We start from the raw sequence: 124,108 nt of genomic DNA, 5'->3' as shown, positions 1-124,108 counted from the left end.
TCTGGTAAGAGCAATGAATGAACAGATGTATGAATGAATGAAAAGAACATGGGGGAGACAGTGTGGTTGATGCCAAAGTTGGCTACCCTTTCTACCCTTCCCTGTGTGCACCCCCCTCTGCATGGCTACTTCGCATGTGACACTCCTCCCGTCATGGGGTGGGGTCTGTTTCTCTTTCCCTTGAATCTGGGCTGTGTCTCTTTCTGGCCACCTGCCTGCCTGGCTGCCATGGGAACCAGCCTGGGCTAGCTCCTGGACGATGGGAGGCCAGGCGGAGAACGGCCCAGCTGTCCTGACTGCTGTCTGGTTGCAGCCTCATGAGTGAGCCTGGCCAACACTGGGAGAAGGACCACTGAGTGGAGCCCAGCCCTCAGGGTTGTCCTGTAGCACTGTGAGAAATAACAATCGTTTGCTGTTCTGAGCCGCCAACTCTTGGGGTGGTTCGTTATGCAGCAAAAGCTCACTGATACAGGTGAGATCCAACGCCTTCATTTCATTGAGGTGGAAACCGAGGCTCATTTTTGGATATGCTTGACCAAGTTGGAACTTGAATTAGTGGCCTGCTCAGGACCAGACCCGCCAGTCCTGTGCTCTCAAGACTCTTGAGGGAACCAATCCCCCTACTGCCCTTGGGCTCATGCCTAACTCAAGGTCATTCTCAAAGAAACTTGTTGAAACGGTCTCCATAGGAAACTAGATTTTTCTCTCCACGTCTGGGTCTGAGACATGAAAACCCATTTCCTGGGTCACTTCAAAAACAGAAATGGGAAGGAAGGTGTCATTCCCCATGTAGAAGAGTTAACACAGCAGGACTGGGACTATGATCCATTACAAGGCCCACTTGCAAGTTTGGCCTTTGGCTGCTGTCTGGGAACTTGGGTTTCTGGAGGGTTCCTGCTGTTCCCTGAGGAGAGAGGCTCGCTGAACCTAAACTGTGCAAACACCGTGGGTTATGGCGAACACCTGCTTTCCTTCTGGGAGTCTGCAGGTTGGGTATATGTTGGGCAGAGGGTGCCTACATGACCAGCCCCCAGTAAAAACCTGGGAGGCTGAGTTTCTTCTGAGCCTCCCGGGTTGATGGCACCCCCCATGTATTTGCACGCTTTGCTACTGGACATTTAGTGTCTCCTGTGTGACTCCATTGGGAGAGGTTTCTTGGACCCTCATGCCAGCTTCCTGCGGACCTCACCCCAGGCACTTTTGCTGGGTTTGCTTTCTACCCTTTTGGTGTCATAGATCATAGTTGTAGGTAAGACTTTGTGCGGAGTTCTATGAGTCCTCCAGGTGAATCACTGAAACTGAGGGTGGTCTTGGGGACCCCTGAAATCTGTCCTAATGATGCAGCCAGCCCCAGTGGATGTACCTTGCCTTGGGACACAGGCTGGCATCTGGGGTTTCCTGTTCTGTCTGAAGGGCTGGCCGAATGGTTCAGTTATTATGACTGACTCATTCTCTAAGACTCAACTCAAACACTACTTTCTCTGTGAAGTCTTCTGTGATTGCATCTCTCCATCCTCTGCCCCTCCAGCCCTGTTCATGTCTAACAGCTTATATACAAGTAGTCTGGGAAGGAAGGACCCTCTCATTGTGGGTGGCAATGGGTTTGGTAGATTTAATAGGAGAGGAACTATGAGGCCCTGGATTCAAATCCCAAGTCAGCCCTGGCTAACTCTGTGAATTTCTCCCATCTGAGCCTGGTGTTTTTGTTTTTTGTTTTTTTTTGTTTTGTTTTTAATTTTTTTGGTCATCTTCAAAATGGGGACAGATAAAATTGTATTTCTTCATATGAAAGAGAAAACCCAATTAACAGTGGTTTAAAGAAATTAGAGGTTTATTTATCTCTTATGAGAAAGAAGCCTGGGGTAGGTAATACAGGACTGTTTTCATAGAAGCCTGGGAATCAGGGATCCAGGCTCCCTCTAACTTTTTGCTTCTATCCTCAAGGTCTCCCCATGGCCCAAAGTGGCTGCGTGATCTACAGCTATTGTGCCTGAATTTCGGGTAGGAAGAAGGATGAAGATGGGAAGAGCTTCTTTAAAAGTCTTCTCCCTGAGGCTCTTTCTGGCCTGAGGTCAGTCTTTTTCCCTGAAATGGATCTCTGCTTCTTCCATGTGAACTATGTGGAGTCCATAGTTGGTTATGCGACAACACTCAGCAGTCTCCAGACATGGGATCTGGGAGGTCTTTAGACAACCTCCACCACCAGCATTTATGGAGTGCTCACTACATGCCAGGCACTGTGCTAAGTGCTTGCACATCCTTTCATTGAACCTTTTCCATAGCCCCACGAAGTGTATTATTATCTCTGTTTTACAGATGTGGAAGCTGAGTTCAGAGGGGTTAAGTTACTTGCTCAAGATCACACAGCCAGGAAGAGGCAAGCTCAGATTCTGCATTGTCTGACTTCATTCTCACTCTAAACTTAGGCAAGCATCATTTCAAACATTTGGAAAGAAGTTTAATGACCTGCCCTGCCTTAGGACAAAAAGTAGGAAGTGTCCAGGACTTGGATCCAACTGTAGTAAAACCGCGTAGGTGTTGCTTTCTGTGGCCCCAAAGCTCAGAATTCCTCACCTGTGGGACATAGCTGACTTGAGGACAAGAGAGCTGGAAAGAGCTTAGGGGTGGTCTAAATCAATGACCTCCTTTACATGTGGGTTAAGAGATCTGCAGAGAGAGGGTCTTAACAGAGTGAGTAAGGGGCAGAACCTGCCCTTGAACCCACAACTGGCTGCACAGTTGGAGTAAACCTTCCATCGATCCCATCATCCATCCATCCATTCAGTAGATGTATATATATCCACTACATGACACATGCGGTTCTTGGTATTGGCACAAGACAGACAAAAATCTTGGGCCACATGGGGCACATGGTTGAGTCATCTGGGCTGGGTGGGACGTAGCAGGTAGAGGGTAGGGTGTGTGTCTGGGATGAATCATCTCTCAAGTCCCTCCCTTTCTTAATTTTCTCTGATTTCTCATTCTTTCTCATGACTTAGAACTAGAGGGAGCCTCTGCCTGGCAGATGGAGCACCCCTGAATCTTGGGACTATTGAGGCTCTGGGCTGTGAGACCCCAACTGCACATGGGGCTTTGGAGGGAGCTTTCCAAACATGCCTGATATCCCCCTGACCTGTCATTCCTTGTCCAGGTTTGGCCGCAAGACTTACTGGGAGCCTGTAGCACAGAGGGACAGGAGGAAGCTGGATCTGGGGAATGGTCCATGGCTCAGTATGTCAAAGACAGGGGTGGAGGTCAAGGGTAGCAGAACACACTTTGATGTCCAAGTTCATGTCTAGAAGTTGCCCCTAGTGAGATAATTGCACACGTGTGGAAGAGGATGAGCCCATGAAGGCTCTTCCCAGCAACCCATTGGTGACAGGGAAATTTGGGAAGAGTCAAGCACTCATCAGGGACTGAATGGTTAATAAATTGTGCTGAGTCCAGATGATGCGCCTGTGTGAGTCATTGGAGAGAATAATAAGGATGTAGAATTCAAGCATCTTTTGGTTTTCAGTAAATGTAACTCAGTCTAGCTTAAACTGGGATTTACTGGTTCAGTTTCTGGAGAGTCAGGGATATGGATGACCTTGTAGATATAGACATCAGAGACTTAAGATGTCTCTCTCTCTCTCATTCTCTTGCCCATTCTTTCAGTCTGTCTGAGCTATTTCCTTCTAAGATGGGTTTTGTCCATAGGGCAGCCAGCCCAGCCACAAACAGTGCCAGGCTCCTCGTATCAGATCACCTTTGACTTTGGAAAGACATCTTACAAAAAAAAAAAAAAAAAAAAAAAAAATTTCCCAGGGAAAGTCTCTGATTGGCTAGACCTGGGTCACGTGCCCATCTCTGGACCAATCCCTGTAATATCATAGGAGGAATGCCATGATTGGTCAGGACTGGGTCACATGCCCAGCCTCCCGGTAAGGAGGGAAGTGAGAGGGGGAGGGGTAGTCCCACCAGAACTGCCAGAAGAAGGGCAGTTCCTTGAAGGAAGAAAAACTGGATAGAAAAGGCAACAAATGTCCCCTCTTGCTATTTTCTGGGGTAAGTTTTGACTTTTTAGTTTCTCTTGTTTTTATGATACAGTTGATCCTAGACTATATGGATTGCTATGGAACAACCTAGGGCTGAGTGTGGGAGTGTTTACAGATAGAACGGGGGTCAGCGGCAGACTCTGGAGCCAGGCTGCCTGGCTCTCACCGTGGTCTTGGGCAATTCATCCCCAGTTGCCTCATCTGCAAAATGGGCATAATAATAATGCCTACTTCATATCATTACTTTGAGAATGAAAGAAGTTAACCCATGTCAAGTGCGTTTGAGAGGTGGGCAGGCCTGTTGTAGGTTTTTGATAAATGTTACCTGTTGTAGATGCCTAGAGAGAGGTTGTCAGCCTGACATGGGGCAGGATGGTAAGCTAAATGAGGGCACAACAGGGAATGGTGGGGCTTGTGGCAAAATGGAGAGATTTGTCCCATATGAAGTGGGCAGCTGGTCCTTAGGACCAGCCAACTGTTGCCTTGAAAAGATAAGAGACTAGGATGACCAGATCTCTGTTTTTCAAGGATCACTGGATTTATAAATTTGGGTGTGATATTAATAAACAATTAGTTTTTAAAAAAGTTTACAAGGGGCACCTGGGTGGCTCAGTGGGTTAAAGCCTCTGCCTTCTGCTCAGGTCATGATCCCAGGGTCCTGGGATAGAGCCCCGCATTGGACTCTCTGCTCAGCAGAGAGCCTGCTTCTCCCTCTCTCTCTGCCTGCCTCTCTGCCTACTTGTGATCTTTGTCAAGTAAATAAATAAAAAATCTTTTAAAAAAATTTACAAAATACTGAGCTGGAGAGCAAGGTGAAAGCCAACCCAACGGGTGTCTCTGACTCATGGCTTACCTGTTTGATGCCTTGGCTGCCAATACGTGATGGAGATATTCACCAAAATGTTAACAGATAGATTGCTTCTGGGTTGTGGGATTTAAGGTGGTTTGAACTTTCTGTGCATTTTCTGTGTTCGTCTGAGGCTTGAACTCAGATCCCAGCTCTAGCCAGGTGGCCCGGGGCACGTGACCTGACCTTGCAAGTCGGCTTCCTTACAGACAAAGGGAAGATAAGAACATCTCCTCCTTCTGGGCGGAGGAGGAGGTTGCAAAAGCAAAATGTGTAAGGGTCGTGGGGCAGGATTCAGAGTACAGGTGTATTTGGGATAAAGCACCAGCCTGTATCTAGCGGTGCCCCCCAGCTCAGCTGTCTGAGAACGTGGGCCCTCCCCAAATGTTTGAGTCTGAGCCTGGGACTCGTGGGGTGGAATTTCGAGGGGAGGGGAGATGTTAGGTGAGAGTCATCCTTTCACACGGAGTAAGAGGCCAGGATTTCCTGAGTGTGACCCTGAGCGTTGGGTGTTGGGGACGGAAAACTCAACAACCACCGCCAAACCTCAGTGGCAAACCTGGGGCTGCAGGGGCTCCAACCCATTCAGTGAGGCCTCCCGGAGCAGGGAAGCCCATGCAGAGTCTTGGATATCTGTTAAAGAAAGGAAAGAATCCTTTGGAAGGTCAAGCCGGAGCATGTGCTTCAGGGGAGGTGGGAGGTGGGAAGGGTTCCAGGTTGAAGGAACAGCATGAACAAAGGCTCAGAGGCTTGAGATAGGGAGAAGGGTGGGATTGGGAGGAATCCAGACACCAGGCCCTAGTTCTGCCTCAGGTCTCCCCCTCCCCCGACTCTACCCTCCACTTAGGGGCTCCCTGACTCCCACTTCCCCTTTCCAACACAGGCGGCAGGGGTTTGGGGCTGGGACTGTAGTTTCTGCTGGGGACAGGAATACGCATTTGCACATCAAGCATATGTACACGTGCGTGTCACGTGCACACAGGAGGTGGCCCTGGGCTCTACCTCCTCGAAAGCTCACTGGAGTGGGGCCTGGAAGAAGCAGAAGCCTCCAGTGCACCTCGTGTGGGGTGGGATGGGGCCAAGGTCTGGGACAAGCAGGGGGCAGCGTCTCCCTGCACTGGGCTTCCCTCCCGGTTGCCAGATGGCAACACCCACCAGGGCTCTGCTGCTCATTCCCTTTGGCCCAGGCAGGTCCCTGCTGACACCTGGAGGCCAGAGATCCTGGAAAATGAAGCATCTGGCATTTGCAGCTGCAGCTGGGAGGTGGGCTTCCCCAGCCAGGGAGGCAGGATGGAGGGGGCGGCTGGTGGTAACCAAGGTGTTAGCCTATGGGGCCCTGGAGGGAAATGCTACCACAGGGACAGGGTTGGGGGATGGGGTGGGGAGAAGGGAGCAGGTGGAGGCCCAGGAGGAAACCAAGCAGGTCTGAGACCCCGAGGTGAGGGCCTTTGAAGAAGTGGTCAGTCGTGCCTCCGGTGGGTGTTGGGGAAGTGAAGGTCTCTGGGCGTTGGGTGCGTTAGCAGCTCGGGGTGGGAGGTGGTGAGGCAGGGGGAGCTGAGGAAGCGGAGGCAGAGAGCTGTGGTGTTGAGAACAGATCAAAAGGTGGGGTCCCCAGGAGCGGGGGTGGCGGTGGGCAGGGTGTTTTTAAGAAGGAGCAACTCTGGGGCACCTGGGTGGCTCAGTGGTTAAGCCTCTGCCTTCGGCTCAGGTCATGATCTCAGGGTCCTGGGATCGAGTCCCGCATCGGGTTCTCTGCTCTGCGGGGAGCCTGCTTCCTCCTCTCTCTCTCTCTGCTTGCCTCTCTGACCACTTGTGATCTCTCTCTGTCAAATAAATAAAATCTTTAAAAAAAAAAAAAAAAGAAGGAGCAACTCTACTGGAGTCAAAGGCCACTGGCAGGAGGGGTGGAGGGCCTGGGGTGGGAGGTGGTCAGCCCAACAGGAAAGGCCAGAAGATTCTCCTGGTCCAAGGGCATCTCCAGTGTCTACTTTACAGACTTAGATGCAGAAGGTCAGAGGGGCTGTGCCAACACGCAGCTGCGCCAACCGGCCCAGTCTTGGTTCTGACTTATGTGTTCTCGTGGTTATGGCTGAGTCCTATTTCTGGGACAGCAATTCGAGTTACTTGGGAAGCCATTTCTCTGGAGTTTTTGTCAGTCCTTCAAAGATTGGAATCTGATACTTGAGGATTTAAACTTACGGCAGGTTCGGTCTATCTCAGAGGCTCATTTTTTTTTTTTTTTTTTTTTGCTCGGAAGTGTGCTTATAGACTTTACCAAAATGATCTGTTGACACTTCCTGCCACTTTGGTATCATCTCTGGGTAGTGCTGGGGCTCCCTGGGACATCCTGCTTTGAAAGCCAACTGGTCACATTATTTTTCTGCTTAAAGACCATCAGGGGTTTCCTGCTGCCCTCCGGATGGCATTGAGACCCCACAACATGACCGGCAAGACCCACTGGAAGTCGATTGCTGCCCGCTGCCCTGTGCTGCAGCACTAGGGACCATCCTCCTTTGTCTTGATCAGTCCATGTTCTCATGCCCCAGGACCTTTGTATATGCTACTCCTTCCACCTGACTTACCCTTTCTCCTCCCTATCTCTGGCCAACTCCTACCCACGCTTTAGGTTTCGGCTTAAACTGTGCTTTCTCTGGGCATTGTGTCCTAACCAAATGCTCCTGGCTCCTGTATACTCTGCCAGAATCCTAGAACCCAGCACCCTAACTGCTTGCTCAAAATTGCTTTTCATCACTGGAGCATGAACGCCCTGAAGGATGAGGCTGGGTCTGTCTGATTGGCCTGTGGTGCCATTGTTGAATGAATAATAGCAGGGGTGGGGGGCCAGGGATATCTCACATCAGCTCTAAGGGCCTGTGGATCCCTGACTGACAATAGCCAGCGGCAGTCAAGTGCCGTCTAACTAAGGCAGTCAGCTGCCCAGCAGGCTGGGGTCAGAGTGTCTTCCCCACTGCTGACCCGTGTCAGGTGGTAACACTCCCTCCCAGAGCAGCTCTGGGAAAAAGTGAGAGGGGAGTCTATCAGCAGTTTCCAGCCATTTTCAGCAGTTTCCAGAAGTTTGCAGCGTTGAGCTGGGGCCCTCACCTTTGCTCTGAGGTCGGCCCTCCCCATATGGGCAGGGCAACTCTGTTCATCGGAACTGTTAGTTATCCAGAAGCTGGGTGAAATAGCCCAGCTTGTGAGCTCGTGACCCCCGAGTCCCCGAACATTCTGCTGGAAGGTCCTCAGGGGTGTCTGAGGTCTCTCCCCCAATGAAGAGAAAACCGTGGCGGGGGGCAGGAGGCTGGGAGCCCGAGCACTCCGAGGGTTGTTTTCATTCTTTTTTCCTACTGCTTTTTCTATCCCCTCAGCGGCTCCTCAGGCTCCGTGTGCTGGGGAGGAGGCCACATCTGGTTTCTCCGTGTGGCCCCAAGTCTATGGGGGTCCTGAGACAGGCCTGGCACAGATAGGGAACGCACCTTGCCTAGTGTCAGCACGTGGAGGGAGGGGAGAGAAAGGACTCCTGACTCCCACTTGCTAGAGCCTTCTATTTGGACCTGAGTTTTGAGGCCAACACTTGGGGCCTCGCATGTGGGGGTCCCAGTGGGGGGCTTGAGGGCACAGAAAGAACACTAGCCAGCCTTCCCTCACTGGCTTTGTCTAGCCTGGCCATGTGATGGGAGCTGGGTCACTTGGCCATGCTCAGCCTTGATCTCCAACTCTGCAAGATGGGACTTTTGCTCCCTTAGCCCTTAGATATGTCCAGAATGCTTGTCCTCTCCTTCTCTGGGCTTCGGTTTCCTTTTCCACAAAACTGGAGGAAATGACATTTCCTATGGGGATGGGTGTGAGGGGTTTCATGGAGGAATACAAGAAAGGCAGCTGGCATTGGGCCAGCCGTGGGGCACTGGGAGCGCCTGGCTTGGATCCTTAGCTTCTGGGAGTCAGCTGGGGGGGTGTGGTAGGGGGCCTAGGGTGGCATGGTAGGTGTCCCTTTGGTTGCCCCCTTCCTCGGGTTTCCTGGGAAACCCAGAGACCAAAGGCAGCTCGCGGGCTCCTCCCTGTGGTGGTTTCAGGGATGACACCCAGAGAAGCCACAGCCTGGGCCTTGGGGGTTGGGAGTGGGGGGTGGATGGATGGTGGTGGTGGGGGGTGTCTTTGGGCAGTGACTGTGGCCGGGACTGGAGGCTGAGCAGAGCCCAGCAACCCTGACCCTGTCTTCCCTTTCCCTCTCCACTCTGTCCCTCATGACCCTCCATTGCTGGCCTCAGGGCAGGGGTGGAGGTGAAGTGGTGGGGAGGGGGAGGGTTGGTAGGTAGGGCCCTGACCAAGGGGAGGTAGGTGAGGTCGCACAAAGGCTGGTTTAGATCCTATCTTTATTTAAGTGGTGGGTATTTTGTCCATCATGATTTATTGCTTTGACTGATTTATAAAAATAACACAAAATATTATTTAACTTGATTTGTGAAGTTTTGAGTTCCCCTTTGATTCTGTGCCTGAGGTGATGGGGTTCCACACCTCACCCTCACTCAGGAGTGCTGGGGGGAGGGGGCAGGTGGGGTGTGGCTGGGTCGTAGCTGGAGTTCCAGAAGGCTCTCATGGAATCCCCCTGACTATTCCTTTGTTCCCCCTCCCAGCTTCCCTCCATCATCCACCATCCATCCCTTCATCACCTGTCCATCTGTCTATCTGTCCGTAGTTAAGAACTTGCATTCTGCATTCACATGGCCTGAGTTTGCATCCTGGCTGCCCATCCTGGGGGAGCTCTGAAAATTAAAAATTTTCTGCATCAAAACCCAGCATCAACAGAGTAAAAGGGCAGCCTACATGTGAGAAAATATTTACAAATCCTATATCTGATAAGAGATTAACACCCAGAACATCCAGAGAACGCCCAAAACTTCTAAAATTTAAAAAAAAAAGGGGCACCTGGGTAGCTCAGTTGGTTAAGTGTCTGACTCTTGATCTCAGTTCAGATCTTGATCTCAAGGTTGATCTCAGGGTCGTGAGTTCATTCCCCATGTTGGGCTCCCAGCATAGAGCCTACTCAAACAAAACAAAACAAACAAAAACCCAGCCTGATTAAAAAATGGGCAAAGGACTTGAATAGAGGTTTCTCCAGAGAAGACTTACAAATGGCCAACGAGGACATGCAGAGATGCTCAACATCGCTCACTATAGGGAGAGGCTGATCCAAACTCCAATGAGCTACCACCTCACACCCATTAGGATGACTTTTATTAAACAAACAAACCAAAAACAAGTGTTGGCAAGGATGTGGAGAAATTGCAACCTGTGGGCACTGTTGGCAGGAAGGTAAAATGGCGGAGCTGCTGTGGGAAACATTATGGCAGCTTCTCCAATAATGGAAAATAGAATCACCAGGTGGTTTGGCAACTCCATTTCTGGGGCTACAGCCTAAAGAATGGAAAGCGGGGTCTTGGAGAGATATCTGTATACCCATGTTCACCACAGCAATATCCAAGGTAGTTAAAATGCGCCAACCACCCCCGTGCCCCTGACAGATGAACGAATGGATAAGCAAATGTGCAGCTTCCTCACGCTGGAATATTATTCAGGCTTAAAAAGGAAGGAGATCCTGCCATACGCTACAACATGGATGGACCTTGAGATCTTGGTGCTCAGTGAAGGAAGCCACAAAATGACCGACACCTTATGATTCTACTTACATGACGTATTTAGACTAGTCAAAATCATAGAGGCAGAAAATAGGAGGGTGGGTGTCAGGGGCTTGGGAAAGAGGGAGTGAGAAGTTAGTGTGTCATGACAGAGTTCCAGTCTGACAAGATGGCGAGGGCTTTGGGGACGGAGGGCGGTGCCGGTTGTATGATATTATGACTCTATCGAATACCGCAGAACTGTCCATGTAACATGGGTAGGATGGGAACTTTGATGTCATGTGATTTTATGGCTGCAGCAAATAGTAAAAATTAGCTCCTTCAGCAGATCTGGAGCTCCATGGCAAGATCTAGGTTGGGAAAATGTATCTGGGGGTCATCAACGTGAGGGTGACCGTGAGGTCACAGGACTGCAAGTGCTTGTTCATGGAAGCTTTGGATGGGCAAGTTCAGATCCCCACAGAAACCAGCCTTTTGGGGTCCAAGCTGTGAGAAGGACCCAGAACTGAAGATGAGGTCGGAGAGGTAGAAGGATAGGAGGAGACTAGTCGGGGAAGGCAAGGGTGGGGGCTTGAGGTCTTGGTCATTGATGCTTATTGGGGCATCTGCTCTACCTTATTCAGAGGTAGGTCTTTTGGGACCGCCACCCCTCCGCTTCCAGTCCACAGGATATATGAGGTTGACTCCATCCCTAGATCCAGGAACGGGATGGGGAGGGCAAGACGGATGTCCAGCTCGTAACATTCCATCTCCTGACTGTGGTGATTGGTTCAAGAGGGGACCAGGGACAAAGGTAGGGCCAATGCGATTCAACCGTGGGGTTTTTTCTGGAACAACTAGTAAAATGAGATTCCTTTTCAGCTGCGACTTCCAGCGGGGAGGATGATGCAAATCTGGGGTTCCTGGTGCCACCAGAGGGATCCTGACAGGAAATGAGTGGGCAGATGGAGAGCAGAAGATGGAGTCTGGATGAGCTTCTGGATCCACCAAGGCCTAAAGCCTGGACACCTTGATTACATAAGCCAATGAATTCCCTTTATGGCTGTGACAAATATTAAAGATTGACTCCCTCAAGTCTCCCAATTTCCTTCCTCTGCGACAGAGTCTGGAAAGCCACATCATTTCCCAGCGTCCTTTGTGGCCAAGGTGGCCATGTGATTCTGGCTAAGGAGGAAGTCCCTGGGGAAGGCATCCCTTCCTGAAGAGAAGGGAATTCTCTCAGGAGAAGGCCATTTGGGCCCCCTTCCCCTCCCCTTTCTTGCCACTCGGCACATGGGTGGGAGGCCGGGAGGCGCAGCCGCCATCTTGCAGCAAAGACAGCAAGCGTGAGAGGCAGGACAAACGCTAGGAATGCTGGGGCCAAAAAACAGGATGCGCCTGGGCTCCTGATGGCATCACAGGGCTGCGGCTCCAGGCTGGGCTGCCTGCTCCTGACATTTTGCTGAATGAGACAATAACCCAGTGCGTGTTCAGGCCTCTGCTGCCAGGATTCTGCCATGAGAGAGTCAGCGGATACCCAGAGCCGGGCAAAGGGACCCAAAGCAATGCAAGATGAGCGTTTGGAAAGTACTTAAAAGGGGGTCCGTCCGTAGCCCCCAGGCGGCCAAGAATCTGGGAGAATGGGGCCTGAGATGAAGCTGTGGGTCGGCTCACTCTGCCTTCTGCTCTTCCCCCTCTGCTGTGCTACCTTGAACCGTAGGGCCTAGAAAGCTCAGAACGCCATTTCTCCCGGGTCCCTTCCAGCTGTGGTTGTGGCTGTGCCTTTGACTCTGCGGCCTGAGGTCGGGAAGGGGGTTGTCCACCTGCCGCTCTTGGCAGCTGCGCATTGAGGAGCGGTTGTAGCAGAGGCGGCCGTGAACACGCAGGTGCCTCCAGCGGGAGACGGAAGGTACAGGGGGACAAGGGCTGTCTCAGGACGGGTTTGGTGGGTGGAAGCTGAGATCATCCAAAGGAGAGGTTGGTGGTTCCAGAATGTGGTCAGGGGAGGCGTGTGTGTGTGTGTGTGTGTGTGTGTGTGTGTGTAGGAAAGCACTCGGGGCTCAGCAAGAGGTTGGTTGAGCCCATGGGATCTTGCTGAGCCTGAAGTGGCATCCACAGGGGTAGACGGGGTGGGTCAGGACGTCTAGGCTACTGGGAGGGGACCAGCCAGGTATGTGGTGGGAAGGACAAAGAAGGAGGACGTTAAGGGTCTTGTGTAGGGCGAGAGATCTAAGAATGGGCTGCTGGCTGGGAGTGCAGGGGGATGGGGGTCTGGGCAAGTGGCCAAAGAGAGGACAGGGCAGCTGGCAAGGGAGGCGCTGAGGGCGGGGCCGGGAAACCTGGAACGGACACAGATATGCCCCAGATGGGCATGTGTGGTAGAAGGGATTTTCCTGCCTCCTACCCCTCCCAGTTCCTCTGTCTGGTATGGGGAGGCTGGCAATGGAAGGGAGCTTCTGGTCATGCAGGTGGTCCTGCCTGTTTTGAGCGGGACTTCTCCCGGGAGCGGGACTTCTCCTGAGAGACCTCCTGCAGCTTTGAGTATCTCTACATGGGGACAACTCCATACTCATGGCTACCCTGGATCTTTCTCCTTGCTCCAGACTCATCAGGCAATGCACTCGACCTGTCTTTGTCTGACAAGCTTTTCGACCAAAATATCCAGAATGGAAACCTAGACTGCTGACCCTGCAAACCCTCTCCTCCCGGGCACTGCTTTCTGGTTAAAGGGCATGTCCATCTTCGCAATGAAACTGGTGCCATCCTGCTGACTGCATCAGCAAATCCTATAGACCCCACAGAATACATCCTGGGTTCTGCCACTTCTCCTGTCCTCCGCCATCACCTCCCTGGTCCGGGCCTTTGGCCCTCTCGCCTGGGCATCTAGGCATCTAGGTGAGGGCAAACTCCCAGCTTCTGCCCTTGTCCCGTTAGGGGCTCTTCCTCACTCGGCCGCCAGGAGGCGCCTTCGCGATGCGGATCCGTTTCCCGCTCATGGAAGGAAGGCGAGGTGGTCACTGGTGCTTCCAGGCCCTTCCAGCGGTCTGCTCTGCGTGTGCCCTTCACTGAGCCCCACCCGCCTTCTTGCCGCCCTTGAAAACACTTCGAACTCCTTCCCGCCTTTGCCCTCGGCGGGTCTTTCCGCCCACGGTACCCTTTCCCCATCCTTGCAGAGCTCAGTCTGGCTTCTAATCACGTTGACTTTTCCCCTTCTCTTTCTCTTTTTCCTCGTCTCTCTTGTTAGCTTTTCGTGCAATTTTCGCCACCTGTATTCTCATTATATGCATTAACTTGTGTATTGTCTGTGTCCCTAGCAGCCCGTGAGCTCCCTGGGGCAGGCACTTGGCTTTGACCACTGCCATGTCCACAGGGGCCTCGCACCCAGGACTGGCTTGTTACATATGTGTGGTGTGATGCGATGTGCGTGTCAACCTAATCCAGCCTAGGGGACTTGCCGGCAGGAGGCCATCCTCTCCCCACCCCCTCCGCAGAATTGAAAGTGTCTTCCCCTCCCCGCTCAGCATCAGAGTCCCCTGGGCCGCCCGGCAGTGAAGCTGGCAGAAAGGCAGGAGCGAAGGGGTCAAATGTCCTGGGTCCAAGGAGGAGGAAGGGGACTTTGAGAGTCAAAACCCAAGACCCACCCATTGGATAAGATGGGGAGGATACCATGCATGGAGTGGAGAAGCACTCCCAAGACTCCCTGCCTCACTCTGTCTAGAGCAACGGTGCGTCCATACCTTGGCTTGTTCTGTGCCGTTGGTGTGCGTGCCTGAAGGCTGCCAGACAGGCTGGGGTTGGGGTCTCTGTTCCTACACTTCCATGAGAAGGCTAAGGAATGGGGAGGTAAGCAGAGGGTGCTGGGGCCCGGGGTGGGGGGACACCCAATGCTGAGTCTTGGGGGAGAAATAAGATCCAGTCAGGTAGATGGGGAGGACAGGGATTTGGGGCAGAGGGAAGGGCAGGGGCAGGGCCAGGCTGAGTGTGGCTCTGAAGCTTCCAGGGGTCTGCCCAGGGCGTGATAGATGGACAGAAGTGTGGGGGTGAGGACCAGGATGGGGACCCTCCCTCCCTGAACGAGAGTGAGCCTCACCGAGGGCGAGGGCGAACAGGATCCCATTCACAGTTGGAAAGGTCCCAGCCCTCCTCCCACAGCCCCCAGCACTGACACTCTCCTACCTGCCTTCTCAGCTAAAGCTGCGGGCTGGAAGTGGGAGCTTAAGTGGACAAATAGTAGTCCCTCGACCATGGGGGCCCTGAGGGGGGCCTGGGGCCAGAGACTGAGCTGAGAGAACAATGACCCATCCAGGAATAGTCAAACACGTGAATGAATGTGTAGAAGCTAAAGGCAGCTTTTCAGGGAGCCGTGAGAAAATACACTGTCAAGGTAAACGGCGCTGGTCGTGGGGCAGCCACCTGGAAAACAAATTGCATCTGCTCTGTGCGGTGTAGCCCAAATGTAAAAAGTTAAACCTTAACACTGCAAGCAGATACGCTGCGGGAAAAAGTTTTTTAAATGTGATTTCAGAGTGGCAGAGGTCTTTCTGAGAATCGTCAATGAACTGAACAATATCGATATGAAAATGTCTTCACGGCTCCAACCGCCAGGAGCGAAGCCAGCGACGGAAGGGGGGAAACACGACTCATGGGACGGACGGAGAGCTCATTTCCCTAATATGGAAATCAATGAGAAGCCCGGACGCCAAGCAAGAAAATGAGCAAAGGGTATAAAAACACAGTTCACAGAAAAGGGAAATTGAAAATGGCTTTTAACCCCCTGGAAAAACTCTCACTCGTACTAAAAGGAATGCAAATCGACATTGGACTATCACTGCCTCCAGGAGCATCGGGAATAAGAAAGTCTTCTGAGGGGCGCCTGGGTGGCTCAGTGGGTTAAGCCTCTGCTTTCGGCTCAGGTCATGATCCCAGGGTCCTGGGATCGAGCCCCACATTGGGCTCTCTGCTCAGCAGGAGGCCTGCTTCTCTTCCTCTCTCTCTCTCTCTCTCTCTGCCTACTTGTGATCTCTGTCTGTCAAATAAATGAATAAAAATCTTAAAAAAAAAAAAAAAAGAAAGTCTTCTGAAAGACTTGGTGAGAACGTGGGAGATGAGCTTTCAGGCACTGCTGGGGGGAGAATGCATAGGTACTACCCCCCCCACCCCGCAAGGTATTTGGCACAAAGGATGCCCCCGTCACCCAGCAGCCCTCCCAAGGGGGCGGGGCCTTCAGATACTCACACCCGGTGGAACTGCGCAGGCGCACTGTGGTACTTGGGCCTCGCTGTGGGAGAAGTCAAAGGCGGGTGGGGAGGGAACCTACCTGCCCTTTCATAGGAACTAATCAGAATAATTCTGGCACGCCTAAGCAATGGCATTCAGCTGCAAAAATGAAGAAGGAAGCTCTTTCTGAACGAACACGGAACAAACTTCAAGGTAAACAGTAAAGGAAAAGCAGCAAAGTGTAGGACACTGGGCAGCGTGGGATTCTTTTTGGGGTCAGAGAAAGGAAGTGAAGAATGCTTTTTTTTTTTTTCTGCTGGAAGATCCCTGGAAGGACACACAAGAAACTGGCAATGGAGGTGGCCTCCTAGGAAGGACTTGGTGGCTTGGTCGTGGGTCAGAAGGCTGACTTATCATGATAAGCTCTTTTGCATGGGACCAGGTGAATGTATTACTCATTCAAGAGTAATGTGAAAATATTAAAATAGAACCACAAAACTTAAAAAAAAATGTTTGCTGTCTCGGTCCCAGGTTAGGGGAGCGGGATGGTTGTGTTGTACTGGGAGGGGAGGAAAGGGGGGATGTTGAGTTGGACGGGCCGATGGATGTCTGGAATCAGGTGAGAGCATCTTCTGCAGGTCTGGGGATGGCGGTGGGAACCCTGGAGTGGCTGGGATGGTCCCGAGGGTGTGAAGAGAAAAGCCAAGACAGCGTCCTAGGAGCGGGTAAATGGAGTGGAGCGGTGGGATACGCCTGCGCAGGAACCAGAAGGAGCTGCTCTGTCCACCTGTCAATTGTTACTGAAAAGAAGAAAGAAGAAGTAGACAGTGGCTAATGAGGGACGTCCAGCAGCATTCCCCAGAGTGGCTAAGTTGGGTTTATGCAAGAGTGCATGGGTAGTTGAACACCAGCAAAATGGATTAGTGTTATTCACATCTCCATAGACACAGAAAAAAGCATTCGATAAAATTAAACACTTGTGATAAAAACGGAACAGAATTGCCGTTACTAACAATAACAGGGAAACTTCTTTAATGGCTAGGAATACCTGCCAAGAGCCTACGTCGTCTTTAATGGTGAAACCCTCGAAGCACTCTTCCAAAAATCAGAAATAAAACAGAGAGGATCACGGATTCTGTTCAACACCATGGTAAAGGCTCCAGACAACCCAAGACATTAATATTATGAAGCTTGGGACGGAAGAAGTAAAACTGTCATTTTCCACCAATGAAAGCTATCTATGAAGACAGTCTTAGACTTGTTAGTAGCAAAATCTCTAGATAAATTATAACAAGAATTTCATCCATATGGCATATAAGTATAATATAAGTCCAATATGCAAAATTTGACATTTTTCCGGCATAGAAGCAACAAACAGAAAATGCAATTTCAAAAGGTGTTCGTTATGATGACACTGAAAGTAATAAGTTATCAAGGAATAAATCTGGTGGGAAAATGTGCATGACCTTTCTGGGGGGAAGTTATAAAACTTTATTGAAAGATATAAAGAGGAAATATAACATGTTAATGGGTAGGAAGACTGAATATCACAAAGATGTCAATTCTCCCCAAATTCCTCTATAAATTGAACCAGATTCTAATTAGAATCCTGACATGGTTCTTCTTGGAACATGACAAGCTTATTCTCAAATTCATATAAAAGAGCAAATGGTCAGTGATAACCATTTTGAAGAGAATTTTTACCCTGCCAGATATAGAGACCTGGTAGAGGATTTTGGTAATTAAAGCAATGTTGTGTCGGCTTCAGGGAAGATGAGTAGACTAACAGGCAGAGGAGCTCAGAGTGGACTCACACCCGGGAAGACACCTGCTAGGAGACAGGTGGGCGGGCTGTGGCTCACTGGGGAAAGGCAGGCAGGATGCCTCAGTGAATCGTGCCAGAGCAGTTGATGGAAAAGACAAAATTAACTCCGTATCTCACCATATCCTAAAATCCACCCCAAGTGTGTAAAGCCTTAACATGAAAAGAAAACTTTAAAAGCTTTATATTTTTTCAAGATTTCATTTATTTGAGGGCACCTGGGTGGCTCAGGTGTTAAGCGTCTGCCTTTGGCTCAGGTCATGATCCCAGCATCCTGGGATCGAGCCCCACATCAAGCCCTGCATTGAGCCCGGTGCATCAGGCTCCCAGCTCCGTGGGAAGCTTGCTTTCCCTTTCCTAGTCCCCCTGCTTGTGTTCCCTCTCTTGCTGTGTCTTTCTCTGTCAAACAGATAGATAAAATCTTTTAAAATTTGAGAATGAGAGAGAGAGAGAACGATGGGAGAGGGGCAGAGGGAAATGGAGGCTCCCTGCTGAGCAGGGAGCCTGGCGTGGGGCTCAATCCCGGGACCCTGAGATCATGACCTGAGCCAAAGGCAGACGCCTAATGACTGAGCCACCCAAGTGCCCCAAAACTTTAAAAGCTTTAGAAGAAAACATAGGAGAACAGCTTTATGAAACGGGGGGTGTAGGGTAGGATTTCTTATGACTCAGTTCAAAAACATCACCACCAGGGAAGAAGTTTATATGAGGCTACATTCAAATAAAAACTATTAAAAGCCACAACTGATGAGATGACACCCCAAACACTGGGAAAAAGACATGTAATGCATATAGCAATGTTTCCAAAATTTGGAAATCAGAGTATACAGAGAACTTCCCCAAATAAATATAAAAGAATGGACCAAAAAAATATGAAGAGGCAATTTAGGGAACAGGAAACACACACAGCCAATAAACACTTGCAAAAATGCTCAATGGGACCAGAAGTAAGTGAATATAAATTAAAACCACAAGGAGAGGGGCGCCTGGGTGGCTCAGTTGGTTAAGCATCTGCCTTTGGCTCAGGTCATGATCCCAGGGTCCTGGGATGGAGTCCTGCATCGGGCTCCCTGCTCAGTAAGGAGTCTGCGTCTCTCCCTCCCTCTGCCTGCTGCTCTCCCTGCTTGTGCTCTCTCTCTCTCTCATTCTCTGGGTCAAATAAATAAATAAAAGATATATTTAAAAATTAAATAAATAAATCTAACCCCCCCGCCAAAGAAAACCCCACAATGAGATGGTGGTTCACATCCATGAGGTTGACCAAAATGTAAAGCCTACAAGGCCAAGTGTGGCCGAGAATGTGGACCCCGAGCACTCCTGAAGCATGACTCCTCACTCTATTGAAAGAAAAGATATACAGGGCCTTCAGCTCTGGGGCTCTGTTTTAGAGAAACCTCACCCACTACCCCCGGGGGTCTGCATGTATCATAGCAGAGCTGTTTGTAAAGCAAGTTTTGCAAACCTCACTCCTATCCATCCATCCATAGGAGATGGGATAAGTACCTTTTGACACATTCACATCATGCAAGGTTACATCCCAGCAAAAATAACCCAACTAGAAGTACAAGTTTAAACATTTACCAACACAAATCCTCAGGCTTGTGATAAGGAAGAGGGAGTGCCCAGATCTGAGTGGCCTGAGTAAGGGGACCTCTGGGAGGACAGTCTAGGGAGGTGGATTGGGGTTGAAATGAACAAGGGTTTTGTAACAGTCCCAGGTGCCGGAGGATGGAAGAGACTGTCTCCTAAGGCAATGAGCTCCCCGTCACTGGAGGTATGTGAGCAGGGCCTGGACGGCTGCTCTGTGGAACCAAGCACTGGATACCAGTGGTGCAAGGGCGGGGTTGGGTAAACACGGCCTTGGTGATCTCTGCACGCATGCCCAGAGGCCCCGCGGTTCTGTGATTCAGTGTGGTTAAAAGAGGACAGGACTGAATGAGTAACCACCGGTGACACATTCCCGTTCGGGAGCCAGCCCACTGGGGAGAGGGGACGGTCCCGGCTCAGGCAGCAACGCGGCTGCATCTCCAAAACATGCTGAATGGAAGCAGCCTTCTGCAGAGGGTCCATACTGCGTGATTCCCTTTCTGTGAAATTCTAGAAAATGCCAAGTAATGTAGAATGACAGAAAGCACATCAGAGCTTCTGTGTGTGGTGAGGGGAGAGAAGGAGCTTCTCACAGTGATGGAAGTGTCCATGATGTTTTGTATCTTGATCATGGCGAAGGGCTCATGGGTGTATAGATCCATCAAAATGAATGGAACTGTACACTTTAAATGGATCTGTTTATCGAATGTAAACTACATCTCAAGATTGACCCTTCAAAAAGAAGAAAAAAGATAAAGTGGGGAGGATTGGCACGGAGGCTGGGACTGCGGCATCATTGTCTTGGTCACAAGGACTGGGCCTCAGTTTCCCTATCTGTGAAAGGAGGGAGAACCTATATAAGGAGAACTTAAATTCATCTCCAGTGTAGTGGCCACAAGTGTGTCCTCCTGGGCAAGTCAGGGAGCCTCTCTGTGCCTTGGTTTCCTCATCTATAAAGTGGGGGAAGAGCGCCCCCTCCAGTCATGTACTCAGAGCCTCGAATCTCATGCTGGAGTCACACAGCTTTGGCCACTGTCCTTCCAGTCCTAGGGCATGGGCCATGCGGATGCTGCCGTCCAGGCTGCTCACTTCCCATCTTGTTCCTCTGCCAATCCTGGCCCGTCCACACAGCCTTCGGGCTGCCTGCAGATGGGGACATTCCAAGAGAGCGGTTTCAGGGCACCTGGGTCACACACAGTGAAGCGCGAGTTCTTCGGGGCCAGCTTTTTTTTTTTTTTTTTTTTTTAATTTTATTTTTTATAAACATATAATATATTTTTATCCCCAGGGGTACAGGTCTGTGAATCTCCAGGTTTACACACTTCACAGCACTCACCATAGCACATACCCTCCCCAATGTCCATAATCCCACCCCCCTCCCAACCCCCCTCCCCCCATCAACCCTCAGTTTGTTTTGTGAGATTAAGAGTCACTTATGGTTTGTCTCCCTCCCAATTCCATCTTGTTTCATTTACTCTTCTCCTACCCCCTTAACCCCCCATGTTGCATCTCCTCTCCCTCATATCAGGGAGATCATATGATAGTTGTCTTTCTCCGATTGACTTATTTCGCTAAGCATGATACCCTCTAGTTCCATCCACGTCGTCGCAAATGGCAAGATTTCATTTCTTTTGATGGCTGCATAGTATTCCATTGTGTATATATACCACATCTTCTTTATCCATTCGTCTGTTGATGGACATCTAGGTTCTTTCCATACTTTGGCTATTGTAGACATTGCTGCTATAAACATTTGGGTGCATGTGCCCCTTCGGATCACTACATAGCGGGACCAGCTTTCTAATCTGTGTTTTTGTTCCCTGAAGTAGCAAGCCCAGTGCTAGGTATTCAGGTGCTGTATCATCGGAGGCATGCAGAATGAAGGAGGGAGTCTGATGGCCTTAAGTCAGGGAGGATTTTGCTTGGGTTGTCTGGAGAAGTGGCTTTCTCAGTCTGGAGGACCACTGGGGCCCTGTATTGGTCGGGCAGACTGTTCACTGCAAAAGGGAGTCCCACCCTAGAGGGGAGAACAGGGGATAAAACCCATATATATTACCCTTCCCAAGTCATACCATGTCTCCCCAAAGAGGTGCATTCTTCTTCTTTTTTTTTTCTTTTCTTTTTAAGTAAATAAACATTTTGTTCTGGAACAATTTTAGATTTACAGAAAAGTCAAAAAGGTAGTAAGAGAATTCACCTCTAACCTTCACCCAGTTTCCCCTTACATCAACCTCACTTACATAACCACAGTACCTTTGTCAAAACTAAGAAATGAACATTGGGACAATACTGTCAACTCAATTTCAGACTTTATTTGGATTTTCCCACTTTTCCCACTAACGTTCTTTCTCTGTTGCAGGATCCAAGCCAGGATATCACATCGCATTTAGATTTTGCTGTTGTTGTTTAGGTCAACGGGGGTTGCTCTAGGGACGAGCAGTGGATGGGACAAAGAAGGTCGGAACAGCGGGACACCCAGAAGAAAGTCCTTAGGGAGGAAGCCCAGGGTGGGTCCTGGAGGGGGGTGGGGCCACTGGCCTTCCTGACCCGGTCTAAGCACCGTGAAGTTTCCCACTGTCTCAGCTCAGTTTATGCAAAGGAGAGGGGAAAGATACCCAAGTTTGTTGGCTGGTTTTGATCACTGACTGGCCACCTATTGGAGCTGGCCACTGTCCCAGGGTTTCCTGGTTCGTCCTAAGTGACAGTCCAACCTGGCTGACCACTGGCTCTGCTTCTTTCTTCGCTTGGGTGTGGGAGCAGTGGCAAAAGGAACGGTAGGAACCAGGTGAACTCAGAGGCCACGGGGAGAGGCTGTGCTGCTCAGATCCCAGGTCGACTCATGGCTAAGGGTTGGGGGGGGGGAACTCACCCTCCCATGAGCTGCAGAACTGAGGCTTTGTCCCCTCAGCAGCTGAGGTGCCAAAAGAACTTGGAGTCACCTGGCCCTGGGTTTGATTTCAGGCCGGGTAGTCCTAGCGAGTCCGCTGCCTTCTTGGACCCTCCATTTGTCCATCGTTAAGTTGTGCCGCGGGGCCTCAGCCCGGGGCGCCTGGTCCCCCCAGGCTGCCTCCAGCACAGGACTGGCTCATGCGGAGCACTGCCCATCACTTCCCTTTTATTTCCCCTTCTCCCTCTGCAGGCCCCTGCCCCCTACCTGCCCCCCACCTGCCCCCCACCTGCCCCCCACCTCCCTGCCTCTCCCATCCTTCCACACTCCGGGATCCCCATCCTTGCACCTGCTTGGGGGGAGCCTTGTGTCTTGCTCATGCAATCCCCTCACCTGGAGTGCCCTCTCTCTGGCACCAGCTTTTGGGTGCTAGCTCAAATGCTCATGGGCCCCAGCTCTCCCTCTGTGTAGCTCTGAGGTCCTCTCCCTGGAGATCCCCTGTGACCCCATCGCTTCCTGCCTTGTTTTACGGACACACGTGTCAGCTGGCATCTTTCCCAGGGATCAGCTGTACCTTTTGCAAGGCTGAACTCACCAGTGCCTGATACTATGCCCGGCATACAGTAGGCACTCATTAAGTGCTTAACACTTAGAATTGCGATCCATTGAATTCCTGGAAGCCTGAAGTCTTTGGAGAACAGCTCTGGCCTGGCCCCAGGGGCAAGTAGTGACACCCCAGCCCAGAGGGTACCCAGGTCTCCCGCGGGTGCCCCAGCCCAGCACCTGAGGGGCCCCGAGCTGTTCTGCCAGACCGCACGCTCCGCCTTCTGCAAACGGTTGTTGGGGCAGCAGCTTGGGTAAGTTCCACTTCCGCTTCCTCCTGCCTCCTGTCCTGCTGCGGCTGCTCCTCTGCCGGGGCGCCTTGCCAGGCTCTCCCAACCCCTGGAGCCCGCAGAAACCCTCTGTGCCCTGAGCTGTCACCAGCGCTGCCTCCCAGGCCCCGGACACGATGCAGGCCATCAAGTGTGTGGTGGTGGGAGATGGGTAGGTACCTGGCTGAACTTCCTCACCTGGCTGAGGCTCTCAACTGGGGGTACCCTGAGATCCGCCTGTCCTGCCCAAATAGGAGTCCCTGGGAGGCAGCGGGGAGGAGCTGCTCCCTTCTTGTCCCGGGACCCAGAGAGAGCCCCTGAGATGGGCAGAGGACAGCTTCACCCTCTTTGCCTGCTTCCCTCCGGAAGCTACTTGGGTGGAGGTGGGTGGAGGGCACAGAATGGAGGGTGGAGGTGCCTGCGGCCCCTCCTCTGCACCCCGAGACCTGGAGCACGTCTCTTACGGGACTGGTCTTTAACTCTGAGGATGCAGGTGCAGGGGTGGAGAGCCAAGATTCTGGCCTTTGTCCTCAGGCTGATCTGGGCTCTAGTATCTGGCTTGCATGGCTGTGTGTCTTTGGGCAAGTCACAGAGCCTCTCTGAACCTCTGTTCATCCATCTGGGAAGAGACCACGCCCCCAGGATTGATGTGGGGTCACCTGACCTATTTTGAGTGGCTGTGCTGGGCATAGTGTGCTCAATAACTATTAACCTCCTCCCCTCCTCCCTGCCTGGCTCTCCCCTCCCCCCCTGTAGCCTGCCTGGCTGGGGAGGATGTGTGGGGGATGTGGGTGAGAAGCAGGAGGGGGAGGGGGCATAAAGGGAAAGTGGAGGAAAGAAGCCATGGGAGGGTGATTGGGAGGGTCGGTGAGGGCTACACTGGGCTGAGGGGTCTTCTGGGCTGTGGGAGCACAGTGACCTCAGGTTGTCATGTCCCCGTGGGCCTCTTTCTAACAAGGTCTAAGCTGCCTGATCTGCCGGTCTCCGGTGCTAGCCTTCCACAGTGACTCAGGCCCCAGCCCACAGATGCCTCCTGGGGTTTCCTGGGAGTCCAGTCCAGCAAACCTCAGCATCTCGAGCTGGTAGACCTTCATTCCAACACTCCCATTCTACAGAGGGGCAGCCTGAGGCTTGGAGAGACTCAGATCTTTCCTGGCCTGGGTCAAGTGGCCCTGACATGACAGACAAACTTGGTTCGGCTCTGATAGGTCTCCTGAGAGTGGGTCCCTTTATCAGCCCTCAGCTGATTCCGAAGCACCGGCCTGGCCTTATCTGCCCGCAGGCCGGGCCCTGCTCACTTCCGCTTTGTATCTGATCCGAAGAGGGGAGGGCAGAAGCCAACGTCCCAGTCATTCAAAGTCACCTTGGTGGCAAGCTCTGGGCAGGGCAGTGGCAGGGAGAAGGTGGCTGGCCTCCTCAGAACAGGAAATGACCAACACAGGAGCAGGGCTGGAAGGCCCAGGGCTGCCCCTTTTGTTGCTAGACTTGGCCTGCTCTCCCTGTGCCCCCTCCCAGCCCCAGCGACCTGCAGACCCCCCTCCCACTCCAGGAAGCCAGCGAGCAGTCCCTAGTACTTACTATTCGTCAGGCCCTGGACTCAGTCACACCCCCTCTATCTGGTTTTCCCACCAACCTAATATGAAGCCCATTTTCCAGATGGGAAACTGAGGCTCAGAGAAGTTAAGTAACTTGCCCAAGACCTCATGGGATGTGAGGCCAAGTCTCTCTGACTTCAAAACTCTGTGCTCTTAATGGCTGCTCTCTCTGGTGAGGTGGGAGGGAAAGAGGAGGGAGGGACAGGCTTTCCCTGATGTTGACTAGCTGTTACGCTCTGCTAGATATGGTGCTGGCTTCTTCCATGGGCTTCACCTGATTTACGATTCAGCACACTCCTAGGAGGAGAAACGCCTCATATCCCTATGTTCAAGATGGGGAAACTGAGGCCTAGGGAGATTAAGTGCCTTGCCCAAGGCCGTGCCCCTGGGAGGTGGTGGAGATGGGATCTGGAACCCAGGCATGTGACAGCAGAGGGCTGGTCAGGCACCAGGGGCCCCGAGGCATTGTCCGGTTCAGTGGGCTCCCAGGTACCCCCAGTTCTTAACTGTCCCACGTCGGTGTCACCTGGGAAAGCTTGTTAAAAATACAGATTCCCAGTCCTGTTCCGCACCATGGCTCAGAATCTCTGAGATAGGACCCCGAAGTCCTCTGCCCTTTAACAAATAGCCTAGATGACCCTTGTGACTCAGGCTTGGGACCGCTGATCTTGGCATTCTCAGGTGGGGAGACTGAGGCCCAGAGAGGTGGGGCTTGGGTCTTCCCTGAGGGCTGGGCTAGGGGACCCGGGAACCTCCCAGTGTCCTGGGCAGGGGCCATGACCACCGTCTCCTGGAACCTCCTGTCTTTCAGAGCCGTGGGTAAGACCTGCCTTCTCATCAGCTACACCACCAACGCTTTCCCCGGAGAGTACATCCCCACCGTGTGAGTCCGCAGCGGGCGAGAGCAGGGAGGATGGGGAGACACGCATCACCAAGCCCGCCCCCTTGTCAGGCGCTTCCTGTGGGCGGGGCCCTGGGTGGGGCCTTGGAGGGGTGTCCCCACCTGGCAGAGCTGCCTGACGACCCCGTCGGAGGCAGTGAGCAATGTTGAGGGGGGCAGTGCGGACGGATCAGTGGCAAGGCCGTCAGAGAGGGAGAGACGGGGCTGGTGAGGCGGGATGGGCAGCCTCCCAGCTGGGTGTGGCGTGGGCAAAGGGGGGGATGCAGGGCTGAGAAGTGGAGGGGAGCATGGGCTGGTGGAGGAGGAGGAGGCTGTCCCTGGCCTCGACACCACGGAGCAGACAGCAGACAGAGGGACTTACGGGAGAGGGCATTGCCATCTGGAGGCCAGTGGGAGGCCCTGCCCTCTTGTCGAGGGTGGAGGCAGGGCTGCTATTGGATGCCATGTGGGTGGCAGCCTCGGGAGGGATGTACGTGGGGAAGCACGGGCCCTCGGCCCTCGGTAGCCCCCTTGCTCACAGGACAGCGTCCCCACCCCCAGCTCGACATTCATGTCTCCCGGCTTCTCCCAACCTTCCCTTCCAAGCATCTGCTTGTCCCCGCCAAACACTCCTTGGGCATTTCCACCTCAGGGCCTTTGCTCAAGCGGTTTGCTCTGCCTGGAGTGCCTTTCCTTCGCATGCGTCTCAGACCTCCAGGCCAGCTGCAGGGCCCCTCCCCCGGGGGACTTTCTCACCCAGCCCCACAGCCCTCTCACTCCCCAGAGGGACTTGATCTGATCTTTCTCGTGACCAGGAGTCTCTGTGGGTGGGAAGGCTCAGCCAGTTCCCTTGGGTCACCCCATCAGCTCAGTTCGGTGTCTCAGGCACGCCGTGATCTACGCACTGTCTTATACACACTGGACGTGTTTGAGTTGACTCGAATTCATGGAGAGGCCCTGAGACGGTCCATCGGAGCTAGCCTCCAGCCGCTGAGGGCCGGCCGTGTGCTGGCCCCTGCAGGGAACGTCACATGTGTGCCTTTACTTGAGTCCCATAAGAGATGGCATTCCACCCAGGCCGCCCATGGGGGAAACTGAGGCTCAGGGCAGCCAGGGGGCCTCCTGACCCCCAGGACCCTGACCGGCACCCTGGCCTGGGCCAGAGGAAGGCAGGCAGCCAGGACAGGGCAAAGACACCGGGGAAGGGAGCCTGGAAAACCAATTTCTGCCCCAGCGTGGCTCCCAGGTCCCCAGATGGCCTGGTGATGGCGCTCGTCCCACTCCGTACCTGCCGTATTTGCCCCTGGGCCGTCAGTCACCTCCTAATGCTGACAGAGGGCTGGCTCTAGGCCAGAGGAAAGGCAGCTTCTGCACAAGGTCACTGTCATCGACCGTGCACTGGCTACCTGCTGTCCTGCCTCTGCCTGTCCCAGCTGGGCTGGGGGCCTGTTTGCTGAAGGACCTTAGACCAGTCACTTCCCCTCTTAGAGCCTCAGTTTCCCTTTTTATGGGGGCAAGACTGGGCTGGGTAACCCCAGGCTCACTGCTGGGGCATCTCCCCTGGGCAGGGAGATGAAGGGCGTGTTCTCTGGTGCAAGACAGGGAGAGGAGCAGAGGCCAGGCTGGACCCAATTGTTCCTAACATCTTGGAGAGCCCTGGCCCTTGGTGGCCCCTGGTGGCCTCAGGACACCACCCTTGCAGGCCGGACAGAATGAGCCAGGCAAGGTCTGCCTTTCAGGACTCTGGGGAGTTGGGTCAGACACTTAGGGCCATCTTGAAATTCTTGGCCTTTGCACAAGGGATCTTGCATTTTCGTTTTGCCTCGGCTTCTGCAAAGATGTGTCAGTCCTGCTTGTCCCCTTCCTATGTGGTCCTGGACAGAGTTGCTCAGCTCTGGACGAGTCCTCCAAGGGGTTCCAGCTATAGTGCCTATACCCCTGGTACAGGGAAAGGGAGATAAGTCACGCAGAACTCTTGACATTGGGAGGTGGGGGCCACTGGTGAGAGCGGAGTTGGGGAAAACAGGAGATCTCTGGCACAGAGATAAGATGGGGAGAGCTGCTGGGGCTCAGGGCCCGGAGGGTTTTCTGGGGAGGGTTGTCTGGGGCTGGGGGGGGGGTTCTGGGACTGGGGGGGAGGTCTGGGGCTGGAGAGTTTGCTGGGGCCGGGAGGGTTTGCTGGTGTTGGGAGGGTTTGCTGGGGCCTGAAGAGTTTGCTGGGGCTGGGAGGGTTTGCTGGGCCTGGGAGGCACGTAGGCCAGCTCACGATCAGATAAGCAGGTGAGCTGTGCTCAGCTCCTTGCCAGGGGTGGGGGGTTAATAGCTCAGGGTCAAACCCTCATGCCACAGAGCGGGAGACAGAAGCCGGTCTTGTGCAGGGTATTGGGGATACCAGAACATGGCAGGAGGACCCTGCGCTTGCCTGCCTGTGACATAGGGGCTCTCCCCCACCCATGTCTCCCCCTTACAACCATTCTCAAAAGGAAGCCCAGATGAATTTTCAAAAGTAAAAATTAGATGCAGCTGTGCCCAGACCTAAATCCCCCTCCCACGGCCCCCCTTCACATTTGATACCGTCTCCTCTCCTGCTGTGTGAGTTCCTGAATGGCACCTGCCCCCCACCCCCAGCCTCATCTCCTACTGTAGCCACTACCCTTACCCACTCACTCCAGACCCTTGGGCTTCCTTGTGGATCCCATTAGCCTCCCCCACACCCCATCCTCCTCCTTGCCATCACTCAGTTCCCTGCTCAGGGATCAGCTCCCTGACCCCCTGTCTCAAGGGGTCCCTCCCTCCACCCAGGCGCCACCACCCCCTTGCTTGATGTTCTTTATGGCCCTTCCTGATCTGACTTCCCCTGATGGCTCCGGGAGGGCAGGGCCCTGGTCCGTCCAGTCCACGGCTATCATACCAGCTTCTAGAACAGAGTGAACATGTCACTGGCACTCTGGAGTGACTGGGAGCTCTGGTCTGCTTTGAGAAGGTGCCAGAACTCAGCCACCAGCGGACAGTTCGGCTGGTGGGAAGGAAAACCACATAGTTAATCTAGGTCCCATTGGCCAGTACTTGATTTTCACCTTCATTTCACCTCCTGACAAGTCAAGCCTGGAATTCCATGGGTGTGGACATCCAGAGTCTTCCGCTGGGCGCTCACTGCCCCTCGCCCCCATCCTGCCACCACGGGCAGCCCCTTGTGCCCCGCCTGGGACACCCTCCACCTCCCCCAGCCACCCTCCTCTCTCCTCTCTCATTGCCAGCTCTATAAGCCTCCCACTGGCCCCCCAGCTTCCCCTCTGACCCTCCTTCCAGACATCTCCACCCAGTGGCCAAGAGGAGCCTTTTATTTTTTTTTTAAAGATTTTATTTTAGATTTTATTTATTTATCTGGGATCATGACCTGAGCCAAAGGCAGTCGCTTAACCAACTGAGCCACCCAGGCGCCCCAAGAGGAGCCTTTTCTAAATGCAGATGTGATCACACATCACCCATCCCCGCAGCCCCGCCTGGCCAAGCGTCTCCGCCGTGACCTGTTGGCCTGAGGACCGAGACTTGAGTCCCAAGAGGGGCCCACGCCCTGCCTGACCTGGTCACTCCTCTCTGGTCCCCATGTCACCAGCCATGCATGCCCTCTGATCTCTGGGTTCCTTGAGTTCACCTTCTTCCTTTCTGGGGATGGGCTTGGGTGGGGGTCAGGTGATGGATGCTGTGTGCTGAGCTCCCTTCTCCCACCTCCCCAATCCCCTGCTCCACTCCATTCCAGGGTCAGGGCTAGGCCTGCAGCCCTGAGAATGCAGAGGGAGGCCGCACGGACTTGGGGTGAACACACGCCATCTGTGTCACCTTGGGCAGGTCTCTTCCTATTCCTGAGTCTGTGCCCTCATGGGTAGCATGGGAACAAGGGTGGTAACCGCTCCCTGGGCCCTCTGAGATGGTCTAAGTAGGAAGGGCCTGGAACGGTCATTGACACCCCTGGGTGTTCAGCAAATGTGAGTTCTCTGTCTTCCCACAGCTCAGGGAAGCCCCATGCCCAGACTCGAACCTCCGCCTCTCCAGCCACAAAATAGCCCCCATGTTTACCCTGTGGGATTTTCTGAATTGGGGAACAGGACTTACTTAGTCCTGGCTACCGCCAACTGACTGTGAGATCTTGGGCAAGTGCCTTCCTGTCTGTGGGCCTGTTTCCTTATCTGGAAAAAGCGGTGGGGGCTGGCCAGAGTGGTGGTGTAAGGTTCCTCTGGTCCCGGCTGCCCCTGAGTCTCAAATAAGGGGGACCCTGGGGGGGCCGTGGATCCCTGCTGCGTGCCTGCAGCGATACCCTGGGCCCTGGCGGCCAGGCCTCTGGGGAGGGACAAGCGGGTATGTGTGAGGACATTGGAAATGTGATCTCAGCTGCTTAGCATCTCCCCTCAGGGTGACCTGACTGTCCTCTGTCTCTTCGGATCCTCCTAATGGTCCTAAGAGAAAGGACTTTTTTTTCACATTGAAAAAAGTGAGGCTCAGAGAAGGTAGGTGACTCACCCAGGGTCACACAGCCAGAACGAGGAACTCTGGTCCCTCCTAGTTCTGGTGGCTGTCTCCCCACCCCCTGCCCCGGCCCCTTGCTCACTAACTGAGGTCACAGAAGTAGCAAGGCTCGAATCCCAGCTCCTATGCTTATGAGATGGTTGGCCTTGGAAAAGTTACTTGACATCTTGAGGCCTCAGTTTCCCCATCTGTCTGATGGGAGTAACTTGAGGTTCTTTTGTCTTAGGTTACCTGGGACTTCAAGACCTCACATAGAAAGGTCCCTAACTTTCTTCCAGGCCCCAGATCTGGTACTTGGTGCTGCTCCAAGATTCCAGGACCCCGCTCTTTCCCCACTGCCATGGACCCTGAGACCATGGGGATGGTTCCGAGAGGACACAGGCCTTTGGCTCAAAGAATCTTAGGCGGATTTTGGGCACCAGAATTTCAGGCTGGACATTAGAGAGAAGAGTGTCCCAACCCTGTAAGTGTGTCCCGAAGGGATGTTGCTGACCGAAGCCAAGGACAACCCAGGCCCTTCTTTTCCCATCGTGCCCTGTGGTGTCTCTCTGGACAGCGGTTTCTTCCTGACATCCCCCAGCAGTGTGGGTGGTATCCAGAGCTGGTACACGGAGCACCTACTATGTGCCTTATACTGTGCTGGCCTCAGGGCGCCGTGAGGAGCACGTGAGGAGCAATCTTTGCTTTTGGCGCAAAGATTGCTGGCTTGGCTGGACTGGCTGGGGGCCAGGAAAAGCTTTCTGGAGGAGGTGACCTGGAGATGGGGTAGAGGCGGGTGAGTAAGAGTCAGCCGGGCACGGGGAGGAGGAGTGAGGGAGGAAGAAGAGTGGGAAGTCAGAGGAGGAGTGTCTGTAAGAACTTCCGGGCAGTGGGGAGCTGGTCATCTGCAGAACTGAGAGATGACTGGAACGCTCCACGGATGAATAAGCATGGTGTGTTAAAATGCCAGGCTGCTCACTTCTGGGTGTGTATGTGTGTGTCTTTCTCAGAACAGGTGTCTTTGGAGTCACTCTGAAACATTAGGGCTTCTTCAGCCTGTCACTGAGCGGCATTCTGGGAGGGCTTCCTGAAGGAGGTGGCATTCCAAGGGCTTCGTTCGGTTCACTTTAATTTCGATCCACTCACTAAGTGCCAGGCCTGAGACTAGAGAGGAAGAAGGCACAGGCCCTGCCCTCCTGGAGCCCAGGGCCCCTGGCAAGACAGAGACACTCTAACAGCCTCTTTCAGTCAAGATAAAGAAGGAGGGAACAATGAGCTCTTTCCAGGTGAGGGATAGAGAAGGAAGTGGCCTGGAGGTTTCCTCAGAGAGGAGGAACTGCCCAGGCAGGATTTTGAAGCACAAATAGGAAACAAGGGTGAAAGGGTATAAAAGTTTATTCTAGACAGATGGGAGAAAAGTCCTGGAGAGTGGGTAGGACTGTGTGGTCAGGATAAGTGGGAACATTTGGACAAAGAGAGGTGGGGAAGGGCATTCTGGGCAGGAGCAAGTCCAGGGAGGTAGGCAGTGTAGGCTTTGCCCAAGAAACAGCTTGGCTGGCGTATGAGGGGAAGAGAAGGCAGAGGACCCTGAGGTCTCAGGGGCCAGGTCCAGGGATGCAAAGCAGAGCCTGCATGGGTGGCCTCAGTGAGGAGAGACAAAATGATGATCCTTGGATCTCATGGACAGGAGGTAAGGGCATCTCCAGAAGGCACAGGGCAGTGAATGCTAGAATCACACAGAACTGATTTCCCACTTAGTTTGGTCACTCACTGGCTGTGTGGCCTTGGGGAGGTCACTATACCTCTCTGATCCCAGTCTTCTTTCCCACAGGCTGAGAAACCAGCACCTTCCTCTAGTGAGAAATACTGTTGGGTTGAATAAAAAGAAAATCTAGAAGCTTGTTTGATGCCCAGGTGGTCTCGCTGGTGCTGGCAGGGGATTTTGGCTGTTCCTGTCAGTACCCTGCCCCACCATCCCTTTGGCGCATGTCTTATCTGTGTGTGTTGGTGGCATTTCTTGAAATTGCCTGTGACTGATGGCTTTCGGTGTGCACTCGGGGGTGGGCTGGAAGACCAGGAATTTAGCTCCCCAGGACATCCTTCTGCCAATGAAAGATAGAGGGCTGGATAGAGACCCCAAGTCATGCCCCTTAGAGGCACCCTGTCTCCAGGGGCCCCAACAGTAACAGCTCACTGGCTGGCCCTTCCTTGTCTCTTCCCCACTCTCCTCCCAAGGCTGCCACTGTGTCGCCTCCTCGTCTCAGGGTTTGCTTTGAGGGGGACCCTTCCTGCCACGGGGGTGACCAACCTCAGGCCAGCATAGTAGGTTGGGAAAGTCGGATCAAGCCTTAGAGGAAATGGCCTATGGCCTAAAAAAAATCACCTCTCAAAGGATAGGCAGGGGCAGAAAGGTGATTGGAGACAATGTTTTCCTCTTGATGCTTACCTGTATTAAAAAAATTTTTTTTTAAAGATTTTATTTATTTATTTGACAGAGAGATCACAAGTAGGCAGAGAGGCAGGCAGAGAGAGAGGAGGAAGCAGGCTCCCTGCCGAGCAGAGAGCCCGATGCGGGGCTCGATCCCAGGACTCTGAGATCATGACCTGAGCCGAAGGCAGCGGCTTAACCCGCTGAGCCACCCAGGCGCCCCTTAAAAGTTTTTTTAATGTAGGGGCACCTGGATGGCTCAGTGGGTTAAAGCCTCCGCCTTCTGCTCAGGTTGTGATCCCAGGGTCCTGGGATGGAGCCCTGAATTGGGCTTTCTGCTCAGCAGGGAGCCTGCTTCCCCCCCATTCTCTCTCTGCCTGCCTTTCTGCCTGCTTGTGATCTCTGTCAAATAAATAAATAAAATCTTAAAAAATTTTTTTTTTTAATATAATGAATCAGTAAGGAAAAAAAAAAAGGAAAGAAAAGCCAAGTGCCCAGCGCTGTGCGACTGCCTCTGGCCGCCCCTGCCTGGGTCTTGGCCTCCACACAGAGCGATGCGAGGCTGACCGCAGGCCTGAGCTCTGGGCATGGAGACTGACTCTTCTGTCCCCCCACAGTTTCGACAACTATTCAGCCAATGTGATGGTGGACAGCAAGCCCGTGAACCTAGGACTGTGGGACACGGCCGGGCAGGAGGACTACGATCGCCTCCGGCCACTCTCCTACCCACAGACGGTGAGCTGCCCTGAGCTCAGCCTGCTCTGGCTGGGGACGATGCCCTGGGGCCAGTGCCTGGGGAGCCCTGCCCATCGCAGCAGTGCCCTCCTGGGTGGAGCCGGGGCCTCCTCCCCGTGCCCCTCCCTGCCCTCCTTCAGTACCCCTGCTCTCACTGTGCCCGTCTCTCCAGCCCCTCTGCCTCTATGGGCTCCGGCACCTCCTGGCTCCCCAGGCAGACCCTGGATGGGGCCTCCATAGGGAGCCCAGGACTCTGAGTCCCAGGGGCTCTGGGGAGGGGAGGAGAGATGGGGGGCAAGTTTGCAGGTGGCTCTGTGGCTGCTAGGCCCTGGCATCCTTGGTGTTCCTTCCAGACTGGCGACCAGCTGACAGGTAGTGAGTGCCTGGTGAGGCGTACGGGTTCTGGAGGCAAGCCCTTGATCTCACTTTCCCCATCTATAGAATGGGGCCGTAGCCACTGCCTGTAGAGGGTCCCCTGAGGATTCACCACTTGGGACAGGCCTTTCGGAAGGGTTGGATAAACAGCTCAGGGGATGCCCAGGTATGGAAGGGCCGGGCTGGGATGCCTCCAGGCCTCCTCTCTGGGTGACCGTTGCCTGCTCTGTCCCCAGGACGTCTTCCTCATCTGCTTCTCCCTTGTCAGCCCTGCCTCCTATGAGAACGTCCGGGCCAAGGTGAGCAGCACAGAGCAGGACCTTGGGGGCCTGGGGCAGGTGACCCTGAGGGAGGGAGGGGTTGCAGGGGGCGTGGGCAAAGAGCGTTCCCAGGGCCAACCAGGGCTGGGTGGTGGCGCTGGGGACTCTGGTGGTGAGACTTAGAGGGGGTTCAGAGGGGGCTGGGGTCATTTGCTTTCCTCCCCACACTCTATAACCATGTCCCCTCTCTCCTCTGCACACAACCTCTGCCTGCCTTTTATCTCTCGTGAATCTTGCTTCTTCTTTTCCTGTAACCACATCCCCCCCACCCTGGACCACCTCATGCCTCCTCTCCTCACCCCCTCATGCCCCCTCATCTCTTCTCACGCTTGGCGCCCCTCTTGTTCCCACGCCCATGCCCCCTCGGCCTCCCCCCCACCAACCGCCTGCCCAGTGGTTCCCCGAGGTGCGACACCATTGCCCCAGCACACCCATCATCCTGGTGGGCACCAAGCTGGATCTGCGGGACGACAAGGACACCATTGAGAGGCTGAAGGAGAAGAAACTGGCGCCCATCACCTACCCGCAGGGTCTGGCCCTGGCCAAGGAGATCGGTACGGGGCTCGGGCTCGGAGAGGGTTGCTGGCTGGCTGGGAGAAGTGCCTTAGAGCTGACAGAAGCAGGCACAGAGTGACGTGTGCGGTGGCTGCTCTGAGCACGAGCAGCCAAGTCAAGCTCGGGTTATCCAGGAAGGCTTCCTGGAGGACGTGCCTCTGCCTTAGATTTGAAGGATGACTTCCTTGCTGCCTCCTTCTCACCTCCCTTTCCCCAGCCCCCCTCCTCAGCCCAGCTGCTCTTTGCCTCCTGATCCCTGGGCCAAAGAAGTAAAGTGACTTCTCCAGGTCACACAGCCAGGGGGTGGCAGAACTGAAATTTGAACGCAAGATAGCAAATTGCTGGTCTGGGGGCTTCCTCGTGAGGACTCGGAGCTGCCCGCCCCAGGGAGGCTGTAACTGGGGGGGTCTGGCCTCTCTCCTGGCACCTGTGCCTGCTGTCCCAGGTCCAGTCCTGACCCGCCTGCAGCCTGGGGATGGGACACCTGCCCTAGAACCTGGTGTCCCCAGCCGGGTTTGACCCCCATGAGCAGTGACACCCCCTACCCCGGCCTGGGGCACTCTGCCTCGCCACAGGGTCCTGCGGGTCCAGGGTTTGGCCCCTGAGTAGGTAAGGTCTCCCCGCCCCAGCCCTGCCTCAGCCCCACCGCTCTTCCTTCCGCCGGAAGTGGGAGGGCTTTGGGGACTCACATCTCTACAGGAAGAGAAACCGCAGCTGTCACCTCCCCCTTCCTGTGACTAGTCCTACGACATGGCCATCTCCCTCAAGGGGTCTTGGGCTGCCCCTTAAGCCTTGGGTCCTGAGTCCCACCCTGGGGTCCTTGGCTCCTCAGCCCTGCGGGGGTTGTACCCTTGCCTTCTCTTGTTCTCTGACCAGCCCATCCCCCAACTCCTTTTGCCCCGGGGGTCTGACTCTCTAGCCTTCATGTGACCCATCCCCTTCTAAAGCATGTGCTTTGGGGCAAGGAGAAGGGGCCTGGAAGCCTGGATGTTGGTCCTGGCTCTAGCACTGATAGTGTGTGTGACCTTGGGAAAGTGGGTCCCCCCTCTGGGCCTCAGTTTCTCCATTTGCACCAGCTGGCCTACATGATCCCCGAAGGTGCTTTCTCCTCTGTAAGGAGGTGGCTCGGGGTCCTGCCTTGGTCCCTGGATGATCCCTCCTGGAGCTGATCCCAAGTGGTAGGGAAGGGGCAGTGACTTTGGAACTTGACTCGGACCAGTCTGGGCCCAAGGGGAGGCCCAGGAGAGCTGCAGGTCTGATGGGGGAGGGGGGAACAGCAGCTGCCTCCTAGCCTGCCCCCGTCCTCTGCAGCTGCTTGGCCCTGCCTGCCTCAGCTTGACAAGCTGTCCTAGGTCACCATGTCTTAGACAGATGGGAGACTCAGGCACAAACAGACTGACGGGAGTCGTCGGGTGGTCAGAGGCAGAGCCAAAGTGAGCCCAGCACCCCCACTCAGGACCCTTGTTCTGGATGCCTCTGGACCAAGAAGAGCAAGAGGGTGGCTGGTTCTAGGGAGGAGGCATTTGGTAGGTGTGGAAGAAGTGGACACAGGCTATGGTCCCTTGCAGGGAGACAGTAGCTGGATGCCCGGGACACCCTTCTAGGCACAGAATGTTATAAGGTGATGAGGCTTCCAGACCCGAAGCAAGGGCACTCTGTTCCCGCAGCCAGGCCCTGGGACCACTGCCCACACTCCCTGGTGGGAGAGTGCTCCCGAGTAGAGGGGAGACATCCAGCACGTGACTTTGTGCGAGGGACATGCTCTCTGAACCTCAGCTTCTTTGTCCCTGCCCCACTTTTGCTTTCTTCCCAACCCCAGGTCCTCCGTGGGCTTCCTCCTTCCAGGGGCTGCCCTCTCTGGAAGTCCTGGCTCCCCTCTCCCCAGCTGCATGTCATTGGGACCCAGGTTTCCCCTCTCTTGGCCTGTTTGTTGATCTGTAAGTGGGGAATCATCTGTAAGTGGGGAAGTATTTCTTCACATGGTTTTTTGGAAGCACCCAGGCCAGTGCTTGGCAGGGAACAGGTGCCCATCAGAGTCTGTCTGCTTCCTCCCCAGAGAAGAGCAGACCCCAGCATGGGGGCAAAGTTCCCCTTCCTGCCCCTCTCTTTCCTCTTGTTCCTGAAATCAGCCCCCAGCCCTCTCGAAGAAGGGGTTTTGCGGTTCCTTACTTCAGGGAAACTGTGTTGTAGTGCTCATGGGAACTCACAGAGGTTCCTTCCAGAAGGTCAGGGAATGCTACCCCTGCCTTTCTGGCTGTCTGGGCCCCCAGCTCCTGCCCTGAGCTGTCACCTGGGAGAAGGCCGGTCCCTCAGGCGGGGGAGGGAAAGCACTCTCATCCGGTTCACCGACAGCCCCCAGCCACCCCTCAGGAGAGTAGAAACATCCAGCATGGGACTTTGGAGAGACGACTCCCCACCTATGGACCTCGGTGTCCTCATTTGTAAAATGACGTGACGCTAAGGAATGGTCAGATGACATTTGGAAGGTCCTGGCGAGCACCTTGGGCCTCCTGGGGAAGTTTCTAGAAGAAACGGAGGCAGAGAGAGATTCAGTCACTGTCACTTGAGCCCCCTTTCCCCACAGGAATGTATCCAAACTCCTGCCTGCCTTCCACAAATTAAGGGCTGCCGTGTCTAAGAAAACTTCAGACCTGCCCCTGTGGGTCTTGGCCTCTCCTTTTGAGGTCCAGCTTCCTATTCCAGGCACGAGGAAGCGGAGGCGCGGGGCGGTGGTCCCGTGGCCCCACGGCCTGGCACAGTGTGTGGCTCGGGAGAGGTTTCTGCCCAGGGCCCTCCCTGACCTCGGCTTCTGTCTTCTTGATGCTCCCCCTGCCCCCCCCCCCCAACTAGACTCTGTAAAATACCTGGAGTGCTCGGCCCTCACCCAGCGAGGCCTGAAGACCGTCTTTGACGAGGCGATCCGGGCTGTCCTGTGCCCCCAGCCCGCGCGGCCACAGAAGCGTCCCTGCTGCATCCTGTAGGGTAAGAGGGCCTCCTTCCCTGCTCCGTGACCGTCCCCACCGGAACACAGCACGTTCCCACCAGGAAGGGGCGTCCTGCCATGGCTCTGTGGCCTTCCGTTTCGCAGGGGATGGCATTTAGGCCAAGACAGAAGGGGGAGTATCAAAGCGGCCTCAGCTTCCCTATTGCCTGAGCTTCCGCGGCGGGGAGCCTGGGTCTCAGAAGGAAGGTGTGTCAGAAAAAGCCAGAGCCACGGCAGGGGTCCCATGAGGCTTCTACTCTGCCAGCCCTGCAGGAGGGAAGAGGGATGGAAAGATGCCTTTGGCCCCTGCCCCCAGGAGAGCCCAGTGGGTCCAGGGAGACCTAACACCCATCCATAAGGGTGGAGGCAGGGCAGACGGAGCTGAGGCTCTTGGGGCGGAGGAAGGACCCGTGTGGGTCGGAGGCAGCCTAGAGAGGTGGGACAAGAAGGATGGAGGGGCCTCAGTGTGGTGGGCGAGCAGGGTGGGCCGATGGGAGGGCCAACCTGAACAAAAAGATGGGAGGTGGCCATGAGCCTTGAGCGGGGAAAGCTATGAGGGGGCATGCGATTCTGCTTGTCCCCAGGTCTTTACCCCCTGCATATCTCCTTTCCAGGTGGCGCCCAGCCCTCCCAGCCAGATGGCTGTGACCTCCGGGGTCCTCACCCAAAGCCCAGCGGCACCCCGGCTGGCCCTGTTGTCCCCTCCCTGTGGTGTTTCTTAGCAGATGGCTGCAGATTGGTTGCTTGTCTTCTCCGGGCTGGAAGCCCCTGGGGGCTGGAAGGCTGTGAACTTGCAGGCTCCGCTCTGATCCCTTCATTCTCCCGCCTTCGCAGGGGCCAGAAGGGAGCCATTAGTGTGGTCAGCGCCAGCTGCCGCACGTGGCAGCATCTACCCCTTGACCCCAGTCCCACCCAATGCCCGAATCCCCTCTGGAAATTTCGGGCAGGATGGTGGCCAGCCACCACTCGAATACCTTCAGGGATGGGTCTCTCACTCCCTCCTGAGGTAGCTACTCCAGTATTGATGGTCTTGCTTGTCTGAACGTTCTCCTTCTACTGAGCTAAAATGGGTATCTCAGAACTTTGCTCCTGCGGCCTTAGCCCTCCTTTTCTGGACAACATCAAATCAAATTCTTTGCATGTCAGTGGGTCCTTGCAACAGCCAGTCAAAAACCGGGATCCCACTGACTCCTCTGGTCGCTCAAGTCTTTCTCCGTCATTCACAGAGCTACATTTGCCTGTAGGAGTCTTGAAACTTTCAGACCCTGCGAGTCAGGACTCTTGCTACTGCAAATGGAAAACCTAATTCAACCTGCTTAAGCAGAAAATAAACCTATTGATCCTATGAAACTTGGAAATATCATGACTTCAGGAGCAGTTCGATCAAGGGGGCTCAAAGCATGTCATTAGGGCTTGCTTTCCTGTACCTCTTTGCTCTGCCTTGCGCCGTCTGGTTCATTCTCTGGCAGGTGACACTCGGAGCATTCTTGCAGGTTCAAAGTTAGCTAAAAAAAAAAAAAAAAAAAAAAAAAAAAAAGGCAAGTTTCCGCCGGAGTGGGGGGAGGGGGCTGCTGAGCTGTGATTGGCCAGACCTGACCTCTCGCCCTGCTGGAGCAAGGAGTGGAGGCAACCCGGCATAAACCTTGCGTTTTAGGATGGAGGGGTTTGTTTCTAAATGAAGAGTGAGACTTTGCTGGAATGTGGGGCTGTGGGTGTCAGGCAGTCAGAACTCCCCAGCCTCCACTGCTGGAGCTCATGGAAGTGTCCCGGTGGTGTAAGGAAGCAATGCCTGTCCGGCAGGCATTAAGCCAAGGCGAGCTTCTTTACGAGAGAAGGAGGAGCTGTTGAAAGGAGTTAAGTTCATCTGTCAAGTCCGACAGCACCTGGTGTGGAGCAGGTCCCACCGTAGTGTTTGCTCCTTTGCAAGTGTCGGCCTTTTGCGCGGGGGGATGATTACTCCTCCCTACCCCAGACGCACCCGTGCGTTCAATGCACATTTTTTGAGCACCTTCTCACTCTGTTCTAGGTGCGGGGTCCAGCAGTGCGCACGAGTCCCTGCCCTTGTGGGCTGACTCTCTAGAGAAGCTGCAGGGAAGGAATAAAAAGAGAGATCTAAGCCCCCAATGCTTTGGGTTTCTACCTTCTGACCCCCCAGGGCTGCCCTCTTTGTCCTGAAGTTCGGGAGGCGGCGCGCCAGCTCACGGGCCTCCTGGAAGGGCTTGGGTTGCGGGGGTGGGGGGACCCCGTGGCGCTTCTCAGTTTCAGCTCAGACAAGGCCTTTATGTTTTTAAGGTTACTTCTCCTTGGAAACCAACCACCCCCGTGAAAAACCCACACACACATGACGCACACACAGACCCCACACCGAATACGTTTGTTGTTTAGAAGCCCTGGGGCGCCCCCTCCAGTCGGCCAAAGTTGGAGGAGAGCCTTTTTTGCTCCCAACCCTCCTGGGCCCTCCGATAAATCTGGGCCCCTTTCTGGTGGGCCCCGGGGGCGGGTCACGCTCCCCTCCCTCTCTCCTCCCCTCCACCCTGGGACTGAACTCTCATTTCCTCAAAACCACTTTGAGACCTCTTTCATCCACGCCCTTCCACACCCTGGTCTGGTCCTCTTTTCCTCGAATGATTTCCTCTGCTCCTCGAACTTCCCTGCATGTAGAGGGCAAGCAGAGGGTGGGGGGAGGGGAGGGGCCGGGGCTCTGCCCTACATCTCTTCCTGGGAGCCCATCCCAGTGGGCACAGTCCTTGCTTTATGCCAGTAACGTCAGTAAATAAATTCTCTTGCCTCTGTGTGTTCTCACCTAGCACAAATTATCTCATTTAATCCCTAGGAGCCTTCCAAAGGAGGTTCTAGCCACTGGGTTTTGCTGAGGCCCAGGAGGGAATGGGAGCCAGAGCTAGAGCTCAATTCACCCCGGCAGACACTCTACTCTCCCACCTTCTTCCACTACCCCCATCCTTCTTTCTAACAGACACCTAGTTCTGTGCAGAACAGTATGGTGTCCAGCCCCAGACTAAAACTCTTGTTTTCCTAGCCTGCTTTGCAGCTGGGGTCCCAAGGGTACACAGCGCTGGCCCAAAAGGCAAGGGTGAGTCAGCTGGAGAGGTGACTTCTGCAACAGTGTTTGTTCTCTACCACCAAATAATGGACACTGCCCTTTGTCCCATCCCCTTCCCTGAGGAATACTGATGTGATGTCTGGAGCTGCAGCAGCCATTGTACTCACTTGAAACCACAAACATGAAGATACACGCTAACATGTTCAGAATGGAGGAGCAGAAAAATTAAAAGAGCCTGGATCCTTGACACCTTTGGTCGGCAGCTGAGCCAATGTCAAAATCTGCCTTGTTATAGGAACAAAAGGAAAATGAAACCACGGATGGTATACACTGTGGTGGGTCAGGCCTCCGTTACTGTTAGCTGACAGCATTGTAACTGAGATTTTAGGTTTCTTAACCCCGTGCTCTTTCCACTGTATCATTGTGTCCAGCGATCACTGGACATTGGGGTGAGTCACTCACTTCTGTTTTGCGAAGTGGCTGAGCACCAGAGGCCCTTTTGATAGGAAAGAGAAACCTCCAGGGGAGTAGGTGAGGAGCTGGTTTTGAAACAGGAAGAGCTGCTGGTTGTGGGCAGAAGCTGACAACTTGGTTATTCTTCACTCCAAAGGCAGCCATCCCTGAACACCCACCTAGCAGCAGGACTAGGCCCGGGCTAGGCATCAGGGCATCAGACTGGGAGCCTTGCCATGACATCATTTCCTGGTGGGCGTGGAAAGCACCTGCCGGATGAGCTACTTCATTTGGGGCTTCTGGTCTCAGTGCCTGGCTGCTCCTTGCTCCTTCCTCCAAAGCGAGGCCTGGGGGTCCCCCTGGCTCACCTAATTCCCTCGCCCAGCATCCAATGGTCACCAAAACTGGAAAATCTGGCATCTCGTTGTATGTTAACTCCACCCCTTTATCTGGCCCCGCTTCTGCTCCCTGTTCCGGGCTTTTTGCATCTCTTCTCTGGAGGGTAGCCGTGACCACCTCATGGGCCTCCCTGCATCCGCTGTCCCCGCCAGGCGCAGCTCAGGGGCTCCTTCTCATTTACAAACAGCTGTGCCTCTCAGATGCCACGATGTGCGCCTCTTGCCTTAACAAATGCTTGTATGACCATGGTTTCATTCAGTCATCTACTCATTTAGCGAATCATTATGGGGACTGTGCAGCAAACACAGGGTTTGAGGGTGGGTCAAACATGGGCTTGTTCCTAGGAGCTCGCAGCCCAGGGAGGGGAGCCCTTCAGAGCCAGCAGAGAGCCCTGAGAAATGACCTGCTTGGATGGCTCACCATGACCCTAGCAAGTAGCTGGCACGTCGTGGATGCTGGATAAGTGCATGTTGTTTATGTAAATGAGTAAGCAGATGGAAGAATAGACTTTAATGGAGAGAGAGACCCAGCTTGTCCAGTGACCCAGCTGAGCCCAGCCTTCCAGCCGTCCTTGCCAAGGGACCTGTTACGCGCATCAGAAATCAGTCAAGTCCCCGGATGATGATGGTCCCAGCCAAAATCACATGAGGCAGAACTTCCAACTGAGTTCAGCGAACTTGTAAAATCATGAGAAACAATACCATGGTATACTAAAACAGTGACTTTTCCGGGGCTAAGGTCCCTGTTATCTCTTCCTTTGATTTTTTCCCCCTCTCCTCCCTATCCTCTTAACTCCCCAACAGAGACATAGCCACCTCTGGGGACATCTGACTCCACCTGGGTCTCATGGGCTGTAAGAGGGAAGGTAGGGTAGGCTCTGGGGAGGGAGACAGGGATCTCAGATGGTTCTAGAAGACTTCTGAAGGCCCTAAGGTAGGTGAGATGATGAGCAGTCATCCATGTAATTTGAAGTTCAGTTCATGTACTAACCCTGGGCTCCATGCCAAGCTGTGTGGGGGCTGGAGGTGCAGAGATGGTGAGATCCCGCCCTCTGCTCCCTGGGGGCTCAGGGGCTAATGAGACAGACAGATGAGCAAATCAACCCCCGCCATGTGGTTGATCCACATACCGCAGAAGCGAATGCAACAGCAAGGATGAGATTTTGGTTTCAAGGTGCCGGGGTAGAGATGTTTCAGCCCTGTCCCCCTTGCTGAAAAAGAACCATGACAATAAGGAGAACATGAAACAGAAACATAAACTCTCATCTTCAAAGAAACCAGGAGACACCTGTGACCCTGAACCACAGCATACAAGTCTGGAGAGCAGATGGAGGGGTGGTAAATGATTTAACAGAGCCCAGGGAAGGCAAACTTAAGCGCCTGCTGTTTTGGGGCAGGGTGGGGGGGTTGGAGGTGGGAGAGATGCAAACCGACTGACCTTGCAGAACCCCTGGGAGGCCCTGAAGTAGGGGATCCAGACACCACAGATGGCAAGGCGGGAGGCTGAAAACTGGTGGGTTATCTGTAAGTTTGTTTAAGGAGCGATCAGACCTGCAGGGCCTCCCCACTACATTATGCAGCCGGGCAACCACCCGTCCTTAGGCTGGGTGCGAAGATCCAACCAGAGATTTCTGGACCCAAGGATGCCAGCTACAGGGCAGGTGGGGGGTGAGGCCCCAGACTGATTATTTGGGATGTAGTGGTTTGGTTATGCTTGGCAGATATCACTCCTTCAATGCCCACCTCCAGGGGCGGAGCTACTTGCCCATTCCACTGGATGCTAGCTTTGGCCTTGTGACTTGCTCTTTTGCCCGGGGGATGTTAGCCTGTGCATCATAAGTGAGCCTAGTTGTGCTTGTACCCTTGGGCATGCTCTCTTGCCCTGATGAAAGAACATGCCTTGGTAAGCCCACTGGTGCCAGGAACATAAGGGCAGAGGTATCCAGCTGACTTGCTGCTCAAAGCATATCTGCTTAGCTTAGCCCCGCCTAGATCAACCCATCCCAGCTGACCTGAAGGTGTGAAGTAAAAGAAATGCTTATTGTTGGGCACTGTAGAGGTCTGTGTGGTTGTCTGTTACACAGCAATAGCAGACTGATGCAGGGGAATTCAGTGGAAGTCTGAATACTCAAAGGGCTAGCCCCTTCCCTGGCTGAGTTCAGGAACGCTAGAACCCAGGCATGTACTTATTCCAGACGGGAATCTGTGGCCAGGATCTGACCCCCCTAGAGAAAAGTCTTACAGAGGCTGATATTCAGTAACAGGTAGGTATCCTTGACCAAAGAGCCAGCTATCCCTCCAGAGATGTTCGCTATTTTGCAAGCTCTACCCTTTGACATGGAGCTCCCGATCTGAGCTTTAATATTTCATTCTGAAAAATGAATGGGTAACAAAGATGAAGGGACAATTGAGGGAAACTGTTGTGAAAGAGACCCAATCAAACAAACCGGGGGAAAGGAACTAGCAAGAAATAGAGACAAGGCAGTGAGCAGAAGAAAAATTAAAAGAAATCATCACTGTTATCCTTGGGGAGAGAAGGACACCTATCACACCCACAATAAATACAGAAGACCATAACAAGAGAACAATCAGAAAACAGAGAAGAGCTCTTAGAAATTAGAAACGTGGGATGCCAGGGTGGCTCATTTGGCTAAGCATCTGCCTTTGGCTTGGGTCATGATCCCAGGACCCTGGGATTGAGTCACATATTGGGCTCCTTGCTCAGCAGGGAGCCCGCTTCTCCCTCTGCCTGCTGCTCCCCCTGCTTGTGCTCTCTCTCTCTGACAAATAAAAAATAAAATCATTTTTTTAAAAAACGATTTTATTTATCCATTTGAGAGAGAGAGAGTAAGTGAGAGAGAACATAAGAGGGAAAAATGTCAGAGGGAGAAGCAGACTCCCTGTGGAGCTGGGAGCCTGATACAGGGCTCGATCCTGGGACTCCAGGATCATGACCTAAGCCAAAGGCAGTCGCTTAATCAACTGAGCCACTCAGGCACCCTAAAAAATAAAATAAAAAAAAAAAGAAATTAGAAATGTGTTTATTAAAATTTTTTTAAATACAAGTTTTGGAAGCTAAAACAGACTGAGCAACAACAATAATAAAAACAACTCCTAGAAGGGAGAATAAGATGGTAAAAGTGAACAAAAAGAAAATCACAGGGTTACTCCAGGAGGCCAATAGGTGAATAATAGGAGGTTCAAAAGAAAATAATAGAAAAATCTTGTCCAGGGTCGCCTCGGGGGGCTCAGTCAGCAGTGGGTCTGACTCTTGATTTTGGCTTGGGTCATGGTCTTGGGTTCATGGGATTGAGCCCCATACTGGGCTCTGTGCTTAGCTCGGAGTCTGCTTGTCCATCTCCCTCTGCTTCTCCTCTCTCTCTCTCTCTCAAATGAATAAATAAGTAAATAAAATCTCTAAAAAAAAGAAAGGAAAAAAAATCTTGTCCAGAACTGAAGAACACAAATTTTCAGATTGAAAGAGTTCACTAAGTACCCCCAAACACTTGGTGGGGGGACCATGTTGTGAGGGGTTGTATTGGGGGAGGCACAACACAAGCATTTCCAAACAGAAATTTAGGGATAAAGCAAAGATCCTAGAAGTTTCCAGAATAAAGGGAAAACAACCTCAGGTTACACACAATGGTTTGAAAATAGGAATGGTACTGTGAAGACAAACCGTGGAGAGTCCAAATCTCCAGTGATGGACAAATGGATAAAGAAGAGGTTATACATATATGATGGAATATTACTCAGCCATCAAAAAAGAATGAAATTCTGCCATTTGCAATTACACAGATGGGGCTGGAATGTATTATACTAAGTGAAATAGGTCAGTCAGAGAAAGACCAAATACCATATGATCTCACTCATATGCGGAATTTAAGAAAGAAACAAATGAACATATGGGAAGGGGTGGGAGGGAAAGGAGAAAGGAAAATAAACCATTAGAGACTGTTAACAATAGAGAACAAACTGAGGCTTGACAAAGGAGGTGGGTGGGGGGATGGGATAGATGGTGAAGGGTATTAAGGAGGACACTTCTTGTGATAAGCACTGGGTGTTGTATGTAAATGATGAGTCACTGAATTCTACTCCAGAAACCAATATGGCACTGTATGTTAACTAAGTGAAATTTAAATAAAAATTTTAAACATTAAAAAATTTAAAAAATTAAAATAAAAATTTTAAAATTAAAATGTTTAATAAAATTTTTTTAAATTAAAATTAAATTTAAAAAAGAGTGGTACTGGGAGCTCGACATATGGACAGATGCCTTCCATCCTTTGAGTTCACATAATTCGCAACCTAGATTTCTATACCCAGCCCAGCTATCATATGATGTGTGAGGAGGATGAACTCTTTTTGAACATATGCACTTGCTCAGGAACTTACCAGAAGATGTGCACCCACAAAATCAGGGAGTAAACTACTAAGGAGGAAGGTTCAAGAAATGGGATCTAACACAGGAAAATGCTGAAGGGAATTGATGATAGAGCATTAAAGGGAGACTCTCAGGGCAGCAGCCTCGCACAGGCACAGAGGACAACCAGGACAGAGGGGAGCAGTTTAGATGCATCCAGGCAGAAATCCTCACCGGGCTCAGACCCTGGAAACTCCCCTGTTAGCTTTTTAAAAAGCAGAGGAGTGTTTGCAAGTACAGAGTCCTACAAAACTGAGATATTAAAAACAACAACAACAACAACAAAGTAAATGAAAAAAGTGAAACAATTATGAACTCCAGGCTGGGCGGAAAATAATGTTTACAGTCCATTCCTAATGAAACCACTGAACACACCCTTAACTGAAAATGTCCTTTCATGGAGAGGGTGGAGAGAAGGGACCAGAGTGTGTAAGAAATCTACAATCCTCATCTACCGTAGTAGGAAGTCAGTAGATAATGGACAAAATTGGGGGATCGGGAGCTAGAAAAATAAATCCAATATTTGGCAAGATGGAGAAAATATGAGGAGGAAGAGCTCGGAGGGTAGAATTGCCTTCAGGATCAGGAAGGGTCAAGGCCACGTGAGGACAGCTATTTTCTGCTCTTAGAAGTCTTTTTATCACTTTGGTTTTTAAAAAATTTACTTGCAAACAGTACTTTGCCTTCCCATTCTCTGATGCTCCCTCCTCTGTCTTCTTTTTTAATCTGTAATGCAATTACTTTTTATTTGCCTTTATTTTTAGCCAAGCCCCAGGGGTGAGTGAGAAGGAAGCAGGCAGAGGCAGGTTCCGTGGGCCCCTCAGGCCACAGAAAGGATAGAGGATTTCATTCTACAGCAGCCAGCCCATGGCCCTAGAGGGTCTCAAGGAGGAAGGAACCGGCATGACTTATTTTTTAAAGGACTCACTCTCCCCACTGAGGAGGTGGGGCAAGGGCAGAAGGAGGGGGACGGATGAGGCCATTGTGGCTTGGCCCAGAAGGGATACTTGGGGGATGGAGAGCAGTGATCAGGTCAGAAAGCAGAGAGTCCGAGGTAGAAGCCATGAAGCGTGGTGCTGGGGGCCAGGAGCCCGCAGGCATTTCCTCCGTTTGACCATCATAAGAACCCAGGGCCAGACAGGAAGGTGGACACATTCTACCGAAGGAGGAAGTTAGCAGAGGGGTTTCACAGAGTCACGCTGCTTGACTGGGCCAGAGCAGGGGCTGAGGTGCACCTGTGCAGATGGCTAGCCCTTCTGTCCCCGCCACAGAGGAGGACAGGGGGGTTCACGCTGCCTGCAGCTTCTCAGCGTCCCTGGGAACTACTGCAGTATATAGGGATTAACTAATTTTATTATCTCACCACCCCTGCGCAGCAGGTGTTGAAGCTGAGGGACAGAGGCTCAGAGAGGCTAAGTCACATATCCGAGGTCACACAGCCAGTGAGTGGAGCATCAGTAGCTCAGGCCCCCAGCCTACACCACGGTTGGTGAGGAGACAGCACCATCTGGGCTCTCAGGAATGGGAGGAACCTGGGCCCCAAATTCTGGGAAACCACCTGTCTGATGGCAGAGACGCAGTCCCTGGTCTCTAGTCTGAGGGTGAAGCCCTCTAGTCTGAGGGTGGAGACACGGCCCCAGACATGATCTAGGGGAGGTCAGGGTGTGATGGGGCAGACATAGCACTGTCCTGGTTTTGAGAGGCAGTCCAGGCAGTCCCTCCAGGATACTAGGCAGATATGACAGCACTGACGTGCCAGGCCTGAGGCCAGAGGTTCTCATGCTCCAGGACCTCGATGCCAGGCCAGGTGGGGCCACCTCCCGGCTTTGACACCTAGCATCCCCAGCCTCCCAGGGCTCACAGGCATGGAGTCGCACATCCTCTTTCTGCCCTGCCACCTCAGGAGGAGAGATCGATCAGGGATCCCTGGGTTACATCAGCTTGGGTAAGGCCCCTGGCTGGGGGACGCTGTCTGACTCAGGCCACACCTGCCCCAGCCTGCTGCCCAGGACCCCTTACCACCCCTCAGCCCCCAGCAGACATTTGACGGATTACAGTCTCCCCTCCTCCACACCCTGCTGCTTGATGTCCACCCATCTTCTTCTCTTCCATAGACACACAGTGAACACCTACTCTGTGCCAGCTGGTGCCAGGCCTGGGACATGGTGAGGCTGGGGTCGCTGGGAAGTCTAGAGGAGAGGCCTAGCTAATCTAGGACGGGGAAGCCTCCAGGAGGAGTCCACCTCAGGGAGGACTTCATCTCCCACATAGTGGCGTTACGTGAGGAGTGTGGCCAGGGTGGGGGCGCAGCCTGTGCAAAGGCCCTGCGGAGACCAACACTGTCACCAGTACCTGACTGGTGAGCCTTCGAAGAACAGAAATTAGGTCAAGAAGTTCCTCTGCTCCCACCTGTGAAGCTCTCGACCCATGCGGACTGAGACAGGGCCCTCCGCCGCCTCCCCTGCCTCCCTCCCCTGCAGCCACTCTGCTTTCCACCTGGGCCCTCTCCCTAAATACTGCTCTGTCCCTCTCACTATCCCAGAGGCCTGAACTGCCCGTCTAGAGTCAATGAATGAATGAATGAATGGGCGAGGTTGGGTGTGCCTGGAGCTCAGGGAAGAAGGAAATGAGCAGAGGAGAAGGCCAGGGCCTGAGGCAAGGCTAACAGGCTATAAAGCCTGGAGGGCTGCACCGGGTGGGCCTAATTCTGAGGGGGATGAGAAGCCCTAGCTGGGCCTCGGGCAGGAGAGGGACAGAGCCCTGGAAACCCCTCCCTCCCTCCCCCCCTCCCAGAAGCTCTCTGGAGCCCCCCTACTCTTCAGGAACTTGCACAGACAGAACAGTGGGGCTGGAGGGAGGGGCTGGCTTGCCTACGACCCCTCGCAGGTGGAAGGACAGCATAGAGGAACGGGGCCTCCAGAAGCCTCTGAAAGTAGATGTGTTCCTAGTCCTATTGTGTGCTGCGGCAGCCAGAGCAGCTCTTCTGGAAAAATCTGATGCTGGCCTGTCTGAGGACCTACTCCTTCCCAGCCCGGGGTGCCTTGTGACAAAGCGTGCCCTGCCCCAGTCGTGAGGAATGGAGCGCCATGGGAAGGTGTCTGGATGGTGCCTGGCACACCGCAGGTGCTCAAGCAAGACTCACTGCCCTTCCTTCCTCCCTTCTCTGACTGGTCCCCCCTCGCCCTCTGAGCAGGGGCAAGGCTGCTCTGCGGGGAAGGTGCTTAGCAACACACCGTTAACATGGGGCCCTCCTCTCTCCACTCGCTGGCTGTGTGATCGCTTTCCCTCTCTGGGACCCAGCTTCCCATCTGTAAACCGGATACCCTGCTCTGCTCCCCACCGCCGTGGCCAATGCCTGTGAAGCAGGGGGTGGGGGTTCATTCAAAGCTGCCACTGCTAATTGACCCCCAGACGTTTATAATGGTCCCATCGAAAGAGGAGCTTAGGAATGATTCAGTCCAATCTCCCAACGATCCCGATGAGGAAACAGGCCCAGAGGAGGGTCGACTCACACTGGTGGTCTCAAGTTGGGTCAACGGAGCCGGAGTACACATCCAGGGGCCGCTCAGGCCCCGGGCAGAGTACCTAGACCACGTGTTGGCCAAGTCTGCCCGCCACCTGCCTTTGTCCAGGCTGCTGACTCCTAATGGAGTTTGTAGATAAGCATTTGCAACCGATCTGAGGATAGGAAATACTAACCTGAACTCTAATTAGCATGGCGTCCCCCGGCCCAGAGAATTCCACTCTTCTCAGTAGCAGACCTGGGTCATACAATGTTGCCCTCAATTATTACTACATTTTGAACTGTGTCAATTTATAAACAGTGGACATTTGTTTTCTCCTGTGTAATATCTTTGATTCTGCCCTTGGCCCCCAAAAGCCTGAAATATGTATTCTTTACCCTGTCTTTCCACAACCCCCCTCCACCCCCCCAACGCCCTGGGCTCTCCAGGCTGCCCCACCCACCCTTCCTCTGGCTGGTGTCCAGCCTGTTCCCAGGACCGTGGACTCACAGCCCAGTGCTTGCCCCCTGCCCTCCCAGCACTGCCCAATCCCTTCACCTGTCTGGCCTCGGGACTGAGCTGTCGCCCTGGGGGATATGTGCCACGGTGGCCTAGGGGGGCACCCAGCTTTTCTGAGCACCACACTCTCCTCTTCCCCCCCCCCCCCCACCTCCCCTCCCCTTGCCAGAGCCAGGGCCAGCGTGGGTGGCCAAATCTCCTCGGTAACAGGGTCTGCCTCCATCCCCCTCACTCCTTCCCTAACCTGCCGCCCCTCCCCCCTCCCTGCACCTGCTCTCCGGCCCCTCCCGCACCCTCCCCCCACTCCTGCTCCCTCCTTCCCTGGCTCTCCATGTCACCATCTGTGGCACAATCCCTCTCTGTCACTCTGCCTGCCACCCCCTCCTTCTCCTTCCTCCTTCTCCGCTCTCCATCCCTGCCTCTCTCTGCATCTCCCTCTCGCCCCTTCTCTCCTCTTTGCTCCTGTTTCTCTTCTTCCTGACACGCATTTCTTATCACTCCCCCTCATTCTGGCTTTCCACCCACTCACCCTCTTCTCCCTCTGCCTCTCTCTCCACCTCCGACCGACCCCCCTCTCCCCTCTATTTCTATTGGCTTCCGACAGTCCCTGCTCCCCTTTTCTTTTCCTTGGGAGTTTCTCTGTCCACCCCCACACTGAGGTCCTGCCCACAGACCCCCCTCTGTGCCTCTAACCCCCCCTTCTCCAGGACGTGTCCTGGAGATGGGGGGTGACGCACCAGGCGCCCGTGGAAAGTCAGGGCCAGAGACCAGATAGGAGAGTCTCTGTGGGCAGCCGTGGCCGCTGCAAGCCTAGGAAGGGGCTCGGGCCGTAAGCTGTCCAGAAGTGGGCAGTGTGTGGGGACCTCAGCTAAGGGTGCTCTGGGCACTTGGGGACTGGGCAGGGAGAGGGGGCAGCAGAATGGTAACCAGCCTGGCGGCAACCCCATGGGCAGGTAAGGAGGCTGGGGCCTGGGGGGGGGTCCCTGAGGGTGGGGTGCTGGAGCCCATCCTCTGCCTGGCATGAGCTTGGAAAGCTGCGGCTGGGGACTGGGAGAGAGTGGGCAGGCCCAGGGAGGAAGAAGGCCTCCCTGTGACCTCTTGGTGGGCTGTGGGGGGTAGGGACAAGTTCGTCTCAGATTCTCATGCCATGATTCTAGAATACTGGAATCACACAGCAGCCGAGTGTCCGAGCTCTGGAAGAAAACCTGGGCCTCGGCCCCGGGGCCAGCTTCCCTGAGCTCCCCCTCTGTGCTGGGCACCATGCTCAGCACACTCCCATTTAATCTTTACAGAAACCCTGGGAGGTGGATCTACCTGTCTTCATTGGAACAGGTGGAAACTGAGGTCCAGAGACAGGAAGCGATTTGCCCAAGGTCGCACAGTAATTAGGGATTATCATTCCGTGGCAGAGCCCAAACCTCCAGTCCAGGGCTTGCGGGGTGTGTTCCTGGGGGTCACACCCAGGCCTGGAATGGGAGTGAGTCTGTTGGCACTGATTAGCACAGTCTAGATCTTTGGGGGGAAGGCGCGGGGTTGCAGAGGTAAAGCAGAACTCGGTTGGCTGGGGAGCATCAGCCTGCAGGCTTCAGGGCCATCCCAGGTCCTGGTCCTGGATTCCTCTCAGCCGGGGGCCTTCAAGGGAAGCCAGCAGGGCCAGGAGGTACTGACGGTTGAGGAACAGACAGAACCGGGTTTGAATTCTGGTCTCGCACTCACCAGCTAGTGACCTTGGACAAGTTACCGAACTTCTCTGAGACTCAGCGTCCTCCTCTCTAAAAATCCTCTGTCCTGGGCTTTGTGAGGATCTCTTGATGTGGGTCTGAGCCCTGTGCCCGGGAGCAATGCCTCGCCTCGCTCCGAGTTCTACTTGCTGACCTGCCTGGTCTGCCCTCATTTCCCACTGCTGGGCACTGCGCCAGGTGCTGGGGCTGAAGAACTAAGTAGCTCAGGGTTCCCGCACCCCTGAGCCAGGGCTCAAGAGGGTAAGCGGATGGGGGCAGACGAATGGAAAGTGGTTGGGGTGTCTGGCATCTCTGAGGGGCTGTCCTGAATTGCTGTGTGGCTCAGGACAGCCACTTGCTGTCTCTGGGCCTTTGTCCCCTCTCGAACAGTCCTCCGAGGAGTCCGCCCCCAGCTTTCAGGCAAGCTTGTGCCAAAGATAAACCAGACAAGGAGGAAAAGTCCCTCCTCCCCCAGCATGAACTAGATCATGCACAGGACTCCAGCTCCTTAAAGAAAGGACGGCACCTAAATTGTGGGTTGGCTTATGCCCACGGGAAGCTGTAATTTTCCTCCTTCTGGCGCCCAGCCTGTTCAACTTTGACAAGAAAGATGAGACCAGATGAGGGTAGAGGCATAGTCTTCTGGGGTAGCAGGCAGTTTTGGGAGGGTCTGTGGCATCCCCCGCCCAGTACAAGGGCAGGGCCTGGCTGGGTATGCTGTGTTCCCGGGGCCCTGTGTGTTAGCACGTGTGTGTGCGTGCAGTGTACACGCGTGTGTCTGAGCGGGGTGGGGGCCCATCCTCAGAGCTCCCTCTGGGCTTCCCTGGGGGCATCTGTCCCCGCATACTGGATATTAGGTTTGCCCAGCTCCCTGCTCCTCTCTCAGGAGCCTGCCTCCTCCGGCCCTGATCTGTGATTGGCTGCCCCACAGGGATGCAGTAGGAGGATGCGCGCATAGGGCGGCAAGGTGGACCGATGGGTGACGTAGGGCTCCCAGGCTGAGGAAGCCAGAAAGAACTCCAAGGTCTCAGAGTGCACAATTCCAGGTGGAAGAGGGCCGATTCTGGCATTCAGGAATTCTGACATTCCGATTCAAGGACACGGAGTCTAAAGATCTCGGCCTCCATAACTCCGTTCTAAGAAATTACATTCTATTTTTAGGATCCTAAGATTCCAGGGGTTTGAGCCCACGATCTTAATAGTTCAAGAACCCGAGGAACAGGGAGGGGAACTCTGCATAGGCTGGTGGGGAAAATGGGATGCCAGCTGGGGGCCTTCCCAAGGCCCAGCCTCAGTCTGCTGGCCTGTGAAATGGAGGAGTGTGTGTGTGTGTGTGTGTGTGTGGTTGAGGAGGACCTTCAGGTCCTCCCAGGTCTGCCCCTTTCTAGCTGTGTGACCAGGACTGTGTGGCCTCTTCTTTGCACCCTGTCTAATGGTGGGGACAACACTAGTCCCTCTCCCATAAGACCCCATAGGATGCGGTGTGTCACTGGCTTTGCCTGGAACCTAGCAGCTGGGGTAAATAACAAGGAGCTGGAGGAACTGGTAGGATCCTATGAGCCCAGAGTCCAGATAGCTTCTTCCTAGTGCCAGGGTCCCAGGCTCAGGAGGGCTGATGAGGTCCTGGGGTGATGACAGGTTGGGGCTGGAGGATCAGGGAGGGCTGCTCTGAGCCCAATGAGCCTGGGGTATCCTTGGGAGGAGCCAATGCCAAGGGGATCTTTGCCATTCTCCACATCATTGCCAGGCCTGGTGCTCAGAGCCTTTAGGAATCCAAGGTCCTCGGGCAGGGGCAAACTGGCAGGCTCACCCACCCAGGGGTGTTTGCTCCAAGTTGGGGTGCCTTTCCTTTCCAGAAGCTTTGCATCTTAAAGGTAGTGTCTGGCTAGGGCAGGCAGATGGCAGGTCCCACGGGAGATGATCCAGGCTCAGTGTGGGCTCAGAGTGAGGATATCGGAGGCTTTCTTTTACTCTCAGGGTTTTCTGTAGGGAGAGGCAGGGATAGACAGGAACCAAGGGACTGGGGGAGGTCATCAGGAAGAAAGGGCAGGGAGGGGTCCGGGCCTCAGAAGAGGCTTGGCCTCTAACTGGACCTCCTGAGAGAGGCTCACAGGTTCGGAGGTGAGCGGTCTTTCTGAGCGAGAGTGGCTTGAATTTCTGCTATCAGCAATTCACCCCCCTTTGCATTGAGAATTGGCCCCTCCGGGCTCCTCTGATTCATTCAACGCTTCAAACACTGAGGCAGAGCCTGTGCTGTGTGAAGGGACGAGGAGACAGTTCAAAGCTGAGAGGGTGTCTCTACATTTAAGGAAAGCCGGTCTAGCGGGGAACTGGGAAGAGTCAGTTCTAGCTCCTTATAATACATGGGACGTGTGATAAGAAAGGGACTAATGACATGAGTGGGCATGCCTGTTCCCACTGTGTCACTGGGCAAACTCTTATTCATGCTTCAAGACCCATCTGAAATGCCGTCTTCTCTGGGAAGCCTTCCCCATGGATGCAGGGTTGGGGGGGGCCTCTTCTTGTAAATACCCCCAGTGTGCTGTGAGATTTTCCACCATGGGGTGCCACGTGCCCACCTGGCAAGATCACAGCTAGCCACCCCAGGCAGGGCCTTTCGGGGGCACTGGGGGTTGGGCTCGGCATGGGAGGTCCCCAAGCATTCCGATTCCCAGGACAGGGGACATCGCTGTGCCTGTAGTTTTTTTTTTTTTTTTTAAAGATTTTATTTATTTATTTAACAGACAGAGACCACAAGTAGGCAGAGAGGCAGGCAGAGAGAGAGGGGGAAGCAGGCTCCCCGCCAAGCAGAGAGCCTGATGTGGGGCTCGATCCCAGGACCCTGGGATCGTGATCTGAGCCGAAGGAAGAGGCTTTAATCCACTGAGCCACCCAGGTGTCCCGTGTGCCTGTAGTTCTTAACTCCATTCAGAATCTGAGGAACATGATCAAAACTCTGGACTCCGCCCAGAAAAAAGACATGGACGCATTCACTTGCACCAGAGTTTAGGGGGTTCATGGACCACCCCTCCCCCACCGCAGTTCATCTAGAGACCCAGGTTCAAGGTTAAAGACCTGGGATAGGCAGCACTGGTTTTCAAATGTGAGGACTGAGACCTGCTGGTGGCTTAATCCATTCTGGGGCTGCTATAACAGAATCCCACAGCCTGGGTGGGGGTGGGGGGGCGGGGAGCTTATAAACAGTATTTATTTCTCATAGTTCTGGAGGCTGGAAGTCCAAGATCAAGGTGCCAACAGATTCGGTGTCTGGTGATACCAGCTTCCTCGTTCATAGTCAGTCATCTTGCTGTGTCCTTATATGGTAGGAGTGAGGGAGCCCTCTGGGGCCATTTATAAGGCAGGGGGGGCTCCATCTTGAAGACCTATGCACCTCCAGAAGCCCCCGCCCTCCAATGCCATCTCTGTGGGGGGGTAGGATTTTAACATACAAATTTGGAGTGTGAGGGAACACATTCAGTCTATCGCAGTGGGTGATCCCCTTGGGGTTCTGCCAGTCAGAGCATCCTCTGTAGAAAGGATACGTATTGTTTTATGATTTCGTTGAGTCACATCGTACGTAGAACCCATTGGCGTCAAAAATGCTTGACTAACGGAAGGAAGGGCCTCTGTCGCCATGGGCTGATTGAATGATCCATCCGCTCCTCTATTAGACATATGAGGAAAACGCACAGGCACACAGGTGCAAAGGCGAAGGGGACACCGTGGTGCCCAGGCCAGCGAAGGTCCCTGCCCTCCGGAGCCAGGCAAGCCCACGCTGCACACCACACCCTGGGGGCGAGATCCACTTCACCTTTCTGAGACTCAGCCTCCTCCTCTGAGAAGTGGGGACAGCTTGTGGGCCTATGCTGAGTAAAAGGTGTGTGTCAAAGTCTGGCTGGGCGCACTACAGGCCTCCAAGGTCAGTGTGATGGCGGGGAGAGGGCAGCGCTGACAAAGCCATCATTCACCATAACGTGGCTGTGTCCTTCCTCCTCCAGGCCCATAGCTGACTCCTCACCACCCTCCCCCTCCTTGGCCATGGACACCCCTGGCTACCCTGCCTCAGCGCCCACAACCTTGGCACCTGGGAACACCTCCTCAGCCTGGCTCCCAGACGCCACCCTGGGAAATGGGTCGGCGGACCCAAGTGCAGCAGGGCTGGCTGTCAGCGGTGTCCTGATCCCGCTGGTTTACCTGGTGGTATGCGTGGTGGGCCTGCTGGGCAACTCCCTGGTCATCTACGTGGTCCTGAGGCACACGGCTAGCCCGTCGGTCACTAATGTCTACATCCTCAACCTGGCCTTGGCCGATGAGCTCTTCATGCTGGGATTGCCCTTCCTGGCGGCCCAGAACGCCCTATCCTACTGGCCCTTCGGCTCCCTCATGTGCCGCCTGGTCATGGCCGTGGACGGCATCAACCAGTTCACCAGCATCTTCTGCCTCACCGTCATGAGTGTGGACCGATACCTAGCCGTGGTGCACCCCACCCGCTCTGCCCGCTGGCGCACAGCTCCGGTGGCCCGCACGGTGAGCGTGGCCGTGTGGGTGGCCTCGGCCGTGGTGGTGCTGCCCGTGGTGGTCTTCTCGGGGGTACCCCATGGCATGAGCACCTGCCACATGCAGTGGCCCGAGCCTGCGGCGGCCTGGCGCGCCAGCTTCATCATCTACACGGCCGCACTGGGCTTCTTCGGGCCGCTGCTGGTCATCTGTCTCTGCTACTTGCTCATCGTGGTCAAGGTGCGCTCGGCGGGGCGGCGGGTGCGGGCACCCTCATGTCAGCGGCGGCGGCGCTCGGAGCGCAGAGTCACGCGCATGGTGGTGGCCGTGGTGGCGCTCTTCGTCCTTTGCTGGATGCCTTTCTACGTGCTCAACATCGTCAACGTGGTGTGCCCGCTGCCCGAGGAGCCCGCCTTCTTCGGCCTCTACTTCCTGGTGGTGGCGCTGCCCTATGCCAACAGTTGTGCCAACCCCATCCTCTACGGCTTCCTCTCCTACCGCTTCAAGCAGGGTTTCCGCAGGGTCCTGCTGCGACCCTCCCGCCGTGTGCGCAGCCAGGAGCCTCCTGCCGGAGGACCTCCAGAGAAGACGGTAGAGGAAGAGGAGGAGGAGGATGAGGAGGAGGGGGCAGGGAAGCAGGGAGAGGGGAAGATGAATGGCCGGGTCAGCCTCATTGCGCAGCCTGGCACCAGCAGGCAGGAGCGACCGCCCAGCGGCAAGGTCAACAAGGACAAGCAGTTCCTCCCCCAAGAGGCCTCGGCGGGAGACAAGCCAGGCACGCTGCACATCAGCTATCTGTAGGGGGTCTGTCGAGGGCCAGCATGGCCCCAGGACTGGACAGAGGCTGTGGGTGTGCCGAGGGCATGCTATCCATGGTGCCAGAGGCCTACGATGGGATGTTGGGAGGCCTGGGCTCTGATCCCATAGCCGCTGAGACTCGCTGTGTGACCTTGCCTAGGTCCCTTTCCTTCTCTGGGCCTTGCGTTCTTTTCTGTGACTCAGGGATGGGTGTAATCAGCCAGGACAAGCTCTGCTGGATGAGAAGTCTGGAGGGGCATCACCCCTGGCTGGCTGGCCTTCCGGAGCGGGGTCCAGGTTCAGGGGACAAGGTCAGACTGGCTTTCCCCTTCAAAGACAGAGCATCCTGGGGGACCAGCCTGAAGGTTGGCCCTCAGAACAACACCAAGGTCTGGATTTCCTAGGCTCAGAGCTAGGATCACAGGGGAGGGACTGGGGCCCCAAGTAGAAGAAAGTTCTACCCAGGGCAGGGAGAGGTCCAAACCTGTTCAGGCCCCACATCAGCTCCCCCCACATGCTGCAAGGCCTCGGCCAGCTCTTCCTCTTCTCTGGGCCTCAGACCTCACCTGCTGAACAACCCAATAACCTCCAGGCCCTCTTGGCCAGATGTTAGTGCTGGGACTCCGTGTTCCCGGCCCTGAGAGGCCATGGATTTTCTAGGAAAGTCACTCAGGCCAGCTTCAGGGTCCCTTACCGCTTGGGCCCACCCAAGGCCCCGTATCTCATTTTGTACTTGGAATTTTATATTCTTTTTCATAAAGAGGGTCTCCAATCTGCGTTCAGTTTAGGCCACCCAAGGCCCTACTTGGCCCCTGTTGAGGGCAGCTGACCAATTCCCATAGCAGCTTATGTCGTGAGAAGGGGGCTAGAAGGGGGGTGGCTAGAAGGGGGGTGTGGCTAGAAGGGGGGTGTCTCTGGGTCTCTGAGGGCTCCAGGAGCACCCCTTATAGCAGCACCCATTGGCGCTCCTCCCCTCCCAGAGACCAAGGCAGGGCCCGGGTCAGGCAGACTGGTGGGGAAAGGCAGTGTCCTAACAGCATGGTGTGGAGAAGGAGGGAGAGGAGGAGAGGGAGGAGGAAGAGGGAGGAGGAAGAAGAGAGGGAGGAGGAGGGAGGAGGACAGATCTGCTCCAGGACCATGCCGCCATCCTTGGCCCCTCTGGGTGGAGCTCCGCGGCAGCACTGCTGAAGGCATGTTGTGGGTGCCCGGCCCGATCAATCTCGAGGAAAGCACGCAGTCAGGGTGGGAAAGCAAACGCTCTGGAAGGTATAACGCTGGCTCCCTTGAGGGCCTGCCTGGGCTGGTAAGAGGGCTGCGCCTTGATGGTGGCCTAGGGCCATTGTTGAGACTCAGGACCCCACAGGTCAGGGAGCAGTCCTCCCCATTCTCTATATTCTCCCAAGGGGGAGAATATGGGGCACCCCAAGGAAGACAAGACAAGGGGGGCTGGAGGGGAACCACAGGAGAGGCCACTGTGCAAGAATTCTCTCCCAGAGATAAGCCCTCGGGGCCATTGTGAGATTGGCCCCGGGGGAGGGCGGCACCTCAGGCTAACTCCCTCCATCCCCCACCCCAGCAAAGGGCAAGGGGGTCCTGAGGGAAAGCATGTGAACCACAGATTGGGAGACCTAAATTTTCAACTCAACTCAGGATCCTGGCTAGCCTTGACCTCTCTGGGGTTCAGTTTTCCCATCATAAAATAGTAGGTTGTCCCAGTCTACCCACCTGCTCAGAATTGGGGGTGGAATGAATTATGTTGGACAAATTGCCCCCCATACTACAATGGGTAGGGGTGGGTGTATCCGATTTTAAAGTAAAGTATCAGATTATAAAGCCCCCAACCAGGCTTGGTCCACACCTGCTCCTTCATCAGGCGGCCTCTCTGTCTCTGGCCTTTGGGGGTAAGAGCAGTGCGGGACCCAGGATTGGGGGAAGGGGAGGAGGCAGAGGCCAAAGATAAGAAGGCGGGGCTTGGGGAGTTGGCCGGCTCAGAAGTTCCCTAAACAAGACCTTGTATGGATGTTGGAGCTGGAGGCCCAGCCCTCAGTCTGGGGTTCCTCTGAGAAGGATGTGGGGGTCTGAGTGAAGAAGGGCACCCAGCATTTCAGCATTTTCTGGCCAAACCTGCCTTCCTGACTCCTGGGACAGGTGAGCCTGTCCAGCACGGGTGGCTGGAAAGCCCCTGAGGGGGACCCTTTGCTGCTCCTGCCCCTTGCTCCTGTCAATAAAGACAGTGACACACGACACCAGCTGTAACCTGGGCCAGTTCATCTGTCTTGGTGGGCCTGTGTGTGTGTGTGTGTGTGCGCACGCCTCCTCTCCCTCTCTTCATCTCTCAGCTCTGCGTGCACAGGTCTCTGTGTATGGCTTCCCAGAGTCCGGGTCTCCAGGGCGCATGGAAGAGGCCCCGATAAGCCTCAGCCAACATCCTTACAGATCTTGGTCCCAAAGCCGTAGATAAGAGTCTTTTCCTGTGCCCGAATAGCAAGACTCGTGGCAGAAAGCTGATTGGCTCGACTGGGTCACGTGATTGCTCCTTGGGCCAATTACCAAAGACAAAGTGATGGAGTGCGACGATTGGTCAGGTGTGGGTCACGTGCCCATCCTTCTCACCTGGGAGACAATGGGACGCTGTGACTCACAGGCTGGCCTGACCCCAAAGCCAGTGTGTGCCCCAGGCAGCAACAGGAGACTGTGTGCGTTTGTGAGCATGGGGTGCCTAGGAGGGGCCCGGGCATCTCAGCCACATCCACGCGTGAACACGAGGGGTCTACGGTGCCCGAGGCAGGTGTGCCTGCGGTGAGAGCAGAGGGACTGCTAGGGGTGAAGGGTCTCACGGGAGAGGTTTCCGGGCCAGGGTTCCCCTCTGGATCCCACAGCCCCCAAGCTTCCCCACCATGCCACGTGTCACTGCCTGTGCCCGCTCACATTCATGCGTGTGGGTGCCCCACCGCCAGCCTTGCCTCTGCAGGCAGGGACTGTGTTTCCAAGTCAGGTAACTATGAGTATTTGCAATAAATGAGTGAATAGGGGAATTCCATTTCACAAACTTCAGGGGCAGTGTTCACGCGGTGACTCTGGCCTCCTTCGGCTCTGTGCCCTGCAGTAATCCTGAATCAATGCGGGGAGGGCCAGGGGGATGGAAGGAACCTGTGTAGGGGTTTGGGCCTGGAATCTGTGGGTTATTGGAAAAGCAGGCGCCTCAGGGGGAGGTGAGGCCTGGGGTTGTGAGCCAGGACAGGCAGGAAGGGTGGTGATGACCTTCCCTGCCTGATTCCCCCTCTCCAGATCTTCAACTTACTCACACCCAAGGCCTTACCTTGAACTTGTCTCTCAGAGGCGGTTGCCAGGCAACAGCCCATGGCCACTAGGCTCTGGACCAGGACTTCATGCGTCAGCATCCGCATCAGTGGGGAGGAGCTGTGAGACTGCAGGGCCTGAGGCCCCAGGCTTCAGGTTGTCCTCACCTAAAAGATGTGGGGGAGACAGAGGCTACTGACCCATGGGGAGGTGACAGCTGGGCTCCACAGGATGCCAAACACAGATGGAAACACTCTACAGGTGGGAAGGACCCCAGGCAGGAATGTGAGGGGCATTCCCCGGGATAACGCAAGGTCACAGTCCCGCCACAGCCTTGCACTGCCCCCGTCACTGGCAGGCCCTGGTGACCTTCTCAGTGAGACCACTGGAAGGCTGTGGGGGAAATGCATCCCCTAAAAGCTATGGGACCCGAATCAGGAGGCCCACTCTGTCACAAACCTACTGTGCAGCCCTCGGCCATTTACTTCATCTCTCTGCACGTAGCTCATTAAGTTAACAAAGATTTTCCTGAGCACAGACAGTAGGCAAGCTCTGACCCTGGACTGAAGGTGCGGTGGGGGAAGACAGATGCCGTCTCTGTGTCCTTGTTGTTCCCGGAGAGTCACAGAATCTAGTTGGGAGAGAAGTATGATAGGGGAGGGGTGCATGTGGTGCGGACACCTGTCTGCCTGGAAGAGGGACCTGTGTGTGCTAAGGCCTTGAGCCCGCAGCAATGCTGTCAAGAAAAAGAGGAAAGGCAGAGATCGGGCCCAGGTGAGGGGCAGAAGCTGTGTCAGACAGGACCTCATAGGGGGTTAATTCCCGTTGTACGTTGTGTTGAGTCTCCTTGCCAAATTCATGTTCAAGTCCTAACCTTGGGTGCCTCTGGATGGGACCTTATTTGGAAGTACGGTCCTTTCAGGCATAAGTAGCTAAGATGAGGTCATACTGGGGTAGGGTCAGCCGCCAATCCAGTGTGACTGGTGTTCTTAAGCCAAGGGGAGATTCGGACAGACAAGAGTGCAAGGAAGATGCAGGGTGAGGCTTCTACAAGTCCCAGGACACCAAAGGTTGTCAGCCAAGTGCCAGAAGCTGGGTGGGAGGTCCTCAGAGCCCTCCAGAAGGAAGCAACTGTGCTGACTTTTTGATCTCAGACGCCCAGCCTCCAGAACCAGGAGCAAATGAATTTCTGTTGCAAGCCACCTAGTTCGTAGTACTAGGTCATGGCAGGCCCAGGGAGCGAACACAGTTCCCTGCCTGCAAAACAGAACTTACGGTCCCTCCTCTCCCAAGACCTCCGGGGCTTGCATAATTCCTGTCCCGCTCACTCTTTCATTTAGCAAGTATTTTGGGGAGCAACTGCCAATTGCAAAAAGCTGAAGGCAGAGAAGTTTCAAGGCCTGGCAGTCTTAGGAGCAAAGGAAGTCACAGGGAAGAGAATAGATAAACTAGCCAGTTCTGAAGCACATGGCCCCTGGAACTGCCTGGGCTTGAATCCCGGCTCATCCGTTCACTAGCTGTTTGGCCTTGAAGCAGTTAATCAACCTTCCTGTGCTTCTCCGCGCAACCCCTTGTCTCTGAGATGGGATTGAGAGCAGATGTCCCTATTGTTGGGAGGTTTAAATGAGTTAATATTTCTCCACAGTTAAGCACTGTCCCTGATGTGTTAGGTGCTGTGTTCAATGAATGCAAGAAGTACTTTCCCAGAAGGAAGAATCTCTCCACGGGTGGGGGGGTAGGGAAGTCTCCCCAGGAGGCACGATGGCCCAGCTGAGTGTAGAGAGGACACTGGAGTGCATGCACCAGGGAGGAATTATGCAGGACGGTCTAGGTACTGACGACCTAGCACTATTGGACCTAGGACAGCTCCAATACCCATTTATAGCACAGGACGGTCAGACCAGGGATGGTCAGACCAGGGATGGTCAAACACCTGGCTCAGGGTCATAGTACCAGAAGCGGGACCAAGAAGCTGTTTTCCCAGCCCCCAGTCCAGTGTCTACAGTTTTGTTTTTTTTTTAAACTATGAAACTGGGGGGCAAGGTGGCAGGAGCAATGCGGCATGTGGAGAGAGCTCTGAGGCCACTGATGCCAGCTCCTTGGTGGCCACTGGGTATTGGCAGATGATGTCCTTGGGGAAGACCAGACAGGTGTGAGGGCAGCCCAGGCCCCGTGGGGACTCCATGGCCTCCAGGAGGCTCCGCCACCCTCCAGGGAGCCCTGCAGCCCAGAGGTGTGAACGAAGGGCAAACACTTGTGCACGTTGTGTGTGCAGAAGGTTCCTTTTCAAAGAAAATGTCTCGGCCACACTCAAGGCATCTCCAGGGTCCCAGACACCTCAGGTCCTGGTTCGCACATCCCAGGAACACAGCCCAGAGGCAGCCAGGAGCCCACATCCCTTGTGGCCGGCTTGTTACAGGTGGGGAAAAGGAGGCCAGGGGCCCTCCTCGTCCTGCTATCTGCTTTAATTACCTGGAAATATGTCAATATTGGCACACCGAATGGCCAGTCCTGCGTTTGCTCAACACGACCCAGAGCCTGCTTAGTTTCTCCATCTGTAAGGAGGGGTTGTCTCTGAGGTTCAGCTTCCCGCCGCTCATCAGACAGCGCTGGTGTCTCCTGCTCTCCGTGAACAGAACAGCAGCAATTACAGGAAGAGCAAAGCAAACTCACATGCCTGTTTACGTGGGCGGCAGTCCCCTGAGCTGTCAGCCACGCAATCGGGATCCAACCCCAGCGGCCCTACTGCTTAGCTCTTCGGGCCTCCGGCTGGTCTCGGAAGCGCTTGGAGCCTCAGTTTCCTCATCCATAAAATGGGCTTTATTCATAACCTCACCTCACAGGACTGTCGCGAGACCTGGAGGCCGAGGACTGGCTCGGCCGAGGCCCGCGCTGTGCTCTGTGTCCGGTAGGGGGCGCCGCGGGACGTCCGCCTGGTCGCCGCTCCGCTCGGCCGGACTCGGCTCTCTTCGGCCACGCTCGGCTCCACTCGGTTAGACTCGGCCATGTTCGGCCGCCACCGCCAGCCTCGGCCAAAGTCGGCTCTGCCCGATTGTCCTCGGCTGCACTTGGCGGGATTCGGCTATGCTCGGCGAAGTCCGTCCGGCCTTGCTGGCTCCTGGTCGGCTCCGCTCGCGGCTGGACGCGCTGGGGCCCCTCCCTGGCGCCGAGGAGCCGCCTCGGGTTGGGCTTCTCGGGTGGAGGCCCAGAGGCCGGAGCAGAGCTGGCCTGAGGGTCGCGGCCGCGAGTGTCCGCGCGACAGGGTCCGGTTTGCCTGAGCCCTGGGCCGTGCTTTTCCAGGGCATCGGCTGGCAGCCAAAGGGGCGGGCTCGCGGCCGGCGACTGCCTTTTCCCAGGGGTCCAAGCCGAAGCCGGTGGGCCGGGGGTCGGGGAGTCTCTCCTTACTTCTGCTGAGCGGAGCGGGGAGGTTGGCTGCTGCCTCATCGTTCTGGTTTTGCCACTGGTCGGCCGTCGGGGAGGGAGCCACTTGCTGCACCTGTTCCTTAGCCTCAAGTTTCCCCCCAACAGTTAGCAGGATTCTTCTGGGGGCGGGGTGGGGGTGGAGGCGGCCGACAGACTCCCCCCGACCTGCTGGCTCTTTCTTTCCCTGGGCCTCTTGCGGATTCAGTGTCCCCTTCTGTAAAATGGTCTTAAACTCGCCCAACTCGGGAACAGACATGGGGTGTTGAAAGCCCAGGGTGGAGAAACTGAGTCCGGAGGTGGATGTTCACCCACCCACCCTGGCTAATCAGTGGAAGGCCTCCGTAGTAGAACCGAGTCTGGGGTTCTCCGCGCAGGAGGAAGCGGGACGAACTGCTTGGGAGAGGGAGGGTCCCTTGGAACCTCTGGTCAACCTCTCCCCTACTTTGTGGGGAGGGGGTTTGGAAAAAAGTGCTTGGGTGCCCCAGCCAGCCCCTAGCGCGTCGCAGTGGCCTTTCATCCTTCTCCTAGCCCTCTGCTACCCCCTTAGCTCCCGACGAAGGGGATGAGACGGGAGCATCATAAGTCGCCGGTTGCATGAGGTGGGTGCCCAGTGGGCTGGGTCACACCCACCGCGGGGCCCCATGGCTCTCCCCAGCAGGTGGCGCTCGCGGTTGCCTTTGTTTAGTTTCTTTTCTTTTCTTTTCTTTTTTTTTTTTTTTAAAGATTTTATTTATTTATTTGACAGAGAGAGATCACAAGTAGACGGAGAGGAAGGCAGAGAGAGAGAGGGAAGCAGGCTTCTTGCTGAGCAGAGAGCCCGATGTGGGACTCGATCCCAAGACCCTGAGATCATGACCTGAGCCGATGGCAGCGGCTTAACCCACTGAGCCACCCAGGCGCCCCTACCTTTGTTTAGTTTCTTAATTGGCTAGTGACCCTGAGCAGTTAGATCTGCGACTTGGCATTCACAACTTGCAATGCTGACTCCAGGAATCATGTTTTCTGTCTCACCTTTTGACAGGCACACATTTTATCTTTTTAAAATACACGAGGGGTCCTGGCACTCTGTAAGCACTCACTCACTATTTTTATACCTGGGTCCCAGGGCTTCCGACTTAGGTGTGCATGAGAAGGGGCTGATACCCTTACCCTATTCAGAGTGTGACCACGGAGAAGCACTGGTGGGTGGCCAGTAGAGAGGACCCCTATCGGGTATCCCACCAGACCGCTCAGGTGCTCTTGGCTTCCTTATGTCCCTCCGGCCCAGGAACACCAAGACTCAGAAGTAGGGAGTGTGCCCAAGGTCACACAGCTAGAAGGAGCTAGAGCTGGAACATAACCCAGTTTTGTCTGCCCCAGGGCTGGGGCTCTGTCTCCAAGCTACCTGGCCAGCTGGGGAGATCCTCCGAATGGCTGAGAGACCACGGATGCTGCACAAATGAAGGTATTTTAGACAGAGTGAGAGTGAGAGGAAAAATATTGAAGTGTAATATATCTGAGTCTTGCTCTCTTGTCCACCCTGCCTCCCGCTGGCAAAGAGAACAAGGAGCCCTTTTCTGGGGCATTGGCCTGGCTGGGAGCCAAAGGAGCCAGCCCTAGAATCTGGCAAATCAAGTCCCTTTCCTGGCCTCAGTCTCCTCATCTGTTAAATGGGCTGAGTGGCCTTTGGCAGAGCGGCTGTTGAGTGTGGCCTGGAGCAGAGGGCTGGCACAGCATAGGATAAACTTCCTGTGTCCCCAGGCTGCGCACCCCATCCCCCATCTGTCTTCCCTTCCCTTCTCCCTTCCCTCCGAGGCTTTCTAAGCCAAAGGACTCAGAGGCGGCCAGGGGTTGTCTTCCACTCTGGTGCTGCTGACTCAGCCCTTTTCCTGGTGACAGCAGCAGGGGGAGGGTGGGGAGGGTGGCTCCCACCCTCTGCAACCCTGGCTCAGGGCTCTGGGAATGCTGTCTGAGGCAGGGCCACATAGAGGGCATGGCCAGTGTGGTCTTGGTGTTTTCTCAATGCTGTAGAACCTCAGTCTGCTTTTGGGGGGACCCTCTGGGACCCCTAAGTAGGCCAGGGTAAGGGGGGAGGACTCTAAGTGGGCTTGAGAGGTGAAAGCAGCACAAAGCTGAAAGCTGGGAGAGTCTGACTTTCATTCCAGCTTCGGCTCCGGTCAGCTGTGACCTTGAGCCAAAGAACTGGGGTCTATCCTGGGTCACGGAGTCTCTGCTGGTCACATTAAGTAATTGGGTCAAGCCATCTCTCAGGGTCTTTCCAGGCCTGAAGTTCTGCTGTCTGATTATCCCCAAAACTGCTAGAAAAACCGAAGTCTGGACATGAGACGTCAAAGATACACAGGCCACGGGCTGTTCTATCCTCCACACTTGGCCCATTGAGTGGGAGCTAGGCTTTCATGCCCTAAGCCCCAGACTGAATTCCATCCCCCTCAGATCTCGACATTTCTGTACTGAGGGCAGTAATGTCACTGCCTCCCTCTTCCCACAGGACAGATCGGGAACTAGAGCCTTTGTACCCCCCAACCCTACCCATTCCCCCGCCCAGGCATGTTCCTAGGACTCCAGTGGGCTGGGGACCACTTCCTTTCTGTGGGGTTGTGGCTCCTCTTCACTCTCCCAGCCATGGGACCCTGGGAAAGCACAAGGCTGGGGTCAGCTGAGTTGAAATAATGGATGGGAACACCTTTCAGGTTCCAAAAACCCCTGCAAAGATGAGGCCCAGCCCAGGCAGTAAGCACTCAACCAGTGTGGAATGAGAGGGGGCTGGAGTGGGAGGGACATTGGAGATCGTCTGGGCACCCCAGAGTCCCAGGGATGCATGAAAAACCTCGGCAGCTCAACTGGAAGGAAGCTGGGCAGGACTCCGCCCAGGCCCAGGGGCATACTACACAGGCTGCCCCTCATGCCAACAGGACCTGTCTCTGGGGGGTCATTTCCACAGAGGGGCTGGCTCCATAGGATGCGAGGGATGGGTTCAGGGAAGATTTCCAGGCTGAGGCGGGGGACTTCCATGTCCATTGGAGAGGGGGTGTTGACCTGGCTGTTGCCCTTACCTAGTACCTAGTACCTAATACCTGCTCATTGACTTGGACATGTGCTGAGCCTCCCCTGTGCCCGGCACAAGGAGACTGGGGACTGGAGCTCTGCAGATTCCTAGGGACGGACAAGTCAATGGATTGGCCCAAGTCCTGAGCTAGTGGGCGCCCGCGCCCTCTCCCCTCAGCACCCTGCCCCTGTGACCCAGAGCAAATAGGCCAAGCCCACCTCTCACCCCGATTCCAGTGCTGCCTCCTCATTCCTGAGCAATCTGGGGGGCTCCTGCCCCTTCCTTTCCCTCTATTTTCCAGCCTGCACCTAAGGGGCTTCAGACCCCTTCCCATTCTGACTCTCTTGGGCTTCTGAATCAAACCAGACCCCACTGGACAACCAAAGAGTTAAGCAAAGGAAAACCCCAGCTCCCTAGGCTCCTTTTCTCTCTCACAGATCCCAGAGGCTGGAGAGAAGGGAGCAGGGAGGAGGGGAAGTGGGAAGCCCGCTCAGCCCGCTCCCTCCGCCTTCCCTCCGCCTCTCTCCCTCCTTTTCTCCCTCCCTCTTCGGCTCAGCCTGGGGGTCTGGGCCAGCAACAAACAGACATGGGCCAAGGAGCCAGAGACTGCCCTGAGGCCGGGGGTCTGTGAGCTGCCGTGGAGGCCACTGGACGCGGGGTGAGTGATGAATGTTCCTGTAACTTCTTCCAGCAGGGCCCCGGGGGCTGGGGTCAGAGCCCGGAATTCTCTTCCTCCCTCCTCTCTTCCTAGACACGTCCTGGGTTCTGCTCTCTCCCTCTGACCCTCTCAGCCCCTCTAGCCCCTGGTGAAGGGCTGCCGTGTTTCTCCAGCGGGAGCCTGTCCCTGCCGGGACACTCACCAGCTCAGCTCAGCAGGCCCAGCTTCCTCCCATCCCAGAGAGCTCCCAGCTCCTAAGTAAAGGCAGCAGGAAACCCCCCCCCCCACCCCAAATCGCCCCAGATGGCACAGTCCCCCACCCTGAATCCCTGCGTGGCTCCCCCCCCCCCCCCAGGGCCAGTCCCTGATCATGGCTGTGGTTATTATTACTCTTGTTCAAAGACTGCTCTGCTTCCTGCTTCCTGCTCTCCCCAGGGCACAATTCTGTGTCTCAGAGCTTTTGACTCCAATCTGGCCTCAGATTGGCCAACAGAAACATCCCCAGCCATGCCAGTTCTCCGGGCGAAATTCTGCTCTTCCCATTCCGAGTGGGCACTGGGTAGAGGCCTTGTCTGTCACAGGAAGGAACATGCGTCAAATCTTATTTGTTTATTACTGAAGTGTAATTGACATTATCTTGCTTCAGGCTTGCAACATTGTCATTCAGCCATCCTGTGCATTACTCAGCGCTTACCACTGATGGGGGTCGTCACTATACAATGTTATTACAATGTTATTGACTATTCCCTCTGCCTTCCTTTGTATTAAGAGTCTTACAAGTCAGGCACTTACCCTGCATTTGGATCCTCCTGAACAACCTGGGAGGTAGGCAGTGGTTTCAACTCCTTGTAAGTGTCAAGGAGCAGCATGGAAGACTAGAGAGGTTAAGCTACTAGCCCGAGGTCACACAGCTTGTAAGCTATCATGGGATCTTAGGTCTGACCCTAAGGCCTCACCCTTTCCCATAAAGTCACATCTATGGCCAGGAAAAAGGGGATTTTTGTTCTTCTCAAAAATCACCGAGATGTGGCATTTACAAACACAGGGTGGGGGTTATAATCTTGAACAGAGAGGATGTTGATCTCTGAGAAGTTTATCTGCCTTATAGAGCAGAACCAGGAAAACAGACCAGGGCAGAGCTGGGGAATGGTCACCTCTAAGAGAGGGGTGGTATCTCTGGGGACGACCTGCCCTCCACTGCCCTTCTAGCTACTACTCAGCCCCCAGCATGGTGGAGTGTGTGTGTGTGTGTGTGTGTGTGTGTGCGTGCGTGTATAGAGGGGGGACTCCTGCCCTTTAAAACCCATCCCTTACCTCAGTACTCAGTGGAGATAGAATAGCATTTTTAAAAAAAATAATAATTTTAACTTCTCTATATGTATTAACCGCAGAAAAAATATTTTTGAATTGTACCAAATGTTAAAGGAACGAAAAGGAAATAAACAAAGAAACGCCAGAAGTGTAAAAACCAGTCTGGTTTCAAGAGCCGAGTTTCTGATCCTGCGATAATATGCCAGCCCCCAAACACTGCTACCACCTCAAAGGCTCTTTGCCGGGTTTCCTGCCCACCCAGCCCCAGCCTGTCCCCAGTGTCTGCTGTCCTGGCCACTTCCTGCCCCCCTCCTGGAACTCTGGAACCTCCCTTGGCCAGGGCCATAGACATCTTCATAAACCCCTGGACTTCTCCCATCGTTTTTGAATTTTCCAGACCTTCTAGTCCAGCTCCTTAATTCCAATTAACCCCCATTGGCAGTGGATTGGTAGGTCTATGATGATTGACACAACTCTCTTCCAATGAATTAACTCCAGAGCCTTGGGGCTTCTGTGTAAGGCTGAGCTGTGTGGGTTGTTGACTGCACAAAGGTGCTGAGGGGGAGGTGGGTTGACAACAGCCCTTGCCAACCTACAAACCCTCAGTGTTGCATTTTTCCAAAAAATGACTTCTATTTTTGTTTCTAATTTGTCCGTGCAAAGAGGTACCTGCTTCTGCCTTGTGCACAGGCACCTCTAGGCAGGCCAGCACTGGTCTACGGTCTAAAATTCTGCATACCTACTCCTGAATTCTTAAAGATGCCGTGACAGCATCACTGGGTATAACACTGTGCGTTTTCTCTGGATGTTGCTTCCCGACTGCTACAATAAATGAACTTTCCTAGATCTTGGTCAGGACCATGGTGCTCAGGTGCCAGATCCTGGGCTCGGCCACTCATCCCCTCTCCTGAAGCGCGAGGCTGCAGAATCATTTGCCTTGGTCCCAGGGGCGCACTAACATCCCTCATGCTGGGCTGGTAGCCTGTGCTTGCTGGAGAAGGCTGGGTCGGTTGCAAGAAAACAAGCCAAAGGGAGGTGGGCAGGGCGGGCTAGGGTGGGGAGCATTTCACAGTCTTACTGGGTAGGACACGTGGGTGGCTGGAGCACCTTCCTCGCCCACCCCAGCAAAGGCATCCCGGGACCTTGTCTGTTTCCCCGGCTGTGGCTCTCTTTAGATGGGCTTGCTTCCCGGGCCCACGTGTGCCAGAAATCCCCATGGACTGGGTTCCAGGGGACCCGGCCTGCAGGCCCTACATGGCCACAGGTCTCTTTATGACCTGGGAGAAATTGCTTCTCTGTGTCAGTCTCTGTCTTCTCATCTGTTAAATGGAGATGCTAACCCTCTGCCCTTGAGTTACATCAGGTGCGCTGATAATATGGGGGCAGCATCCGTGCTGCGCAGTGTGCGGTGTGGATGGTCCCTTAAATAGAATCTCTGCCCCTCCTTACTTGCTGCAGGTCACCATGGGGATAGCTGCCCTGGACCTCCTCTGCGCAGGGCTCCTGCTCCCTGTCTTGGTGTTTGCGGTCCCCACCGAGGAGCCCTCTTCTGGGGATGCGGTGGCCTCGGGTGCCCCTGGGTACTGTCAACGGTGCTGTGACTCTGAGGACCCCCTGACCCCTGCCGATGAAGCAGTGTCATCGGCCTCTCCATCTGCCCTCCCATACCTGCTGCCTGAGGTCAGGCCCTACATTAACATCACCATCCTGAAGGGTGAGTAGCCTCCTCCCTCCCAGTGGCTCAGGCTAGACTGGCCTGGCTGGGGATGGGGAGGGCGTAGAGCCCTCTCCTTGGGGTCGGTGAGGGGGAGGGAACAGGAAAAACCCGGATAGAAAATTGTCCCAGACCCTTTCTGTCATTCATATATTTATTGAGCAGCTACTATGTGCCAGGACTGTTCTGCGTTCTGAGGATGGAGCATGAGCAAACCAGACAGAAGTGCCAACTGCCATTCTCATGGGAGAGGCAGAACGTGAGCAAAAAATATATTGCCCAAGTTAATGAGACAGAATGTTCGATGGTGATAAAGGGGATGGCGGTGCCAAGGTTGAGGAGGGTAAGGGGTATCAGGAGTGTAGGTGCAGGGAATAGGTTGCAAATTAAATGGGGTGTCGGTTCATTGAGAAGTGAGGGAGAAGCCAGGTGGCTATCTGAGGAAGAGTAGTCCAAGGAGCATGAGCAGCAGGTGCAAAGGTCCTGTGGTAGGAGTGGGCCTGGTGTGTCTAAGGAGCAGAGAGCAAGAGGAGGAGCTGAAGTTGGAGATGAAACAGGGGCAGGGTCAGACTTGGGTTTCCCTGAGTGGGAATGGGGAGCAGGGGAGGGTTCGAGCAGAGAGACCTGGTCCCACTGGAGCTACAAATGGATCTCTCTAATATTTCGTGGAGAATGGCCGGCAGGGGACAAGGGTAGAAGCAGGGAGATCTATGGGCAGCCACAAGGGCTATCCAGGTGAGAGTGGGCTCCCTGTCCTCAAAAATCAGGAAGAGGCTTCTGCTGCTAGGGACTGTGAACAGCTGGGGCTGGGGCCAGGTCCTGGACACCCTTCACCTGGGGTTGTGTGGCCAACCACCCCAAGACGTCAGTCCTTGTTCATTGCTCCCATTTTGCAGAGGGGGAAACGGAGCCTCCAAGCAGGGAGGAGCTTTCCCAGGAGCAAACAGCTATAAGGCGCAAAGCCGAGATCTGTCCCTGAGGACTTGGGCCACTCCACCCTCCAGCCAGGGATCGGCTGGCTTCTGAGAACTCTGGGCCTCGGGTTTCATGGGGGAGAACACCTCTCTTCCTCCAGCACCCCATCTTCCCCAAGGCCCATAGAGCCCCTGCCTGAGGCTGAGGAGCTGTCTGGCCGCTGGAGGTACTTCCTCCACACTGTCTTCCTAAAAACCCAGGATTAGGAGGACACCCTTGAGCCAGCCTTCATTGTCTGCCGGCGCGGGTGGACACTCGGCTGTGGCAGGAGGCCCCTGGCTGGCGTCAGGAGTCCTGGGTCCCCGTCCCAGCTGCTCGCTCCCTCACTGTGCGGGTCAGGCTGGTCTCTCTGTCCCTGGCTTGCCGCCTCCTTTGTAAAAAGGTAAAGGTAACCTCTTCCTAGGACCACCGTTCACCCCCCTCCCTCGGGTCTGGAGCAGGGAGGTGCAAACCGTAAAGTGTGGTGCAGGCAAGGAGGTCCTTCTCCACTGAGACTGTGGGGCCAAACCGTTGCAGAGCCGGGGACCCCCTTCTCCCCGCTTCTGTCCAGGCTTTTCCCCTGAGGGTCTGTGCCTTCCGTTTCGCTCTTTCCATCGATACTGCCGAGGTCACAGGAAACCTTGGGAAGACACAGGCCTGTGTGGGTCTCTCAAAGGGGAGTGGCTGATGGTAGGAGTTCTGGCGTGTGACAGGTGGCAGGGAAATGCTTGGGATCAGGTACCTCAAGACATAGGGGGTCCCCTGCTCCTTCTGTGCTCAAGGTCAGCCTGGAACTGAGGCTGGGCAGAGGCGTGTGTGCCTAAGGATGAGGCTGGATGTTGCCGGAGCCCTGGGCAGTCAGGGACAGGCGGAGCGTTGCTGGGTGGACCCTCCTGCCTCATATTGGAAGTCTATAGGGCGCTCCCCCATAGGAGATTTTGTCAAGGGCCCAACATCAGCCCTGTGAGGTGGACAGATTACTCTTCAAGACAGAGACAAAATAACCGAGACCGTGACCGTGAAATGCCCCAGTGGGACATAACACCAACCAAGGGCTGCCTGGTTCCGAACCAGGGCCTTTCCCTTCATGTAGGCAGAGGCTTTTTTTCTTGGCTCCTTCTCTGGGTCAGAAATGCAAAGTGAAACTCAGCAAAGAGAATGAGCTCTTGCCACTTGCAACAGCATGGATGGAACAGCGGATATGCAGCTGAACGAAATAAGTCAGTGGGAGCAAGACGAATGCCGTACGAGTTCCCTCATATGCAGAATTTAAGGAACAAAACAGATGAACATAGGGGAAGAGAAGGAAAAAAAATAAAATAAAATAAGAGGAAAACAGAGAGGGAGACACACCATAAGAGACTCTTCGCTCTAGGGAACAAACTGAGGGCGGCTGGAGCGGGGTGGGGGGAACGGAGTCACTAGGGGATGGGCATCAGGAGGGCTTGGGATGTCATGAGCCCTGGGTGTTCTGTGCAACGGATGAATCACTAAATTCTACCTCTGAAATGAATAATACACTATATGTTACTTAAAATCAATTTAAATTAAAAAAAAAAAAAAGAAAGAAAAAGAAATGCCAAGTGGGTCCTGCACCAGCTACCTCTCCGCTGGAGTCAGGCTGGGTGTAGTGACTCTTGCGGTTTGGGCCTGGCTTCCCAGGGAACGACATGATCACACCTTCACTGCACGGGGCGGGGAACGGGCGGTGGAAGACAGAGAGCCTCTTGGGTCTTGGCCCTCCCGCTTCTCCTGAGCTGTACGACCCTAGTGAGTCACTGAACCTCACTGTGAGTAGAGATGGTCACGGTGTCTTCTTTAGAGGGGCGTTCAGCAGAGCGATGCCCAGTATGCAGCAGGTGCTCAGTACATGCTGGCTATTCTCTGGCCTTCCTTCTCGAGGCAGAGGCGGAGCCCTCTGCAAGCAGAGGCAAGGGTGCCGGCCCTGACTTTCCCCTTCTTGTCCCCACAGGTGACAAAGGGGACCGAGGCCTGCTGGGCACGCCCGGGAAGCTGGGCCGGGAGGGTCCCCGGGGGGAGCGCGGCCCGCAGGGCAACAAGGGCGCCAAGGGGCAGGCGGGCAGCCCCGGGGGCCCGTGCCAGACGCGCTTCTCGGCCTTCTCGGTGGGCCGCAAGACGGCTCTGCACAGCAGCGAGGGCTTCCAGCCGCTGCTTTTTGACACCGTCTTCGTCAACCCCGACGGCCACTTCGACCTGGCCACCGGCCACTTCATCGCCCCGCTGCGTGGCCTCTACTTCTTCAGCCTCAATGTCCACAGCTGGAACTTCAAGGAGACGTACGTGCACGTGGTGCACAACGAGGAGGCGGCCGTCATCCTCTACGCGCAGCCCAGCGACCGTAGCATCATGCAGAGCCAGAGCGTGATGCTGGCACTGGCGCCCGGGGACCGCGTCTGGGTGCGTCTCTTCAAGCGCGAGCGGGAGAACGCCGTCTACAGCGACGACGTGGACACCTACATCACCTTCAGCGGCCACCTCATCAAGCCTGAGGATGATTAGTGGCCCCCGGTGGGGCAGCCCCGGCCCCGGGGTGGGGGGAGCTGTGGGCAAGGTGGTCCTCCAACAGGGCCTCGGTGTGCCCCTCCATAAAGTGGGCCCCGGGACCTGGCATTCTGGGTGGGCTTCCTCTTCTTTCCTTCCCTCCATCATCTCTCTCTCTTCTCTTGGACATATTTTAAGAAGCACGCTAACCTGAATATTCTAGAACTTTCCCAGCCTGCGAACACGGCAGATTCTGATTCTGGTTCTGAAGTGGACGGCGTCCAGGGTTCTGCACGTCTAAGAAGTTCCTGGATGTAGTTGGTGCTGCTGGTCCAGGGACCCGCCTTGAGTCCCCAGATTCTAGACCTTTCCCAACATTCTGGAATCCTCCGAACATTCTAGACTCTTGCCAAATCCTTCACTTCTCTCATCTCTCCAGGACCCCCACCCCCACCCCTATCCTCTTGCTCCTTCCACCTTCTCTGTTCCTCTCTTGTGCACCCCACTTGCGCAGCCGCCATTTCCTTATTCATTCATCAAACGCTCGCTGAGCACTCACTCTGTGTCAGGCTCTGGGGAAGCTGAAGTGAGACACAGGCCCTGCCCTTGGTGAGTGCCCAGCCCAGCCAGGATGGGGAGATACAGGCTCAGGAAACCACACCCAGAAAAATGTGCAGGGCTCTCATCACAGAAGTCTGTGTCTGGGCGTTCAGCCACTGTGGACCGTCCTTGTCTGCAGGTCCCCAAGGTGGATAGAGTCCCCAAGGTAGGGGGGATCCTTATCCTTGTCCATTTCTTTCCTTCCTGCCCAATGCCCTTCATTAAAGCAAACCCCAGAAGGGCCTTGGTCAGGGCAAGGGTGCTATGAGGGGAGGGTCCAGGGGCCTGCGGCATTTGGGGGTGAATAGGGCCCTTGGGAAAGGGAGCCCAGACCCACATCTCCCCACATGTCAGGTATGGCAGCCCGCAAGGACTCCTCCCCTCCTCACACATCCCCTTCCCCATCCCCAAGGCGCCTGGGCCTCGGTTCTCCCAGGCTTCCAGCCACCGTCAGACACGATGTTGTCCCCAGGTGCTCTCTGACCCTCCTTGGCCCTCCTTGCCGGCCCAACGTCCCTGGCTTTCCAGGCCTAGTTAAGGTGCTGAGGCCCTGGTGGGCAGCTCGTGACCGGCACAGAGCCTCCTGTGGCCAGATGCCACCTTGACACGTGCCACCGGGCCATGGGCAGGGCTTTGGAGCCCTCAGCAGGTCTAGGGAACTGAAGCGGGCAACATCCCAGGTCAGTCGGGGAGAACCTCCTCTGAGCCATGAGGCCAAGACAGGCACTGGGAGTGACCAAGGCCAAGGAAGGGACATCAGGCCTTCTGTCCTTTCTCCCTCTCCCGGGGTGGGGCAGTCTGGCAGTCTCCGGCCTTCTTGTCTCCCATCCCAGGTAGCCTGAACCTCTCTCCAGAGGGAAATGGCTGCTTCCCGTTGGTGCTGATGCTGACCGCGGGGCAGAGGCGCCCCGAGCAGTGGTCTCTGGTGCTCACTTGCAGCCGACGGATTCACGGCTCAGTGATGGGGGGCTGGCAGCAGGACCTGACCCCGTGCCGTGAACGCTGGTGCTATACCCCCACTCCTCACCTGACTTCGCCCCTGTCCTGCTTGTCTGGAGTGATTAAAGTGTGTCTGTCTTTTTGGCAGTTCGGGCTGGTTCTTTCTGCTCGGCTCCCTGTGCCCCTCCTCGGGAGGGCCGCCAGTCCCAGTTCTGCTGGGGGCCCCACCGCAGGGCTCCCCTCCATGGGCTCCCCATCCCACGCGGCCCCTCGGTCACTCATCAGCTGGTAGGCCTTGGAGTGAGTGGAGCCAGGCTCGGAGCCGGCTGGGCCGTGCCTTGTCTGTGGCCTCAGGCCAGGCTCCACACACCTGAGCCTCCATTTCCTTGTCTGGAAAATGGGGACGCAGAGAATCTACCCCAGGGGATGGCCATGAGGATGAGAAGAGTGATGTTTGAGCCACACCCACTGACTGCCTGCTGTGTTCTGGGTACCCCACTAGGCGTGGAGGTGCAGGGCGAGCCCAAGCCATCCTCTTGCCTTCGGGAACGCTGTGGAGCCTACATTCCAGTGAATCACTTGTAAGTGCCGAGCCCCGCAGGCCCTACTTGGGGATTCTGTCTCATGGTTTGTGTTTAATATTTACGAGAGAACAGTTGGCTGTTCTCTGGAGGAAAACACAGCTTCATCTGACAGCGGACTGGGTTCTGACTTTCCAAGCTAGCGCGGTGACTGCTCACGTAGACCTATTTATGTTTGCAGTGACCCCTGTGGGCTTGCCCGACACACTCAAGGCACCTTTGTGTGTCCCTGTGGCTGTGCTTGGTGGCGTTCTGGGCACCATGTACAAGATGCAGCTATAAGGAATGAAGCTACTAGAACCGCCCTGGGACTCGGCCCAGCCCAGGCAAGGGAGCCATGAGTCTCTGTTTCTCTGAAGCCTACATGGCCATGGCAAGAGGCTTCCCACTACACCTGAGTGCTCCCCATGGGTCAGAGGCTACGCAGGGGAGCGACCCCAAGGCGTAGTTTTGGCCCAGGCTCTGTTCACGCGTTATCCGTCTGCCCCCAGTGCCAGAGCCTCTCATCATGGATGCTGTGAGGACAAGTGGTTTTGCCAATCCGCTAAGGCAGCCAAGTTTTTTTGTTTGTTTGTTTTGTTTTGTTTTTTGGCAGCAAAGCTTTGGAAACTTCTCACCAATCCCCTTCAGGAGAATTGGTTTGTCCTTTGCAAGCTGAGGCCAAAGGTCGCAGGCATATCCAGGCCTCATTAGCTCAGGGCTCTCCGAACCAGCTCCTCCATGGTCTCGGTTGATCTGCAGCAGAAGCTTCCATCCTGGTTCCAAGCGGCTTCCGACGTCCGCCTGCGCTGGTTTTTCCCACAGGAGCCCGGTTTCCGGCTTGGTGGCATCTCTCCAAGGAGTGGCAGGAGCCTCTGGATCTTTGTGATGGGGACCCTTCCAGAAGGTGACGTCTCGGTGGGGGCCGGGCAAGGGCCCTGGAACTCTGGAGGCCCCCAAGCCTGTGGCCACATCTGTGGGGACCAGGTCCCCCAGGAGATCTACAATGCTTAGTCCTGGAGACCCAGGGAGCCCATATAGCTATCTTCTCCACCCCTGCCATCCCCTTCAGTTACATATTTTGAAGATAGTATGTCCCTCTGAAGTGTTAGTGAACAAGGAAGGGGAGAGAGAGATGGGCCACGAGGAGAAGCAGCCCACGAAATGGAAAACAGCCTAGACTGGGAGTCAGGGGACTTCAGCTCTGCTCTGCCATCGCTTGGTCGGGGGTGGGAGGGAGATAATGCAGGGAATATTAAGGGGGAAGTTCGATCAGACAGAGCTGGTGCAGGCAGCTGAACCGGGATGTGTTCCTGGGGACTTAGTACCTGGATGGGTGGGCTGGATCCTTCTATGGGTTTGGGTTGGGTGTATCTGGGAGTCCTCAGCCTTCCTAGGAAAAGGATACACCCAGGAGGTCCTTCCTCTGTTGCACTGGAGCATGGGGAAGAGAGTAGAGAATTCTAGAGAGGATGATCTAGGAAAGTGTCAGAGCGGAGGGGACATTTGAGCAGGGTCTTGGAGATGAATAGGAGTTTGAAAGACATACGACGTGGGGAAAACAGACAGTGGGGTGGAGGTGGGACAGTGCAGCCTACGTTCTGGGCAACGGGAGAGGCCCATAAGCGATGTAAATGTTTGGAAAGGTGTTAGAGACAGACCAGGATGGGTTCTGAGGCCAGAAAGTTAGGGAGGGACCACGTCATTAAAGCCACATCTGGCTAAGTTGGGACTTGATCTTGTAGGTGATGGAGAGTTGCTGGAGGGTTCTGAGCAGCGTGGTCACTGGTTAGAGCTAACTTAAGAGGCAGACTGCTGTGGGGGCCCCGTGGAGCATGGACTCTATGGAGTGGGACTGGAGGCAGCTGGTCCAGGAGAGGACACGGGGTGGACTGACGATGTCATCCTGCAGGAGAGGGCCATATTCCCACTCGACTCCAAAGGAAGTAAGAAGTTTAATAGCAGAGGGACAAGAGGAGGGCAGCCAGGTTGGGGTGGGAGGTCCAGCTTGGGCAAAAGGTCTACCAGTCTCTGCTGTTCCTATCAGACTTTTCTATACCAATGAGAAGAGAGCAGGCCTAGGCATCAGGAGGCGGGCTCCTGGGCCAGCTCTGCCCTGGGGAGTCCCCTGAGTGGCTGGGCAACTCATTTGGCTTCTTTGGACCCTCATTATCCTTTTCTGTCCCATTGAATTCGAAGTCCCTCCTCTCTTGCCCCACTGAGGCCTGGGGGGGCGTCTCCGGGGCTTTATGGGGTGACAATTTTCAGAACCCTTGATCAGGACTCCTGGACTAACAATGGGGGAGACTGCGAAAACAGTGCCGATTGTCCCAGAAAATATTTAAGTGCCAAGTGACAGGGGCCAGAGAAGTTTCAGAGAAGTGGTAAGTACTCAAACGTCAGAGTGTGTGGGCTCTGGAGCCTGGCGGGGCGAGGGTTCTGATTGCCGGGTCCGAATCTTCTTAGAAGAATCCTTGGCTCAGAGCAGGCCCTGTTATTTATCCTCTATCCATGTGAGCTGGGCTTGTCTCCTCGTCCCTCTGAGTCTCCGTTTTGTACATCAGCAGCGGCTGGCACAGAGAGGGCGCTCTGCAGCTCTCTCTGCCGCTTCCTCCTCCCCCAGCCAGCTCCAATGCCCGGCCTGGACCCAGGAGCCACATACTGCCACGTGTACCTCTGGAGGAGGGGAAAACAGGCAGAAACTCAACACAACCAGAAACAGATGTCAAGAACATTATGGGTGGGGCCCCGTGGGGGGAGAGCCAGGGCCAGCTGCGGCCAGCGGCTGCTGCAGGAGCCAGAGAGGAAGGAGGGATTTCCAGGACAGGAGTCAAGAGTGCACGGCTAAGCCCTAAGCCCCGTGCCTGGGAGCAGCTGGGCTGCAAACCAGGAGGGAGGGAAGAGGAGGGGGCATGGGCGGTGGATGCGGGGGAGCAGGGTGTGCAGAACAGGGTCAGGCTGGGGTGTGAAGTCTTGGCCTGAAGGTGGTAGTGTGGGCGGGAGGAAGTAGTAACTGAGGTGTGGGCACAGGGAGGAAGCAGGGGACCCAGTGCAGGACGGGAGCAGAGTGAGAGTGAGGGTGAGGGCGTGGGTGGCCGTCCTTGTCCTGCAGCTGGCTGACTGCTAGGCTGACTGTTAGGCTGACTTGCTGTGCACCATGGGGGACAGGCAGGGAGAGGAATGAATGGATGCCCCAAGCTCAGATGTACAAAAACTGGAACTTGCTTTCTTCCCCACTAAACTTAATTTCTTTTCTTTTTTTAAAATTTTATTTACTCATTTGACATGGAGGGAGACAGAGCAGGATCACAAGTAGGCAGAGTGCAGGCAGAAGAAGGAGATGCGGGCTCCCCGCTGAGCCAAGAGCCTGATGCTGGGCTTGATCCTGGGGTTCCTGGGATCATGACCCGAGCCCAAGGCAGATGCTTAACTGACTGAACCTCCCAGGCTCCCCTAAACTTAATTTCTACGAGGCACTTCCATTCTGCTGAAGGCAAAGAAATGTGCTTTCGGCCAGCTGGAGCTCCTCTCTGACCTCATGTCCAAGGGGAGCTGCTCCTAAGTGCCCCATCCTGTGGGTGGTGAGAGGTCAGCTGTCCCCACGCGTCCACATGACCCCTGCTTAGTCTGTCACCGTGCCATCTGCTCTGGGTTCTGCTCAGGTGTCTGCACACCTGCTGAATCACGCTTGTTCCCGCAGCCTCCTGGGTCCTTGCCCCTCTCCGGAGGGCCAGGTCTGCTCCTCAGTGCTTACCTCACAAATTCTGTGTCCCTCAGAGTGCTGTCCGAGCCCGGACCCTTCTGCGCGAATACACCATGGGGCCGCTTCTTCCCTGGGTTCTCAGCCGCCTCCCCAGTGTCTGGCCCGGGAGAGAGGGGTGGTCCCTCGGTGTCTCAAACCTGCCGGGGGTCTTCTGTGCGCAGCTCCCAGGCTCAGCTGGGGAGGAGGGGCCAGGATGCACTTCAGTCAGGAACCCCAAGACTGAGGCAGCCCTTGCTTCCCTCCTGCCTCCTCCCCCCAGGGCTGTGCTGGGTCCTGGGAGATGGGGGGGTACCATGTGTCTGGTCAGTGCATCCTGTCCCAGAGCTCTCGGCTGGGCAGACAGGCTCTCTCCTTTGGGTTTTAACACACAGAGAAAGAATCCTCTCCTCCCTCCGCTTTGTGATACAGATTCCCCTCTGTATCTGTTAGGATGCTTTTGGGTGCAAGGAACGCTTACTGAACAGAAAGCATCAAAATGGAAAAATAACCCTTGATCCCAGGATAAGGTAGCTCCAGGGCTGGTTAACCCAGCAGCTGAGCGGCACCATGAAGGACCATGGTTTGTCCCCCATGTCCACTTGGCACCCTTAGAGCCGGAGCTTTGTTCTTAGGCCGGCCTCCCTTGGGGCCACAGGAGGGCAGGCACAAGATGGCGGCCCCAAGATGGCGGCCCCAAGATGGCGGCCCCAAGATGGCGGCCCCAAGATGGCGGCCCCAAGATGGCGGCCCCAAGATGGCGGCCCCAAGATGGCGGCCCCAGGTAGGTGTCGCCTCAGGGTGGGAGAAAGAACAGTCTTTCCTCCCGCAGCCTCTCCCTGCTTCTCACTGGCCAGAGCGGGTCACATGACCACACTGACACCAACCCTGCCCCAGAAGAACAGGATTGTGGGAAGCAAGATTTACCTTTGAACCCTGAGGGTCTGGGCTGAACCCCCAAGCAGGATTGGGGCAGGGTTGCGGGTTGGGGAGAAGGGGTTTAAAATACAGCTGACGCGCCAGATGTGGGCATCTGACTCAGTCACGGTGTCTTGGTTCTGGGGAGCCTTCCCAGACTTGGGGGGCAGCCTTGGCCCTGAGTGCCCCTGGTTACAGCCCCGCCCACTGATTGGCCTCTGAGCTTGCGGGCACTGAGGTCACCCCGGACTGGAACCCTCTCCGGCCCTCCCAGGCAGAGTTGAGCTTCCCTGAGCACATCAGAGCCTGCTGGGGACACTGCCCGGGCCCAGGTGGAACCCAGAAAGGAGGGCACTCCCCCAACCACTCTGTGCCTCAGTTTCCTCACCCAGGAAATGAGGGTGATGGAAACAGCGTCCACCCCAGAGCGCCACGTGGGGAGGAAAGGCAGAAAGTATGTGTGAAAGGCGGGCTCACATAGGCTTGCTAGAGGTGCTGAATATTATGTTAAGGTAGACACGGTACTGAAGTCTTTACGGGAGAAGAAGCCATGACAGCCTGAGACTGGATGAATGCCTTCAGGGACCGTGTGTCACTTCATTCAGCGGTTTGGGAGCGACTCCTGAGGCCAGGCTCTGCACTGGGCTGGGCACAGGGGGCAAAGCAGTGAACACAAAGCCCACGTGGTCTCTGCCCTCAAAGGGCGGACAGACCTGCACAGAGCCTCACGGATCACACAGACTGCAAATGAGGGCAAGTGGTCTCCAGGAACATGGGGCAAAGATAATTGGAAAGGGGTGGGGTGGTCAGGCAAAGGCCTGGTGGTAGGAACCGCTCAGCACTTCCAGGGAACAGAAAAAAAGGTGGGAAGAAGCCAGCTTTGCAGGACCTGGGATTTGGGATGTAGCCGGTGGCTGGCACCTGAAGGAGTCCAACCCAGGCCTTTGTGACAGCTGTCTGGGGCCTGGGCTGTTATGTCTCAGAGAATGGCTACAAGGTGGAACAGATCCTCGAGCTCTTTTGGTCAGTCTGGTGATAGGGCAGGACCTCTTGCAAGAGTCCCAGAGGAGCTCGTGCCGTCGGACCGCAGTGGGTACAGCCAGTGGTGCGCTGGGGCCCACTGGCATCTGCTGGCCAGGGCCAACTGTGCTTATCTCTTCCTGGCTCTGAGGTCAGGGACATAGTGATGTTAGCTGGAAATTTTAATTTTTGCAAAATAAAGCTTTCATTAAAAATGCAGCTGCCTTGGGGCACCTGGGTGGCTTAGTGGGTTGAGTGTCCGACTCTTGGTTTTGGCTCAGGTCATGATTTCAGGGTCCTGGAATGGAACCCTGTGTTGGGCTCCATGCTCAGTGAGGGCGGGGGGAGATAGGGGTCTGCATGGGATTTTCTCTCTCTTTCTCTAAAATAAATGAATAAAATCTTTGAAAAAAAAGGTAGCTGCCTCGTGATGAAAGGATGTTCCCCAGGGCATTGACCTCCCGCACACTTACCCTTCGAATAAGGCTGGAGCCCCAGGCCCCTCACACATGAAGGGTATGGGCACGCCGGAGTGGGGTGGGGCCGCAGGAAGGAGGCTCTCCAGGTGTTTGCTCCCTAGGCTCAGTGACCTCCTCACTTGGGACCCCTCACCACCCCACCAGCTCCCACCCCACTCTGGGGCCCAGGCTGTAGTTTTTTTACCCCGCCCCCTGGTGGCCAGAGTGGTTGATGGCTCCAAGAGCGGACCCCAACCCCAGCCGGAACAGCCTGAGTGTTGCTCCTGGGATCAGGGAAAGAGCCACAGCCAGCGCTAACAGAGACGGGCACATTCGGGAAAAGCTTCAGTCAGGGAGCCCAGGCACGGCAGGTGCCAAAGTCCTGGGGCCCTGGTTTCTTCCCTCCCTGAGCTTTGGTTGGGGCTCAAGCTCCCATCTTCAACACGTTCCCCCCCGACTTTTAAAAGAATAAATGTTGAATTATCTTGCTCACAACCCGAAGGACCTCAACTCTTGTACCCTCGGTCCCCAGAAATGGAAACTGCTTACCTGAGAGGGAAGAGTGGAGGGAAAACAGGTCATTCAATTCTGCCACCATTAACCAAGCATCTCCAGGAGGTTCAAGGGATCCAGAGGTTAGATCCCCTAGAGAGGTCCCAGTGCAGGGAAAGGACCAGACCTTCAGGAAAATAAGGGAAATACAGTTCATTGGGGGCTATCAAAGAAATCTGTATAAGGAACAAGCCTTCAATAAGAGTGGGTAGCTCAAAGGAGAGAGAAATCAACTCTGTTCATACGTATTTGGGTCTTGAAGGATGAGTAGGAGTTTGCTAGGAGGAAGGCAAAGAAGAAGGTTGCAGGTAGCATCCCATTCTGTCTGATCCAACTCATTAATCCCGTAAACACTTTCCAGGAATAAGTCAAGTCACTTTGTATCGTGCGGAACTCCCAGGCTGGTACAGGCAAGGGCTCGGGCTGGGGGTCCTGGGGCACATTCAGGGGAGCCCAGCAACTTCCACATTCAGGAGACAGTCCATACTCTTCACACCTCCTCCCTCCAGTTCTGCTTGGCTCCCCCCACCTTTGTGTTTTTGGTTTATTTTTTTCAGATTTTCACATCACCTTCTCATGAGGTCTGTTCCAACCGCCTTACTTGAAATGGGGCTCCTGGTCCCCCATGTCCCGCTCTTCCCTTTCTCCTAATGTTTGTCTTCTTCTAATTCCTGTGGCATTTTCTCAGTTATTTTCTTTATTGTCTGTGTTTCCCTCACCCCCACCGCTGGATGGTGAGTTCTAGAAGAGCAGAAATCTTTGTTTTGTTCACTGTTGGGTTCCAAGCGCCTAGAATCGAGCTTGGCACATAGCGGGCTCCCAATAAATACTTGTTTACTGGGTGAATATGAGTTTTAGAATTTGGGGAGCTTAAGGCAGCGCTGGGGAGAGGCTCTCCCTGTTTGCCCCAGCCAAGCACGGCTCTGGTCTCTGTCTTCTGCCTGTGTTTTGTTTGAACTGGGCACACTCTCTGTCTCTTACACCCATCATGACCACTTTCTCTAAAGCCAAAATTGCCTCTGTAAACTGAACAATTCTTTTTTCTGTCTTTTCATTCATTTAGATAAAGCCTTAAAAGGTTTAGAATGAAATCACACGAACTTTCGCTTATCACTCGATACTGGGGTTGTCCTGACATTTCAAGCCAGTGGTCCCTTAGTTACAACTATTTGTGTGTCATTGTGCCCCCTATACAGAGAGAAGGGGGTTTGAATGATACAGATGGCAAGTCCCATAGTGCCTGGCCTGGGACTATCAGCAGAAAAACTAGTAAATCTCTGCTGAATTAAAGGAAGTATGAACAGACATCTCCTTGATCCCATACCAAGAATGTCCTACCATCCATCCATCCATCCATCCATCTTGCAACAAATATAGTGTGAGTGTCTATCCGAGCCATACCTGGCTTTAGGTGCCACACGAGAAGCCATGGGACCTTGAGGAGCCACAGTCCAGCCAGGAAGACAAACACCAAGCAAATCCTCCACCAACGCCCGACCAATTACAAATGAGAGCAGATGCCCGGGGGCCAAAGGCAAGAGCCTGGATGGAACAGGCTGGTGTCCACTGTAGATGGGGTGGGGCTGGCCAGGGAAGGTCTCCCTCAGAGAGTGACCACAGCTGGAGCCCCAGACATGGAAGAGGTCTGAGCCTTCCAGGAGTGGACAGGCGACCAGGAGTTGGGTGGCCAGGATAAGAAGGAGCCAGAGAGGCTGCAGGTCTGGGTCTCCCAGGGCGAGGAGGAGAGGTTGTACTGGGAGTGCGGCAGCAAGCCTTTGAGGGGTTTTAGGCAGGAGGGACATGACATTATCTGATTTTTGTCTTAAGAGGCTGCTGGCTGGGGCTGAGGGCAGGGCAGTGGTACTCGGGAGGGAGAGTGGGAGGGTGAGGGAGGGAGGGAGAATGGGGCTGGGGATGGGGGTCTGGGCTGCAGAGGCTGGACTGTGAGTCCTTGGAGCTCAGGGGCAGTCAGGGCCGGAGGTGTGGGAGGATGCCATCACCAGGGCTAAGGGAAAGTGATGCAGGAGGAGTAGAGGGCTGTCTCAGGGACCCTAACAGTCAGGATCTAGAGAGGGAGGTGAATCTGTTTCTGAGTAAAGGAAGACAAAGCGCCTCCTGGGTTAAGTTCCCTGCTCTGTCTGGGGGTTGAGTGGGATTGAGTGGGAGCTGGGAGGCTGCAGGCCGGAGTTCAAGCCTCCTCTGCTGTGTGATCTAAGGTTGATAGCTGCCCTCTCTGAGCTCAGACTCATCATCAGTACAGGAGGGGACGGACCTGAGAGCCTCCAGATTCCCTTGTAGGTCATTGATCTTGGCTTTCTCCTTCCTTGGGCTCCCCTCAAGCTGTCTTCCTGGAATCCAGGGGCCCTGCCTGTTTCCCCATCTTGTCTTGCGTAGGGGGAGGTGGGGGCGGGGTCCTCGGAACTCCCAGGAAGGAATCAGGGACTGTGCGATGTGGGCCACCCCTGGCATTTACCTCTTCTTCCCCTGAAGCCCAGACCCTGTGTAGAAGCAGGAGAGAAGCAAGTATCGCCCTCTGGTGGCCACTTCTGGGATCACATGTCACTGTGTCCTGAGTCAACTCAAGCGTCCTTAAAGCAATTACTGAGTGCCTTTTGTGTGCAATGTTCCGAGCCAGGTGTAAAGGGATGGCAGTAAGGTTAAAGAGGGGAGGGATTCTGTATGTGTTGCTCTAGGACTGAGCTGACTCGTGCTACGTGTGAGCTCCTTGCTCCCAGCCCAGGCTGCACTTAAAACACACGCGTGCTCAGTGCCTTCAAAGGAGAAGTCGTCCAGAGGGGCGCCCTGTTGAGCGTGGACACACCAGCCTTGAGGTTTCTCCAGGTAAGGTGGAGCTCATGTGCAGAGGGTCCCCTTCCTCATGCCGGCCCTGCAGTGCTCCAGGTAGGGCGACGGGCTGTGCGGGTCCCGAGCAGACACACCACTGAGTGACAGCAGCATTTCTGAGGAGCCAGGGCTTCAAGGGCCTAAGGCTGGGGCCGGGGCTGAGGGGCATCCAGTGAGGGGATACCCTGGGCCTGTGAGGCATCTCTCGCTCCCCACTTAGCAGCTGGGCTGGGCTGGGCTGGCTCTGCCCGGCTCAGGTTTGTTTGAAGGAGGCCTGCCTGTGCACAGGTGTGCCTGAACCACCCCCCACCCTCCCCTTCCCCGTGCACACCAGAGCTGGACTGGGCCTGCTCCTCTGGGAAAGAGTGATCTTTTCATCACAGGGGAGTTCAAAGGAGCCTGGGCACTCCGGGTGCGATGCTGTGAGCCCTGGATGAGACTTGGGCTTGGGGATGTGTGTAAATCTCCAAGTGTCTGCTTCGGCCACCCAGGCCTCTTGTGCCCATTCCTACCTCTGCCCCTTTGCTCAGGCTTGGTCTCTGCCCCTTGCTCTGTGTCAGCCGTTTTTCTGCCTTCGGGGCCTGGTTCAAAGTTGCCTCTTCCATGAGGCTTGCCCTGAAGAAGCCGTTGCCCAGGGAGTGTCCGAACACCTCATGCAAACTTGGATGACTGTCACTGCATTCACACGTGTGCCCGCCTCCTGGGTCCCTAATGAGACCCTGGGCTCCTTGAGGCCAGGCTGCCCTGAGCACCTTCGGCTCCTCCGTAAGTCCCGGCCCGGACCTAGGCGGATACAGGGGCCAGATGAATGCTCCGGCTGACTGCACGGGTTCTTACCTAGTATGCCTGGGAAAAGCACAAAAAAAATTCCAACGCTCCCTAGAGAGCTTGGAGTCAGAGACATGGTGGCAGGACCAGACAGGGTGCTGGAAAGCCAGAGTAGCCTGGCACTGACCCCTGCATGGCCTTGAGCAAGATACTCAAGTTCGTGCCTTGGTTTCCCCTTCCAGGAAATGGCATCCCTAAGAGTACCGACCTGAAATGGTTGTTGTCGGGATTGAATGATTAACGAGATGCTTGTCAAACTTCCATGTGTACTCGAATCACCTCAGGGTCTGACTAAAAAAGCAGATTCTGACTCAGCAAGTCTGGGGTGGGGCCTGGGATTCTGCATTTCCAACGAGCTCTTGGGGGAGCCAAACCACTCAGAAATGAGTTCTAAAATGCTGAGAATAGGGTCCAGTCCATAGTAAGGGCTGGCAGAAGTGTTCCAGGTGCTATTAACTGGCGTTGCTCAGGGACTCATATGGCTTCTAGAAGGTTCTGTCCTCTCCATCCTTGAGGCTGCTCTGTTCTCTGGAAACTTGGTGATGCTGTAGCTTCTGATATCTTTGAACGGGCTATTCTGAACCTCCTCTGGGTTCTGGTCTGGGCTCTGGGCCCTGAGGAGGGACAGATGTTGGAGGATGGGGAGCAGACAGAGGAGGATCTGAGGAGAGACCAGAGACCAGAAACAGGAAAAGGGGCCGGTGGCGAGCAGCGGCTCTCTTGGCCCACTCACCGGAGTGTCCGGGCTTTCTCTGGTGTGAACTTCACAGCCTAAACCACACACCTCACAGCTTCCCCCACCCTGCCCCACCTCTCTGCCACCTCCACTCCCGCCACCCCTGCTTCCTGAGGGAAAGGCATGGGGGACCTCCGCCAGGTCATCAGCAGCTCTTCTGGGCTGGAACCACAGACCTGAAGCCATCGGCCACATCCTACTGATGGCAGGGCCCCAAGGCTCTTTCCTCACCCTGACCCCAACCCCCTCCTCACCCCGTTGGCCTCTGGCCCCCAGGCCCACTGTGATCCCTGAGCCCTGGCTCAGGAAGGGGTAAAGCTGGGTACCAATCCCAGGTACTTCTGGACTGGTGGTGGAGTCCAGGGACTGGTGGGCAGGGGTGTAGAGGGAGAGTCCTGTCCAGCAGCCAAGGGTCCAGCAGGAGCTGTCTCTCTGGGCACACCCTCGTTCATGGTCTCTGTCTTCCATCTCCCAGCCGGTGTCAGGGGCTCCTTCTGGATGACCGGTGAATAGGGTTCTGGGAACACAAATCATTCATCACTTAGCAGTGAGCAAGGGCCCCCCAGGTGGGGCAGCTAGGGGCCTCAGGGCTAGGCCTGAGGAACTGAGCTAGTCACAGCCCTCCCCAGGCCTCATCCTGAGAGAGAGCGACACGGCCTGGGGCCCTTTACCCTCTGCTGCTTTCAGGATGGTTCATGAGCCCCTGGAGGCCCCTGAGATCAAGGTCACTGGTTCAAGCCTCACATGGGGGATGGAGGTGAGTTTCCCTCCTTTCCACTCGGGCAGCCCTGACCTTGCCGTGGTCTCTCCTAGATGGGGTGTGGGGTGGGGGGAGGACTCGGAGCTGGGTGGGGGACATGCAAAGCACCCTCAAGCCTGCAGCCGCTCCTGAGAACTGAATAGAGCCCCACTTCCCCTGAGGGAGGCAAGGCGCCCAGGTCGGAGTGCCCCAGGTAGAGGATGCCTTTTCTGGAAGAGCTTTTGGGATCATCGGACCCGATCACATCCCTGTGGGGCTGGCCTTCAAGGCTCTTCCTGGCTCAGCGTCTGTCTGACCCCCGTTCCTGGGAGCAGCACCCCATTTCTCTTTGGAAATCTATCTTCCTACATTAGATGAGGTCCCGGTCAAGCTGTCAATCAAAGTACCTCATCCTCACTAGTGAGGGGGGGTGGGTGTTGGACCCCATTTAGCCAATGGGACTCTTGGAATTCTAGTGGAATGAACCTGGGAAAAACCTGGAAGTTGATACCCTGAAGGGGTCTTGCTGCTTGTTTGGAGTCTGCCCCCCAGCCCAGCCCTGAGGTCTGGGTCTTTGGCTATTTCCAGAAGCTGTAAACCACTCTAGATTCTTCTGGCTGGTTCTGTTTGGCTCAAGTCAACCAGGGCCTGTTCCTGCGGCCTGTAGCCCTTGAACAGCGATTACCGCAGGGAGGGACATGTGACTCCTGAGCCCGCTGGGACTTGAACCCAGGTGTCTAGATTCCCAGCCCGCGCTCATGTCCCCTGGGAGGAGCCTCTGGCTAAGGGGAGTGGCAGGATCGAAATGAAGGGGAACCGAAGAGAAGAAATGAATATTCTTGTCTGTACGGTTGGGTGGGGGAGGCTGGGGTGTTGACCACTGAGCAAGGCATGGGGAGGAGCATGGAAACCGGACGGGGGGCTCCCTGCAGGGTGCAGTGAACCGGCAGGGCTCCTGGTACCACAGACACGTATCGTGGCCCTGCCCAGCACCCGTGGCAGAGGGTAGGAACTTGGCTCTGGGCTGGGGATGCGGGCTGCGGGGCCTCCTGGGGAACAAGCATTTGGTAAACAGAGCATGTGCTGACCTGGTTCAGACAAGCCGGGGTGGGTTTGTGACTCCGTGTGGTGGGAGGACCCACAACCGGGCCATGTCTAACTCTCTGTGAAAGCGAAACCAGCCACCCACCAAATACGGGGGCCCCTGCAAGTTCTGAAAGCTGCGCAGCCTGTCTCTTTATTAACCAGCACCCAAAGTGGAAACCAGTCAGTGGGACAGATTCAAGGTCAGCCAGCCAACTGGGTGTGTGTATGTGTGTGTGGGTGTGTGTGTGTGTGTGTGTGTGTGTGTGCGTGTGCGCGCGTGCGCGTACGCCTGGGCCTCCCTAGACCTTGAAAGTCAGGCCTTCAACCATGCAGCCAGCCAGGAAGACATCCTGCAGCAAAGCCCCTTGGGTCCCCTTAGGACCCTAGGGGGTCACCCACCCCTTGACTTCCCTAGGCGGCAAGAGGTTTTTGTCTTAGGCCCTCCTGACTTGTCTGCTGAGACCCAGCGCTCACACCTGGCTGCAGGGCGGGCGTCACACCTCAGATCCCCGGCCAGTACCCCGGCAGACAGAATTGTGCGGCAGCCCTATTTCTCTTGTCCTCTCACCAGATTCTCACCTTGCTGTCCTCCAGGCTGGTCAGCCATTGCCAAAGCGGGTGGTGGGGTTGGGTGACAATTACAGGCAACCTCAAATCTTAAATCGATCTGCTAAGCGACGGTCCCTCCACGAGCGGCCGAAACACCTGTTCCAAGTCACAGAGCCCGACCTGGCCTTGTTTCATTATAAAAGTGATTGATTTAGGACCTTCTAAAGCTTGGAAGTCTCTGGCAGGACCAACCAGTAAGGCTTGGAGGGGTGTCACGGGTAGATGGGCCAAGTGGCAGCCCACCCCCCCACCCCCGGCCTCTGGGGGTCCTCTGCGTCCTTGCTGGCCTCGAGGGTTCTGAGACTGAGGTCTCCAGTGGAGACTCCCGCCTCCCCCCTCCCCCCAGGAGCCTGGTCCCCTGCTCACCCCTGCTGCAAAGGATGCTGGGAAAGTAACGTTTTGGCTGGTTGCTTGGGACACAAGGGCTCCTAGAGAAGCAAACACCTGCAACACAGGAAAGGTTTGCAGAGCCGCTCTGTGACCACGGTGGAAGATAAATATCCGGCCAGCACCTGAGATGAAACGGCCCCCGACAGAGGGTCCTGCAGCAGCTCCAGGCCTCAGCCTCCTCGCCCACAAATGCCCCTTCCTGTGTTGTTTTCTGAGGCAGACCTGAGCGGGGGCGGGAGTCGGGGGTATGTGTTGTATATTTCTTAGCACCGATGGCCAGTATTTGAAACCAGACGATGTTGTGTTTTTAAACCCCTATGTCGAGCCTCTCTTGAAAAGGGGCGTTTTGGGGCGGGATGGAGCCTGCGTGCCCATCGGCCTTCTGTGAGACAGTTGGAGTCTGGGGGCTCACCCCTGCGCTCCTGCCTGGCCCCGCAGGCATGTCAGCAGCGGACTCCTGCCCGAGGCCCCGTGAGGGAGATGCCCCCCTTGCGTGACCGTCCTCTAGGCTGGGAGGCCAAGACAGTGGGGTGTGTGTCAGTCAATTGCTAATGGTCCATGATGTCCTCACCATGGGATTGGGGGGGGCCCTGGTGTGCCCACAAAGCCTGTATACTTAGAAACATTGCCTGGGGGTCCTGCTTTCAACTTGGGGGCACACTTGTGTGAGGACACAGGTGGGGAATGGTTAGGGTTAGGGTGTCCTGGGAAGAAGGACAGAGGCCGCAGCCCCACCGTCCTCCCCTGAGTACCATCCGCAGGAACCTTCTCCATGAGTCCTTGTCGCAGGCCCAGCACTTCTGGAAGCTTGTCACCTGCCCTGAATGTTCCTTCTGCAGGCTCAGTTCGGCCCCTTTCTTCCTGGAAGGAGACCCATGGGTTTTCTGTATCCTCCCTGTGTCCTGTTTCGGGATCTGCCGAAGTAGAATTGCTCCTTTTCTCTCAGGGCCGCCTCACTGGGATTCTTAAAGTGGCAATGGGACCGACATGTCAGGATGCCAAGGGTCGGGGACCAAGGGAAGGTTTTGCAGTCTCTCTCTGTGATGCAGGGCCGGGGTCAGCGCACCTGGGACCTGCCCACTGCTGGAAGCTGCCCTCCTCACTGCCCGGGGGTCCCCTGTTGTCTGGAGGCCCTGGGTTCCCGGCCCTGGAGCCCAGCTTAAGTGGGGGCGTCATTCCAGAGCTGGGGCCAATTTCGGACCCCATCTGGCTGCTCTCCTCCCAGCAGATATGGTAGGCGGCGGGGCGGAGGGGCGGGGGTGCAGGCACGGCCTCCAGATAGAAGAATTTTTTCCGATTCCTTAAGAAAAATACCAAGAAAAAAAAAAAGCAAGCAAGCATAACGTCTCGATTGAGAGGAACTTCTCACAGATACATTGCAAACATCACACGTTCTCTTTCCTCGGTGTAACACCTAGATTGTCTTCTGAGAAAGATCACAGATCTTGGTGAAACCTGCTAAAAAAAAGTGAAAGGATTCTTTTCTACCTGTTTCCCACGGGAAAGGGGGAGACCATGGTAAGTGGTAGTAGAAGGTCTCGGCGTTCTCCTGACCGTCCCCACAATGGGACTCTGGGACTCCCAGAGCCTGGGATTAGGAGTAGAGATGGCTGTGGACAGAATGCGTCTCTCCCCAGTCTCCTTCGGCCTAGGGAGGTGGTCCCACAGGCCTGGAGACTCAAGGACATTTTCAGGTTCCTTGGGAGAGGTAAGAAATGATCAGGGGGAGTAGGAGGACTGGTATTCGGGGAGCCCTCAGAGGAGCTCTGTCCCCCACAAAGGGTGCCCTACTTTTTATTTTGTATTTGGTTCCAAATTTTATTTATTTTCTTAAGTAGATATTAGGTCCCCAGGAAACAGAATTCAAATTGCACAAAAAGTATTCAGGAAAGTTCCGCCCCTTCCCTGCCCTCCCAGGTCTCCCAGCTCCCCTCCCCAAAGGAAAATACTGCCACCCATTTCTAGAAATTCCTTCCAGAGCAACTTAGTGCACATACATGCTAGTTCACAGACATTCTCACACAAACATATTTGCACACACACACAGCCTTACACATGAATAAACAGCATCTTCATAAATGCACACACTCACATACCCACATGCTTCCCCCCACAGACATGCCTTCACACCCAGCATATACTCACAACATGTGTGCTCACGCCTACTCACCATCACATCCTCGCATGCATGCACTCTTACAAATGTCCACACGCCCATCTGTGCAAACACACTCACATGGACGAGCTCGCCCTCATGTACATCCACACCCCCACACACTTGCACACCCCGTCTCACATTCACACACGCAACACTCACTCACATGTACATGGCTAAGGGAAAACACACACTTTGTTTTGCACTTGGCTTTGGGTCCCTCCACCGTGCCCCCTGGGGACTATTCTGGGTCAGGGACAGAGATCTGGCCGCTTCGTTTGTCTTCGGCTGAATCACCTTCTGCTGTGCGGGTGGTGCTTAATTTACTCACCAGTCATCCTCTGCTGGTGCACGTTCTGGCTACTTCCAGGCTTGGTGCACACGTGTCCGACGTGCACACGCCTCCTTCTGCAGTGTGGGCTTGAGACAAGCCACAGCTAGGTCAGGGGCCGGAGCTGTTGATGGTGGTCGACAAATCGCCCCCCAGAGAGACTGTGCCCCTTGGAGCACCCACCAGCAGAGTGACCCACGCTTTAAAACCACGCTGATGGCAAACCTTTTGAAACGCCAAATACATCACTCCCTGTGTTCTTTTTAATTTGTATCTTCTGGAATCATCATTGTATTAGATTTGAAAACATTGAGGCTTCTTTTTCCTTCCATCCCTGCAGATCGACACACTCTGTGTGTCAGGTGATTTCTAGACTCTGGAACTGCCGGGATGAGTCCCACATGGTTCCTGGTTCCCGCCGTGACAGGAGAAGCAGTGACTGCTGTGTGCGTGGAATCCGCCCTGGCTGGGTGGGAAAGCAGGGCAGGACTGGCTTTCAACTGGGGAGCGGAGTTCGTGAGGGACGAGTTGGGTGGGAATGGAGTGACCAACTTTCTCCCGGCCTTGGCAACAAATGTGCCATGTCCTGAAACCCCTTCCGGCCCAGGCAAAGTGGGACAGCTAGTTCCCCTGGAGTAGTCCTGGCAAGGAAGCAGGGAGGTGGCCTTTCTTTCTTTCCTTCCTTCCTCCCTCCCTCCCTCCCCTTCTCTCTTTCTCCCTTTCTTTCTTGCTTGCTTTCTCGCTTTCTTTCTTTCCAGATTTTATCTATTTATTTGAGACAGAGAGAGAAGGAGCATAAGCAGTGGGGAGAAGCAGAGGAAGAGGGAGAAACAGACTTCCCACTGAGCAGGGAGCCCAACGCAGGGCTAAATCCCAGGACCCTGGGATCATGACCTGAGCTGAAGGCAGACAGTTAACCCACTAAGCCACCCAGGCATCCCAGGAATGACTTCCTATGTGAAAGGCACAGTTTGCATGAGACGTGAGCTGCTCAAGGTGCTGGAGAAGGAAAGGCTGGTGAACATGGGAGAATATGGATATCAGACCTGGAGCCTAGGAGGCCAGCGGCAGCGACAGCGGCAGTGGGGGTGTGCTGAGCACCGGCAGTCACAGGGACTAGAGTTTCAGGCCCCTGACCCCATGGGGGCTGGGCGGGGAGGAGGCCCGCTGGAGGAGGAGACTAGGTCTGACCCCCAGAAGTCCTGAGATGAAGGTCTGGGCAGGTCTCAGTGGGCTCTGTCAGGTCTCTGCCATTAGAGAAGCTTCTGGATTCCTCTTCAGGATACCTCACTCTGATATCCTCTACACCCTGGTTCGAATCCTGGCTCTGCCATGTTCTGCCAGATGACCCCCGAGCCTCAGTTTCCTTGCCCGAGAATGGGAAGGGAGAGCAGGAGGAGCCATGGGGAGTGGCCAATGCCTTACCTGGAGGAGAAGGTCAGAGACAGGGGCTGGGCTTCTCCTGCGGGGGGCTTTGTGGCCAAGACCAAGGGTCCAGATTTGATTCTGAACGTGCTGGGAACTATTGGAAGGTTTAAAAGGGGGGTGCTGCAGAGAAATGATCTGATTTGGCTTTGGGAAAGATGGTTCTGGCTGCTGAGTGGAGAGCAGACTTGGGGAGGGGTGTCAGGAGTGGAAACAGGGGGCCAGGAAGGGGGTTCCTGGGGACCCAGCTCAGGGGCAGGTGATGGTCGCTGGGACAGGCATGGGGGCTGAACGGAGCAACCTGCTCCCCGCCTGCTCTGTGCATGCTGTGGAGGTGGGTGTGTGTGCAAGCCCGGCTGCCTGCTCAGCTCTCATCTGGCTTTAACACTGAGCTCGGCCTCCACCGATCCTCTGTGTGTCAGTCAAGGTAAAGCCCACTGCCCCCTGAAACCCAGCCTCTGAACCTCCCGGGCCCCTCCCAGCCCCTTCCTTCTCGCTCCCGTTATAGTTCAGTGTGGTTTGTCTGCGGAGGAGTCGAAGGTGGGGCCTTCAGGTACCCGCTAGGGGTTCACATCTTCTAGGGGATTCTTGTGGGGGAGGGGGAGACAGAGGAGGGAAGAAAGGGAAAGGGGGGAGAGAGGGAGGGAGGATATGAAGAGACAGGAGAAGAAGAGGGGCGAGAGGGAGAGGGGGAGACAGAGAGAGAGGGGAGGATGGGAGGAGGAGAGGGGAAGGAGACAGACCCATGCAGAGGAGGAACAAGGTGAGGGCTTTAGGCCCAGAAGCAGGACAAAATCACTTCCACCATATCCCCCTGGCCCCGCAGTCCCCCAGCTTCAGTAGACTATGAGAGAGGATGACCTATGGACTCCCCAGACGCCCAGGAGGACGGGGACAATGGGCGAGAGGGACATATGCCCACCTTCTCTATCCATCACGATGTGTCCCCTCCCTTGTCCTCCTATGGCCATTAGATTTTAGGTGGAGGGTGCAGACCATGTGGGGTTGAAGCTTTCCTGGCCCCTCAGAGCCACACTTGTCTTTCCACCTCAGGGGGCCTGGCCTGAGCCCCTAAGCAAAAGCTTGATCCTCTGGGCCTGGGTGGGGGAAGCTTCCTGTTTCAAGCCGCCCCAGCAGGGGGAGGCGGCCTGTTGCTGCCCGGACCTGGGGCTGTGGCTGGCAAGAGCCCCCTCCCCTGGGCCTGCTCTAGCCTAGGGCCTGCTGCTGCTCAGAAAGTCTGCTCAGCCTCCTCTCCCCTGCCTGCTCAGCCTCCTCTCCCCTGCCTTGGGGACATCTTGGATGCTCAGTAAATGGTTGTTGAGTGAACAAAAGAAGGGACTAAGGAAAGAAGGTTGGAGGAGGGGAACTGGTCGGGGCCGGCGTGGAGGGCAGGCTCATGTCGTCTCCATGGGCAAAGCTGCTGGCAACCTGGGTCTGTGACTTCTGGCTTCTGACTTCTGGCTTTGCCTGGGGATGTATTTTTTCTTTATGTGTGTGTGTATTTTTAAGATTTCACTTATTTATTTGTCAGAGAGACAGAACAAGAGAGCCAGCATAAGCAGGGAGAACGGCAGGCAGAGGAAGAAGCGAGCTCCTTGATGAGCAGGGAGCCCGATGCGGGACTCCATCCCAGGACCCTGGGATCATGATCCGAGCCGAAGGCAGACGCTTAATGACTAAGTCACCCAGGCGTCCTGTCTTTATGTGTTTTTTAAAAGTTTCAACTGAATGCATTGATTTGGGGGCAGGAAATATGTTCGGGTGGTACACACGGGTCTACAGTAACAAACATCCTTTCTACCTCCCCCTTTCTGACCTGGCTTTCCTTCCGGGGAGAACCAACGCTCCCGGTTTCTTGAGAAGCTTCCAGAAATATTCTAGGCTTAATACATCTTGGCTATTCTTTTCGTCTTTTTGGTGGTTGTGCTGATGAGCCACTCCTGCTACGAAAGCCTTGCTCTGGGAGAGAGGAGGGGCTGGGGAGCCCTCTCTGTGCGGTGGACGGTCGGAACCATCGTGCCTCCTTCCGCCGGGTGGACACTGATGCCCAGGAAGGGAGGGTTACTCTGCAGGCAGGCTCTGAAGAAGGTCCCACTCTTCTCAGGGACGCTGGCCTCCTGCTTCTGTTTCTAATCAGAAGGGAGCCTACTGACTCTCTTCTCAGGCTGTCAATGCTGCTCTTCCTTCCATGCAGATGGCAGGTTCCATGGAACTGCTTATCAGAAAGTGTCCCTGAAGCAGGGTCATTAAAATCAGGAGGAAGAGAGAACACAGAGCTCCTGCTTCTGGATGCTGGATAGGACTTCACGGGTCCCTGGGCCTGGGACGCTGCGCCTGACCAGGTGTGCACCTTTCTAAAAAGGGGCCCCCAGTTTCTCATCATTTGGAAAAAAGTCCTGAGCATGGGGTGGATGGGGAAGAAAGGCTTAGGAGCCATGACTTGAAAAGGAAGGTTCTAGAATGCTTAGTAAGACACCAGCAAAGTGTTTGCAAAGTCCTGGAACAGGGTCTTCTCTGAAAGCTGAATTAAGTAGCGGGGTCCCTGGAAGCCTGGGTGAAAAGGGAGGTCTCTGAGAGGTGGTGGTATAGGTGTGAGTAGCACTGGGGACACCTCAAAGGACTTGTTAGTGGCTGTGTGTGTGTGTGTGTGTGTGTGTGTGACTGGATGAAGGTGTCAGAGGCTTGAAGTGGCCCCCTATGAGATGGGCTGGGGTGGTGGAGGGGGAAAAAAGAAGGGGCTGTACCCCTCAGGCTCCTACGTGCCACAAGGCACCCATATGAGAGGGACCGGGCATGTATGTGTGTGCGTGTGTGAGCGCGCGCGAGAGCATATGTGAGTGTGTCGGCTGCCAAGACACCCACACAGTCCCACCTCCCCCCAGCGGGGGAGGGAGATCTTTATCGGGCCCCTAGGTGCTTCAGGAGTTTCAGAGTTTCTCACCAGCCTGATCTCTCCCGGTCCCCACCCCAGGCCTTGCCCCCTCCATCCTCTGCACAGGAAGTGGGCTGGCCCTGGGGTTTTAGTCTTTGCCGGCCTCCTCAGCCAGCTGCTACCTGGGCTGCCGGAGTTGGAGGGAGTCAGAGCCGGGCTCCGGGGGAGATGGCTGCGGACCCAGCAGCGGAGAGATCCCGAGAGAGCGCACTGCGGCTCCATGTCTCAGCCAGGTGACTCTGCCCTCACCCTGCCGCTGCCTGGTTCCCAGCGACCTGGGGTCTCCCTCCCGGCCCTGCCTGCAGCTTGGGGCTGGAAGCGAAGGTCATGGGACATCTTCCAGCTCTCATCTCCTAGATGCCCCAGGAGGTTCCACTGGAACTTCCATCTCCCAGCCCTCCTGGCCCCCAACCTTATCTCTAAATCCCTCCAGGATGAGGCAGGTCCTGATCAGGGTTTTGGCTTTGAAGAAAAAGCTGGTCCCTAGTTCCGGGCTACCCCTCCTTCCCAGCCCATCCCTGGGGAAGCTGGGGGCTGCTCTGGGATAAGGGGCGTCCTAACCCAGAAGGAGTGAAGAAAGAGGCAGGAGGACTGGGAGAGGGGAGGCCAGCTGAGCCCCAGATGGAGGACACTGGGATGTGGGGTAGGGAGACACGCGAGCTCCCTCCGGGCGGCTGTGGAATGGGACCCATGTTGGGGAGGCATCCCCGTGTAAAGTGCTCCTTAAGAGGCTCTGGGGTGGGAGGGGAGGGAGGGGGCCCCTCTGAGACCTGGCCACGAAGTGGGGTTGTCTCCTCTCTGGGGGCCCTGGGCGGCAGCGGGGGCGGGGGGCACAGACTGGCGGGTTTGAGTCCGGATTGTCCCTCCCTTGGCCGTGTGAGCAGACAGGTCTGTAGTGTCTCCAGGCACCACTAGAGTGGATAGGATTCCATCTCTGGGGCTGGCCTTTCTCCTGGGGGACAAGGCCTCCTGTCCTGGACTGTGTTTGGAGACCTCAGTGGGGGGTGGCTGGGGGGCAGAGCCATTTCTGAGGGTCCCCCCTCCTAGCCCTATAGCCTGGATTCCGAACCCAGCTGGGGAGATGCTTCTGGAGTTAAACAGCAAGAGGCCAGCTCCCCGCCCCTCCACCCACCACCTTGTGTGTTGGGGGGTGGTGGCCAGGAGGATGAGGCGAGATGGTGCCCATCACAGCTGGTGGTCTGGCTGTGGAGCTCCTGCCTCTGGTCCTCACCCCACCGCCCTCTGCCCTTCCCCCGCGCCTCCTGCCCCCAGCGCTCTATGGCCCACAGTTTCAGCCCCAGCAGTGGCGGGAAATCAGGCAGTACTGACCCAGTTCAACCCCCGGCTCGGCCCCACTCTGGCCTGGGCGAGAGGCTTACTGGCCTCAGCCTCCTCATCTGAGAAAAGGAGTCATAACGGTACCTACTCCCAGGGTTGCTGCAGGGACTAAGTGGGGTGATATCTGCTGAGTGCTAAGGACCTGGGCACAGAATGAGAGTCGAGTATTAGTCACCAGCTCTGTCACCATTCCCGTCCTCATCCCTGTCACCATCATCACCATTGTCATCATCATTGTCATCTTCTCACTTGAAATCAGATGACTGGCTTTGAGTCCAGCTGCCCGGGGCAGCGCTAAGTTCAGTCTTGGCATCTGTCGCAGGGGTGGTGGGGGTGACGACAGCCACCTTCCAGGGTTGCAGTGGGGACCTCATGAGTCAGTGAGTGTCGCTGTGCCCCCATGAAGGGCAGGGAGTGTGGGTGTGCGTGCGAACCCAGGGCTCATGGGGCTTAGGACTCAGAGGTCCTGCTTGCTCTCCCTGAGGCTGGGCCCGTGGCCTTGAGCAGATTCCTTAACCTCCCTGAACCTCAGTTCCCTGCCTGGCCGGAGGGTGCAGCCTTGGCGCCGTCCTGGAGCCCTCCCTGCCCCGACCCGCTCAGGAACAGCCCACACTCCCCTCTCTGTGCCCTTTGCAATCGTGATGTACATCGCTGCGCCCTTTCTGCTATGAGTGGTGGGGAACTCGTTGTAGATGGTGTTTCTGCTCTGCTGGCTCGCCGCGGCTGGGGCTGTGGTTTGGCCTTGACCTTCCTGTGATCTTGTATGCCTTTGCCCCGACTCTCCTCCTGTCATCCTGAAGCTCTATACCAGGTCCTGCCTTGGGCATGGGCTTGCCTTGCCGGCTGGTGCTGGCCAGGGGCGGCACCCTCCAGGGGGCAGATAGTACCCATGCTCCCAGGCCGTGACTGAGTGAGTAGGGGGGCACAGGGGGGCTTACTGGACCCCTTGAGGGTCTCAACGCTGTGCCCTGTGCTGTGGGGGTGTTCCCAAGGAAAAAGGCAACCAGCCCCCATCCCCTATCCCCACTGGGGAACTCCCCATCCCGTGGGGATGCTGGACCGGGGTCTCCTTTTCAAACTCAAGCCAGACACCTGACAGTTGGCCTGTGCCCTTGCTGGGCCCTGACTCCTCGACTCCAGGGGTGGAGGGCTGGTGACCTTACCTCTGGGACCAGTGCCTGGGACAGGGTCTGGGCAGGGCCAAAGGATGTGAGGGAACAGGTCCTGTGGTCGAGCGAGCGGGGGATGAGATTCCAGCTCTGCCTCTTCTGCACATGTGACCTTGGCGGGTGAAGGACTCGGAGCCTTAGTTTCTTCATCTGTGTAAGGGGATAATACAAGCACCCAGCCCCAAGCCTCCGGGGAGAGAAGATGATCTAGTGTACGTTAATTGCTGGGCACAGTGGGAGTGCTCAGTACACCCCCGAGTACTTCTGTGACATAGTCCGTGAGTATCGAGTGTGTCGCCCGTCTCAGTGGTGGGGGGAGACAGAGTCAGAGAAGCTATAGGCGCCCCTTTCTGGGCTCTGGGTCTGCCCTGACTTGGATTCCACACCTGCCTCTGATCAGCTCTGTGATCTTGGGCAGTTTATTTTACGTCCTTTTGCCTCAGTTTCCCCATCTGAAAATGCAGATAATGAGAGGATCTCCAGTAGAGTTTTTGCTGCTTCATTTAAAGAGCGGAACACAGCCTGGCTTCTAGGAGCCTCCTGATGATGGTTTTAGGTGTGACTAAGGGGGCAGCAGGGAAGGGAAGAGGTGAGCTGTAATCCCAGCTCTGTGCTGGTCTCCCTGTGCGGACCCGAGCGAATCTTTCCTTTTTCTGGGCCTCAGTTTCCCCAGCTTTTGAACAAGGGTGTGGGCTCTCTCAGAGAGCCCTCTGAGCCCTGACAATGTATGGCTCCCCGAATCCCCAAAGGAAGGGAGCATGTGTGGGGCTGAGGGACCAGCAGGTGCAAAGGCCCTGAGACTGGATGGTATTGGCTTGGTAGAGAGTGGAATGGGCCACCCTGAGATGGGCAGGGCTCGGCCTGCCTCTCACAGCGACCAGGGACCTGGAGCAGGTGTTCACTTGTGCTTTCTCCCCCTTTCTTTCCCCCAGGGCTCTCTTCCCCAGCTCCCACCCGTGGATGTGATGGCAGCGCCGGCTCTGTCCTGCTATCTGTCCCTCCTTGTCTTCCTCCTGGCCCTGGCCATCCCTCAGGGATTCACAGCGGCAGATGGTGAGGATCCTGGCATCTGGATAGCTGTTCTTTCTCTTGGGAAGGCGGCCAACTCTTGTAGAACCCCTTTCAGGACCCCTGCTTCTGGGAAGAGGCCCTTCAGCAGGGGCAGGAGGGAGGCAAGGGCAACGGGACCAGAGATCAGGTGTCCACCTTCTCCCTTGGCCCTTCTGCGGCCAGCCACTCATGCCTCATCTTGTTAGCAGACACCCCCAAGCTCACATGTTTCTACAACTCAAAAGCCAACATCTCCTGTGCCTGGAGCTGGGATGGGGACCCACAGGCCTCGTCCTGCAAGATCCATGCTTGGCCAGATAGACGGTGAGTGTGGGGTTGACCAGCAAGAAGACAGCATCTCGGGATTGGTGTGCGGGGTGGGGGTGGGGGTTTCCTATAATCTTAGAATCTTGGGACTCCTTCCTGGCAGACTCCAAGATGTTGCACTTTGAGAATCTGGATTGATAGGACCCACAGACTCTTGGTGTCCCTGAAGTCTGGAAAACAAAGGGGCTGGATATTTAGACTCCTGGAACCAGGGCAGGAGTGAGGAGTGGGGGTCCAGGCTGCAGGGGAGGGGCCGGAGATGAGCTAGACAGGGTAGTTTGGGGACACTGGGCTGTGAGACTGATGGGTCAAGACTAAAGTTGACTTCAGAAGCAAGGGGCGGGGGAAGAAAGGGGGCTCCCTAAGCTTTCTGAGAGACATCTAGGGCAGCTATGAAAACAGGGGCCTGGGCATGGTTGGGATTCTGGGGGCTGGGAGGGAGTCAGGGAAGGGGCTGCTGTGATCTGTGATCCATGCATCTTGATGACAACAGCAAAGGTGGCTTTGGGTTTGGCCGTGGTCTTGGGTGGGTGGCGATTCCACAGGGTTGCAAGTCCAGCCCTGAGGGAAGACTCTGGAGGGCTTTAGGTGGGGAGGCAGACGTGTCCTGCACTGTTTGCTTCTAGAAGATCACTGTGGCTACTGTGAGGCCAGGCTGGGGAGGACAGGAAGAGGTGCTCGTGATGGGAAGGGGAGCAGGTGGGGGGATGGGGGTCTCTGCTGAGGTTGGCATAGAGCCTGCACAGACTGGCCTTGCTGCAAGGGCGGGGCCATCCCGAGGGCCGGCTCTGGGGGTCCCTCCTTTTGTCCTAAGGAGGTTCTTTTGCCTTGAAAGGCCTTGGAACAGATCCTGCGAGCTGCTCCCACTGAGCCCGGCGTTCTGGGTCTGTCACCTGATTCTTGGATCCCCAGATGTGAGTACTGAGAGCCGAGAAGAGAGCCCAGGGGAGGGCAGGTGCGGGGCAGGGAGCTTCCAGGGGCAGAGCAGGGCTCAGAGAGCCCAGTGACTTTGGCTACAGCCGGCTGCCCCGGGGCAAGAGAGGCAGAAGGAAGCAGGGCAGCATCCAAAGGCCAGAACTCAGGGCTGACTGAGGCTTGAGAGATCTGTGGTCCGAGGGGCTCGGTCATTCTGCCTCTGCTCCACTCTTCTCCTCATGCTTTGTGGGTCCCGCGACACTTCTGTACTCTTTATCAGGTGGGGCTAGGGGTGCCCACCCGTAACAACACCCCCTCTGAGTCTTCCAAGGTCTTTGCAAGTGCAAGGCAGCATGGGCTTAAGAGTGTGGATCCTGGAGCTGAAGGTTTGGGCACCTGGTCCCGGCTCCACTGTAACACCCACTGGGTGACATCAGGCAACTGCTGCGTCCTAGGCTTCCCTTCGTGAAGTGGCAAGAATGATGGCACCTGCCTCGGAGAGCTGTTCTGGGGGTTAAAGCACTAAACACTGTGCCCAGAGCAGAGCATGCCCTTGACTTTGCAGTCCGTGGATCCTGGGGACTTTGTGGGTGGGCTCCAGCACTGCCCCTTTCTTACCAGAGAGGAAACTAAGGCGCAGAGAGGCCCTGCCAGTGAGGGGCAGAGCTGGGACTGAACCTTCTAGATGGGCATGTGGCCACGTCCATGCATGGGCATCAAATTACTGTTGGTCACGCCGTCCTTGACAGCAGCGGGCACTAGGGTTGCCCAGACCACCTCTTCCAGCCGTCATTGGGTCATACCCATTCTTAAGGGGCAGGAGAATGTGGAGATAGGCTCACACTTCTAGAGTCAGATGGCCGTGCCTGTCCCCGTGAGCTCTGCAGAGGGTCTGCCTTCGGATCCTGGCCCCACCTTTTCCTCGCTGTGTGACCTCAGGCGAGGCCCTAGCCTCTTTGAGCTTCAGCCTTCTTGGCTGCAGGACGAGAGGAGACATAGGGCTTGTCTCACAGGGTGTTGAGTTAAATGAGAGAATGTGTGTCCAGCATGCAGAAGAGTGCGTGGACAGAGGATGAACCCAACACAATATATTCCTGGCATCTTTGTAAGGACTATGATCATAGTAATAATGACGATACTACTATCATTATCTGGAAACATCAGGCCCCTACAACAGCCAGACACAGCAAGGGGCAGCGTCCTTGGGTTGGAGAGGGAGGAATTGTTCCCAGCTCTGGGGACTCATACGATCAGGTTCAAGTTTCGCTCATGGTGGGCCCTGTGGCAGGTAGGTCAGAGGGACTGTGTCCTGGGTCCTGGACCTGAAAACACCACCTCAGAACCCAGAGCACAGATCTGGAGGGGACATGCATCAGACTTTCCTCCCACAAGGTGCTCTTCTGCACAGGGAGGAGGCTGCCGTAAGCCACTCATTCCACAGCCCTCGGTCAGGTGTCACAGCCTAGGGCTGCGTCTCTGTGGGGACAGTGGTTACAGAGGCCTGGTTTTGAATCCAGAGTTCCCTGCTGACCAATGCATGACTTTGGGCCACTCACCTGCATTATGAGGATGGTTTGCTCTGACAATCAGTCAGAGAAATGCCTAAGGCGCCCGAATAGTGCTTGCCCATGGGAGAGGCTTGCCGCGTGCCCATTTCCTTCCCCAAAAGCCAGGGTGTGGGAGTGGGGAGAGGTAGGCTTTCACACTCCGAACTGTTACACAGGTACAGTTCCAGACCTGCCTTCTCTTGGGGGCTCATCCTGTTTGCATGCCTCTTGGGATGGGGAACTCCCTCCCTTTCAAGGCAGCTCACTTCACTTTAGATCACGGATCAAACTCTGCTTGCTGCCTGTTTTTGTAAATAAAGTTTTATTGGCACACGGCCATGCCATTCTCCTATGGTGTCTCTGGTTGGTTTTCACAGGCCAGCAACAGAATTGAGTAGTTGCGACTGAGACCGTTTGATCTGCAAAGCTAGAAATATTTACTTTCTGCACCCTCACGGAAAAAGCCTGCCGACCCCAGCCTTAGCCGGAGGGGCTCATGGAGGGGCCCCACTTTTGTTGTGGTCTTGGTCTTCCCTCTCTCCTATCGTCCCCACCACTTGTGCCCCATCCCTACCATGTCCTTCTCTTGCAGGCTCAGAGTCTGACTGCGGCTGACATTGTCAAAATGAGCGTGATATGCCACGAAGGGGGGAAGTGGAGGACACTGATGACCCAGGACTTCAAGCCCTTTGAGAACCGTGAGTGAGGAATTGGGAAGGGTAGGGGGACTGGGACGGGCTGGGAACCCCCGTCCTGTTTTTCCCTCTGGGACCCTCCCTGATCCAGTCTCTTTCCATACCCACGTGTGACCTCTCACTGCGCACTGCCCTCAGGCTGTAGTTCTGGCTCCTTCCCCCGATACTCAGCATCTGGCCCGGGCTTCCCAATCGAGCACTGCTCCTCTCCTGGCCTGTATTCCTGTCACAACCAAAGGCCAGCTCTCTGAATTCAACTTGCCCATTCATGCCTCTGAGCCCTTGCATTTGTGGGTGCCACAGCCCAGAAAGCTCTTCCCATCAGAAAAGTTCCCCCTCACCATTCAAGGCTCAGTGAAGAGTCACCTCCACCAGGAAGCCTTCCCAGACTCTCCCAGCCCTTCGTACTTCCTCTTTCAGGGTGTTTATGTTTTTTCAGGGTCCTTAATGCCTGATTTGGGGACTGTCTCCCTCACTGGGCTGTGAGCTCCCTGAGGGCAGAACATCTATCCTCCCTAAGTCTCTACTCCAAGTACCCAGCACCAAGCCTTATCTGGGCAGTGCTCTGGGAAGGTTTTTGAATGATAGCATGCCCAGTCCCATCCCCAGACCATATAAGGGAGAAAGGGCAAGATCTAGACAGGGTGCTCAATGCAGCCTTGCCTTAACAGAATGAGGTCTGCCCAGAATATCATTTCACACGTCTGAGCCTCAGTTTGCCCGTCAAGAATGGGGAGAATCCGTTATCGGCTGGACCCTGGGTTGCCATAAGGAGTCTGTGACCCCGGGTTGCTATAAGGAGTCTGTGAGTCTGTGACTGCTTAACACATGCTCAACAGACATTCACTTAGTGTTATTCGTGTAGTTCAAGAGTCCCAGGCTTAGAAAAACTTAGGTCAGTTTAATTTCAGAATTATTAAATCTTATAATCCTATAAGGTTCCTGAGATTCAATTAAATGACATGAAACGATTCCTGTAAAGCTCTCAGATCCATTCTGGAGGCAGAGAACAGAGGCCTTCATTTGTTTTCATACAGCAGATTATCAGGTGTCTTAATCAGGTAATGCTCCAGGCACCAAGAATACGTCGGAGAACACATTCCCTGCCCTCAGTGAGCACACGGTCTGCTGGGGGAGATGGAAAATGAACAAAGAACCCCAAATAAATACTTGATGTATCAGGTGGGGTTAAGTGCTAGGCAGGAATAAAACAGGTTAGGGGGTAGAAGAAGTCTTCTCCAAGGAGGTGAGGATCTCTGGGGGGTGAGGAGGGTGCCCAGGAGGGAGAAGGAGCAGGTGCAAAGGTAGAGATGGGGGCATGTCTGAACTTTATCCTCTTGGCATGTCATGGTGACCCAGCATCCCCCGAGGTCACTGTCTCTTCCTCTCTCTCACCTCCAGTTCGCCTGATGGCCCCCGACTTGCTCCAAATCACCCATGTCGGGACCCACAAATGCAACATAACCTGGAAAGTCCCGCAGTCCTCCCATTACATTGAAAGTTACCTGGAGTTTGAGGCCCGGACAAGGTCCCCAGGCCACAGCTGGGAGGTGAGTGCATGGCCTGGTCCCCACCTGCCCCGACTCCTCCCTCCAGTCCTGGTCACCCTGTCCAGGCTTCATGTCAGCAAAGCCACGGTAGTCCCCAGGAGGCCCCTGCTGCTCCCCTGTCCTGCCTGCTCTGGCCTCCCCGCCCCCTATGTGCCCCCCGACAGCCCAGGGCTTCCAGCTGGTGGCAGATGTCAGGGCTAGAGTTTACATGGCCAAGAGGCAGGTGACTATCCTCTGAGATTTCAGAGGCCCTGGGAAGCCACCTGTCCGTGCAGCTCTGTGCATGGATGGTGAGTGAGAGGGAGGGGTTCAGGATGCCCTTGGGGTTTGGGGCTGAGTAGTCAGGGATGCGGGGGGAGAGTGGCAGGGGAGGAGCTGGCAGGGAGGAATGCAGGTGTCGCCCACTCAGCCTCCCAGCCAGCCCCTGCCATGGGAGGTGAGGTGGGCTGTGGGGCCCCCTCCATTCTGACAGCCCCCCGCCTCTCTCTGCCCCAGGAGGCCTCCGTGCTGATCCTCAGGCAAAACCAGCAATGGATTTGCCTTGAGACACTTACTCCGGGCACCTTGTATGAATTTCAAGTGCGGGTCAGGGCCCACCTAGGCAGTCACAAGGCTTGGAGTCCCTGGAGTCAGCCCTTGGCCTTCAGGACGAGGCCTGCAGGTACCAGGGGACAGAAGGGGTGGGACGGAGCTCAGACGGGAGGGGATGGCTGGTGTGTGGCCTGGAGGGCAGCTGGTGGGGGAGGCCTGGGACTGGGGTACAGGGCTCAGCCTGAGTCGGGCTCACCTGCTATGGTTAGCCCACTCATTGTGACCCTGCAGGGTGAGCAGTGTGGTCGGGGGGGGCTGCTCGCATCTGGAAGCCTCAGTTTCTGCATCTATAAAGTGGGCACTGTGCTACCCGGCAGACCTGCTGTGATGAGGCACGCGATGCCCCTTGTCAGCTGGGCCCACGGCAGGTCTCCTGGGCCAGCCGGGACCTGCCAAAGCCTTGGGTCAGAGGCCAGCCTGTCCCTAGGCACCAGGGTGGCTGCAGGGGGTGGGGGATGCTAGAGGGATCTGGGCGAGCGGGGGCGCTTCTCTAACCTCTCTCCCCGCTTCTCCTCCCACCCCTGGGTGGCCTCAGGGAAGCAGACTCTGTCCTTTCCTTGGTTTGGCCATGTCATCGTGGGCTTTAGCAGTGCCTTCGGCTTTCTCATCTTGGTCTACTTGTTGGCCAACTGTCAGTACATCCGATCGTGGTAAGAGCCCTCCTTTCCCGCTCCTTCGTGCTCTCATCTGACACACACCCCCTGACTGCTCAGGCTCTCAGCTCAGACTCCTGCTCAGACACACCTGTGCTCCCTCTGCCCTCCCCACAGTCCTCCCTGCCTGATACCTAGCTTTTCCCTGGCACCAACCCCCAAAGACGGAACCCCAGGGAACCAGCCTGAGGGGAGCCGGGGAGGGAGAGCCCCACGGAGACCCCGCCCAGAGCATGACTCTGAGTATGTGTGTGCACATGTGTGTGTATGCGTGTGTGCAAATGCCTGCTGTCTCTATGTGTATGTGTCCTCAGGGATCTCTCTAGATCCCTTTGTCGAGCCCCAGCTCAGTGCCAGGACTGGTACTGAGTGCTGGGAATATAAGGGCAGGCTACATACTTGTGGTCCCGGCTTCATTGAGCTCATGGTCGCATGGAAGAAGGCAGATGTTTATAAATCATACGCAAGTACAATGACACACCACGATAAAAGGGTAAAGGAAGGTACTCGATGGGTTGGAAGCAGGCCACAGGGAGAGGAAACTTGGCTGGGGGATGGCCAGCAGAAACATGCCTAAGGAAGTGATGATTCCCTTGAAATCTGAAGGAGGAGCTAACCAGGCATGGGGAGGGGATGGGGAGTGCATAGGCAAACAGAGGAAACAGGGTGTGCAAAGGCCCTACATGTGTAATGCAAAGCAGCATTACAGCAACTGAGAGTTCAGGGAGGCAAGTGTGGCTGGAGACCAGAAGGGGTGGAAGAGAGGGCTGACCTGAGCCTGAACATCTAACCAGCATCTAAAGCAGCCAGGCTTTCTGGGTCCTTGAGGCTATGACCACATTTTTGAGGCTGATGCATACAGATACTAGGGCACTCAATGTGGCAAGCAGAGCATGGGCTGGAATTCAGCACCCACTCACTACCCCCCTAAAACCGGGAGCCCTTGGGCAGTGCACAACCTGAACGACCATCCATGACAGTCTGGACATGGAGACACACAATCTGGTCTCTTTCCTACCTCCTGCCTCCTTGTTCTCTCTACTCCAAACATTTGGCTCTGTGCAGTCCCTGACCACTTGGGCTCCTGTGGTCCCCCACCCCCACATCCTTCTTTTGCACAGACCTCTGCTTTGTGTCATGTTGCACACTTGGTTCGTGTCTGTCTCCCCATCAGAATGTCAGAAAGAGACCTTCTCTGTCTGCCATTCTTGTGTCCCTAGGCCCCCACCCTCCCTTACTGGACATTCACTTTGTACTGATCCAACAGATGAATGCGGAATGGCTCTGTACCCTCCCTTCAGGGCAGTGGGGTGCCAGCGGGACACCATGGCCCCTTTCCCTTCTCATCCTCATTCCCTCCCTCCTCTTTCCCTGTTCAGGCTGAAGAAGGTTCTGAAGTGCCACATCCCAGACCCATCAGAGTTCTTTTCCCAGCTGAAGTCAGAGCATGGAGGAGATTTCCAGGTAGGAGTCTGGAGCTGGCGGAGAGAAGCAGGCATCTGGCTCAGGCTGGCAGCGGGGGCGGCCAGAGGTGTGAGTGGGTGGAGGTGGTGGGTTTGCACTTTGCGAAAGGAGACAAATACTGAAGCGAGCAGCCTCTAGGCTGGGTGTGGGTCCCTTTCCCGAGCTCGGGCACCAGCATTCTCAGGCTGAATGGCACCTCCTGTCTGAGCCAGACAGTCTGGTTCTAATCCCGGCTCCAGCCCTTCCTGGCTGTGTGACCTCGGGCGCGTTACGGAATGTCTCTTGTGCTCAGCTTTCCCACTTGTACAACAGGGAGGGAAACTTACGTAAGTGTTACTTACGTGGATGGGCCCAAGATCACTGGCTGGCATGTAGTAAGTGCTCAAGGGGCCCTAGCTAGAATTTCGGTCACCGGTCTGCTGACTGAGCGGGACCTGCCCCTTCTCCGCTCCGCACCCCCCAACTTGTGCCGACTCTCTTAATGGGCAGCGGTTCCTCACCCTCTGCAGGAAGCGCTGGGCAGGCTCCAACACCTTATCCCTCATGGTAACAATTCTTTGAGCTGCTTCTCATCAATCGAAGCAGAGTCACTGGGAAGGTGCTGGCCCAGATAGTTGTAACGCTGAACCCCATTTAAACCTCAGTCGTCTCCCCTCCCGGAGCCCACGCTTGCTTCAGGAAGGAAGTGTTGTGGCAGAAAGGGGCTGTGGTGGGCTGCTTCTCTCACTCTAGATTTGACGGAGGATGAGGTCGGGGTGGAGGGAGATCAGCAGGAGTGCGGAAGGGCTGGAAAGCCATACTGGGCCAGAGATGTCAAGAGTTGGCTTTGAAATTCCCTATTACGGCTGATCAGGGCCCATTCTGGAATTCTTTGGAAAACTCCCAAGATTTGGGGATAGCTTGCCTACGGTTCTCTCGATGTGGGGGAATGGACCTCCTTAAAATTCTTCCTAAAGCCCTAAAGATAGTGAGCTCCCTGTCAACAGAGGCATTCTAGCAAGTCTTGGCTGACTGTATGTCAGAAATATAGCAGAAGGGACTCCTGGATGGAGGCTGGACTGGATGCATCCTTAGTCCTCTTCCCGGGTGAAATCTTTCTGATTCTATGGGACTAGGACCTTTTGAGCTGGGAGTGGGCTCCATCCTAGAGAGGTACCAACCACTCTGTCTTCCCATGTGGTCATCCCCAGGTCTAGATGCTTGCTCCAGACCTGGGGTGTGGAAGGTAGATCCCAAGGAAGCTGTGGGATGCACAATGTGGTGAGGTTTGGGGCGGGTCAAGGGGACCCTACCCTCTCCTCTGCATCTGGGTGGGAGGTCTGCTCCTCTCTCCCTACCCCAGGACCTCTAGCTACCAGGCCACAAGGCCCACTGCTCTGTCCAGGGGACCCGGGGATATGCGTGCCAGTGTGTGAATGTGTGTGTGTGAAGGGGGATGTGTTCCTCCTTGCACCTGCCTCCCTGCCCCGTCCCCCCAACTTCAGGGCACTGAGGACGGAAGCCCAGGCCCAGGAAGTAGCTGACCCTCTGAGAGGGGCCGGCACACCAGGCAGGGCTGGTCACAGCCCCGGCCTCTCCTTCTGGTTGCACAGCCCTTCCCATCCTCCCTTGCCTCCTCCAGGGCTGGACCCCCCTCCCCACTCCACTCCCCGGAACCTGCTCTCTCCCTCTCTTCCCAGCCTACTGGGCGCAGAAGTGTAGGAGGAGCCCAATGGGCCTGGTCCGTGTGCTCAGGGGACACCAGTCCAGCTGCTGAGGGCTTCCAGGACAGAGGGCTGTTGGGTCCCCATCACACCCCCTGAGGGCCTACTGTCCCTTTCGCTTCTGTGGGTGGTCTGCCTTTTACCCTGGGCCAGGGAGTTCCGCCTTCAGTTTCTTATTTTGACATTCTCCTGCTCACAATAAGGAAGTTAGGAAAGAGGGGGCTAAGTGTTGTGGGATTGAGGCTCAGAGAGGGGCAGTAACCTGCCCAGAGTCACACGGTCAGTGAGGACCAGGGCTCTCCGGACTCTGGAGCTACTGGGAAGGGCTCTGGCGGGTACTTTCTTCTCTCTGTGGAGGGACAGTGTGGCAGGAGGGGGCTGCATATCACTGGGGGGTGGACAGAGAACGTCAGGACCATCCGCGCCCACCAGAGATTTTGTCAGAGAGCCGGCTGTGTGTTCAGGGCTAGGGGATGGCCCCTCTCTGGGCATCTGTAAGGTGGACAAGATGGGCTCCATTCGGGGCCCTTTCAGCTTTGACCCTGGTTTATGGGCTCACACACTTGGCTAGCCCCTACCTGAGGCACTGAGGCTTTTCCCCTTTGCCTGGTGCCTCGTGTGGTGCCAGGCTCACAGCACCATAAACAGTCCCTCATCGAAACAACACATCCCCTGGGCACCTAGAGGGATCACCCTCCCCAGGCTGACCCAGAGCATCTGCAAATCGGTGTGTGTGTGTTGTGGGGGGTGTGTAGTCAGGGAGGCCTTCCTGGAGGTGGAAGCCCTGAGTAGACCGTAATGAGGAGTTGTTGCTGAGATTCTGGAGGAGGAGGCATCCTACTCACCTTCCATCTGTTCTCTCTCCTGGCAGAAGTGGCTCTCCTCGCCCTTCCCCTCGTCATCCTTCAGTCCCAATACCCAGGCACCTGAGATCTCCCCGCTGGAGGTGCTGGACTGGGACACCGAGGCCACACAGCTGCTCCTGCTGCAGCAGAAGGGGCCCTCACCCTCGGCCGAGACCAGCGGCCACTCGCTGACCAGCTGCTTTACCAACCAAGGTTACTTCTTCTTCCACCTCCCTGACGCTCTGGAGATCGAGGCCTGCCAGGTGTACTTCAGCTATGACCCCTGCACAGAAGAGTCCGAGGAGGGCGGGGCTGGGGCACCTGAGGGGTCTCTCCTCCCACCCCTGCCGCCCCTGCCAGCAGAAGACGATGCCTACTGCACCTTCCCCCCTGGGGATGACCTGCTTCTCTTCTCTCCCGGGCTCCTGGGTGGCCCCGCCCCCCCCAACACCATGGCGGGGGGCACTGGAGCCTGTGAAGAGAAGCTGCCCCCCCCTCTGCGGGAGGGAGCTCCCCGAGACTGGGCCCCCCAGGCCCTGGTGTCTCCCAACCCAGGAGTGTCTGACCCGGAGGATAGCCAGCCACCGCTGGAGCGTGCCCTGGGAGAAGCAAGAGAGGAGGTCCCGGCCCCTGGCCCCAGGGAGGGGATCGGCTTCCCCTGGGCTAGACCCCCCGGGTGTGGCCAGGTCGGAACCCCTGCCTCCTGCCTGACCCTGAACACCGATGCCTATGTGTCTCTCCAAGAGCTGCAGGAGCAGGACCCGGCTCACTTGGTGTAGACAGACAAGGCAGGCTGCTGCCCTCTGTTGTGCCAGGCCCAGGTGAGGACTCTGTCCTCAAGGCTTGTCCGCTGCTGAGTCACCCAGTGCCTAGCTGCCCCCTGGACATCCCTGCCCCGAGGGCTCCCACCCAGCCTTGCCCCCTCGGGCATTCATTTCCAAATGGCAACTGCTGCTCCCTGGTCCTGTGGCCCAAGCCAGGAATTGCAGTGGGTGGGGACACTGTGACTCCCCTCAGCTGTCACGGAGTCCCATGGCTTTTGCCTTTAAAGCATCCCTCCTCTGGAGCCCTGCAAGGACTCTTCAGGGAGAGTTCTCAGGGTTCTCCAGGGATCTTCACCGTGTCCCCCTCACTGGGCTTCCTGCCCCAGTCCCACCCCCTCCTGCCCATCCTCCACAGGGCAGCCAGAGCGCTCTCTCCGAACCACAAACCATATGGCTCTGCTGCCCTTGCTTAAAGCCCACCATGGCTCCCCGCTGCCCTCCGCACCACTTCTTGGCCTGGCTGTCATGTTGGGACATTACCTCCTAGAACCCTCCCAGTGGTCCTACTGAGCCACCAGCAGCTCCCTCACACCCCACACATTTGCACATGCTATTCCCTGTACCTGCGGTGCTCTCTCCTCCCTCATCCAGGTGACCAATCCCCTTATCCCTCAAGGGTCCTTTCTGCTTCCTTTGGAGAGAAACTCTGCATCCATTAATGCTCCCGGACTTCAAGCTTCCGTGTCATGGGATGGCTAGACAAAGTGGCCCAGTCACTTTGCCCTTGGGATCTCTTGTGACCTCAGAATGCTTAGCTACTGTGTCCTTGCCACTGTGGCCCAATTTGTGACGCGAATCCCCCGGGAAAGCAGACACTGGCTGGATCTTTCCATCGTGGTTTCATGGATTCGTAAATCATGCTGCTGGGAAGTAAACCTCTCCTAGTGGCTGGTTCTGAGGCTGTCACAGGGAGTCTTGACCTCTCTTGGAGAGATCTCTTCCACAACTCAGGGGGCTGGCACGCTGCGTCCAGACGGGCAACTTGCTTGGCACCCCTATCCTATTCCCTGTAGTGAACTATCTGGGACCACCTTGCTTGGACTCCCTGTGCCCGGCTGCCTTCGCAGAGGGGCCATCATCCTCTTCTGAGGTCAAGACTCAGAGAGGCGAAGCCCCAGGCTCACTAGGCTCCAGCATGCCCATTCCAGCAAGAGCCTCGTCCCCTTTCACCGCAGTCCTCCCCGCAGCACAAACACAGACTCACACCCCACAGCACAAACACAGACTCACACAGCTGACCCCTTCCTCCTCGGTTCTCCCCATCACCTCTCCACTTCTCTTCCTTCTGTCCCTGGCACAGATCACACCTGTGATGCCTGCCCAACCTTCCTCTCACAGTAGCAACCCCAAGGAGCAAAGGACTCCTTCCCAGGTCCCTGATAGGTGAGCGCACTGAGCCAAGCACTTATAGGGCCTGCTCCTAGCTGATTGGGTGCCTGACACAAGCCCACCCATAGGCCGACAAGCTTGCTGCCTATGAGCTGGCTTAGAACAGAAGCTCCGCCCAGTCAGGGAGGTCCGGCCTGAACTGGCCAATCAGATTTCTCTTAGTCTTGAGCATTTCAACTCAGGGTCTTAAGAAGGTAGGTCCCTGGGAGCAGGTGCCTGTGCAGAAGGCTCTTGGAGAAGCCTGGGGAGGAGGAGTTCAGCCCGGTTAGCAGAGGGCACTGGGTTCTGCTACAGAGACTCCCACTGACAGAGTGCTACCGACGGTTCGCTCAAGAGTCTCATTTTCCTTAAGTCCGAAATAAACTCCCTTTTCCTGAGGTTGTCTGAGTCTTGGATCCTTACCACGGAAGAGCTTGAGCACTTGGTCACTCCTGACATACGATGCCACGTGTTCTGGGCCACGAGGCTCCTCAGTCCTGGCCTGAGCATCAAACCCAAGCTCCGTGACCAGACCCTTGCTCTGTGTCCCCGCGCAAACCATGAAACCCCTCTGTGAGTCAGTTTCCACTTGGAAGAGTTCTTGGGACAGTTCTGGTTCTTAAGTCTTGGGCATTTGTGCCATACAGATGTTCAATGACCTGTGTGTGCCATCTCTGTTATTGTTTACCTCATTATTTTTCTTCAAATCCTTCACTTTTTTGTTCACTTTTATTTAAAAAGAAAAATCTTTGTATTGCTTCTGTAAACGGAAAAGCTGATATTCACTATTAATAAAGGTGACTGTAAAAAGTAAATACAATAAAATAAAATGCCTCAATTCTTTGCCTGCTGTAAGTCTGCTCTCTTAGGTTAAAGGGGAGGTTAACAAGTGTTGGGACACTGTTGAAGACATGCCAGCCAGCCACAAATGGTGAGAAAGCAAAAAGATTGTAAAAGGGATATCTTTTTCACTAATAGGAGTCAGGTTTATCTTATTCTGTGTCTGGGCACCATCTGATATGGTCTCATGGGAAAATACAAGTAAAATATCATAAAAATATAATTGACATATATATTTAATAGAATATAAGTCAACATACTATAAACAGAATACACAATAAATATAAACCAAATAGAATATATAGAATTTTTACTATATGTAAATAGAATATAAATATATGTTATACAAATTATATGTGTGCATATAAATATATTTACATGCATATAAATATGTATAAATACATATAAATGTATATGTATATAATATGTATATGTATAAATACATATTTATATGCATATAAATATGTGTGTGTGTATATATATACAAATAAATATATATATATAAATAAATATATATATATATATATATATATATAATTTTTTTCTTCTTTGCCTTTGACTCTGAATAGTTGGACCAGATTATGGATGGCAATATTGGGCATTCATAAAGCCGCACCGTAGCAGACATCACTAATCAATTTCACCCACTCATGGCAGACATTGCTAATTAATCACGGCTGTCCTTCCTGCAAAGTTTGAGGACAGCTTGAGATTCTGCAGGCAGGTCCCAATTGATCCTAGCTGGCACCTGGTGACCTATCTGGACCAGATCATCCCTCTGGTTCCTTCCACAACGGAAGGTCTTATCTTCCCAGACTGATTTTCCAGGCAGGGAAAACTGAAGCTGAGGTGTTAAGAGGCTGGAAAGCTGAGAGGGGTCCTATGAGCCGCTGCGCCCAGGAAACCCAGCTGTCCCCACCAGGTGTGACGAGAGACTCGAGCTGGTGGTGAGCAGAATGAGGGGCCACCTTACACCAGGCGGACTGATGGGCCGGAAGCTACAGTGTGACATGTCCAGGGTGGGATGGAGTTTGTGCCTTGGGAGATGGGGCAAAGAGGGAGCAGCAGGGAGGGGCAGAAAGGGTGAAGCGGAGACAGTCCTGCCTGGGTCAGATTGCAGGGAGGGGAGAGCACCAGCTGGGGACCAGGCAGCCGAGGGGCAGGGAAGATCTGTCAGATGCAGAGTGGGAAGCAGGAGGCAGCTGGGGCAGACTTAGGAGAGATAAGAGAAAAGGAGGGAGAGGTGGCCAGGCTTTCCAGCCTCTCAGGTCTCCAATTTCTTTTTTTAAAAAATTTTTTATTTAAGTTAATTTTAATTAATATATAGTGTATTACTAGTTTCAGGATAGCATTTGGTGATTCATCAGTTGCACAGAGCACCCAGTGCTCATGACATCATGTGCCCTCCTTAATGCCCATCACTCATTACCACATCCCTCCGCCCCCTCCCCTCCAGCAACCCTCAGTTGGTTTCCCCTAGTTAAGAGTCTCTTATGGTTTGTCTCCTTGTTTTCGTCTTATTTTATTTTTCCTTCCTTTCCCCTACGTTCATCTGTTTTGTTTCTTAAATTCTACATAAGAGTGAAATCATAGGGTATTTTTCTTTCTCTGACTGATTTATTTCGCTAAGAATAATGCCCTCCAGTTCCATCCACGTTGTTGCAAATGGCAAGATTTCATTTTTTTTCTAATGGCTGAGTAATAGTCCACCATATGACACATATACCACATCTTCCTTATCCGTTCATCTTTTGATGGACATCCAGGCTCCTTCCATAGTTTGGCTATTGTAGACAGGCTGCTATAAACATTGGGGTGCACGTGCCCCTTCGGATCACTGTGTTTGTATCCTTTGGGTAAATACCCGGTAGTGCGATTGCTGGGTCATAGGTGAGCTCTATTTTTAACTTTCTGAGGAACCTCCACACTGTTTTCCAGAGCGGCTGCACCAGCTTGCATTCCCACCAGCAGTGTAAGAGGGTTCCCCTTTCTCCCCATCCTCTCCAACATCTATTATTTTGCAAACGTCTATTATTAATTTCAGCCATTCTGACCAGCGTGAGGTGGGATCTCATTGTGGTTTTGATTGATGTTTCCCTAACGCTTAGTGATGTTGAACATTTTTTCGTGTGTCTGTTGGCCATTTGTGTGTCTTCTTTGGAGAAATGTCTGTTCATGTCTTCTGCCCACTTTTTTTTTTAAAGATTTTATTTATGTATTTGATATAGAGAGAGACATAGCAAGAGAGGGAACACAAGCAGGGGGAGTGGGAGTGGGAGAGGGAGATGCAGACTTCTCGCCACGCAGGGAGCCGGCTGTGGCCTTGATCCCAGGACACTGGGATCATGACCCCAGCTGAAGGCAGCTGCTTAACCAACTGAGCCACCCAGACACACTTTTCTTTCCATTTAAAAAAATTATACTTTCTTCTTGACTGGGTTATTTGTTCGGACTCTATTAGTTTCATCATCTCCCTAGTCATCTGGTATACCCGCTCTCTCCTCCCACCTTCCAGCTCCACAGTCACTGAGCAATTTACGGTGGAAACCGTCCTTCCTTGGGTGAATAGCCCTATTCCATCTCTCTTAACGAGTAGCATCCTAGATGACTTCAAAAAAGATCAAGAAATGAATTTAGACACTGGGCCAGCTACTTCCCCAGCGTTATCCTTATCACCCGAAAAGACCCAGCCAGGCAGCTGTCATGTTTCCCCATTTTGCAGATTAGGAAACTGAGGCACAGGGTAATTTAAAAATGCAGCTGATGGTTGCTAGAACTGGGATTCAAACTCCCGTATATCTGGCCACAGAGCTTTTGGCCCGCTGCATACACCAGGGCTGCACGGGAGACAATTACATGAATGGAGAAAAAATAAGCAAAATTCCATCCTAAGCTTCCTGGCAACCAGTTCAAAGACGAACACAGCAGCTCACTTGCCGTGATCGCAACTGTAGTTGAAACCTTCCCCACCCTTGTGACCCAGCAGCATGGCCTTGAGCTTGGAGCCCTGTTCAGTCTCCTCCTGGGTCCACCTGTCCCTTGCCCCCTACCCCTCTAATCCTTCCACCTCTTGGGGCAAATATATCCCAAATAAGTGTCACGAGCCTCTCTGGCTAAAGCCCCGTGTAACACGCCCCCTCTCCCTCCCCAGTTCAGGAGATCCCTTCAGAACCCTCCCAGGCAGGGTATTTCCGGTAAAGGTCCGGGCTCCTCAGAGAAGGGTGTGACTTATCGGTGTCCTCCAAGCTGAGGATTCTGTGGCCAGTGCGTAGCATGAGGCCGGGTGCTCAGAGGAAGGTGATGGGTCTCCCACCAGCTCCTCCCTCCCTCTGCGTCCTGGCTTCCAGGAATTGTAGACCGGGTACCCCTCCCCCGAACCTCCATCTCTCTCCCCACTCAGCACTTCCGGCCTTGCTTTCCCACAGCCCTTCACCACCCACCCCCCGCCCCCCCAGCCCTGTGATGGGAGCATCGTCAAGTGTGTCTTACCGTAGTGGTGGAAACTGTCTCGAGCAAGGCCGCCAAGGGGATGTCCCGGGGCTGTCGCAGTGGCCCGGCCCTGGCGCGCTGGGACTGAGCTAAGTTTAATCAACAACCCAACCGCCTCCCCGCTAAACCGCACCCTCCCAGTACAACAGTGGTCCTGAGACAGCAGGAGGCAGAGGTGAGTGCCCAGGGTTCCAGTGCCCCCACCCGAACTCCCAGTTCAGCTCTGTCCTCCCATGTGACACAGAACTCAGAATCTCGGTCGTTCCTGTTTTACAGGATCGCTGAGAGTTTGTGTGATACTAGGCGTGCTCACGCTTTAAAATCAGTGAGAAGACTGACCTTGTGGGAGCCAAAGTCCTCCTGATTCAAATCCTTGCTTGCTGGTGTTCTAGCTGTGTGGCCTTAGTCTTCTCATCTGCAAAATGGGGGTAAGAATAGTACCTCCTTTTGCTCTCATGGTGTTGCTGTAAGGATTAAGTGAGTTAATAACACAGTGCACTTAGAACAGAGCCCGATGCATGCAAAGGGCTCCATAAATGCAGCTCTGGAAGACCCGAAAGGTCTAGAATGTTCCATGGTGGCCCTCGCAGATCCTTGTCCCCACAGCAGTCCCCCCCAACACCCCAAGCAACCTGCCATAGGATGTTCGCTGAGTGAATGTGCATATTGGTGAACAAGTGGAGGGAGGGAGGAAGGAAAGAAAAAAAGAAGAGAGGGAGGACAGGAGAGCTACAGGGAGGGTCCAGGAACCTGGACAGAGCCCCCAGGCGTTGGGACCTCTCCAGCCCCACTGGTTTACCAGCAGCCCTGTTGACACAAGGGGAGAGGCCCCGGGGGGCCTGAGCCAGCACTGGATGTTTCTTCTGAAGGGCAGCAAAAAAGCAGTACCTTGGAGAACCTTCTATGTCTCCAGCCTTGGATGGTGCATCCTTGGGTTTGGACCCTCAGATGGAACTGTCTGGAGAGGGGGAGCCTTGGCTGTAACAACATTTTGAGACCAAAGGGGGGAAAAAAAACCCTACATGTTGAAACTTGGGATTCTGTGTGCCTTGGAATTTTTTTTTTTTTTTAAGATTTTATTTATTTTTTAGGAAGGGAAGCAGGCTCCCTGCTGAGCAGAGAGCCCAATGCAGGGCTTGATCCCAGGACCCCCAGATCATGACCTGAGCCAAAGGCAGAGGCTTTAACCCCGTGAGCCACCCCGGTGCCCCGCCTTGGAAATTTTTATTGTCTATCTGCCCGATGGCTTGCCTGTATGGTGACACTGATGTCCTTTTATTTTATTCTTAAAATTTTGAGGGGGGCAGAGTCTGAGGAGGAGGAGTACAGGACGGGGAACAGGGCATTTGGGTTCTGGTCCCTGCCTTGTTACAGCCTTGCTGCCCGACCTCCTCCCACCAGCGTCTCTGGCTCCCACTGTTCTGGGCGCCCCTACTGCTGGGACAGTGGAGGAGCCTGGGCTGGGTGACGCACGAGGAGTTTCCATTCTGTGTCCCCAACCGACTGTGGCTTGAGGTGGCACCGCTCAAACCACAAGCCCCTGATCAGAAGCCACTCCCCTGACTTCTGGCTGGGAAAACCTCAAGGGGCCCAGCCAAGGCCATGTCTGCCACAGAGGCCAGGAGCCGGAGTCAGGACAGAAGGGGTGAGGGCCCAGGCATGGTGACACGGCAAGAAGACAGGGACACGGACTGAGTGGGAGGGCACCCGAGGTCTCCGACATCGGGGGGCCCTGGGTTTGAACCCCAGTACTTCCCCGCTCCGTGTGATCAGCACAAGTGATACCTGCCTTCTGACTCTCCATTTCCTCACCTGAAAAATGGGGTCATGGCCATTTTTCTTATTGGGGGGGGGGTGGTGAGGCCAGTCCTGGGTCTGGTTAGCTTTATCATAACACCCCAGAGTCTCAGGGCCTCCATAATGGCCCCAGAAGCCCATTGGGACTGCGGATCCCCTTCCAGGGGCCACAAGGGGGTTGACACCCTTGAATCGACGACAGGCCATCCTGACTGAGTCTCATTCTGAAACACTAAGGAAGGCCCCTCTGTCCTGTTGAGGGCCTGGTTCTCTGCCTGCTGCTGAGAGAACAGTCTGTGGTCTGTCCTGCTGTCTGTCTTCCCTGGGCTGGGCTGCGTCCCTCAAGAACAGGGTCTGGGTCTTGTTGGTGTCTGTGGCCCTGAAGCCCAGCCCAGGCCGGCATCATGGGGGTGGCAACGCCTGCTTAATAAATGAGCCCGCGAGTTGCAGTGCTGGATGGAGGTGACCCAGGTGGCCTCCGGGGACCTGCCTGGGCAGCCTCTGAAGGTTTGGTCAAGGCAACGGGAAAGCTGTGCACTGCTCACGAACTTTCCTTTCCTCCCAGCCCAGGGAGGCCCCAGAGGCCACGGCAGGGAGAAGTGGCAGGTTATGCCTGTTTCTGTGGGAGGAGAGCAAGGGTGGCTGTAGCTTAGGCGAGTGAAGCAACTTGCTTCCAAAGTAACGTGAGCACTCAGGGTCACGTGTATCTTTGGAACAGCCATCCGTGGCATCGTCAATAACCGGCCTGCTCCCACCCTTCTCCCCCTGCCTGGGCCGGGTTGACCTGTGTCCCCCGGAAGACACTTTGAATTCCTGATACCTTGGAATGTGACCTCATTTGGAAATAGGGGTCTTTGCGGATGTAAATCAATGAGGGTTCCTTATCTGATGTTACTGGTGTCCTTATAAGAAAGAAGAGACACCGAGACAGATACATACAGGGAGGAGGCCATGTGATAACGGACGCAGAGGCTGAACGAATGTCAAGGATTGCCAGTAACCTCCAAAGCTAGAAGAGACAGGAGGCGTCCTTCCTAAGAGCCTTCAGAAGAAGCCTGGTCCTGCTGACACTTTGACGTTGAACTTCGAGCTTCCAGAGTGGTGAGTGAATAAATTTGTGTTGTTTTAAGTGACTGCATTGGTTGTACCTTATTAGGACAGTGCTCGGAAACTAACACATTACTTGGCACCTAGGACAGCTCTGTCCTCCCAAACACCTGTCCAGACAGCATCTGGCAGGGGCACATGGAGACTACCCCCCCAGCTCCCACCGCAGCCCCTGGGCCTGGGAGCTTGACCTTCCTCGAAGGGATTCAGGGAGAGGCTCAGTCAGCAGAAGACCTTCTCCAGGGAGGGCTGGACTCCCAATTCTACCCTCAACCCCAGCCTTCTTGAACTCTGAGGCTTGGCTGACCCATAGCAAAGGCTGACTGGGATGGGGGGCTGTCCTGTTGTCGCCCAGGCTGATCCCCCCTGGAACAGTATTGTGGAACCATCGCTTCCTTCCTGAACCAGACTGAAGAGTGTCCCCTCCACCCCCCACATTCATGTCCACCTGGAACTTGTGAACCTGACTTTATTTGGACACAAGCCCTTTGCACATTTGTAGCAGGTTAAGATGAGATCATTCTGGATTAGGGGGGCCCTATATCCAATAGGGTATCCTTTGTAAGTAGAGGGCTATTGGGCACAGAGACCCAGACGCACAGGGAAGAGGCAGTGTGAGGAGGGCGGCAAAGACTGGTGCGATGCTTCCACCAGGCAAGATGTGCTAAGGGTTGCTAACACCCGAAAGCCGGGACTTGGGCAGAGTCAACCTCTCCTCCCAGAGCCCTGGTCTCCTCCTCTGCAGAGCAGAGACATGTAATCCCCACTCCCACACCTGCACTTGAGATGTCACTGTGAAGGGACCAGCTCCAGGCCCAGAGATCGAAAGATGGACCGTATCGTCATTGGGAGAGTTGACAGAAACTCTCATTTGCTCACTCGTGCCCCGCGTGCCAGGCTGGCAACTGACAGAGTCAAGTTAGACGAAGCATTTGTCTTCACGGAGCTCCTGGTCTAGGGATGGGAGAGTGGGGAGTAACAGACATCTGTGCCTGCGCTGCTCCCGCATTTCCACTCTGTGGCTTAAGATGTCCCACCGCCTGATGGCCCCAACTGGTGGGCAGTCATGAGCACCTGCTGTGTGCAGGACCATGGGAGGGAACGAGACACCCAAGCAGGCATTGACCCAACCCCACATCATGAAGCACCGTGTTCACTGGCGGGCGCTGTGTGGCAAATATCACCAACCAAGAGACTCCCGCGGTAGAAATTCATTGTCTCCCAGGTCCGAAGGCCAGAAGTCCAAGTCCGAGTTGTTGGTTCTTTCTGAGTTCTGGCGGGAAGACCCTGCTCCATGTCTCTTTCCTACTCTCTGGGGGTGAGCTGGCCATCTTTGGCTCTCCCTGGCCAGGGGACACATCACCTGGTCTCTGCCTTCACCATACACGGAACTCACTATGTGTGTGTCTGTCTCCACATTTCCCCTATTTAGAAGGACATCAGGTGGCCCCCTTCTCTGCTACTCCACTGTGACCTCATCTGAACCCATCACAACCCTAATTCCAAACAAGGTCCCATCCAGAGACGCTGGAGGTCAGGACGGCCACCTATGAACTTGGAGGCGTGTTTGGCTTGGGATGTTGAATGTCCAGCCATTTTCCTTCCAAGCCGAGGACTTCCGTAGAACATCTAGCTCTGTCGGGCAGAAGTCAGATGTGTCTCCTTCACGTCGCTGTCCCCAGGATCTAGCACAGGAGCTGGGAGGTACCTTTCACCAGGGCTGCGGTCTCTGGAATTGGGGCTAAAAACGTTGTTATGAGAAGTAAATGGAACAGGGGCGCCCTGTTGAATGAGCGACCGACTCTTGGTTTCAGCTCAGCTTGCGCTTTCAGGGTTCCGGGATTGAGCCCCACGTGGGGCTCCACGCTCAGCATGGAGACTGCTTGTCCCTCTCCTTCTGTTCCTCCTCCTCCTCCTCTTCTCTCTCTCTGTGGAATAAATGAATAAAACCTTAAGGGGAAAAAAAAAAACAGAAGAAGTAAATGGAAGGGCCTGCAAAGCACTGGGCGCAGGGCCTGGCCCACAGGGCGTGCCCTCCACTGTATCAGCCGGGACCCGAGGGCTGTTACCATGGGGCTGCAGGGGTGTGAGAGGAAGGACGGCTGCCTGCCCCCACTTCCAATTCCACTCATACCTGGGGTTAAAAGAGAGGCCTCCGGGGCACAAGGCACACACTGGCAATTTATACTCCCTTCCACCTTTTTCTGTCTCCAGCAACCCAGCTCTGTCATCCCTATCCACAGCTGACAAGATGGCCTCCTGGGAAGGCGATGTGTCTTGCCGGCTCACTAACAGGGGAAGGGACTGGACTCTAGCCAGGTCCTCTAACTCTCCAACTGCTGGCTGGATCCTTGTCACCTGAGTGCGGCGGGCCCACTGAGGCCTGAGGCCTGTCCTTCCCAGTCCTGCGGGCCCAAGCGCACTGTGCTCTCTGGCCTCCAGGCCTCACGGACCAGGGCTTCAGGTAGCTTCTCTGTCCCTAGAGCCCAAGGGGGCCCAGTGTTAAGGTGACAGGCAGCTAGGCTGGGAGCACTGAGGCTTTCTGTGTGAATGTGTCCCTCTGCCGGGGGGAAAAGGGTGTCCAGGGCTCATGGCTGCCCATCGACAGAGGGAAACCCTGACTGGGTAGGAGGCTGGCCCCTGCCCCGGCTCTCCGAGCTCTTGGGGAGTTCGCACCATCGCCCCTAGCACCCCTGTTTTTGAACACCCCCCTCAGTGCTTTGCTGCCCCCCCACTCCGGGATCAGCCCCTCCCCCACAGACTGTGGCCGATCAATGGCCCTGTGGCCGCCAAGTCCAGAGGACCTCGATTGCACAAGATCTTAGGCTTTTCAGACTGTCCAGCTACTAGGCTGCCCAGTCCGGGTCTGGGCCACTTAGCTTTCTGAAGGACAGGATGCAGTACAGAGACAGGGCTCAGGTCTCCCCACCCCTGTCCCCCACCAAATCCTGTCCTCCTTGGGAAGCCTACAGCTGGGGCAGAGGGGCAGGGCCTGGGAGGAGGGGAGGAGGGAGGGAGGGAGGGAACATGGCCTGGGGTGGGGGCTATGGAGGCTGGGGCAAGGCTGTGGGGCCTCCGTCCCAGGGTCCCCATAGGGGCAGAGGTGAGGAACAGAAGTGAGAGAGGAGCCCCCTGCCCGGCTAGTGTGGCTCAGAGATGGTGCCCAGATGCTCCGGGCTCGGGCATGCACTCCTGACGGACACCCCAAGGACCCACGGGGATCTCTCTCTCTCTCTCACTCACACACACACACACACACACACACACTGGCACACGACACCAGCACACATGCCTGCAGCAGGCCCCTTCAGAGCGCACAGAAAACTCATTCTTGCAGCCGTCCTCACCCCTGCCTGCTCCTCAGGGCGCGCAGCTGCCAGGCCCAGACATGCTGGACACACACCCCCATCCACACTCACACTCCACATTCACACCTCCCCCTCCACACTCACACCTCACACACACCTCACACCTTCCACACTCACACCTCACTTACATCTCACACTCCACAAGCACACACACTCTCACACACACCTCACACTCCACACTCTCACACCCTCCACACTCACACCTCACTCACACATCCCTGTCCACACTCACACCTCATTCACACCTCACACACCCTCTACACTTATACCTCACTCACACCTCCCCCTCCACACTCACACCTCCCCCTCCACACTCACACACCTCACCTTCCACACTCATACTTCCCCCGCCACACTCACACCTCATACTCCACACTGACACCTTACTCACATCTCACCTTCCACACTCACACCTCATACTCATACCTCACACACTGCACACTCCATACACAGACCTCACACCCCATGTTCCTCACACACACACCCCTTATACTCCACACACACATCATCCTACTTCACACTCACACACACCCTGGGACCCACATAACACAGCACACAGGGGTTCAGGTGGGCAACCCCCTCACAGGGTAAAAACAGACCAGCTCGTGCACACCCAGGCAACCCCAGTTTACAACACATGCTACGGGGCACTCTCGGGCCAGCCCCCCACGGCCACGGCCGCTCCGCTCACTAGCACTGGATCGTGAGCCACACTCGTGATCTCAGCGGTCCGGTTGCCCCATTACAAAATATGAAGAGAAGAGGGTGAATTGAATTTTAGTCATGTTTTTATTGAATCCGGTATAGCCACCATGCTGTCACTACAACATGTCATCGTTGTGAAAAGCTCTTGTCGAGGCATTTTACGTTCTCTATGTTTGCACTAAGTCCTGGAGACCTGGTCTGTGTCTTACCCACGAAGTGCGTCTCAGGTCAGACTGGCTGCATTCCAGGGGCCCAAAAGCCACATGTGGCCAGTGGCCACCGAAACGGAGAGCACAGCTCTGGAGAATCATGTAGTAATTCAAATAACTTCCAGAGGAACAGAAAATCGCATTGAACCCCACC

At 55.2% G+C, this 124,108-nt stretch overlaps 4 protein-coding genes and 1 long non-coding RNA gene across 7 annotated transcripts; all 5 read left to right on the top strand.

The window, feature by feature from the left end:
• The first annotated feature begins 22,878 nt into the window (after positions 1-22,878).
• On the top strand, positions 22,879-38,603 carry RAC2 (Rac family small GTPase 2). 2 transcript variants are annotated; one of them, XM_047742155.1, is made up of 7 exons: positions 22,885-23,056; positions 25,291-25,362; positions 32,908-33,025; positions 33,637-33,699; positions 34,115-34,274; positions 37,126-37,257; positions 37,873-38,603. In XM_047742155.1, the coding sequence occupies exons 1-6, from the start codon at positions 23,022-23,024 to the stop codon at positions 37,254-37,256; spliced, it is 579 nt and encodes a 192-aa protein (XP_047598111.1). In that variant the 5' UTR covers positions 22,885-23,021; the 3' UTR covers position 37,257; positions 37,873-38,603. The 2 variants fall into 2 exon arrangements, with proteins under 2 accessions (XP_047598112.1, XP_047598111.1); XM_047742156.1 differs by lacking the exon at positions 37,873-38,603 and having other exon boundaries at positions 22,879-23,056; positions 34,115-34,281; positions 37,126-37,256.
• Positions 38,604-55,294: 16,691 nt separating this feature from the next.
• On the top strand, positions 55,295-57,483 carry SSTR3 (somatostatin receptor 3). Its single transcript, XM_047742817.1, has one exon. It carries the CDS (start codon positions 55,375-55,377, stop codon positions 56,632-56,634), a length of 1,260 nt encoding a protein of 419 aa, XP_047598773.1. The 5' UTR covers positions 55,295-55,374; the 3' UTR covers positions 56,635-57,483.
• Positions 57,484-57,526: 43 nt separating this feature from the next.
• On the top strand, positions 57,527-78,601 carry LOC125107577 (uncharacterized). Its single transcript, XR_007129599.1, has 3 exons — positions 57,527-57,873; positions 59,603-59,613; positions 78,590-78,601. It is a non-coding gene; the product is annotated as an uncharacterized LOC125107577 (long non-coding RNA).
• On the top strand, positions 66,854-75,244 carry C1QTNF6 (C1q and TNF related 6). The gene is made up of 3 exons (XM_047742818.1): positions 66,854-67,058; positions 69,828-70,083; positions 73,010-75,244. Exons 2-3 carry the CDS (start codon positions 69,834-69,836, stop codon positions 73,555-73,557), a joined length of 798 nt encoding a protein of 265 aa, XP_047598774.1. The 5' UTR covers positions 66,854-67,058; positions 69,828-69,833; the 3' UTR covers positions 73,558-75,244.
• Positions 78,602-96,446: 17,845 nt separating the features above from the next.
• On the top strand, positions 96,447-113,276 carry IL2RB (interleukin 2 receptor subunit beta). 2 transcript variants are annotated; one of them, XM_047742903.1, is made up of 10 exons: positions 96,447-96,633; positions 99,840-99,960; positions 100,164-100,281; positions 101,120-101,198; positions 103,339-103,444; positions 104,843-104,991; positions 105,487-105,652; positions 106,118-106,232; positions 107,615-107,699; positions 110,274-113,276. In XM_047742903.1, exons 2-10 carry the CDS (start codon positions 99,873-99,875, stop codon positions 111,024-111,026), a joined length of 1,659 nt encoding a protein of 552 aa, XP_047598859.1. In that variant the 5' UTR covers positions 96,447-96,633; positions 99,840-99,872; the 3' UTR covers positions 111,027-113,276. The 2 variants fall into 2 exon arrangements, with proteins under 2 accessions (XP_047598859.1, XP_047598860.1); XM_047742904.1 differs by having other exon boundaries at positions 96,448-96,633; positions 100,167-100,281.
• Positions 113,277-124,108: the final 10,832 nt, after the last annotated feature.

This window comes from Lutra lutra, chromosome 8, assembly GCF_902655055.1.
Source record: "Lutra lutra chromosome 8, mLutLut1.2, whole genome shotgun sequence".
Taxonomy (NCBI): domain Eukaryota; kingdom Metazoa; phylum Chordata; class Mammalia; order Carnivora; family Mustelidae; genus Lutra; species Lutra lutra.
The sequence above is the reverse complement of the archived record's forward strand: the minus strand, read 5'-3'. Positions and strand labels throughout refer to the sequence as shown.

Excerpts from the sequence above, each read along its gene's own strand:
- C1QTNF6 (XM_047742818.1), top strand. The coding sequence starts at position 69,834 with ATGGGGATAGCTGCCCTGGACCTCCTCTGCGCAGGGCTCCTGCTCCCT. Across the intron at positions 70,084-73,009 it reads TAACATCACCATCCTGAAGG|GTGACAAAGGGGACCGAGGC; the intron begins GTGAGTAGCCTC and ends TTGTCCCCACAG.
- RAC2 (XM_047742155.1), top strand. The coding sequence starts at position 23,022 with ATGCAGGCCATCAAGTGTGTGGTGGTGGGAGATGG. Across the intron at positions 33,026-33,636 it reads CACTCTCCTACCCACAGACG|GACGTCTTCCTCATCTGCTT; the intron begins GTGAGCTGCCCT and ends CTCTGTCCCCAG. Across the intron at positions 33,700-34,114 it reads ATGAGAACGTCCGGGCCAAG|TGGTTCCCCGAGGTGCGACA; the intron begins GTGAGCAGCACA and ends CCGCCTGCCCAG.
- SSTR3 (XM_047742817.1), top strand. The coding sequence starts at position 55,375 with ATGGACACCCCTGGCTACCCTGCCTCAGCGCCCACAACCTTGGCACCT.
- IL2RB (XM_047742903.1), top strand. The coding sequence starts at position 99,873 with ATGGCAGCGCCGGCTCTGTCCTGCTATCTGTCCCTCCTTGTCTTCCTC. Across the intron at positions 106,233-107,614 it reads TGTCAGTACATCCGATCGTG|GCTGAAGAAGGTTCTGAAGT; the intron begins GTAAGAGCCCTC and ends TTCCCTGTTCAG. Across the intron at positions 107,700-110,273 it reads AGCATGGAGGAGATTTCCAG|AAGTGGCTCTCCTCGCCCTT; the intron begins GTAGGAGTCTGG and ends CTCTCCTGGCAG.